The 104,181-nt window shown below is 33.8% G+C and overlaps 1 protein-coding gene across 1 annotated transcript; it reads right to left on the bottom strand.

The window, feature by feature from the left end:
* Positions 1-35,471: 35,471 nt before the first annotated feature.
* On the bottom strand, positions 35,472-94,163 carry LOC143253349 (degenerin-like protein unc-105). The gene is made up of 11 exons (XM_076507092.1): positions 94,115-94,163; positions 81,116-81,249; positions 76,732-76,838; positions 66,020-66,192; positions 63,798-63,896; positions 61,972-62,098; positions 58,880-58,958; positions 50,195-50,258; positions 42,808-42,869; positions 41,675-41,750; positions 35,472-41,342 (listed from the first exon to the last, which is right to left on the bottom strand). Exons 2-11 carry the CDS (start codon positions 81,247-81,249, stop codon positions 41,160-41,162), a joined length of 1,104 nt encoding a protein of 367 aa, XP_076363207.1. The 5' UTR covers positions 94,115-94,163; the 3' UTR covers positions 35,472-41,159.
* Between the last annotated feature and the right edge of the window lie 10,018 nt (positions 94,164-104,181).

Here is a 104,181-nt window from a genome sequence, read left to right as displayed (position 1 = left end):
TAATGGTAGTTTGCTCCGAGGAGCGTTCTGACCCGGGTGACAGTCAGGAGAGGTATGCCATCGGAAGAGTTGAAATACCAATACAAGTTTACAAACCAAATGAAAAATTCGCCAAAGTAAGAAAAATATTTTTAAAATGTTCAAATTATTTCAAGAGTTTAATGTTAATTTCAGCTATAAAATAAATTTTCATTTTTATTGGTAATACAAAATTTACAAACGAAAAATTAAATATTTGATAAAAATTCTATCGAAAGGCGATTCTTAATGTTTTAGTGTGTGTGTGTTTTTATAGCAAAACCACATCGGGTTATCTGTTGAGTCCATCGAAGGAAATCGAATCCCTGATTTTAGTGTTGTAAGTCCGCAGACTTACCGCTGTACCAATGGTACACTGATGTTTTAGTCATCAGTTTCCTGAGCATAGCCAGCTGGCTGCAACTGACACTAAGTTTTGTTCACTTGACGCTGTGACTTCACATATGTATGTTTCATTAAATAGCATAAATTGCTGGTATTTATACCAAAATCATAGTACTTATACCAGTCTTCAGTAATTTTTGACAATGTGGTATCAAAGTGATGCTTACGTGTTTATTACTGCATCGTTGTGATGTTATAGAAACTCATGTTTATGAATGGTGATGCCTGTAACTACAGGTGATCAATGAAAAGACACAGAAAGTGTCACTTTGCATTAAACTATAGACTTGACTTTTTTCCACAACCATGACTACTGAAGTAACGATGATGTGTATGACTAAGTAATTTTTTTCTTATGACTATATTGTGATCTTACAATGGTGGTTCTAATATGACTGCATGATTTTTTTCATGGTGATGTTAAGACAGAGAGTGTTATGATGTGAGTGTTAATTCTCATATGTTTAATATAGTAAGCATCGTTTCAGATTTACATCAGCAACTGCGCTACTATTCTATATTGAATAATCCTAATGCTTATTGGTTAAGTCAAGCCATCTTAGTTTCAGCAGTTGACAATGCCCAGTGGGATTCATTATACTGCAAGAAAGCATCTTAAAATACTTTCAGTGATGTCTTAAATTAATGTTATTTTTATCAGCCTTGCTCCAGACCTTTTAAACTTCATGCATCAATATTAAAAATACATCATAGCTGTTACATAGAACATTATTGACTGGAGTGATAATGTTTATATCTGAAAATTAGACTAGGAGAAGTTAAAGGAATTGTATATATGTTATTTTGTATTTTTATTTATTGTATACTATTACGCTTCTCGATATAAACAGAACCAAGTTTCGACCAAAACATTAATAAAATATTTACGGTAAACAGTTGTATTATATGCGCGATAGTAGTATTTCAAACATACGTATGTGTATATATGTGCGAAGTTATTTTTGTTTAAAATTAAGTACAAAGCTATACAATGGGCTATCTGTGCTCAGCCCAACACGGGTATGGAAACCCGATTTATAGAAATGTCGGTTCGCTGACATACTATTGTGCCTATAGGGAGCGCTCGTCTATGTCATTCCCAATATACGTATATATCAGGTCATCCCTCAAGTAATGTCCGATTCGAGGTTCAGAAAAAGAGAAGAGATTTCAAACGATTTTACTGCTGTTTAATAAATAATGTATGTTTCATTATTATTAATTACTTCCTGCCAACGATTCACAAGCTTCTGAATGCCACTTATATACAATTCTTGAGGTTTCGAGGAAAAGAATGTTAGAGGATAGCTTTGACACCTTCATGTGTTCCAAACTCTTTTACATCAAGATAGTTCTGCAAACTTCGGAATAGATCATAATCAGATAGGGCAAGGTATGGAGAATAAGGAGGATGTGGAAGTTTTTCCCAGTCTAGCTCTTCAATCTTTGCAGGTGTGATCCTTGCTGTATGAGGCCGTACAATATCCTGGTGTAACACAACACCTTTACGATTGATCAAACCAGGCCTCTTTTCTTTCAGTGCAACATTCAAGTGTGCTCTAACTGTTGACAATAACAGTCTAATATAATCCTTACACTGCGTGGCAGCAACTAAAAATGGATCACACCAGCAATATCCCACCAAACGCTTGACAAGATTTTCCTAGGGTGGAGGTCCATTTTGGGTTGTGCTGTAACCAATTTACCTTCATTGAGTTATTGTTCGCAGCGCTTAACATTTTTATGAAATATCCATTTTTCATCTCCAGTCACTAACCTATCCAAAAAAGGTGAGTTACGTTCACGAGAGTGCAGAGAAGTGCAAATGTCCACTCTTGATCTAAGGTTGGCTTCTGTCAACTCATGGGGGACCCATTTTCGAAGTTTTGACACCTTTCAAAGCCATTGCAGATGACAGTGAACTGTTAAATGGGTTGAATTAAGCCTCTGTGCTAGTTCTTCAATTGTTACAGCACAATCTTCATCAAATTCAACCAACAGCAAGTCGTCGTTAAACTCAACAGGACGACCTGAACGTGGCGCATCACTTAAGCTGTAGTCACCTCATTTGAACTTCTGAAACCACCTTCGACATTTTCTTTCATTGAGACACTCCTCACCATAAACCCCTTGAATGTTTCGAGTAGTTTCTGTCACACTACTGCCTTTTTTTAAAACTCATAAAACCTTATATGCCCAATGTGCTCCTCAGACACATCCATCTTAATAAGGGTTTATATGATTAATGATCTGAAAAAGTGGAGTTGGGTTAGTTTATTTTAGCTGTCTGAACATTTTTATACGCGTCCTACTACATATTTTAGTCATTAAAGCCTTCTACAAAGACAGAAATAATGATGCACTTTCTGTACTAAATTTTCGGACATTACTTATGGGATGACCTGATATATATATATATACATTTATAGTTTGCTCTTTGATGTCTACTCTTCATAACGTAATACATTCTATTCCATAAATGCATCTACTATCTTTGTTTTACAAGTTATTTTTTTATTTGCACTTTTTAACACTATGTATTCAGTTCCGAAAACACACTCGTTATCTTGCGTGTGTAAGGTTTTCTCCTTTCTGTATTCTGCTCTACAATCTCACACGCTAATTTTCTTGTTTGAAGTTATTTCTCATTTTTTAACCCCCAGTAATCCTTTGCGTCCATTCCATAAATATATTTAGTATTGTCAATCGTGTATTTACGAAATTTATAACACTATACATTGTGCTCCCCAAACATGTTTTTTTCTTATATAACGTGTAGTGTAGAATATTGTTATATACACCTCTTATCTTTTTTTTAAATATGCATTGTTTTCAAAATTATATTATCTAGATGTTTGCAGTTCTTAAGCTGAGATCGCTCAACTAACGCGTTAACTTCAATTATTTTAAAAGTATGCAAGATGTGGGCTCACAAACTGACAATTAACTGATTTCTTTTACTGAGAAAATAGCACGTTATCTTTTCTGACGGTGAATTGGATGAATATCCACGCCTTAAAACTTCATTATTAATGTACACGCATCTCGTCTACGAAAGGGAGGCTTTTTCTATGTATTTGTCCCTGTAAAGTATAATGATCTGGATACACAAGGTCTTTGTCAATGTAACGGATATTCAGAATTTCAGAGAAACGTTTAAATTTTTTAATGTTTTAGTTTTAAACTTCCTGAATTTTGGTTTAATATTAAACTGTTACTTCCAATTTGTTGAGTGAAGTGTGAGTTTTAGTGAAAAGTTTCGAAATTTTAGTTTTAACATTTAGATAACGTTTATTCTCATGTTATATTTCTGTTATGTTTAACTCAACGCTGTTACTTTTATTTTTACATGGAATTCAAATTCATCTTGAGATTTTACGCTTACTTTTTAGTTTCGAGTTTAGTTTAACTTACAGGAGAAGGAACACAATAAAGTGGTAAGAACTCATTCGGTTTTCATTTGTTGTTGTCATTTTAGAAACCTATCACTGAACGCTTGCTCGTGTGCGTAATCGTTTTTTTTGAACTTGGTAGGCTATCGATGTTTGAGTTATTTTTCTCGATGACTTAGCTCTAAATAACAAAAACATTTTATTCCTACAATCCAAAATTCTTTTGATCCACTGAAAAGCTGTTTTTACCTGGTAATAATATTCCTTATTGTGTGCACTGTTTGTGCCACTGTGTGTCTCCATACATTCCTGCTGTTTTCTTGTATAAGGTGTATACTTATTTGTGTACACTTCGTGACGCCTTAAGTCTACATACAATCCTGCTATACTTATTGTATAAGGTGTCTACCAGTTTGTATACACTTCGTGACACCCTAAATCCACATACAATCCTGTTATACTTCTTGTACAAGGTGTCTATTGGTTTGTGTACACTTTGTGAGTCTACATACATTCCTGTTATCATTCTCGTGTAAAGTGTCTTCTGGTTTCTTGCACTTTTTAACATTTTATTTATCTCTTTATACAGCTCCAGTGTCTCTGTGTACATATGCAAACTTTTATCATATTAAAACCAAAGATATTCGACAGCGGATTGTTTTATATTAAATAGACAACGTTTTTCAATACAAATATTTTTTAATCTAAAGCGCACACATTTCCTTACAATAGTGGTACTTAACCATCAAATCATGCACGTTTTATTCGATATTAGGTATATTTTAAAAAATTAGTTTTCCGTTATGTCACCATGGGTATCGAAACAAGGTTTCTAGTGTTGTAAATCCGCAGATATTACCGAACATGTTTTCTCTATGTTAAAATATTTCTGTCCATTCTATTCCGTCGATGAAAAAATTTCAGTTCTATAATGATTTTTGATTCATCGAAAATTATTTTGTGTGTGTGTTTTTCTTTTAGGAAAGCCATATAGGGCTATATCCTGTGTCAACCGAGGGAATTATTTTGTGGTCAGTTGTGTGAACATGTAAGGTTAAAGCAGTTTTCTCAACTATTTTCCCACAACAGTAACCTTCATGTTCTTTTAACCGAAACATAACGTTTTCTTTGACCAACAAAAACACGAGTACAAGAACAATGGCTTCTATGTAACCTTTATTAAATTTATTCGAAAGTTTGATCGTTTGTTTGATTCTATTCTGTTTTGAATAGCACTTACATTTGATATCAAGGAGTAGTAAGTTATCGTTACATAATAACAATCTTCCAATAATCTACAAATACTTTGTTCAGTTTATTACTAGGTTTATTAATTGTATTGAGCAAATTAGTTATTAAATTCGGTTTAAACCGTTTACAAACAATATTTTTGAACACATCAACTTTTTACGAATGCTCTTTTTGTCCGAACAAATGTTCAATATACACAAAATAAGTTTTATATTCACCGAACTCCTTAAAATGAGAATTCGAGAAAATAGGTTTACCCTTTTTTGATTTTTGACACACATCTGTACGCTACTGAGTAACTAAACCACCGAGAACGATATGTGATCATTACATTCTAGTTCATAAGTGAATTGTACGTCTGGACGAACTGACTTTAATTTTTAAGAAAGAGTTTTATGTATCTATCACTGAATAAACAAATGATATATATATGTACATCTGGGTATATCTATTGATATATGTACACATGTTAATACATAAGCTTGCATGTACTCACACTTACACGCATGCACAAACATACATATATATATCGAGAAAAAAAAACAATAGAAAATGTGAAGGTGATAAACTACAAAGTATACTTTTGGAGTCAAATCACTTCAAAGATCTTTACATTTTTTTAACTTCCTTGACAATGTTTCGAGAAAACACAATTTTTCATGTAGAAAAAGTAATACCTGACATCCGTAATTTAGTAATTCTAAAAGTGTTTCAGAAAAATATGAATGACATCAAATGACAAGATTGTAATAAAAAAAAAGTCTGAGTCGTTGTTTTTGCGTAATTATAAACTGCAGAATTACTGAATATTCGAGTGCAGAAGAAGACTGTGTTTAGAAATAGTCAATGTTGGCATAAAGTATAGTTTTACCTGTCGTGTTTTTCTGAGCTTGGTTGTATCTTTTTTCTGGTATTATTGTCACTGGCAAAGAATATTAACAACTTCTAATTCTCAATAGAAACAGTTATTATAAATAACAATACAAAGTTCTCTTTCGTCATATCATATTTCACAATAATTTGATAATCCCTTTATATAGATGCACAGTAAAATATTTATTATTTAGTAAAGAAAAGACAAAAATCCAATTTATAGATCTTATTGCAAATATTTTGTATATTTTTTACAATTGGCTAACAACATTAATTCAGAATATGATTCACTCTTCTTGAATTTACTTTCAAATTTCACTTAACTGAAATCATCTCCCTGATTAGGTGGTTTGTACTACATTTTTTGGCACAAAGCTACAAGAGGAAGCTACACTTACCTCCAATTCTTGAGCTACTCGTTTAGTAACGAATAGGGAAATTGATCGTCATCTTATAACGTTCCACAGCTAAAAAGGCGAGCATCTTCGAATATTCTAACCCAATACTTGCAGATTACGAGTCAATCACCCTAATCACCATGTCATCTGATTTGTATTGATAGAATTCGTGAAAAGAGTATATTTATGTATTTTATTACACTTTTAATGTTTATTATGTTAAGGAAAGAAAAATTAGAAGCACAATTTCCTATTATTTGTTATAAACTGGTGCACCTCCCTCCCCAAGTGGCACAGCGGTGTGTTTGCGGACTTATACCACTAGAAACTGGTTTCGGATACCTGTGGTGGATAGAGCACAGACAGCCCATTGTAAAGTAGCTTTGTGATTAACTTCAAACAAACAAACAAACGAGTTTTTATTTCACCCATCCAACAGACTGTTTTTTTTCAGCTAAACTCAATAATAAAATATCGTCAAAAACTTCACACTTCATCCGTATCTCCAAGAAAAGTAATCAAATTTATAGATTCTATGTTGTTTAATGCTAAAGTATTTATTTAACATTACAGTACTAACGATAATTCAAATATCTCCAATTTTTATAGAGGGCGCAGAAGGGAAATTGATTCTGTTGACAGTTGATCAACTCACGAAATAAATTAGAAGTACAATCGTGATTGTAGAGACAGTAAGAAAAAGCAAGAGATAAGTCATATTGGTTCCGTCGGACTTCTTGAAACGTGTCCATAATGCCTCCTATAATGTGAAATTATAACAAAAATAAAACATGATTTGTTTGTAACAAAAAAATCCCATTTCGGTCTATATATAAGACAAGACGCTTCAGGCATTTGCTAATTCTTAGTCGTATATTAAAATTAATTTATAGACAATTTGTTGAAAGTTGACATCAGATGAGTTGTTTTCATATTTTGTAATACGCACACTGTTTATATCTTATTCTCTACATCAAAACAACGTTAAGCATATTTTGGAATAACTTATACTTAACGATACCCTTATAATGACAAAAACTGAGTTTCGATACACGTGTTGAGGGCATTACAAACAGCCCATGTGTTTAACAAGAAACAAACAAACAAACACAACAAATAAATATGTTACTTACAGAAACTATACGATATAAATTTGTGCCAAAATCATTCGATTTATTTTAATGTTGATTTGAGGAATATTGATGGATATTTCACTGTCGATATCTGTACTCTCCGAGTTTTTTGTTTTTTTCCCTTCAGCTCAAATTTCCAAGGTTATATTCGTCTGGTTAATTAAAAATTATTAAGCGTAACGCTTTGCGCTGAGTGACAGTAATTATACAATAACAATAGAAGAGAATATTCATAGAACACCAACATAAATATAACGTTAATATAAGTACTTCATGCATGATTCTGGAATGTATTGACGCTTAATCAACTTCGGTTATAGTCATGTGGCACTATACAATTTAATAATGATTTTTAATCCATAAAAATCATTTCTTCTTTGAATGATATTATGCATTTCCTGAGATACTGATTTGCTTCTGTACACGCTATAATATACTGTGTTTGTTGTTGTTTTTCTCGCGATAGCCCTAACAGTACAGGGAGGGAGCAGTGATAGGTAAAAGAAGGGGTAAAACACAGATCGGAAAACTTGCTAGAAATTAGTATTAAAATGGTGTGTCTAGTTTATAAAATTAATAGCAAAAATATCCCCTTCCAGTTAAAAAAAATGTTAGAAATTAATAGCAGAAAAACCTAAAAATGGGCTACCTGCGTTTACATTGAGGAAACTACATTCCAATGTACCTTTTATTGACCCTTGTCACGTATATAGTTTTAGAAAATGTATTTTTTTTATATCTCTAACGCTATAATGTACCATATCGGTTTAATAAGAGCAGATGATATGTAGTACCCAAGAACAAAATCTTTTACACGGAGAGACGTTGTCTGTTTCTGTTTTGAATTAAGCATAAAACTACTCACTGGGCTATCTGTGCTCTGCCCATCACGGGTATGGAAACCCGGTTTTTAGCGTTATAAGTCCGCAGACATTCCGCTGAACCACTGGGGAGCGAAACGTTGTCAACATTATCTTCAAAAGGTCGACACTGCAGTTACTCAAGGCAAGGACTAGATGGTTTAATCCAAGGGACTTGTGTGACGAGTAAGATCATGGACGGAGGAACATTTGCTTTGTACAATAAATCTACGTAAACATCAGACGAGTGCTGTTAGATAACTTACATCTTAGTAATGAAAAAAAAAAGATATTTTGTAACTATCAAGTTCACTACACAACAAAAGGTGTACAGAAACAGAAATTATAAGACAAGCTTATCTGTTCCTAAGCATATTAGAACTTGTTCATTACACTATTTTAGACTCAGTTGTATGTGATTCTCCTGTGGCACACCAATAATCTTGATGGAATATAACATTAAGATGGTAGACACATCGCAGTTAACTCATTATGGTGATTTGTCATTAAAACTAACAGACAAATCATTTATGTTTTCCAACTGATTGTTACCTCTAAAATAATTTGTGTTGAAATAAAATTTCTTAGTAAACCAATTACTAAAAATTGAATAACAAAAAAACAGTACATTTAAGAGAGGAAAATAGTTTTCACATTTGGTGAAGAAATGAAGGCAAAATCAAAGAACCTGAAAGGGCCAATAAATACAAGTAGGAATAATTTCAAATAACTGATATACTTGTAAACTAAAATTAAATTAGTAAAGGTGTAAAATATTATTCTAGGAGAGATGTGCAAACACTTAAAACAAAAATCTCGTAACGACATTTACGCGCGCTTAGTTTCTTTACGTATTAATTACAAGCGTTCTAGAGAGAGAGAGAGAGAGAGTTTACGTTACGAGTTGGTAAAATTTCATACAAATATCACGTTATCTAAAATTCCCCGAACAACAACAGCTCAATTACTATTCTCTGTTGACACACAAAAGTGCAAAATGTAACGTTTCTTATATGATGTCATTTTATTGTTTGCTGATTGAAAGATACACAACACATTACCATACAGCGGTGCGTGTGGTTAAAACAGGTGACCCCCTCATACAGCTTTTAACTCCTGTCGGGGAGGGGGATAAATAGAAAGTTTTTCATCTGTAGAAGTGGGGAGCATAGAAAGTTCTAGATTGACGAATTTTCATCTTTTTTCATATTCAATTAAAAAGAGAAATAACGAATTCATTTAAAATTCCAAATTTATTGATTTAGAATATTCGCACGAAGTTAAACAAGGGACTCTCTGCACATACCCGTCCCTCACTTGAAAGGGATACATACCTAACTCATGGACTACTCTTAACACAAGGAATAATGAGATTTATAAGTTACTCTTACAACTCAATGGCAGCCCAAAGTGCAGCAATGGTGAGCTCTAATGTGAGTTTTTCTGTCAATAATACACGCATGACAAAACGTGGCTTAGATTGTTTGTTTTTGAAATTCGCGCAAAGCTACACAAGGGCTATCCGCGCTAGCCGTCCCTAATTTAGCAGTGTAAGGTTAGAGGGAAGGCAACTAGTCATCATCACTCACCCCGCCAACTCTTGTGCTACTCTTTTACCAACGATTGACCGTTGGGATTGACTGAATATTATAACGCCTTCACGGCTGAAAGGGTGAGCATGTTTGGTGCGACGGGAATTCGAACCCGCGACCCTCAGATTATGAGCCGAACGCCTTAAACCACCTGGCCATGCCGGGCCTTCGTGGTTTAGAACTATCAAATTCTGTGAATGATACACGCGTGACGAAAAGCAGCCCAGAATTATCAAATGGCTTTCATTTCTATTGCGTAGGTCATCGACTTTTTCAAATTAACATGACGTATGAAACAGGTACACCTGTTTCTTTGTATTCTAAATATTCCAGGTCGACAGTGTGTTTTACTTCGAACACGTAAATATAAAATTATTTTGTCATGCCACAAAAGCGCGGTTATTGTTATTTTCTTTGTAAATAAGTATTATACAACATGAGGTTTGAAACATAATGCTTGAATTCATAAAAGTAATTTTACTATATGATTATTAACGGAGTTTTAAAATGGGCGTTTAAAGTGCGTATAAAGATGACTAAGACCTGCAGGAGTCAGAAAACTATCGACGTAGTTCACTTATCACAAAGTGTTTCGATATTTTTCTTAGGGTTTATATATTCATTGTCCCTTCATCTAGTGTCTTGACGTTGGTTGATTGGTTTGGCGTTTTATGGCGCAAAGCAACTAGGCTATCTGCGCCGTGTCTTGACGTCACCATTTGTGAATACATTGCCGAATCAATTCTGAAGAAATACATTACAATAACGCAGATCAATTTAGAATAGATAAGCAATTAGAAGAACGATTTGAGTTGGACAACCGTTTTAATTTTTGATACATGAAGTCGACGTCATGTGAAAGTGACGTTTAATATAGCGCGTAGCACGAGTGCCTTTGCTGAATGCCCGTATTTAATACACACAAATATTGAATGAAATATACGTAATTCGTCTCGTCACTCTTGTGAAACAATCGAAATAAATGTTATACTAGCATTTATTTCGATTGTTTAACAGGTACATTTGTAATTTTGTAGAATTTGTTGCTCTTTGTATTCTGAAATACGTTATTTTAAGCATTTCTTAGGTTGAAGCTACGTATACATATTTGCCGCTATTTAAATATACAAAACCGTAGGATTACATTTCAATGTGGTAGGATGGTATTATGAGTATATTTGTATATACAACTATCTACTGGGTTGTATAATGATGTGTTCCATTCCAAACTTTGCCAAGTGGCAGACCCCTTTCAACTTCTTTACTGTATTGGTGGGACATTTCCCGTTAAAAATAATTTTCATTTTCTGTAACTAGTGTATCATGTGCATTTTATTATCTTTATAGCTTGATTATAGTTTTAAAAAGGAACAATGAAAACACATTTAAATACGAAAAAAAGGTCCGTTCTATCTATTTGGATTCTAATGTTGTTGTCCTTCCTTTCTATCCCTTCAAAAAGAAATCCCGATCACACCAAAAATGCTCGCCCTTTCAGCCGTGGGGGCGTTATATGTGACGGTCAATCCCATTATTCGTTGTAAAAGAGTAGCCCAAGAGTTGGCGGTAGATGGTGATGACAAGCTGCCTTTCCTCTAGTCTTACACTGTTAAATTAGGGACGGCTAGCTCAGATAGCCCTCGAGTAGCTTTGAGCGAAATTCAAAACAAAAACAAACAAATGAGCGAAGACAACGTGGTACCCATAATTCAGGAGTTCCCAAACATTTTAGACCTGCGGAGCTTCACATCAGAAAAGAAAAACATTTTGGAGTCTATATTAATTAAAAGTAGAAACAATCAGTCACTAGTTTTCTTCAAGCTTTTAGAATACAAATTTATTTAAAAATATCAATATATAAAGAATAATATTTTACTTCTACTTACTTGTTGAAGAATTTCTGCTCGTAAAATTTATATCAGTTAACGTACGGTGTACTTATTTATTTATTAGCAGCTCGGATGGGCTTGCTTTTGTTCATAAAGTAGTTCAATATTTAGAGTTATGGTTGTTACCTGTACTCGCAAATCATCTCCAATATTTAGCCTGTTTCTAAGTTTGGTCTTTGTAGCTGTATACAGTGAAAATGTGTTTGCTCAAAAAGATATGTTGTTAGAAAACGCATCAAAATTTTCAAAGCTCTCTTTCTTATTCCAGTGTATTTGGCCATTTGAATCCAGAATTGTGTTGTTGTTTTTCGGCTGAAATTTTGTTTCTAGGGTATAATCAGTTGAAATTTCTATTAGCTGTTCTTTCTCTTTCAAAGGCAAATCGTTGGTATTTGCAGAATCGACAAAGGGACTTTGAATCCACAGTAATTTTTTTTAAGTGAGGAGGGAAGTACTCCTCACTAGTTGTACACAATTCAGATATGTGCTGCAAGACTGAAACTTTTGCATCTTCACTTAAGGAATTTTCATTCATAAGTAAAAAAACCGCTGAGATTTTCCAAACAGTCAAGTTCTTCCATAAGTATATATTCACCCTTAAGATTTAGCTTACGTTGAAGCGCTTCCATTTTACTCTGAGTTTTGAAGTACATTACCTTGGTACCTTGCATTGCAGCATTCACTTCATTTAGATAGGCAAATACGTCTGTGAGGTAAACCACTTTCTGTATCCAGCATTTATTCCTTAATTTGTATGCAAGTTGAAAATGGTATTCAGATAAAAAGAAACCTATCTCCTCATGCAGTTCGTAAAACCGAGCAAGTATTTTTCACCGAGAAAGCCATCGGACTTCAGTACCAAACAGCAAATTTTTATGCATAATTCCCATATCCTCAAAGAGTGAACTGAAGATCCTCATATTAAGTGGTGTTGATTTTATAAAAATTATAAGTATTTTGGCATTTGTTCCATTGCAAATGTATGACGATGAAGACAGCAGTGAATACTCTCGATGTCCGGGTATTTCTTTTATATATGTGTGTCACTGCGCCTGAAAATTTCCAATCATAGCTGCAGCCCTATCAGTGCAAATATACTCTTCAAAAAAAGAAACGCAAAAGGCAAAATATGAGACAAATTGTTAACAAGTTTATTCCGGGTAGTTCTGTATGACATGTGTGAAACTTTGCACATTCACTGCTGAACATCCAAAGTCTGCAAAGGCGAAGTTCACGCTCACTAGGTGAAGTTTAACGTCACTCAATGTCAATAACGAGTATGCCCCCCGTGAGCATCAATAACTTCTTGGCATCTCCTGCCCATGGAAACAATGAGATGACGAATCACATCCTGTGGAATGGCTGTCCACTCAGCCTGCAAAGCTGCTGCAAGCTGAGGTAGAGTCTGCGGTTGAGGTTGTCGCCGTCACAGACGTCGGTCCAACTCGTCCCAAAGATGTTCGATGGGGTTTAAATGTGGTGATCTGGAGGGCTAGGGAAGAACGTTGATGTTGTGGTGTCTCAAGAAGACAGTGGTGAGTCGGGCTGTGTGAGAACGGGCGTTGTCATGTTGAAAAACGTCGTTGACGTTCACCATGATGGGTTGCACATGGGGCCTAAGAATCTCGTCGACGTATCGTTGAGCCGTAAGATTCCCTCGAATGTGCAAAAGGTCTGTTCTGGTATTGTAGGCGATGGCAGCCCACATCATGACGCTGCCACCACCAAATCTGTCAACATTCTGCACACAGTTTCCTGCAAATCGTTCACCTCGGCGACGGTAGACACGGGTCCTTCCATCCTGCCTACGAAGCATAAAACGTGATTCATCGCTAAACCAAACATGCCTCCATCGTCGATGAGGCCATACCCGATGTGCCCGAGTCCACTGCAGCCGTGCTTGACGATGTTGCTGGGTGAGGATGACGCCTCTGACTGGAAGTCGAGGTCGGATTCCTGCATCTCGTAGACGTTTGCGTACGGTCTGATCGGAAATCCTACGCAGCCCTGGTATGGTTGAGGCAGTAGACGTTGCAGTGGTGGTCCTATCCCGAAGGTGACGTAACCGGATGTTGCAATCTTGTGCGGGCGTGGTCACACGAGGTCTGCCAGATCGTGGACGGTCACGAGTTGATCCATGTTGTTGGTGACGATTCCATAGCCTTATGATGGTGCTTGGGTGGACATTCACAGCTCTGGCAACATCTGACCGAGATTCGCCTGCTTCCAAGCGTTGTGCCTCAGTCAGTCTTGGCGTAACTTTATTGCGTGTCGGTGGCTTAACACTGAGCTATGGAAACCGAGAACCCGTCACTTTTATAGGGATTTTGCACATGTTGCACTTGCAGAACATGCAGATCTCTCAAACAAATTTATTGGACACGCATGCGTTTTGGCGAAAAATCCGATGTTTTTCTCCGTTTTCAAAGTGCACAACTTTTATTGTCATTTTGGTCTGATAATCAGTGCCTTAACACATGTAACATCACATACTCTGAGCTTGTAACGTTATTACATATATTTCTCTTTAAAATCACAAAAAATCCCTTTTGCGTTTCTTGTTTTGAAGAGTATATTTGAGCAAAGCTGCCATTGGATCTCATTTTCTTCCATAAATAAATCGATCACTTTAAATATTTCTTCGCCTGTTGTTTGAGTAGGCAAAGATTTGCAAATTAGCTGGTTTTCTTCAAAATTAACTTCGTGAATATAGCGAACAAAAACAAGTAACATCGCATAACCTGCAATATCTGTTGATTCATTAATCTGAAGCGAAAAAGTTGGACTCAATTTTATTCGCCTCATTAACTCCGTTAAGCAATTTGCAGACATATCCTTGATTCTTCGAGAAACCGAGTTGTCAGAAAGGGGCACAGAGCTAATATTTTTAAAAAATTCCTCATCAATCGTGCGCTCTACTAAATCTTTTGCGCATGGTTTTATTAAATCTTCTGCAACTGTGTGAGCTTCACCTGTTTTTGCAGTACGGTAACAAACAAGGTGTGAAGCAATAAGAGCGCCTTTGTTGTCCTGAAAGACAAACGAACGAAATGTAGCTTTCCTTTCATTTAATTGCAAACACTTTCTTTTGAAATACACGGAAGTTGGATTTTTAATTGGGAGTACTTGATTTCTAGATGCCGGTTTAACTTTACTGGATGCAAACTACTGTTACTCAACACTGTTCCACATTCAACACACAACCTACTAGGTCCAACTTCATTACCTGGCTATGAAAAACCATATTCAATAAAACTTTCGTCATACTTTATTTTCTTTCATTATCCAGAGTTGAAGTGCTCGCACACAACGATAACGTATTAGGCCTAGGCTTAGGAAGATTGTTACTTGTATCAAATTTATTACTTATCTCTTACAAAGGTAACAATTGATTATTAATTTGTCTAAAAACGTATTCTTATATTTTTGGCACTTCAAAAGTATTTTTACGGATACAAAATAGCTTCTTAATGAAAACTTGTTCAAGTACTTAAGTTTTATTATCATACAATGACATGCGGACCTGAGATCAGTGTTGCTATAACGAAGTCAGAAATAAAGATTTGTGAAAAAAAGGCTATGCTGCAAGAATAATATATTTTTCTAAAGGAAAAGGGTAACCTATTACAATTTTTTGTTTTAAATAATTTTTTGCAAAATATTAAGCTAGATCTGACGTGCGTCTAAGTCTCGAACGACATGAAACAAAATCAAGCATTACGTCATGCGGGCGTATGAGGTCATAGAGCTCGTTGGTACCAAGTTTGTCAAATTAAATCACAACGAACCAAACCTAATCTAACAATTACGAATTATAATTCTCATAAATATGATTATACTTCATATTCATATACTTTGAAAAATTAAACAGTTGTTACTACTTCTAATTGCATCACAATGTTTTAAACTTGTACGTTGCAGCTATGACGTCATATTTCATTTCGTTCGAGATTTAGCCGCTAATCCAGATCTGGCTTTTAACAGACAGTTGGCATCACTACCCAGGTTGAACCTCACTGCATCACCTTAAACAAGTCAAATCAAATTACAAGAAAACTTCCACGTAAAAGTAAATTATCTTCCACGAGCGGGGACGAAGAGGAACCACAACGTTCCTTACCACCCCTGTTGGGGAGAGAGAGAATTCCTCAGACTTTCTCTCTCTAAACTAAACCCCTGCCAAGTTCGTTTTGTGTTACCCAAGTTGACTGAGGCTTCGTACGAAAATTACTTAGCTCTCTTGAATCTCCAATGACGCATGCAATTTTGAGATGGTGCTGTATCAACTAGCAACCAGTGATGCAACTGTCGAAGTTAATTGATATTATATTAACACTTGCACCGCGAGAACTTCCACTAACTAAATAAAATCGTCTGACTTTGGCAGAATCAAATATTAAAAGGTCCAATATGCGATAAACATGTTATATTAAAGATATATTTTGCTTTTTTATACAGCGTATTCTGCTTCAGTTTTAAAGTTTTAGGAAAAAATATTAACATTCTAAAATTTCCTCGCGGAGTCCTAGATAACTATGGCGAAGCGAAGTTTGAAAAATCATAAGGCTTATATAACAACTTTTGATATATATAGAAAAACAGTGCATGTTGGTAACAATGTGTTCAAACCATGTCTTTTATATTATGTTGCTTTGTAGTACTTAATATTGTTGTTAAAGAGTCTGTTTGCTGAAAATATAAAATGAAATATATGAATTACAAAATAGAATAACAATATTTATTGTTTTCTAATTTAGAAGATCAGGTAATTAAACAGTTCCCCGCTGGTACAGCAATAAGTCTATGGATTTACAACGCTAAAATCAGGGATTCGATTCAGCAGATATCCCGCTGTGGCTTTGCAATAAGAAAACACATCCAGGTTAATTAAAGAAGTTTGTATTTTTAATTATTTGTTTTTTTTTTTTATTTAAGTTTAAAATCAGAGGACAAGACAGAGAGAAGGTTACCTTTATAAACAAGCCACATACAGAAAAGGAGCAACAAAAGTGTATAGGTTATACTCTTATTCTACTAAGATTAGATTATTTACAACACACTGACGTAGTCATCTAGAATAAATTAACCTAATAACTGGAGCGATAAATATCAGATTTAAGCTTCTGTTTAGAGTATGCTTTCAAAATATCATACTATAATGGAACTCTTGTTTATATGATACCGGAAAAGCTTTTTATTACACGATGAGCATTCCAACCTTCATGAAATTTTTATCTTGTGTGCATGCAGATTTGCAAAGGGGGTCAAGATTTTCCCGCTTCACTTCCGTTCCCTGTCACGGAGAATTCTATTTTTCTTCATTCTTAGAAAACAGATATGACATCATGAATACATCACACACGGATCTAATGCACTGGTGCCACGGCTAATCGGCTAGCCCTCATAATTTGTATATAACAATATGAGGTACCCATCATTTTCAATGATATATAGGCTTTTAAAAAAAGTTGGCGCTGGATGCTCTTATACATGAAACAAAAAAACTTTCACACAACATATTTATAACATAACATTTTATTACAGTATTAACTATTACCTCACCAAAAGTTTTGTATATATATAGTGCTGTGCAAAAGTGCAAGGACAAGTGAATATTTTATCATTTTTTTTCCAGTTTGGGGGGCTAATTCTTTCATGCCATTAAAGAATGTAAGTTTCAATATTGTGGTTATGCCTTACTGACCTTTTTTGACAACTATATGAGCCGGGGTGAGAATAGTTATCTTTCTTTAGAATTCCCACATATCTGTATCAAGTGTATTTCATGCGGGTTCTGCTTCAATGAACATATTGATAAAATGTAGGTCCTGAAATAACTCTCATAGCACCAAACACAAACTATTATTCAATAAAGGTACTGAAAGTGTTTAATTACTTAATCGCGTTATTTAATCTATCCCAAAATTCGGAATATACCCCTGCCTCTTTTAAGAAATTAAATGTACTTAGGTTCTTGAAGGAAGGAAAACCAGCAATAAAGTCGGAAAATTACGGACCAGTCAGTTTAACTAGTTGTTTAGACAAAATTACTGAGCAAATAATTAGCAACAGGATTTTAAATTTTCTTGAGATCATATCAAAATTACCTCAAGCTCAAAATGTTTTCAGAAAATATCGGCAAACAATTGATCATTTCGTTAGGCTAACTAAAATCATAATAAATATCTTTAACTAAATGAAATCCACTGTCCTTTGTTTTCTCTGTATCGAGAAAGCATTCTACACTGTATGGTGTAATGAATTAAGAATTGAATTAAAAGAAATAGAATTACCAACAGGACTTATTCGTTGGTTATCCAAATATCTTGACGATAGAAAATGTAGAGGGCACCTACTTGGAGTATACTACTATAGAGACGATGCTCTTTAGGGAGGGAATAGCTAGCCCTATTCTGTACATCATGAATGTGAACGACATGTCATTGAACGATATAAATTGTAGCTCGACCCAACAGTTTGATGATGATATGGCTATCTGGAAAACCTCAAACACACTCTCAATAGCATCAAACACTTTACAAACTGAAATTAAATTAATTAAAGAATATTAAATTACTAATATTTAAGTCAAATATTAGAATACTGTCAGAAATAATCGAATCGAAATTAATAAACCGAAACAAATCCTACCAAACTGTACCCAAAGTCCATCATAAAAATGTTTACACTTAACATATAATTCGAAATTAATTTTGAGGACAAATATAACCGAAATAACGAAAAATATGGCATGTCAACGAGTAAACTATCATAAAAGATTAACAAGCAAAAACAAAGAAGCATCCACAGAAAACATTATTCAAATTTTAAACAATATGTTAGACCAGTAAGAACCGAATATGCATGCCCAAAACGTTTAAATGAAACAAAAACCAATTTCTTAATTTAGGAACAAGTAATCTATCGGCTTGTTTTGAATTAAGCACAAAGCAGCACGGTAAGCTACATGTCATCTGCCCATCACGAGCATTGAAACCCGATTTCTAACGGTGGGAGTCCGTTGACATACCGCTGTACCACTACTTTAATAAGAATTTATACAAAAAATGATTTGCTACCCGAAACAGATCGCCATATCACAGGTGATGCTGATTGAGATAAGTGGTCCTCTCCAATAAATTTCTTCATAAAGAACAAGACCACTTCCATTAGATATTAAAAGTCTTGCCACCAAAATTTAGATAACACTGTTGTTTTTAAAATGGAATACTTCTGTATAAATGTGTGCAAGTGAATATATCTTGTAAACAAACGTGATGTAATTTTGAAATTATTTTTCATTATACACGATCAACTGCAGCGAAATACTACGGTATGCATTGTCGAAGTGTGAGACCAAATTAAAAGAAGATTTAAAATTACACTACGTGCTACAAGCATTTTATTCAAGTACACATCCTTGTAAAGGCAAAGATAACTCAGTCTTTTGTTTCTCGGAATACCATCAGTAACATTTGTCAGATTTGTAATCAATAGTTAAGAAGGAGGAAAGAAGTTGAAAAATGTACCTGACTGTCCCAGGTCCTCGACGATCCAAAACCTGGTGTCGAACATATATACTTCAAAATAATATATATTCAAAACTACTTAAACGTATGTGTAACAAATTTTTTACATAATAGATGATCATAGTTATATCACAAACTATGTAGTTCTGTTCTTCTTAGACCTATTCAATTGCTTTAGAATTTCAGTTGATAAGTTGAACTGTTTTTTTATTACTATTGCGAAACTATCTGTGCATATTTCACTGAAGTTTCGTCAAGTTATCATGGTTGTATCCTATATTTGTAAAATTATATGCTTTTCTTTGGATCTAGGCCTCAGTAAACGTCTGATTTTGGCACATAGGCCTATATCCAAATTATTATCTCCCTTTTGTGAAAGTCCGCTCAGGCAGGTTCAGTTATTTTGGAACTCTCTTTGACGAAATAAAATATTCCTCTTATCTCTTTCAACACCATTACTTTCATTCTAATACATATATTAACCGCTAGGCCTTTCACCTCTACCCGAACGTATATTTTACGTGACATTAGTTGTGTGTGTGTTTTTTTTGTTTTTTTTCGTGAGGCCCGGCATGGCCTAGCGCGTTAAGGCGTGCGCTTCGTAATCTGAGGGTCGCGGGTTCGCGCCCGAGTCGCGCCAAACATGCTCGACCTCCCAGCCGTGGGGACGTTATAATGTAACGGTCAATCCCACTTTTCGTTGGTAAAAGAGTAGCCCAAGAGTTGGCGGTTGGTGGTGATGACTAACTGCCTTCCCTCTAGTCTTACACTGCAAAATTAGGGACGGCTAGCACAGATAGCCCTCGCGTAGCTTTGTGCGAAAATTCAAAACAAAAGTTGTTTTTCTTGTCTGCTATGTCTTTGTCTGTCTGTCGCTCCCCACTCATTTTGTACTATTTACGCGTTTATTTTTAAAATGTTTGCTCACTATATAACTGCGACATTAATAAATTTCTTTCGACGTTCTGTAATCTCAGCATCAATGACATTTATTTAAAAATAATTACTGCGATTTCTCTTCTTATGAAAAAAACTAAACATTCATAAAATATTCACTCAAAATAAATTAATAAATTATATCCACATTAAACAGTCTTTTCCATCATGACAACAGGCTTGTACGCAAGAATCATGTTAATGTCAAAATTTCGCAAAAATCATTGCTGAAAGTTGTGTTGCTTTGAACTATACAAACCACAATATGATGGTACAGCGGTAAGTCTGTGGATTTACAATGCTAAAATCAAGGGTCCGATTTCTCTCTGTGAACACAGCAGATAGCCTGATGTGGCTTTGCTACACAAACACATTTACACACATGATTGTTGATAAAGAGGTAACATTTAGCATATTTCTTGACCAAAATAAGTTACTGGGCAACATAAACGATGGGTAAAAGCTTGCAAACGTGCCATGTCTGATGGGCTGAAGTGAAAGCCAGTAAAATATGCTTATTTGTGCTCTAATAATTTTCCCACACATAAATACTGGTTTTGAATTATAATGGTAAAATCTGAACCATATTTTACTAATATAAAGGCTGATCAAACTTAATGTGAAAAATTGTTGAATTAATTAACAAAAATCATAGAATTAACTACATCAAATTTGTCCGTAGCTCCAAAATGCATCTACTCTTCATTAATTTCATGTCTTAAAGTAATTCTTTAATCACCACACTTAGTAAAAAACTACCAAAAAAAATTATGTGTTATTTAAACAGAAGCAAGTGTGCACTCTGAGAGAGAATTAAATAGCACTGTTGATGCTTTTCACTGCATTCTAGGTCAAGAAGTAAAAAACACAGTATTATTGTCAACTGGACTTTCGAGAATCTCGCCTTAAAGCTTATAAAAGATTAACCAATGCAACGTGGAGAGACAGATTAAGTATTGTTGATTTGCTATACTTAGTGTACTAGAAACCTCGAAAATTATAAATGTGACAAACTCTTATTAATTGGAAAACCACAGATATTCGACCAGGAACGTTTATAAATTTCAAACATTACAAACCGTTTAACTTCAGTGAATTAACTTCGATCTTCAGTGTTTCTGAGAAGAATCTCATAACTTCAATAAAAAAGTTTCACATGTGAAGGGATATTTAACTTTTCCGTTAAGTGTAGTGAACCTGTGTGTCAACACGGAATTAATTTGATCATCGTAAACTGTCAATAAAATATCCAGTTACAAACCAAAACTCGGTATTGTTTGTAAGTTTGTAAAACTTTTGTATATAAACTATAAGTTGTAATAACCGTTATTATAACTTGTATTGTTGTTTATACATTAAAATATATTTATGCTAAAAAGAAAATTATGTGTCAAACTTGTTAACAAATATCATAAAATTGATACATATCGACATTTAATTATCTTTAAAATTAAAATTAACGGCTCTTCGAAATCGTAATCCGTGACATGATAAATTAGAAGCTTGTCCGAGATAATTTATAATACGTAACATAATAAACTGGAGGCTTGTGTTTGAGATCTGATTCAAAGACAAAATTCGATCTAAATTCAAATCTTATTTCACTTCATATCTATCAGTGCCAACAAGATTTGATCCTGTCTGATTATCAAGGTCTTCTTGAATCACCCTTCCTTGAAAAACCAAAAAAATATAACAACAGTGAATTGCATGAAACTGCCAGAATATTGGCATAAGAAGTAAAGAAATCAATGAGAAAGTACTAAAAAAAGGTATTTTTGAAATACTAGTTGGTAATGATTTGTTGTCTGAGGAAGCATTAAGTGAATACTCCAGTGTTTCTACTAGTCAATCAGAGTTGAGTGATAAAGATAAGTTTGAAATTCGGGTAAAACTCAAACAAATCGAGCTTGAACAAGCCCATATCGAAGTCCAGAAAAAACAAGTTCGTAAGAAAGAGAAAGTAAACGTCTCGAAGCCGTAAAAGCTTGTATCGAGGCTGAATACATTTCAAACTTTTTCAGTAAAGCTTTATGGTTTATCTATTAATTTCTCTATCCCATTTCTATATAATGTTGGTTAATCAAAAGGCCTCAAAACAACAAAAAATCGATATAAATCTAAATTCCACTTTTTTGTTTTCTAGAATAACTTAAAATTGTAATATGAGACCAGGGGTGTAGATTTTTTACACCCGATGGAGGGATGGTTTTTGCAACCACTTATGTGGACTATTCAATTTGCAAATTTGTAATCTCTGATTACGTGAACCTGAAAGCTGTAAATAATGCAGTCACAGAGTAATCTTGTTGCCACGATACTTCAAGGTTTCCATGTAGGCTTGTATGAGTGAGGTGTTTTGAACAGTTTTCAAAATGTTAATAGAATAAAGACAAATGTGTCACAAATTAACTGCCACATGAATTTATTCCTGCACACTGTACAGTATAAAAGATGGCCATTATACTTGAAAAGGTTACTAATAACTTTCATTGCATGAATTACGTTTTCAAATATATTAATAAAATTAGTAATTACCCTTGATAAGTTTATATCTACTGAAAAACTGTTCATGTTGTTTGATAAAAATAATTAAAATGTCTTTGCGAACTCTTGAAAATTACACATCAGTACAGTGTAGCACATAATTATTCATACTTTTCATTGAAGTAAGATTCATTTAATCCTCTGGTCTACATGTTCCCAAACGTAGACCTCCTTTGTGATGATCTGTTTATGAATTATTTCATAAGCTCTTCTATATTTATCTTGTCGACCTCATCTTTGTGAGTGTGACAAACTGCCATATGGTTGAGGTGGCAATGAGACATAGTTGACCTTAACCACGTCTTCAACCGTTTCAATGCAGAAAAGCTGCGTTCACATTCGCAGCTGAATACTGGACATACAAGCAAAATTTCCATGAGAAGAAACACTTCACTAAACATCTGCTGGCTTATTTCATGCATTTTACAGTAAGCATTCTTCGCACCTTTCAGAGATACTGCTTTCGTTGTTCCTTTGAACATGGGCAACTGAAACTCGAGCCGTTGTGCAGAGATTTCTGGATAGAAGTTTATAACCGAGTTGTCAATCTTGCCAAATGTGATCATGTTCTCAAGTGCCAGATATCGCCTCAAGTCCTTTTTGCCTGCATTGAATCTAGTGGTCAGATAAATGGTGTGCTGAGCCATCACCTGTGATCCTTCTGGGGGATCTGCGAATGCGTGGTAGTTCAATAGGCACCAGATCTAGGGAAGTTACCTTTTTCTCAGCTGGCCTCTCCAATTTCCCTGTAAAAAGGCCTCTATTTTCCGCCTTGGTACAATGAAAGCATATAACTTTTTGAGTCTGATTGTCGAAGTGCAACCATGGGAACTAATCAAACCACTTGCCCTAGAAGTTGATATTTTGCTTTCTGTCGTGGTATTAGTTGTGCGTCTAAATGATATGGCAAACGCGCGAACCTCACAGTGACTATCAAGCCGACTGACCGCCTGGGCATCGCTGGGACAATAATATGTGCGAGTTACAACACAAATAATTGCAAGTTTCTCGAAAAATACTTAAACAATCACAAATATATTATATTCGTGTTAAAGCTCATCAAAAGGCAAAAACGTTGTGATATAATGTCTATTAAATAAAAACACCTAAACAAAAACTAGCAATACAATTCGAGTAGAGGCTTCGGGCCATTAAAATTGCTCCTTTTCTGTTCTAATTATACAAGAAAATACAATATTTTTACTATCTATGATAAGAGAATATATTGTTCTTTTACCATAAAGCACCAGCACTTTATTAGAGGGCGGTGATAATCTGAAATTTCATGGATTAATGAGGGCCACAAACATATGTCTAATGAGCCCTGTTGTAAAATCGAGGCTCAAGCTAAAGGGAGCAGAGAGGGGTGATGTAGGGCGCGTCTGGATCCGAGCGGCCCGAATCTGTCGTTAACTGTACACTAAACGTACACTATGGTCAACGACTTCAGCAGTTAAGGAGAGTAAGGCGTTCGACAATAAAACCAGCTAGACATGTATAAGAACAAATGGCGTAGGAAATCCGCACAATATACACATAAGATTGATGCAGCTACAAGCTACAAATGGCCTGCCAGATCTAGATCACAGGAGTTTACGCTTGGGAGTAACATTTTTGAATTTCAACAGACCAAACTGTAGGGGGGATGATTGTAAAATGAAGGGGGATTGTATCCCACTCATTCTCCCCAGGATCTACGCCCCTGCATGAGACTAAGTTTGCTTATCCTAACTAGCTTTAGCGTAAAATGTGTCTTTGAAATCGCCTGTCATGAAAAAATTTCGTTTTCCATTGACGTAATATGTCTCTTTTTACTTTTTGTTCATTGTGAATTTTACAATCTCGGTTTAATTTTTTTTATTGGTATTTTTGCCTATTCTTGTTTGGACCGGTAAAAATTAGGTAATTTATGACTTCTTCCTTTTTCTTTTATGGCTATTGATATCATAGTACGAAAAAATACTATGTTTATTATTACATGAAGACAAGCATAATATCCGAGTTCTTTTAAGGTCGTATCCCTATACGTAATGCATTAGTATACTAAATTGTGGGCCCGGCATGGCCTAGCGCGTTAAGGCGTGCACTTCGTAATCTGAGGGTCGCGGGTTCGCGCCCGAGTCGCACCAAACATGCTCGCCCTCCCAGCCGTGGGGGCGTTATTATGTGACGGTCAATCCCACTATTCGTTGGTAAAAGAGTAGCCCAACAGTTGGCGGTGGGTGGTGATGACTAGCTGCCTTCCCTCTAGTCTTACACTACTAAATTAGGGATGGATAGCCCTTGAGTAGCTTTGTGCGAAATTCCAAAACAAACAAACAAACAAATACTAAATTGCACTGTGTAAAGTGGCAGGTTTACGTGCTAGCAGTAAAAAGACTTGTTTTTATTTGGCTGATATTAAGGGACAAGCGAAAAACATCGTTCACAGGCATTCTTTAAAATAGAAATTTCTAAGAAATTTTCCCATTAATATAAGCAGGTAACGACCCATAGTCCATTCACATGTGTATTCAACATTCAAACTCTTTCCAGTTTCTAGCCAAGTTAAAAATATGTCATACGAATAAGTGGTATCGCGAATGCAATGATTTCACTAACACCTTTGAGAAATTGGCATAATAGCTTGCAGTATGTGTGTGTATGTGTTTTCTTATGACAAAGCCACATCGGGCTATCTGCTGAGCCTACCGAGGGGAATAGAACCCCTGATTTTAGCGTTGTAAATCCGAATACATACCGCTATACTAGCGAGGGGCAGCTTGCAGTACCTCTACTGTCTCGATTTAATTCTACTTTAAGTGTAGGGTTTGCTTGCAAAGGGAAACTGATGTAATGAAATGTATATAACGAGTTGTTTTCAAAATTTTAATAATGATCATTTTCTCAAATTTTAGAAAATCCAAAAAGAATGAAAAATATGTTGAATATTGAGGGCACTTCGCATGGAAAAAGGCGGGTTTCGAATCCCCAGAACAACACTCCTTATCCACATGCTCAATGACGTCACGTAGTTCCTGTACGCAAGACAGATTTCAGTTATGTGCCACGTGCAGGTCCAATCACTCAATAATATTATACTTAAAGGATGGTTTGAAATTATGTATCTATAGCTGTATGTCTCAGTAACTTTTTTCTGCAATAGATTTAGGTCCATCACAAATGTCTAGGGTCCAATGTGTTTTCAGGCATTTTTTAAAACACTGAATCCATTATTTATGTGAATGAGTGCTTCCTGCTAGTACAGCAGTAAGTCTATGGATTTATAACGCTAAAATCAGGGGGTTCCATTCTCCTCGGCGGGCTCAGCAGATAGCCCGAAGTGGCTTTGCTATAAGAAAACACACAGATGTAAATGATTTTTTTTTGCACGGTGAGTCTTTTTTCAATGGGCCTGGAGCTGCATTCCAGTCTTTCAATTTACAATGCTAAAATCAGGGGCTCGATTCCTCTCGGTAAACACACGAGATAGCTCGACGTTTCTTTGCTATAAAAAGACACATGCACAATTTATTATGTTAATTATTACGATTTCAGATAGCCGGAAATTTTAATTTTAATTCAAAAGTGAAGTGAATTTCGATATGTATCAAATTTATGATATTTGCCAACAAGATTGATACACACAATATTTTAGCACAAATGTATTTTAATGTACAAAGAAGAATACAATTTATAATAACGGTTAACATAAATGGCTATTACAAATAATAATTCATATATAAAAATTGTACAAACTCACAAACAATATTCAGTCTTCTATCTGGTCTGGAACTGAATATTTTATCGACAGTACGGGTCAACAGATGAGCAAATTTATTCCGAGTTGATATTATTACACTTTCCATAAGATAGTTAGCTGTCTATTTCTGGCTGGGCTCACGTGGCTTACAAGCTTTTTATCAAGGAAAATATTTGATCTTCTCGTAGAAACATTAACGTCCGAAACTAATTCACTGAAATTAAAAGGTTTGCAGTGTTGGGAATCCATAAACTTTTCTGGTCAAATATATGTAGTTTTCGTATTAATAAGTGTTTATCACAATTATAGCTTCCGAAGTCTATAGTATACTGAATGCAGTGATTCAACAATATTAACTGTCTCCCCGTGTGTTGAAATGGATACCTTTCATAATTATTACACGAAATCCTCGAAAGTTCAGTTAGCCCATCAATAATGGTATTTACATATATATATACATTGTCCATTATTATGCTCGATAATCTTCTAAAATTTTAGAGAACAGTAAAGAGTTTCACAATACACATAGGTATTTCTAAAACATATATAGATATTAAATTAAATATACAATATTAAATCCATTACATGTGCTACTCTGTGTATGTACAATTTTGCTTAATACTCCCATCTATCTCCACATATTTACACGTGGTGCAGCTGTTAGTGTGACACATCCTTATAGCCAGGTAGATAGTTATGTACTCACTCCTGTTTTAAAGGTTGATATATTTCTCTTCATCTGTACTTTTCCTGCAAACTTGACTCCTTAATTGTTGGTATTTCCTGAGTAGGTACATACCTTTAACTCAAGTGTGTCTGGCCACATATTTGTGTGGGATTAGTATGGCTCTTTTTTATGCCAGACAGTCTTTAGAGATCTTCCTAACTCACTGTAGTCTGCTTGTCAACACTACTCCCTTTCATCCTTGATTTTCTGGTAACATCTATCTGAAGCAGTACAAGATCTTCACAAGAATACTATTGAATCCATCAGTTATCTATCTTTGGGGTTCTATTCCTGGTTGTTTGTATTTCCTTAGAAAACTGAAGACTGGCATCTTGTCATAAATATCTCTAGTCTCAACTTTTTCATTCTCCTTCCTCCTTTCATCACAGTCTTTTACCAATATTCGGTAGCCATTTACTCTAGGTTTTTTGATGACAAAGGTAGATTTCACAAATGCTTACCTTTTCATTCCTATCTTTCCCACATCCAGTCATTATCTTTGTTTTGTCCACAAACGTTAAGTACATTAACTTTATGCTTTTCAATTTGGTCTGTTTTCAAATTATACATATCCTGTTGGGTGGTGAGGTCCTTTTACCTTCTTATTAATTCTCATAATCTGTAGTCTCACTATTATAAAAACTACCAGCTGCTCTTAGCTTCATCCCAACAAATATCTCATGCACACACACACTCACACACATTTCTTTCTCTTGCAGTCTGTATGATTGAGTGTGTTTGGATTGCTTAATTAAAGTCCTTTCTCATCCTAATCCAATATTTCATCCATTTAGAAGTGTTCTTCAACTCCTATTTCAGCATTCTCTTCAGCTAAGATAGATGGGGCATTATTACTTCCTAAACCTCAATCTTCTTCCTCTCTCAATACATGTAAGATTCTATCCCTTTTAAGGGTTTTTCTGGAAGCCCTTATTCCCCTTAGTCATGCTTACTCTTCAGGGGGTGTTTGAGTAATCAACAGAAGCTTGCTTGGTATCTTATAGAATCTGTTATTCTTCTCCCACCTTCTTTCACTACATGTTGATTTAACCTCGTGGTTTAAAAGGGGCAACACAAGAGCTAACTTTCTTCTTCCACCTCCCTGTTATTCGATACATCTTTTTACAGGTGCTTCTCTGATGGTGTTTATGGATCCCAAGGAGACTGAAGCTTCTTGCCATTTGTCTAGCCTTGGATCACTTCTTACCTCACCTAGGATATGAAGAAAATTGATCATATCCAATTTGACCATTGTCTTTTATGTCAATCAACAAAGAGGCACCAGTTTAGGTTTACTTTGTTTTGAATGTTAGAACTCCTCTTCTGGGCCAATTAATGTGATATACATCTACTGGAATGTTATGTTATGGGTGCTCTGAATCTTGTTACAGATCACTTATCCTAATTTCCCAGGAATTTTGGTGGTTGTGTGCTATTATGTAACATATATTAATTTCAAGTAGTCTGAAACCGAGTTAAATGATAATTTAGATTTAGAAATTAAATAAATGTCGATATCTATCCAATTTCATATATTTACCAACAAGATTGATACACACAGTTTTATTTTTCAATACAAATATGTTTTAATACACAAAAATATCACAGTTGGAAATAACTATTATTACAAGTAATGATCAATGTGCACAGGTTTTACACACAATACCGTGTCTTCTGACTGGTCTGGAACTTTCTTAATATCTTATTGAGGATCACAATGAGCAAATCAACTTTGAATTGAAAGTAGATACAAGTAATTAAACAGGAAGCTAATTTAGCCTAACTAAACCAATTAACAAGCATTATATTAATAACATTTAAGTGTCTGAGGTTTATAGCAAACCAGCAATGTATACTGTCCTGTGTTGATTATACTCATAGGCATAAGTTTTTAGAAATTTCACTTTGTAAAACAATACAGATGATATACCAGTGTTTATGTACACATATATATTATTGATTCTTATACTCGAGAATCTTCTTCAGTTTTAGTGGATAGACAAGAATTTCACAACACAAATTTAACATAAATAATAAAACAAATATATGATAGTAAATCTCTTACAGTACCCAGTATTTGTCATCCATCACAATTCATAATTACTTTTTTTCCTTATTCTAATTTCTATATTATTTGACTTTGGCAGTAGGTGCCTTCATTCAGGATTGGTCTAACCTTTACCTTTATCCCTATCCTCCAAATTCTGTGTCAAGCCATTCTTTGTGTCCCTTTCTAGCCTACTCAACCACTGTTTACAGCCCTTGTGCACTTCCTCCTTTACCACTTCCATTTTCCTGCTTGCTCATTCAGTAACCTCAATCATCATATTTTCCAATCAATTCATATTCATCCTAATAGTTTATCAGAAAAAATGCTGCATTTTCTGTTGTTGGTATATACACCCTGATTACTTCCCTTCTTCATGTCTAAGAATTTTATACCTAGATGATTGACATTGTTTTTCTGTGTCTACCATTGCTAATCATTGGGCAGCTTTATCAAATATTTTCCATTTTTCTCATTGTCATGAAGTTTTCCCTCTTCTGTCATGTACCTTCTTCATTCATCCCATCCTACAACCCCTTCCAGATTGGAATCTTAATGTAGTTCTCCATGCCCTTACCCAAACTCCTTTCAAACCATTGGCTATCTGTTCCTTATACCACCTTATACTTAAAAACCTGTTTTATATTCTTTTTTCCTGTGGTTGTTATTGGTCAGATAATTTCACCCTTGATGATACACATATTCTTTATCAACACACCAATGTTCTCTTGTATCTAGATCACAATTTGTTTCCAAATACATCACACCACGTTTCTCCATTAAAATTCTTCTTCCACCTAAAATATTTCCCCAATCAAATTGGTTACAAGTGAATTGGATTATTGAATGCAAATTTGGTAAAAAGGGTGATTTAATGCTCAATAATTCATTTCAGTTTTGTATTTAAATACCATATATGTATTTAGTACAAAATAGTTAACTTGACAAGTAAAGAAATATGGATTATTAGCATATATAAATTAAAATCTGATTTTTCCCAGAAAACAAAAACAAGAACATAAAAGTTTTTTGGCAACTTACCATCTTGTAGACACTTTTATATTAATGTTAACAATTTAAGGCACCACATTATGAATGATTTGAAAGGTAGAACTACCTTTTATCAACATATATTTATTGCAAATTCTGAATTTTTTCTCTTGTCTAAATTTAAGTAGAAAACCATTTTTTACATTTATAAGTGTCATAAGATAAATTTTGATAAGAATACATTCATGTAAATCTGGGATAAACTGACGCGAAATGATCACAAAACATATGGCCCAGATACTCTTGACTGAACCATAATGTATTTGTTTAAAAACATCCAACACACAAACTTAGGTTGGCCCAAAATGAGATAATAACATAGCATTTTATCTAGATATCCCTATTCAGCCATAATGGGAAAATTTACATTACATGACCAACAGCTGAGTATTAGATAAGAATTCTAGTAGTGGTGTCAACAGTTGTTGATCCATCATGTCTACTGGTTTTATCAATGGTTTTCTAACTGTGTTGTGCTATTGATTCTCCTTAATATGATTTTATTGGCAGTCTCATTTCTTCTGAATATTAATGAATACCATCAATGGTTATCTTTTTATGTTCGTAATGCAAAGAAGGTTGCTGGTAGAGTTGAGCTTCTCTTGTGAGCTTACCATCTTCTTTATCTTAACCCTTATATAGTCAGGCACAAATATTCAGATAATGATATCATCACGTAGTTTAGTTTCTATGTTTTCTGTTATGTAACTGCAGACCACCCATTCTGAATTTTGAGAATCAAAGTGTGCATATTAGTTGGAAATACTGTGTTGGTGGGACTGTCTATTTGTGATTCAGTGCTTTCAGTAATTCAAAGGAAAGATAGTGTTATGGCTTGAAGCTTCTTTGGGCTGGTTGTAAGCAGCTAGTATCTGACCCATAACAAGATAGTTTCAAACCTACACACTGGCTGAGATAAAATGCATCTACTTTTGCAAAATGTATCAAGTTTGTTTGTATAAAGTTTCATGAAAGAGAGAATATCATTTTATAATTCAGCAATATATTCATTTAATTCAAACTTATGTTTAAAGATGAAATTAAAACAAATCGTAATTTTTAACCAATTTTGCAGGAATTCACTGACAAAATAAATCACGTAAGGGTGGTATCTGTGAATACCACCACACAAAGTATTGTGTTCGTGTTTTTGGTTGCTATACATGCGATAGGACATGTATCGCAAATACACCTAGATCCAACAAATTATCATGTTGATTGGTTGATTAGTTAATTAAAGCTTACTGTTGTATTAACTTTAAATGGTGTATTCTAAGAAAAAATAATGGATTAACAAAATATTTGTTTTAATATCTTGAAAAAAATCAAATACTGAAAAATTGGTTTTGTTTTTGTTTTATGAATTTTGGTTTACATTTAAATAGGGTTGGGCTACTCTTTTACCAATGAATAGTGGGATTGACCATAACATTATAATGCCCCCAGGACTGAAAGAGCAAGCATGTTTGGTGCGACGGGGATTTGAATTCGCCACCTTCATATTATGATTCGAGCAGCTTAACCACTTGGCCAGGCCAGAAATTGATAAAATAAAAAATAACAGTTATGCACAATAAAATTGAAACCCATTAAATTTGTCATGTATATAAATTTTCTAATATTTTTATAGTAAAAGTAAATTGAAACTTTTTACAAGACAATATCATGTGTATTAGTAAATAAAAAAGGCTACAGCAAATTGAACAGTCAGAAGTATTGGAAATGAAAGAGCTAGTTTTGACACATTGTTGCATTCTCTCAAGTCTTACATTGTCTTTTGCGTTAAAACTGGTTCCTCCAACTTTTGACATTTTGTTCACTTAATGCTATTTTTTGGTCAGATGCAAACTTGTTTTGTCATTGTTAGGGAGATAAAAAGAAAAATATTTTCCATATTCTTATAAACTTTTACTGAGAACTGAACAACAATTATCACATTGGATATTTGTCTGATTCAGGTACAGACTTCATTTGCTCATTGTTTTCAATTACATTTATAAAACAAACAAAAGTATTATATCACTCTATACACCAGTTGTTTGTGAAATTCTGTTGTTACATGAAAGCATAACTTAAGTAGAGATTGTATGTAATTAGTAGTTCACTCGCATCTGGATCCCATTATATGATTCTTTTTGGCTCAATAGGAGGATTGTGTACGTCTTCATAACGTTTTTACTATTAGAGTAAAAGTAGTGAATTTAATTATAATGAATCTATTTTGTTGAGCAACAAATTTCAGCCCTTGGCTCATGCAGATGAGGAAATATTGGAGCAAAGGAAAACAAAAAGATCAGAGAAGGATGTTGATGACAAGGAGGTTATAGTTAAAAGTTATTCCTTGACAAGGTATATAGATATGATAGTCTGTGAAGAGAAAAGAATCAGATTATGGTACACTGGGTACAGATGGAGGTTGTAACTAACAGCACAGGAAATATAATAAAAGAGGCTAGCAGAGATGCAGTTTTTGATGAATACAGGGGCTAATAATATGTAGGGAAAAGTATGTCAGAGGAACTAATTAATAATTACAAATAGTTGATAGATAGTCAACTATTTGTCATTTAAAGAATGTTATTAAATGTTATTCAAGTCATTTAAAGAAAAAGGCCAAAACTTAATTTTGTCAGTGATAATACCTAAAATTGACTGTGGAGATGAAGTTATAAGCAGATCTCTAGGGCTAAATGATAGACTTAGGTTAATATGTAAGGATGAGCAAATAGGCTGTTTGGGTTTGTGCAATTGATTAAGTGGATGAAAGGAGCTTTGGGGAATGGATGGTTTATATTTAAATAGGGTAGGGCTGGCTTGTTTGCTAAGGCTAGTAACTCAGCTTTAAGGGAAGTTTCAAACTAGGACTAGACAGTGTTGAGGGCCAGAAAAACTATATTAAAAAAGAAAAAGGGGCAAAGAAAAGTTTAGTATAGAAAATGATTATAGAGGTACTTATAAGAATAGGCTGGATTGTTACTGTTGTAATGCTAGAAGCATAAAAAATAAAATAGATCTTCAGAGCATTAGTAGGAATGAAGTACTTTGATGTAATGAGAATAACTGAAACATGGTTAAATGTAGATGATATTGATGATTGAAGAGCATTTTAAACACAGAGTTGCAAGCTATTTAATAGGAATTGAGTATTAAATAAATGGAGGAGTTGTTTTATACATAAACTATGAGTTACATCTTGTTGAAGTTGAGGATCTTAAAGATAATAGCAAGGAAGTTTAATCCATTTGGGTTTATGTTAGTGAATATAAAAAGAAACTGCTTTTGTGGGAACTTTTTACAGGCCACCAAGGTCAAACCAAGAGGGAGAATAGTTTTCAGAAACTTCTCAGGCTGGCTTTCTTCACCAACTATTCAAGGAAACCTCCTATTTCAGATATAATGTTAACTTCAAATACAGAAATGATTAAAAAGGTAGAAACTGGGTAACATCTTGATGCAAGTAATGATTACTTTATTAAGTTCAATGTTTTGCTGCATAAGTAAGGAATAACAACATTTTGGTTACAGATTTACAAAAAAAAATTAAAGGAATGTGAGAAGAATTATCTGTTGTGAATTGGCAGCTGAGTTACTTAGAGACACTGATCAGATGTGGAAAATTTCAAAGACAAATTTTTAAATTTCAAGGTAAGCATATTACTTATAGAAAGAAAAGGATATCAGCAAGTGAAAAACATTGGCTCACAAAGAGTTTGAGAGATAAAATGAGATAAAAAGGATCAGAAACTTAAAAAATTTAAATTGACTGGTACGATAAGAGACTTAGAAGATCATAGACTAATAATAAAGGTGGTGAAACAGGAAATTACGACATCAAAAAAGATGTACGAGAAAAAGCTTGTGAAAAGTGTAGAGAAATAACAGTAAGAATTTCTTCAAATACTAATTCCCCACACCCATACACACAATATTTTACAAGCCTTTTTGTGGCACCTTGTCAATTACTTTCAGAAAATCCAGATACATCAAATCTACAACCTTATCTTCATATACATAAGTAGTAACCTTTCCAAATAATGTTAAAAGTTTTATAAGGCAAGATTATCCTTGGTAAACTCATGCTATCAATCCAATAAAATTCTAAACTTTGTTAAATGACTTCATACTGCATTTTTTAAAAGATTTTCCAAAACTTTTCTTACAACTGATGTATGACTAATGACTAAGTCTATAATTACTGGAACAATTTTCACCACTTCCCTAAAATAGAAAAAAATGCACAATTTCTTCCAAGAAGAGAATTTAACAATTAAAAGTTCTGAGTAATAAAATGGTACTTAAAAAGGTGGACAGTGTCACCATAGCCAATAATTCTGTCCAACATCAAGGGTAAACCCACAGTAAAAATATGTCTAAAATGGTGGCATTGCTTATGGTCATAATGGCAGCATGGCAGTAAAACGTTGGCTATTATGACTTAAATGTCACACACATCAAACAATGGTGCATCAGTACCAAATAAAAGAAAATGATAAGTTAAAAACTATGACCAATGTGTAGCCTAGTTAGGACAACTTTCTCCTTCTGATTCTTAAAGAAGCAAGATGGCCAAAGTCCATTAAAAGGTTGTATCTGGAAAAGCTTGTTATCATGTTGCTCACTCTAAATTGACTTCCAACTGGTGCAGAGCTCAGCCTCGAGTATATGGGTGTCCAATGTTTGAAATAGGCATAACAGTGATTGCACCAGAGCAGACAAACTTAACTGTGGTGTCAGCGAGCTTGTTCCCGTGAATACGAATGTGGCCTGGTATCCACAAAAACTGGATAGAAGTGGATGATAAAGAGAAATAGACCAGCTGGTTTTGAATATTGACAAGAACAGGGTGAGAACTAACATGAAGCAATTCCAATGCCAGTAGAGAGTTAAGCGAGTCTGTATAAATACAGTCAAACATCGATATAAGGCACTAGTTGGGGTCCAAAAAATTCGACCACGTTGTATCTGATTGCACCTCATACCGATTTGATTATATATTGTTTTGACGCTCGGGGTGAGCGATAATGCAAAATTTACGCGTTTTGTAGTGAAATAAAGAAAAACAAACAAAACTACTTACACCAATGATATAGCATTTTTTTTATTTATTAAACTCAATTTTAAGACTGAAATTAAATGTAAAAAGCAGAATTCTAAAGAAATTTATCGAATTCATTACTTTGATGGCGGCTAATATTCTAAAAGTAGTTCCGTCAGAGCAATCATGTGATCGTTTTTACGATTAGACGCTGATTAAAATTAGTTCAATTTTAAAAGTTAATACATATAGTAATTAATTTTGATAATTTATTTACTAATTATTAAAATCTAAGTACAAACTGAAGTCAAATAATTACCAGATAAAAAAATGTCATGGCAAAATTTAAAATACAAATTCAGTACTGAAACAAAACGGATTTTTCAAAAAATTTAATAACAATAAAATATAGTAAGCACATAAAACAAGTTGAAATGCACAAATTTATAGTTATTCAGTAGTCTTCTTTCTTTCAAAAGCCTCCAAAAGTGTCTGTTGTCTTCCTCCTTGGTTCCGCATCCTCTTCGCAGTTCTCATTAGGTCCTGGATCTGTAGTATCTTGCAAATTCCTAGATTGTGGTGTTCTGCCCAATATAGAAGTTGTTCTGTGTACTGCACTGCCTGAGTTGAGGTGATGCAATTCCTGAGTTCTTCTGGAATGGGGTCATCTTCTTCTTCTTCATCTGGAGTGGTAAAATCTGTGGGTGCTGCCGCTGGGTTCTCTATTGCTTTATGGATCTCTTCATCTGTGAGGGGTGGCTGGGTAACTGGTGCTACTTCGTCAATCTCGGCCCACTGCTTCTCTTGTACTGTGTAAGCATTCCTTTTGGTGCCTCACTTCTCTATGGGTATAAATACGCTGTATGTTGAAAAAATATGAAAATCGCAGTCTGTCGCCACCGGATGGTCACTATCCCATTCACTCATGACAAAATTGATTCGGTCGACGAAATTCTGCCTACGAGCTGGTGTTACAAGACCTTTCAGTTATTCGGCGATATTAGAATAAAAGGGAATAGCTGACGTCACAGATTTCCAAGAAACTATTTCGTCTGAAAGCTTCTGGGGAGCGAGCTGTTTCTTAGAAATTTATATGGTTTCAACATTGACGCTATCGTTTGCAGCACTTCATGCCACTGTCACTGGCGTATGAGTGTTTATGACTCATCCTTCGTCATCCATCGGTCGATCAAGGATGACTTGTGGTTTTAATGAAAATAAAGTTTTGATACTTCTTGCCTACGCACTGAGAGCTATCCTATGACTGGCAGATTATGTACTTTACTGCAGTTGACAGCGCCAGGAATTATTACATGCAGGCCGGGGTTTGATCACAATATGCAGCGTGAAAACCATACAAAAAGATTGAAGTGGATTTGGTTTTTGATTTTTGATCACATTAACCGGCTGATTACATTAAGCAGTGGTAATATTAAGCGGCGGCCTCTGTAGAAACCCCAAAAAATTTGGGGCCTAAGACCCCATCGCGCCCAACTGATTATCGCGCTTTATCGATGCGTTTTATATCGATGTTTACCTGTATATAGTTTATGTACTGCATAGTTTCTATGTAATCCAGGGCAAGGGAAATGAAGTATAATTCAGCAGTGAACACAGAAACTACAGAATGGATCCTCTATACAAGCACTGAATCACAACAAACCATGGCAGAGTCAACAGAATCACCTGATTTCAAACCATCAGTGTAAATGGGAATGGAAGAATTGTTCAAAAGATGTTTGGCAAATAGAAGACAGTACTTTTAATCGAGAATATCAGCCTTTTTCAGGTGACTCAAAAGAAAATCACACTTGGGGATGGTTATCACTCTGCAGGGTCTTAATGACTAAGAAGGTGGGAGATGAAGCAGATGTGCTAAATACACGAGAAAAGCTTTCTCTAAGAGTATAGGTGAGGATCTGGGCATCAGCAACTTCCTGGTCATCAAAGAGAAAGATCGAAAGGGGATAAAAAGTATACTGCCCACTGAATTTCCAAATCTTGTCCTATATGACTTTGGAACTGGTGGCAGGAGAGATGTTAGTTGTGTACTTAATACAAAATTCCTTCTGGCTTTAACGTCTGATCTGCCAGTATGTGCACGGGCTCACTGAACAGCAATGCAGTTTAAAAGTGTAGGATACCTAAGGAAGGTACCCCAGGCCCATTTCTGAGCCTTCTATGCCATGTAACAGGCAGGATTCCACCATGGGCAAAAATACCATGGAAAACATGTCGAGGTTTTAGGAATACACTAAGTTTCATGGACAGCAATCAGTTACTGTTGCCATGCACTCATCTATCGAAGGCTTACAGAAAACAGCAGGATTAAGTTCTGAGAGAGCAGTGAAAGAGAGCTAATTGGCCTGGTCCAACTTATATTGAGACACACAAGTCAACTAGCATCAACCAGAGCCAGTCTCTCTCAAAATAATCACTGCCCCATGGGTTACTGTCAACCATCCAAGAAAAGTGACAGAAAAGTGAAGGGGAGCAGAGAGAGAGATCAATAGCACTAAAAAAAGACTGAATAGGTGCATGGAACTACTCCTCCCATCAATAACAGCACCAACCCAGAGGGAATTGAGTCCTTTAAAAAGGAAGACGGTAACTGTTTAATGAGGAAATCAAGGTTTGACTGACCATAGGTCGCTTCAGGAGACAGGTAGATAGAACAAATTGTGATAGTACAACTCAAGGAAACACTGTTGGCTATGGCTTCCAAAGGTGTATCAAGTGGCAAAGACAGGGTGGCCACATTTTGATTGAGCAGGAGTGCCACCCCTCTGTGCATTCATCCATCACACAATCTGTTATTTCTGTACATAGAAAACTGCCTGAAAAGGTAACTGCATTGGTGGTTTCAGAAACATTTCCTGCCTGCAGAGAGACACAGGATGACAAGAATCAATCAAATCCTTAATGCCATCTATATCTGAAGAAACCCCTGACAGTTCCACTGTATGAAAGTGGTTAATTTCATTTATGTGGAAAAGAATGAGACAGGGTGCCTTTCTATTTTTGACTGCTTTTTTTTTCTCTCTATTGGATGAAGGTCTATTGACCTCTATGGATCCTGGGTTGAGTAGGCAGGTCTCTGTTTGTGGATGAAGATTCCAGCAACTGAGGGTGTGAACAAATAATAATTTTATATCTCAGGGCTGGAGAAGAAGGTGAATCTGAAGAAATGCCCAAATATAAAGCCAAAGAAAGTGGAAATGAGCAACCATTGGAAGGAATGGCAGGAACATAGATGAGAGTAGATGTAGACCTATCAACTCTTTTAATCACGGAGTGTAAAAGATTCTTCAGATGTTTTGCAAACACCTCTGCTGAAGGCATAAAGAGATCTGTCTGCACTCCCACTGCAGCAGTGAAGTGGAGTGCATTACGTATGTCTGAGATGGAGTGGGGGAAAATAACTTCCAAGCCTCTGGGTAGAAGATATTGTTCACAGTCTTTATACATTGCACCTCTTTCTCCTCCACCCACTGCGGGCAAAAACTAAGAGAGGTGCAAACCATTGTGGTTTCAGTTTGCACTTTTAGGCATCATGGTCTTTGTCACCACAACAAGCACATGTTAAAGAACCATAACATGATGTCTTTGAGTGACTGAACTGCTGATATTGGAAATATCTGAGAGGATTGGGAATACACGGCCATACCATACAGTTCAGATAACCTGACTCCACTGTGGCAGGTGGACATGGTGATGTAATGTTAAAATCAGAACATTAGCAGGCATTATTATTCTGTCTTTGTGAGTGGAGATTCAGTGCACCACATAAATGCCTTAGCTGACAAAACCAGCAAGGATCTTTGACTCTGAAATGTTCTTCAAGACTCACTCAACAATAATTTCTCTTGAGGAATTCAAAGTAGCATGGGGAGTAACCTCGATGGGTATATTCCCAATGCTCTTTGAAATCAGGAAGCATATGGTGTGTTGTGGTGAAGATGTTTCGACCAAGATGTCTTCTAAGTGCAGCTTCCTTACTGACGTGGGGTAGCCAGCAAGCTTCTCTAATCCACTTTGAATGAAAAAGGAGGACATCTGCCCTAACGATTTCTCAGGCAGTGAATGCAGAATAAGAAATTGAGGGTTAGAGTCCAACTTTGATGGTGACTGTATTACAAAGTCATCTGTACATGGTTGTTTTCCAATTATATGTTTTTCATTTTTATTTCTTGTTCATGAATGGGGGCATAATAAGATTCGAACATTTCGGTGCCCACTGTCCTAACACGCTACAGAGTCCTAAGAGAAAATGCACTGCACTGCCAAACATGAACACTGCAGCAACACCAGGGTTTTGTGAGCACTATACTCAAACACCATCATCAGACACAGTGTTCACAGTACGTGTTGTGAATGTCCAACACTGGTACTTGATTGGTTCCAGCCAAGGTTAACTACCTGATTGACCCTGGGGGCTTACCTAAAGGCCACCTGTCTACAGAAATTCAAAGCCAAAGTGGTGTGTTAGGATTGGATTCCTCAACCACCAGGATCCTTTCCTCCTTTCCATAGGTTGCTATGTATGGCAAACACATGGGTGGGTGGATGTTCAGATCCCAGAGGAGGTAAACTGAAATTACAGAACCTTCTGTAGGAGGTCCTCTCACCATGTGAATGAAAAAACTTTAAAGCAGTATAATGATTCCTTGAGAATAAGCTAGGTTATATGACATGTTTCAGTGCATATGTGCATGTACATAAACATATTATTCTGTGAATATTCTAAAAGTTTACTGCATTGCAATGTAAACATCACAAACACCACAATTCTTCATATCTAAATTTGTGCCAAACTGACTTTTGTATCTAAACCTTATTTTATACTTGACATACCAATGATTGTATCTTTTTAGGCTTATTCCCATTTCATCTACACCCATTTAAACTACTGTCAATGTAAAAGATGAACTAGGATATTACCAATACCAGCATGTACATACATATTACATTGAAGCTGATGATAGAGAGAAAACAAAAAACTCAGTACTCTTTCCCTTCTTCAAAATCATAAAAAGATAGATTTATGAAAGTATGTTCAATGCAATTAGAAATTCTTTCCCTATGTAGAAATATAAAAATTTGCCTATGTAATTGCTATAAATAAAAGAATCATTAAACAATGTGATTTACAGCTCTAAAAATCTACAATACATAAAGTTAAATAAATATCTAAAATAACAAAATTTCAAAAGTTTATACATGTTAGCAATTTTTGTTATCCAGGTGAGAGTAACAATGTTACACAACAAAAACTAAATCAAGTAAATATTTAGAAAAAAAAGTGGAAAATTGAAAATAATTTATTTTTATATTTTACAAAATAATAAATGAAAGGAAGAAAACCTTTGTGAAGTATGAGATACCAAGGGTAAAAATATTTACCTAAAGATAGTATTATGTCGGTTTGTTTGTCTTTAGTTAAAAATTCTATAGTTCAGCATAAAAATTTTGATATGCAAAATGGTGTAGGATGGGATCTGCATTTAATACTATAACAGCACAAAAAATAAGTACACAAATGAAAGTACAAATATGATATCACAATCACCATAATATGACTTTGTCAGCAAGTGAACACCAAACTGGTATATCATTTTAAATATTTAATTCACACAAAATAAATCAATAGTTTAGTGCGCATTTTATAAGCTAACACTCTATGAAAGACTGATACAGTAACTGATTTATTATCCAATACATCTTTTCAGATTGTGTCATTTTTCTGTCACATCAGTAGTTTGAATTGGTTTTATAATCTTTGATGATTGCTCCTTTAGATTTAAATACCAGTTTTTAATTTTAATGCTGAAGTTAGTGATCACTTCCAATACATTTGCCAGTGAGATACCAAGCCACATTCCAACGTATCCACCAATGTAGCTAAAGAGCTCCACGTCCTATGTACATCAGAAATGAATAAGTAGATTAACACTAAAGATACTTGACTGTTTTAAATTCTTTAACAACCATCAGCAAAGTTTAAAATGATTTGATGTTGTTATCATACTCAGTTATTTCTCTTTTTATATAACCAATGCTAACATTTAAAATCGTAATATTTAATACTTTTCTTTTAATACAAATGTCATGATATGCTCAGCTGCTGTAAATAATTTTATCCTTGAAAAATATATTATGCCAAGACATTACACTTATTACTGAAATAGCATAGTGTTCTCAGTTGTAAAGTTTGTTTCTATGATTATATATTTATTGTAAAAAAGGTTACCTGATATTTTGGATAGTGTTGATAAAGCATAAAGTCTTTACTCTTAAACATGAGATTGACCTTTATACCTGATGATCTGAAAACAAAAAATATGGATAAAAATGAAATACTTATACCTTTTGAAATCTACTGCAATGATGTCAAGAGTCACAAAAATTTCCATAAATTTATTTTCTTGTAAATAAGACAAGAATTTTATTCATTTATTTATTTTCTTCAATTCAGTGTAAGCTAAAATGAATACTTGGAAAGCTAAAAGAAAAAGTATGTTTTTCTCGAAATATCTGCATCCAAAAATGAAGATTTCTATTTTAGTGGGAATAAATTTGAAAAAAAAAGGAATTTTGGGAATGGATGCTAAAAATAAACTTTTCAATAAGATGGTTTCAAACGTTTAAGATACCAAAGAGAAAAAAAAAAACTTACAAAGAAATCTGAAATGATTTTCAAACTAGTTTGCAACTGTTAAAATTTTCAAAAAAAAGCACTTTCATATTTTGTTTCACAAATATCATTTGAAAAAAATAAATAAATTTTGCCCAAAACCACCTCAGGACTATCTGCATTTGCTATTCCTAATTTAGAAGTGATAGATGGAAGATAGCTAGTCAACATTAAATCACTAACTACTTTTATCAACAACAAGTGGAATTGACTGTTACAAATTGCATGCTTGGAAATGAGTTTACAAACCCTAATCCACAACTTATGAGTTTAGTATCCTAACCATCCAGCCATGCCACATTGAAAAGTGTAGACATTATTCCACCTTGGGTGTCAGTTTTAACAATGTTTTGTTGAGTGAAAAATCATTTAGTTTAAATAATTAGAAGGTTTTAGTTTCAAGAATCATGACATGAAGGAAACAAGCCAATGTTCTTAGTATGTCTTTAGTATCACATGTATATGTGTTTACAAGTAGTACAACAATTTCTTAATCTCAAACATGAAGACACTTACACAATTGAAATATGTCAACTTTGAGTGGTATCTAGTTTGAAATAAAAATGAATATTTACTGTTATTGAAGATCACAGAAATTATACTATCATGGATTTATTGTTTAAAATAAGTCAAACTGTAGTTTTGAAGTAACAGGAAATTTTGTAAAAGTTAACAAAACAAAAACATACTTTATAGCTTCCAAAGAGACTGGTTTCTTTAAGAAGTTCTCATATAACTGCTGTGTTGATTTCTGAAATACAAATAGTAACATTTTACAACCTTTGTTTTTGTTTTTTTTTACTTTATGCATATACATTAATATTATAGTAAAACAAATACCTAAAGAACACCCTTATTTATATGTTCTATGTTAATGCTGACATGTTTTACTAGCAGACATTTATTAAATGGATGTTCTAGAAAAGTTATTCTTTTAACATAAATGAAAGTATTAGTTACTCTTAAAATATAAATAATTAATCCAAAACAATATTATGGCTGATGATGTTCTGATAACTTTGATTGTATTCTACATAATAAATGTATTTTACTATTTCAAAGCCTTTAGAATAAAATATTCAACAGGTTTGCCACTTATCCTAAGAATTAAATTTTTACATTCAGAATCTATTATAACCACTATATAATGTACAACGAAGAAACAAATAACACCATTTATACTGTGCTCCATGTAAAATGCATATAAGACACACCCATATGCCAGTAAAGAATATTTAGAAAAAGAAAACAAATTGATGTTTATTCAAAATAACATAAAATAAGAAATGTGAATATCAAGAAAAACTTATATAAAAGAATATATCATATATGCAACACATTAAATCAAGTTTGCACAACAAGAAAATTTTTCAGTAAACCAACAATTTAAGGAGCTAAGTGACATAGTTGTTCTGAAGAACCAGATGAACTGTTCAGGTTATGTCCTTGATTATTATTATCGATATAAGTCCTCTAATATTTTTAGGCTTATAATTAATGAAAAAAAAATTGCTACATATATATTTTTGTAAAGATTAAATTTTATATTCTAATTTATAGTTTGTTGGGAAAAGACTAGGTAGAATTTAGCTGATAGGGAAAACAATGATAGATGCATTTTCTTTCATTTCAAATATTAGATTCAGGATGGTTTTTAGAAGTTTTTTATGGTGGAGAAAAATGTCTTACATGCTGTAAAACATGATAGTCTATTTTTAAGCATATTTGCTGTTCATTACAGGAATTAAAATCCAAATTTCAGCATTACAAGTCTTCAATTTTACAGAACTATTGGGGTTGGGGCAAACATTGAGTATTAAAACAACATATGATAATAAACAATAATAATTGGGATAATAATTAACACACAACAATACAGTTTAAAAATAAGAAGCAACAATTTACTCCAGAATATATACTTATATGTTCACTCTGTAACTGGAGAATTGGTTATTAGATATTTACTTTTATAATGTGTTCTACATTCCAGTCAATTTTGCAAATGTAAAACAAGAAGTTTATCACCTGTCTTTTGTCTTGTGGTTTAAGAATTATAATAGCAGTCATTTTAATTTTTTTATATTGGATCAAATTTTCAAATATTTAAATTTATAACAGTAATGATATATTAATTGTTTTTTATTGTTCTCAGTGTAGTATGGATTAAAAACAAATGTTGTCAAACCAGTTACAGCTTCTTAGGATAAATCCTATTGACCTTTCAGTATAAATGGCAAGTATTTCGCAACAGACATACAACCACTGGCCACATATCAAAACTTATATAAAAAAATTATCTGAAAAATACAGCTATTGACTAAAGTTTAGTTTTCAAATGTCTATTGTGTGTAACTTTGACAATTAATACCATAAAGCTTACATAAAATCATTTTTTTTGGTACATAACTAGTATTAGGCCCCAGAGATTGTACTTTATATACGTGTAATGAATATCTTGATTGAATAAACAATGTTCTTAAACATGCCAGTAACTTCTATTTTAGTAGAATTATCATCAAATAATTCAATTACTCAACTGAAAATGCTTTTATTCTCTTTGGTAAACTGAACGACCTTTCAATTATAACAGTTTAGTCACCAGACTGAAAAAAAAATCACTCAGTTGTAATTTTCAGATAACAAAACAATACTATAAAATTTGCTGGAAGAAGGATCCTTAATATACAGGGTGGCCTGTAAGTCCATACCCATCCATATATCTTATGTATCCAGTGTATCTGTGTGCTGTCCCTCATTGTCGCTGATTAATATTATGCGACGCCGTGTTCTGTGAGACATTTTCCTCAACATAGCAGGGGTTATTGTTCCAAATGCTGCAGTAACAGCTGCCTTCAACTCATCATTAGTATTATAATGTTGTTTAGACACAACATATGGATGGGTAGGGACTTACGGGCCACCCTGTATATTGTAATTAGATACAACAAAATACTACTGAACAGATAACTTGTTTAATGCATTGTTTTGGTGAATTTGAATTAAAATGTTCCAGATATAATGTAAATTGATTCATTTAAATAAAAGAAAATTTAAGAGATATGAAGATTAATTCTAATTTAGTATTTTGCAATAATTTTTGGAATATTTGTGTTTGAATAGGAGAATTATTAATTCAAACAAATTTAACAAATTCTTAGTCAAAAATAAATGGAGATGAACTTCCCCTCTGAGCCAAACTGATGAATAAAACACTTATGTCATAAAAAACAAGGCCATTTGTGAGTTTTTTAGATACCTTACATATCCTGACAAAAAACACTGTTCTCACTCATTGCAACCCTCTATACTGACAATTTTTGCTCACCACTAGCGTTCATACTGCCATCTACTCCCATGGTGCAGCTGTGTTGTAGCATACAGCTAAGCATGTGACAACCCTCCACCAATCAGTGGACATACAACACTATCTTTGTTAAGCTGACTCCCTGCACTGGAAAAATCCAATCTTCACTTCTTAATTTGGCATACTAGTTATCCAAATGTCTCTCATTTTTCTTGTGTTTAACTCAATTATTTTTAAACTACACTTTCTTGACCATTTGCAGTTTTATTTTAAATATCCTGCTTTAATTTCCAAATTATTGATGCACAATTTCACATAGAACAAATACTGTTGTTAGTCCTGATACTGAAAACAACCTACATTTTCTGTGGCTTTTGGCTCTACTCTTTATGCTGAGGAGATTTAGGTTTTAATTTGTCATGCATTGGAGCCCACCATGTATGCTGCAGTTTCTTCTAACACAAGACTGGATATACCATCTCCTGATGCACCTCAGGATAATGATTTGTTCCCACATTCTTCCTTTGTCATGCTTGGGCTTTCATGGTATTCCTTATTACCTAAGGTCATGCTTACATGCAAGTTCTTCAGTTTGTGTTGTACATTCAATGGAACCTTGTGCAGGATCACTTGGACCCTGTTATCTTTCTTCCTCCCTCACTGTATGTTTATATATCCTAGTGGTTTGACAGGGATAATACCACAGCTGGTATTCCTCTTTTGTATCTCTGTTCCATGTTGTGTCTTTTTACAGTCACATTTCTGATGGATCAGCAGTTTATGAATTCAAAGGTGTTCATAGGTCACTGGTTTTGGTCACATCTGTTTTGCATATCAATATTCTGGAGCTACTTGCCATTACCCAGACTTTATATTATTTCCTACCTTCAGTATAGGGCTTGTTGTTCATGAAAACATTTCATCAATTTAACCATTGTTTGTTACATCAGTTGCCAAAGGGGGCATCATTATGTTTACAGTTTTCCTTAGAATACCTATGTCTGTGACCCCTCCCTTCATATGTATTTATAGTATACAAGCAATCACCTAATACTGATCTGTACAAGCCTGTGTAACACTTATTGGAATAATTATAATATTATTTCCAACAGAAAACAGGACCAATAAGAATAAACTCCATGTAACAACTGTTGTGGTACACAAAGTTTGTGGAAAATCAGTGTAAATATACAACTTTCTAACATCTAGTTTCCAATGATATTGTAATAATGTAAACATCTTGCATCTCAAGCTTGATATGTTAATGTAGAAGTTTCAAATACTTTCAGTTATCCTATGTATATGCAATTTTTGCATAACACGTGGTCAAGAAAGTTAAATTTTATCTATTTTTATTACTTTCTCACTTTATGGAGGTGACACTTATACTGCTTATAGAATGTCAACAAGTGCCTTCCAGTGGTTGGCCAGATTATATCTCAAAGTTTATCTTCCCTTTCTCTGTTAGATATACAGAATTGTTTCATTTAAATTTAATATAAGAGTTATGATTTATATATTTATAAAGCACGAGTGTTAAATTTAACTTTTAAAAGTAATAATTTATCAAAGGTTTGTACATACAACTGTTTAGGAATAATCTGTTTTGAATTAATGTCACTTTACTTGAACATTTGAAATTTATCTTTTTGCTTTATGTGTGTAGTTTATACTAACTTTTAAGCCACAGTCAAGCAGTATATCGGTGACTAATTTAGTGCAATCAAGTAAGTTAGTGAGTATAAAACAAAGTAAATGAGAAATGTACATATAGATTTTGTTTGCAAGTTTAACCATAAAATGAGTATAGTGGCAACTTTGAAAGTGCAGTAACTACACCTTGTATTGTAATAACAGCAACAAATAAAAATAACTTGTATTGTCATTTGGGTTCTACAGTAACTGAATCATCCTGTGTCAACTTCTGATGCAAAAGAGAATTATTTAAAACTTTGGATACAACTATGTGAAAGTGAATTTATCATTGATTATATTGTAATAAAATAGTAGAGGAGAATAATTTGTCTTGTCACAGGGTGTTCTTAAGAAATTGAAACCACAAATACTGACTTTATAAAAAACAGAGATAATTATTTACAGTTTTGAATACAACTGTAATAATCTATAGTGTAAAGAATTTTTGTAGATATGTTTGACATGTTTTTAATATATTATTTAAAAAAAGTTGATTGTGTGCTCTCCATTTATTGTTGCAATTTATTGCCAACATTTCACAGATGTCTACTGCAAGAAATCCAACAATATAAAAAATCTTGACAATATTTGAATGAGAATGACCAGCATTTGTTACTGAGGGTAAATCCAAAATTTCCTGTTAAATAGAAAATGTTAGATTTGAAGATCCATTGACCATATTCAGTGACTTTGTTAGAGGGAACATATTCGGGAAAAAAATCAGTTTAGTCAGTTCATAAATCCAGTGAAACGTAAATGCTCATAAAGAAGTACACACTATGTATCTCTGACTTTGATGAATAAAGATCATTTTATCATGAGTTGCATGTTGCTCAAACTCCTATCTTGTTTACCCTCTTATTGTATAATGGACCTATCTAATACTCTTTCAAAAAATCATTTATCGACATTGAACTTTTGCTGACAGTTCTAAAGTCCATAAATTAACTCTGTTTGTAGCCACAGACTCAGGAAGACAGCTGTTGATATCAGTGCTAACAAAACGTAGTTGTCTCAGGGTCTCAAAGTTGGAATGGCATCTAGTGAGTTTGAGACTGGATGAAGAAATCTTAGAGGGATTCCCAGACTGTTAACCCATTTTTACAGCCTCAGTGGATTACCATTACTCTTAAAGTGAATACCAAAGTTGTCATACTATAAATTTTAACATGTCTGGTGAACTTTCACGAAACGTTTCAAGCTCTTAGTGAACATTAGAAGTGTTTTGTAGATTAAAAAATTCAAACTTTTTAATCAGATATTCTTTCAAAGACTTTGCATGTGATTATATTAATTCAAAGTGTTGAGTGTTCACATTAAAAATAGTTGTGTTCATCAGAAAATTTTAAAATTTCGTTTGTATAATTTCTAAAGCTCACTAAATAAATATCAAACTTTTTTTCAGAAAACTATATTTTATCTCTTACTTTCTCTTCTCTACCTCTATAGGAGGTCAGTAAATTTCACCAATCTCATAAGAAGCATAATTTTCAAAGGTTTTAAAATGTGGAATAAAGTAAGTAGTACTGTTCTATCCTTTTTAGTATTGACCATAAAGTTCTTCCCCTGACAATCTCTACTTCTAACCTTTGCACATTTATTTCTTATGTTATTTCTTATATAAGCTTTTGCAGCACAATAACTGGAACTTTCCCACAAAGTTTATTACAATGCTGGCTTTAACAGAGTTGGAAAGGATTTAGTAGCATGTTTAAATTATAGTGATTGCAATGAAAATTGTCTGAAGTAATAAAAATGCAAGAAACTGATTATGGCATGGCTCAAAAAACTTTTGGGCTGATGCAATACACTTGTTAGATAATTTAGTGTTAGTTATCTTCATGGGGTGGTCAGAATTTAGTAATAGAGGTATATAAAGCCTGAGGGGTGTTTACAAATATTAGGATGGTCTGTGCATATATGTCAAAATTGGAAAAAGTACAAATCAGACATCATAATGCATTTTGTTCTTTCCTTATATAGACACAGACCTCAGACTTAATATTATACTAAATACAACATTATTTAAGGGTGCTGCAAATTAAGAAAGTCTCCACATGTTTACTTCTTCAGTTAATTTTGTCAAGTGAATTTATTACCGATTGTATTGTAATAACACAGTAGAGGAGAATAATTTGTCTTGTTAAAGGGTATTTGAAGAAATTGAACTCACCTATGTGAACTTTAATGAAAAAGGGGCAACTATTTAAAGCACTGAATGCAATGTGATAACCTATAGTACAAGTCATTTTTTGTGTATACATTTCACTTGTTTTTAATACATTATTTTAAAATGAGTTTCTGTGTGTTGTCTATTTACTGTTAAAATGTATCATTGAGAAATCACAAACACCTACTGCAAAGAATTCAGCCTTGAAAAAGCCTAATAATGATTATCACAAAACACATGACAGATGCCTTGCTATCAAATATCATTAGACTGCTCAGAAAGTATCAGTCATAATACTTCTTAGGCTATTGATTTTAGATCTAACTAACTATCCTAGCTAGACAAAACTTTATTGTTTATCATATGCTATCCTAACAACCTTTATCCATGAGCTACCATTACAGAGCTTTGAATGCTTATTTGAATGCAACTTCCTTTTTTTAACTGACCTACTGTTGATCAAGCTGTTTATCCAAGCAATGATGCTCAGAAAGTCACGATTGGCATCTCAATCAATTGCTCGCCAAGATGGATTACTCTTCTACTGAGATTTACTTGTCTCATTACTCATCAACACTGAAACAGATACTACCATGTAAATTAATTTCATCATAAATATCATTTCAGAAGCCTTTCATATTATAGAAGCTATTGTAGTAGCAATAATGTTTCTACACATGTATGTTTTATGTCACTTTGTAAGTGTAATTCATATCACTTTGTGAATTGAAATATATTACTAAAAATTCTAATAATCCAAAATAAATACAGCAATATACTTAAATTAAAATATTTGTCTAGAAATTACACTGGAAAAAGCTTTTAAAAATATAGCAAAGCATAATTGAAGTTACACAACTTTGGGAGTAGATTATACTAACTTCATATTACTTCTTTATGTACTTACTTCATCTACTGTACCTGGAGCAATAATTGGTTGTTTGGACAGTGAAAATTCATAGGTAACCTTTCTGAGAAAAAAAACATTGAAATTTTTATACAATATAAATAATATTAATTCATGAATAAAGGAATATTTTGTAAATTTTAAAATATTAAATATTATCTTTTACATAAACTAAATGATACAATTCAATGAAATATGTATATTATGAACATGTCAGTTAAAATAACAACTCATTGCCTTTAAACTAATGCATATACATGTAAAAGTTAAAACACTAGTATTATCTAATGTAACATGAATTTTTAAAGCGTAAAAAACATATAAAATATATAAATTTTATTTTCCAATCAACATTTTTTAATTCTATTAGTTTTAAACTTAAATATATTACTTTTAAAAGTAAAAGTATTTAGTTGTTTTCTTGCTTTTAAACTGAAGATTAGCCAGTAATGTTACAAACCTTTAAAATAAAAAAACTTGATAAATTATGAAAGTTTGGAGAAAAAAAAGAAAAGATTTGAGTTTTCTTACATATATGTAGGATCTTATTATACAACTCTAGATATGTACAAGAAAATTTTAATACCTTATTTCACCCATAACTAAAACAATACAATCTATATACAGATATGGATAAAATAATCAAAACATCATCTTTTGAACTTCAACTTTTGCTATGTTTAAGAGGGAAAAAATGTAGCCATGTGGTAAATTTAATAATCATAAAAATATAACTTAATTTAAAATGGGCACTACTGTCTAAAATGTCATAAAACTTTCTTGTTGAGTTGCTCATATGCTGCCAACAACTATTTGAGTTCACATCAGTCGTGTGTAACTTCTTCCATGGTTTGAGCTGGAAAGCAATTTTTAAGTGTACCAGTGAGCCACACCACATAATGGAAATGTAAAATTTAAAAATATTGGTACAGTAAACTCTCATTTTTTCGAAGTCGCTAGAACCGAATATATCACTTGTATCAAAGTTGTTGACTGGTCCGGCCAACTGTCCATATAAATAAATAGTAACAAAAGCCCCTTGAACCGAACTGCATGTATCGAAATGTTGGCTTGTAACGATGTATAATTATAGTCCCTAGGGTATGAAAAGCATCAATATTACATCCTTTGTATCGAACCAGGTACGAAGATATTTATTTTTCTCTTCTTCCCTAAATTAATTGTCACCGCTGCCGGCTGCCAACCACCCACTATGCCGCTAGCAAGTGCAATTAGTCAGTCTCCGCGCAACAATGTGTGGTGCCACCATCAAAATCTTACACTTGAGAAATAGCGGACTGCAGATGGGGTGGTAGATTAGCCTAGCAATGTTTTTACAACAATTATGGTCAATAACACTTTAAACCCCTGCCCGCCCCAACTCACCCGCCCTCCCAGCAAAAATTAGCTTAGATATAAAATTTTCAGATTATGGCTTGAGTAGATTATGCCTGGGCAGCCTGCATGCCGTGGCCTATAAAAGGCTAATCACAGTCAAATTAAACATATCATTAATCATTGATCATGGCGAAGCGCAAGCTTGTATCGATAGAAACTAAAATTGCAGCAATAGAAGAAGTTGAAAAAAAGTTAAAACAAAAACAGTAATAGCAAAAGCATTTGATGTGCCTCTGAACACTTTGTCAACATGGTTGAAAAATAAAGAGGCCATATTGTCTTCTCGAGACAACTTTTGTCCCAATAGAAAACGCATGCAAACTGCAAAACATTCTGACCTAGAAGCGGCATTGCTTCTGTGGTTCAAAAATGCTAGATCAGAGAATGTTCCTTTCTCTGGGCCTGTTATGCAAGCAAAGGCAAAAAAACTTGCTGATCAAATGGGAATCACTGACTTTTGCATGAGTGATGGGTGGTTAACCCGATTCAAAAAAAGACATGACATTCAATTTCGTACGATCTGTGGTGAGTCTGGTAGTGTAGAACCAGAGCAAACAAACCAGTGGACATCAACAATACTGCCACGCCTGCTAGAAAACTACAGCCCACGGGATGTCTTCAACGCAGATGAGTCTGGCTTATTCTTTAAACTTCTGCCAGACAAGTCTCTTGTTATCAAGGGAGACTCCTGTCACGGCGGGAAGCAAGCGAAGGAGCGGCTGTCTGTTTTGGTATGCGCCAATATGGACGGCACCGAGAAGCTTCCTTTACTTGTCATAGATGAGTGTCAAAAGCAGGTAAAAATATTTTCCTGTGTTTTCTATAGAAGTTGTTATTTTATGATTTTCTTCAGATTATTGACATGTAAATGTTTCATTTTTAATTTCAAGACATTAACCATGTACATTTTCTTTCTTTTTTTTTTTACGAAAGGCAGCAAAACCACGTTGCTTCAAAGACGTCAAAACCCCGCCAACACCATACAAAGCCAACAAGCGAGCTTGGATGACATCAGATCAATTCACCGAGTGGCTGAGAGAACTTGACCGAAAGTTTGTGCTGCAGAAAAGAAAGGTCCTTATGATAATTGACAACTGCCCCGCCCACTCCAACCCCACTGGACTTAAGGCCATCAAGTTAGTGTTCCTGCCTCCCAATACCACAAGCAAAACACAGCCCATGGACCAAGGCATCATCGCCAATCTAAAACATCATTACCGCACCCTACTGCTACAGCATATTATTGAATCAATAGACAATAAAAGTGTTTTCACTGTGACTGTGCTTGAAGCCATGTGACTGCCACGCTCTGCCTGGTCATTGGTAAAGCAATCAACCATAGCCAATTGCTTCAGAACTTGTGGCTTCTCCTCTCCAGAGCCAGCAGAAAACAGTGAGGACCCCGAGGATGACATACCATTGGCCCAGCTCTTGACATGGCTGAATGACACTGGGTTTACGGTGGATGGCACAGCAGAGGACTACGAGACTGCTGATAATGATCTGATCACTAGCGCGCCCCTGACAGACAGTGATATTGTGGCCATGGTGCAAAATAAACAGACACCAGAAAATGACAGTGAAAGTGAAGATGACGACAATGAGGAACCCCCCATCCCAACACATTCTGCAGCTCGTGAGATGTGCCTGCAACTTCAGAGATATCTTGAACACCAGGCTAACGCAGGACAGTTTATCTCTCAATTAAACATGATGGAGCGTTTTGTGACCAAGTGCCAGAGGGACAGCAGTTCGCAAAAAAGCATTGTGCAATATTTCAAGTGACTCCAGTTAGACGTTCTTGCTGGTGTTTGTATCCTGTACATTATAATTACATATGTCTATATTATGAATGTTATTTTTTTTACATGTTTTTTTTTACAAGTGCTGTTAATTGTCCTTTTGAATTTCATTAAATGTGTTTTAAGTGTTTACACACGTGTGACTTCCGAGTCTTTAATCCAATTACCGGTACTGCAACAGCCGTCAGTTATAGAGCCTACCATTACCAGACTTGGCTAGTGAATGAAAAAAAAATCCTTTTTAACGAACTTCTTTTGTAACGAACAATTCTCTTTGGTCCCTACGACTTCGTTACAATGAGAGTTTACTGTACATTGATATTTTCTTTACTAAAACGTCTCTCCTATTGAAATTGACAGTTATGGACAACTGTGTTGCTTATGTGCATTCACATTCAGTTTCAGAACTTTCTCAACCTTTCTATCAGCTGATTATTACACCATGATTGAATGAGAAAGTGAGGAAAATGTTTAGAATATCTTGGATGTATCCACACCTGACTAACAGAACAAATTAAATGGAAACAAACTCAGAGAAGTAAATGAGCTCAAACACTGGGCTTAAAATCTAATTGCCTCCTGGGTATTTTCAGTTATCAGTTTGGCATCCTCTGTTTTTCTGTTTGAGAGCCCCACCCTTTTGTGGAGGATGAATGGTAAGAGAAGGGTTTACTTAGGACAGTCACAGAGGTATATATATATATAACATGAGTCATAATCATTCATATTAAGAGAGGACATGATTTGTTTTTAAATTGAATGCTTCCTCAACACCAACTGTCCATGTAGTTGTAGAAAAGAGGTGTTTTGAAAAGTTGTGATGACAAGAAACCCATTTGAAGTAAAAATACATCTCAAGATGGCTGGTATTAACATTTTTACTAATAAAGCAGAGAACAATCTTTTGACCTTTATAGGTCATCTTCAGGTTAACAAGAACTTTATATTCAAGACCCTGGCCCATTGATACACATCCCCAGCAACCAATTAGCAACCCTTATAGAATTCACTACCAACAAAACTAATTTTATTTTCAATAACCAAACCTACTTACATATAAATGGCCTAATTTTGGGGAATCCTGTGGTCACCAGTTCTAGCCAACATTTTTTTGACACAGATTGAATCACAATTGATCAATTCAGCCTTACACCCACCATTATACTGGTACAGTTATGCTGATGACACAATTGCTGGATTAACATCTACAAAACATACACTAAGGTTTTTCAACCATGTTAATTCTATACACCCCAACATTAAGTTCATCTGTGAACTTAAGAAGAAAAACTAACCAACTAACATTTCTCAACCTCAAGATAACAGGAACTGGTACGCAATTCAAAACAGAAATCCACAGAAAATTCACCCATACTGGACTATACATTCCCAGGGCCTCAGCACATGAAATAAAACAAAAACTCAACATATTAAGAAACCAAATAAATAGCCATAAAACTATGATCACCCAATAAAAGTAATGATAAAATCAACAAAATAATGTACCCTTCATCGACATCAACATATTTCCTTGAAAAACTGTTCAAAAATTTATGTGTACATATGAACAATAATAAATTTCAAGATACAAAAAAAACTACAAAACCTTACACTGCTGCATACCATATATTCCCAACATCAGCAAAAAAATAACCAACATTTGTAAAAACTTATAATAAAACACAACATTCTAGTAAACACTACACTGACAAACACTACACCAACATTATTTGTAAAATGCAATGCAACAACTGCCACGACTTCTATATTGGAGAAACAAGCAGAAAAATGGAAACCAGATTCAAAGAACACAAAAAATGCCTTCACACGTTTTTCAACACTGCAAATAAAATAAACACAACATAACCATAGCAAATACCCAAATACTAAGTTGGGAAATAAATATAAACAAATGCAAAATCAGAGAGGCCCTACTTATACAACAACTAAAACCAAAATTATACCAATATAAAGGAACACCTTTATATTTTCTTGATGACGAGAAACCCACCTGCAATAAAAACATTATCTCAGAACAGCTGGTATGGGTATTAACACTTTTACTGGTAAACAGAGAACAACATTTTGACCTTCCCAGATCATCTTCAGGTTAAAATGAGAACAACGTTTCGACCTTCCTTGGTCATCTTCAGGTTAAAATGAGAACAACGTTTCGACCTTCCTTGGTCATCTTCAGGTTAACATCTTTGTTTTCAGACCTCATGATTTTGTGCGTTACTAATTGTAACTGCTATTAATTAATATCACCAAATGCACCATTTTAGTACCAGTTGAATGATAAACGGCAGGTAGAAACAAAGAAAGAGTTTGGTCATCTTCAGGTTAACATCTTTGTTTTCAGATTCCATGATTTTGTGCATTACTGATTGTAACTGCTATTAAATAATATCACCAAATGCACCATTTTAGTACCAGTTAAATGATATTTGGCAGGTAGAAACAAAGAAAGAGTTTGGTCATCTTCAGGTTAACATCTTTGTTTTCAGACCCCATGATTTTGTGCATTACTGATTGTAACTGCTATTAAATAATATCACCAAATGCACCATTTTACTACCAGTTAAATGATATTCGGCAAAGAAAGAGTTTACAACTGACTGTTGACGAGCACGTCTTACGGATGTGAGTATAAATGGGTACAGGATTGCAGGGGTATTGCAGTTAGATGTGTAGGTATAAAGGTGTATCTCAGAATGGCTAGTATGGGTATTAACACTTTTATTGATAAGCAGAGAACAAAGTTTTGACCTGCCTAGGTTATATTCAGGTTAACCTGGAGGTGCAAACTTAGTCAGTGAGTGTGTTTGTGTACTCAACCTGTGCAGGTGCTAGGACAAATGGCTCATGGGCAGTAAAAATAGTGGATTTCACTGCACAGACTAAATTATGTCTTGTGTTTCCCAAATGTGCTTTCTATTCTAAAAATATAAAACAGAAAAACCAGAAGCGACTAAAACAAGGAATCACCAAAAGCAAGTTCTGAAAAATGACAACACCAAGGTAAGTGAGGTAGTTAAAACCTTTTTATTACTAAGTGATTATGACTCTGGTCACAGGGTAGGGTGGAGATATGCCATGCTCTCCTCACACTGTAAAGGTGTAGCTAGGCTAGTTAGTATGTTACCTGAACCACTGAGCCGGAGACGAGCTGCACAAGATGAAGTTTGGAAGCCTACCCCAGAAATGTGAGGAAAATCCTGCATCTCTTGGGACCATGGGCAGGGTTATTTGTCCTTGGTGGTAGACTGCACAGGTATGATTCCTGTATGGTTGGTTACTGAGTTGATAGTTCTCCATGCTCTCTAGTATTGGGTGTACGGAGGCAAGTCTGAAATTTGCAATTCCGCGAAGGGAGTTGACTTTTCGAGAAAGGAAAGACTCCCAGTGTTTGCATGTCTCTGTTTCTGTCCCTTGTTTTGGCTTATAGAGCGCGAGCACCAAAAAGAGTTTGTGATTTCGATGGGGCCAAGTACGGACTCGGAGTATGGCAAACTGGCGAGTTCAATAGTTTGGAACAATGACCCAAAGTGACTCAGTATAGGTAAGAGATTAAATTCTGAATTCAAATCGAGAGTAGCCTGCGAACATTTACCAGAGATAAAGCTTACAATTAAAGTTACAAAGTGTATGTCATCAGTTCAAAGTGTAACAGACAATGTATTGTATAGAATAAGTGACAGTATAAGACACTGGAGAATAAAGAAGAATCTTTATTCCCCAGTATCAATGGTGCTTAGAGCAAACATCTGTGGAAAGATGACAGTTTCAAGTAAATAAAAGATAGGTAAATTTTAAGTAGGGACAAGTAAAGCGAGTTGCTCCACAGAAACATCACATTTGGTGATGGGTAAACTGAAATTCACTTTTAAAGTAATTAGGAACATCACACTTAACAATTTTGTAACTTTGTTAATGTTGTCAGAGCATGATCCAAGAAACACGTGATTTTGTTATAAGGTACAAGGAATTTCTTTCCAGATCAACTGAATGATTCAATACATAAAAGACAACATGAACAGTTCCAAAAGAACATAAAAAGCATGAAAGTTTATGGTTTCATTAGATGAATCATCTTTTACAGCTCTTGCATGAAAACCTTAACATGCTAGGTGCTTAGCACCTTGAATATCTTATGACCTCTGTTATGCAATTTGGAAACCTTGTTGTAGTGTGGGTAGCTTCTTGTTGGAATAGTTTAGGCCTATGATGTCACTGAAAGGTAAAGTGATACAAAATAATTACTTACTTAAAACATGTGATAATCATTTTATTCCAAAATAAAGCTTCTATGTTTCAGAAGGACAGTACACCAGTTCATATTTCCGAAATTGTTAGAATGATTTAAAGAATGCGTGGAAAAGTTTAGGTATCTAATGTAACAATCACATTTTTCATTTAAATATTAAAGTAGCCATGGTCTGTTCCTGAAAATGAGTCTTGAAGCAAAGTTTCAGAATCTGTGTCTCTTCAACAATTATAAAAAATGGTAAACAATTACCAAGGTCTCATGTACAACAACTTATTTTATTAACTCTACATTTCTTTAATGCTGTATTGTCTCTTCATAGAGGGCCAACTCCACTTAAGAAGTAAAATGTAAAACTCACAGGTGTTTTCAATATTTTGTGAAACCCCTGTAATTGATTAGTTAATTCAGCAAGAAAACCATTAATTGGAATACAATTGTGTATAAACTTGAAAAATATATTACATATAGAATAGATTTTCATTAATTACATCTACCTTGAAATGGCCTAATATCAAAATATTCTTTTTTTTTCAAAATGACAATGAAAGAAAAATGAAAAGTAACATTGTGCTGTTTTCAGATTTTTCAATTTCAAGCTTGTAATTTTTCTCTTTTTATCAGTTGTTTCAAAGTTTGGTTTCTCAATTGTGGTTTAAAAATCATTATATTAGAAGTGTAATTGAAAATAAGTCAAATTTTTGAAAATATTTATATTTTTAGGAAAAATCAGATCAAATGTGATGTTTGCAGTTTTATAAAATATTAACTGAACCTATGATAAACAGACTATGATCAGTTATATTTGTGTATACACTTGAGGAAAGTTTCAGTGTTACATAAATCAGTTACTTTACTGTTTCATTATGTTTTTATTGTTAAAGCAATAATGGGTATGAGAAGACTATTTCAGCAATAATTCTTTCAGAACCTACACTGAAGGACATTTATTAATGTTAAATGATACTGATCCTGACCTGTACCTTTATATTTAACAAACATTTAGCTTCAACACCTACTAAATAATAAACCAAAGTACAGACTTTCTGAACAATTTCTAAATTCTGCTTCGTACAGCATGTGGTAATGAACAACTATGACTATATACCACATTTACCTACTTTATAAATAACGTAAACATTTGCCTTTTTGGTTTTGAAAACAGCTTCTTAATTCAAACATAATACATTACTGAAATTATTTAGAAGAAATACTAACCTGCATGGGGCACGGAATTTGCCATTACAATAATGTTCTGCATTTACTGTCTCTGATTCTAGTTGCTGTGAATTGCAGACTGAAATGAAAAACAAAATTAAACTTATTTAAAATTCTAACATATTCACAATAGTATTGTTCACAAGGAAATATATATCCTTATCTAAATGTCTGATAACTGTTGTACTGAAAGACTTGTTTAAATGACCTTGAGCAAGCATATTTATAGTATATTTACATTTATTGTATGTAGACATACTGTGCATTTTTTATCTTCTTGTATTGATACAGAACTTTTCAAAATTATCCCAGTTACAATCTCCCTTATATGTGGATGGGAGTGTCCAGTCATGGGGTTAGTGCCAGTCACTCTAGATAAATATGAATTTAACATATAACTAAGAAATGCAAGGTTTTGTCAAAGGAAGTTCAGTTTAGAGAATATGTAGTTTTATGCACCACCAAAAATTATTATATGTGATATCAAATAAGTACTAATACTTATATTTGTGTTATAAACAAAAACTGCTGACTGTATTTAGGTAAAATTTTTTTCAGTCACTTTATTTTCTTTAGTTACTCAGAGAACTCAGAATTACTTTGTAACAAATATCTTTTTTTGGTATCTTCTGCTATTCTGAGGACATATCACGTCACTCCTCAGGAAATTAATTTAACCTGAAAATACTAAAATTGAACAGGAAGAACACTTTTCTCCAGTGACCACAGAATATCTTGAGATGTTTTCTAATGAGGTGTGGCTTGCTCTTTAACCCTTCTCTCATCCCTCCTATCACTGGCTCACTGGAAGCATAAAAAATAGGGTTTTCTTATCTGTGATGGGTACAGCAGATTTATATCCATTGTATAGTTTGTTACTTAAATCTGAAAAGGCTTTATTAGTGAGGAAAGGGTATTTACCATGAGTTGAACAACTTAAACCAAGAGAAAGATTTTGCTATTGAAAGAAGATAGTCTTAACAGTATTATCAGACAGCTAAGAGAAATCCTTTTCTGAACATAGGACTTTTATTGTTATAAAGCTATGACTTGTTGGAACCAACACCTCAGTTAGGAAAGTCAGTGATATTTCATGCAACTAAAATGGCCAATTAACCTCAATACAAAAAATACAAAGAAAGTACAAATGACTGAGGGTAATAACTGCAGTGTGGCATCTGATGAGACCAAGACAAAGATATAGTAGTTATTACAGGACTCCCAGACCTTTCCTAGTCAAATTAACCGACAAACTTTGGTGAAAGCCACAAAAGTATGAACAAGAGAGATTGGAGTAGTTACTGGTAGATTATGCCCATACAATGAAGGTATTTCAGTTGTTGGTGAGCACCAAATGATGACGTGAACCATGAATGCTATAAAATACAAGTTACTCCCACATTTAGAGTACACGAAAGGAACTTTTGGACCATTTTCTGATATATTTCAGGTGTGTAACTATTTGAAAAGGCTAAATTACAGGGCAGGTTGTACAGTGCTTTATTTGAGTGTGGATGGCTTAACCCAAGAACTCACTGAGCACTTGAGTGATGAACACCTTTGGAATGTGAAAGTCATTTCTGAGTTACACCAAAGGTTTGATCCAGTTGGAAATAAAGTAACCCCCTAGGTAAGGTTCAAGACTCAGAAGAATGGCATCACAGAGAACATAAACTCTTCTTTACAATTAATGCTATTGACATGATTTCAGCAAACTGTGAAAATAGACTAGTTGACAAGGCTGTGTAAAGGCTATCAGGTGAGATGTGAAAGAGTACTTTCACTCCATTCCTATTGAGACAGTGTTTGTTGTGATGAGGTAGAAAGTGGTAACTTCAAACCAGTCACATGAAAGGAAAAGTCCTATTCAAGCAAACAAAACTGTGTCAATCTCAAATCTATCTAAGGATTAACTATTTACCCAAAAACATGAGATACAAGTAATGTAAAGCAATCACTTATATCCAGTGATTCACATCCCTCACATAATTTTCATGCCACAGGAAATGCTTATGAACCTTGTCATGACATAAAATACTGTTCAATGTAGATATTATTAATCAGTTTATTTTGTAAATGAATATTTTATGACTGTTTAGTTTTGTTATATTACAAGCAGGGCTTTATTTGAGGCAGTACTTACTATTACAGAGGACTGGCACCATTTTCATATTGAAGAATGAAGGGAAAGCTGACAAAACTTGAAAGAGTAATGTAAATTAATATATGAATTTTTTCTTTTGAAAAACCTTTTGTTCACAAGAAGACCAAAGAGACACCAAACTAGAAGTGTTACAAATGACAAAGTTTAAAGAAGTGTGAAAATATACTGTTTGGTTGATTGTGTATGTATGGCTGTGTGATCATCACTGCATCATGAGGTGTGAAGCATCAGGTAGGATTAAAATGCCATTAATAAGGAACATTCACAGTCACCTGATTTTAACATCTACACGACATGGCTGCTATTAGTCGATGTACACTAGTGTCCTCACTCTGATGACAGGTTTCAATTGGGCAGAGGCAAGTGAAAGCTGACAAGGGTGGACACAACAATTAATTGAAAGAGACCACAAACCAACTTGACCAGTATGTAGGTCTGGAGTGTACATTCATTTAAGTAAGTCACAAAGTCGACAATGAAAATTAACATAATTGATTAGACAGCACCTTCTCAGCCAAGATGTGCGAGTTTCAAGTATAAGTTGTTTTAGTCTGACTTGCTAATTTGAGGTGGTGATGCCAATTTGAGCAGGTGTATGCTTGTGTGTTTCCCTTTATAGCTGCATCACTCTTAATGTTCTCTTTACCCTACTGATACAGCCATATCACTCTTTACGTTCCCTTTACATTACTGATACAGCTGCATCACACTTTATGTTCTTTTTACATTATTGATATGGCTGTATCACTCTGTCTTCCCTTTACATAAATGATATAGCTGCAACACTCTGTGTTTCCTTTACACTACTGATATAGCTGCAGTACTCAGTGTCTTCTGTACAATTTGAATATACATAATCTATAAACAAAATACAACACTTAGAAATAACTTTTAATAAAATTGTAAAATAATAAAAATACAAACTTACTTCCCTTTTCCACGCTCAGACGACAGATACGAACTGATCCAGGATAATCATACAAATAAGGATAACTAGAAATGATACAACCACAGATCTTAAAAGTAAAGTTGGCAGCACACTCTGCAGAACAGGTCTAGAATATAAAAAAATTATGAAATGAAAGAAATCACATAAAATCATTGCTGATTTTAGAAAATATGGATATAGTATAATGGTGATTTGGAAAATAGATGCTTTTAGTAACTTTGATCTCTTAATATAAAATTACTTGATTGGTTGCATCTATTTTGAATTTTGCACAAAGCTACACAAGGGTCATCTGTGCTAGCTGTTCCTAATTTAGCAGTGTAAGACAAGAGGGAAGGCTGCTAGTCATCACCACCCACTGCCAGCAACTCTTAAGCTACTCTTTTACCAACACATAGTGGAACAGACTATTACATTATAATGTCCACTGCTGAAAAGGCGAGCATATTTGGTATGATGGAGATCAGAACCCAGGACCTTGAAACTGTGAGTTGAGCTCCTTAACCACTAAGCCATGAAGATCCCTATTTGACTGAGCTACAACCAAATATTCTCTCTATAATGTATATGCATTTCACACAATAGTAATAATGTTCATATTTATATTATTAATTAAATACTTATTGTAAGATTGTGGTAATCAGGTATAAATCAATGTCATAGCTGGTAGCCTAAATAATCATCTAACTCTTATTACTAACTAATTAATATTTTCTTTTTCACTCTACACTTACTAATTAGTTTATATACTCCTTTTTGGCTGATGATCTGCTGCAGTCCTCAGGAAATTATGGAGAATGACTAGGTATAGTGGTAGTTCTAAGGTGTTATCCTGGATGTTATTATTAGAAATTATGGAATGTTGTTCTGTATAATTATAGGGCTAACTATATTTTGATGTTGACTGACTGTGTCATCATTTAAGTGGATGTTAGAAACTTGAGTTTGTCATATGCAAATAGATACGTATACCATCACAGTGGCCCTGCAGAAAATCTCATCTCAATAGAGGGCATAGAAACCAGGGCAGGTGGGTTTCGCACTTACTGTTATCCCCTGACTTAAAGTATATCTACAGGAGTAAGTGCACCCTGTGAGACAACACTAACCACTGAGTGGGTTCCAAGAGAGAGAAGAGACTATCATTAAGCATAGGTACGGTAATAAATTAGATAAATGATACTTGAAACCATCAGTACTCGATGAAATTCCATAATTACAGAATTGAGGAAATTGTTCACCTCACAAATACATAATTTACTACAACCATAATTTTGCTTGAAATGCCATCATCAGGTACTGATTGAAATGTTTTGCAGCAAGGTTTATATACATCTCCAAAAAAAGAACTAGAAGTAATCTTGACATTCACATGTGGACAAGTGTGGTAAGAAGTGGGGAGAAGCTTCAGTTGGTTTGGCTGTTTAGAACTTTTTTCTGGATTTGCTTTTAGACATTTATTTATATCTAAAATTCCCAGAGTATCTAGTTTTTACCTTTTTCACAGATATGTAAAATTTTGCCATTTCTTTCTAGATCAAATTGGTGTTTAATTTCATTAAGATGGGATGCAAAGGTTTAATCCATGTTTCTTAATTTACAGATTCTAGAATCTTCTTTAATTTTCGTTTCTAATGCAATGTTCCATTTTATCTATATGTACAAACACATACATTATTGCAGTCTTTTGACATGTTAACTGGCAAACAACTGTGTTGCTGCACTTCTCATTTCTGTCTTTTTTGTTTTTGAATTTTTAATTTAAATACTTAATCTTTATATAAAAGTTACACATTATGTCTTACCTGTTGTGTCAGTAAACCACTTCGAAAAGATGTCTTTCCCATCTTATCATAGTCAGTACAGTTAGTGACATAAGGGGGTGGTAACAAGTATGAAATACTCTAAAAAAGAAATATTTTGATTAAATGAAATAACCTAAATTGGTAGGTTAGTTTCTAAATTAAAACATTAATTCTTAAATTTACTCATTTATTTTATAAATATTTATGTAAAGACTTGTGCCAAACATCCTTTCTCTAAACATATATATCTATATCCAGTGATCTCCAACAGGCAACCTGCAGCCCACGTCAAATACTCAACAGTGTGATACATGGCCCACACCTCATATGCCACTTTGACAAAAGAGTGCCAAGATTAAAATTTAAACAAAGAAACATGACAGAAAAATTAATTGTGTTAAGCAAGTATTAAACCTTCATTGGCTTGCTTTATCATTGGAAGCAGCATTATAAGTATTACACTTTCCAAGGGGATTGGGCCTAGCAACCAAACCTCATCTTCACTGTTACTGCCTGAAGTAGCCCAAAATGGAAAATAATTGGGGATCACTGCTGCACACACAATACATTGAATATACATGGTATACATAAAAACAAACAAATAAGTAAAACAATATACCTTATGAATTAATGAACCCCTAGGGGTCTGTCGTAGTACGTAAAAATGTTTGCAATAAAACATTTACTAAAATAGTAACAAATAAAATAAAATGCTGAGACATAGTAATATATATATATATATATATATATACATATAAATCCAAAATTAATAACTGTAATTATCATAAACTGAATTATGCAAATTCTCTGTACACCTTGCACCTCTGCCTGCCAATCACAAAAGAACAAAACAGTTGACTTCCAATCCGATTGGTGCATTATTACATTATGTATATGAGGCATCGCTAGATATCTAGATGCCTCGAATAGTTATTTTAATATACAGGAAGTAGTGAAGTATAAAATAATATGTTTATGAAGCAATGATGTTTATAGAACAATGACAACCTCAAGAGCATACCAAGAAAGTTGTTCCTGTATGATCAAATATCTAGTTTAAGAAGAACTGACACTATTAAGGACAACAGAAGAGTTATTTAAGACAGAGATTCAGAGAAAGCTGCTGATAAACTTCCACTATGTGTTTAGGTTGGAAGAAATAGATGCTATGAAAGTTAAAAGATGGTATGAAACTTGGATAGTGGACAGATGGTACAATATGGGCTATTGTTTCCAGTGAATGATTAACTAACAAACTTAGAAGTTTGTAAACAAGAAAGAAACTTTGACCATTTGAAGATGCACCCTAACAAGCTTAGGAATTCATAAACAGGAAGTGAGCTGGCACTTTGCACTATGAATAGGCCGAAAAATCACCTCTTCAATGGTATAAAAGGTTCTAGAACAGACACCAGAAAATACAAAATCGTCAAGACTCTAGCAAGCACTCTAAACTGATCTGATCATTCAAGAGGAAGGAGAGAAGATGTCTCTTACCATTAGTTGAAATGCCATTTCTCATCAAAACTCTTTGTAAGCATTATAATGCCATTCTTTCTTAAACACCACACATGTACATATAATTTATCTATATTCATGTTTATCATAGGCAATCATTTTAACTCTATTAACATAATGAGTGGTTTGATTACTTAAATAAAAGTGTTATTGGAAGTCTTAGTCTTGAGTCTCCTTATTTTAACAGTAAAACCTCGAGTTAGTACCTGTGTGCTCCATTCACCCACTGCATCCTCACATGAAATATTTTTTTGAAGTCAGCCTATGACCCTGTTACAATGTTACTGTAAAAATTAATGGTAACTATGGATCTTTGTTTGAAATTGTCAGACATTAACTCAGAAATTCACAAGATTGTTTCAGAAAAGCAGTATTGTCCTTCACATTAAAGTCATAAGATTTTTTGATAACTTTTCCATATTTAAATCTCTTTTCATTGCCATAATCTTGAAATTAGAATCAAGTTGTAAAGGTAAGAAAATATGCATATGTTACATCAGTTACATATGATATTACTGATAAAAACTATTTTTAAAGGAAGGTGATCTGCCAATACAGTAAAGAAGTTGAAAGAGGTCCACTGGTTTGCAAAGTTTGGAAACCCTTATCTAGAGTGTTCACAAGGTAATTAAATGAACAAATTTTGATGTTTATACAACTAATAAACTTCAACAAACAACTTTTTATAGATAATTATTACTTACCTGAGACATAAAAAATGTGTATTCATCCCCATTCTTCAAACTGTATACACCATTTACTAAATCAGGTACTGAATCTGGTGAGCTAAATGTAATAACTGCACCAGTGTTTCTTGAATAACTGATGTTTGGGTCCAGATATAAGTAAAAATGCATATAAATCCCATTGACTCTTCCTAGAATAAACAAAAAATTCACTAGTTACAACAGGCAATGAAGTACTTATTCATTTTACACAGAAACAGTCACTAGTTATTTCAATGAAACTAGCCTAAATCACTCATGTTTTGTTGTTGTTTTTTCTCATGGTAAAGAAAAGTACTAATTTTTCAAGATAAAAGTGTAGCCATTATATAAATGTGGGTGTGATGTGTGTGTGTGTGATGTTATTATAAATTCAATCTATAAAGTAGCCATCTATGTGTGTTAGCATCCGTCACCCAGAGTTGGCTGCCTAAGTCACTAATTTTTTTTTGTATGGTAACTAAAGATTGTTTTATATACAGAAACTTGTATTTCAGGGTTTCTGCCAAGAAGGATTTAAAAAAACACTCTTTAAATGGAGCACACTTCTATTTTTCTAAAGACTTAGCATTTAACATAAATATTCAAGTATTAATCAGTTGAATGAGTCAGTCTTACATTCCACACAGCAGGGTATGTAATAGCATCAAATTATTTCATTAGGGATTTAATAAGAGTGAACATAAATATGGGTAATATTATCTAATATTCCTCCTTTATGTAATTTTTGCTGAAGTAACAGATACCCTCACCTAGTAATAAGAAAACAGAAAATATCTATGTGTATATATTTACAAATAAATTTAGAATTTACAGTTAACTCGTACAAAAATAGAACCTATTTTTCAACAGAATATGCTGTACTTTATGAGATATTACATATAATTTGTATTATTTAATTTATACGGTTGTGATGTATTCAACTGCTGAACAGGTTTATTTCAGTTATTTGGCAAAATAATGCCAAGTTCAGTTCACATAATAACAATAAATTACTTTATTTTTTCATTAGTGAGGATTATCATTGCATTTATTTTAACACAAACTGTAGGCCTAATTTTACAAACAAACTTTTAACTTTTCAACGTAGTCTGAAACTGCTGTAGGCCAAATGCAGTAATAACATCTAACAGGAATCTCCTTGGTTGATAACAAATGGTAACAAAAAGAAACAAATAATCTCACTGAATAATTTTACCTGATCAACAACTGTTAGATCATTAATACACTGAATATTTCATCCTATTAACTTTTCATTCACTACCTAATAACCTCTCAATAAGTATTTCATGAATAACTTAACTGCTTACTCGTATTCATAACTAATATACCATGTCTATATGATACAATTACCTTAAGTTTGTTGATCTTATTCATGTGCACTCTACCTAATCATAAATTAAAACATTCAAAACATTACTTACAAGTTACATAACTTTTAATTAATTCTACTTATTTTAGAATTGGTTATTTGCTTTTCAAACTTGCCAATCCTTTTAACTGATAGTTAGCTACTGATAAAAAAATTCTAAAAATTAAAAGATGTTTACTTCCAAAGCCATCATAAAAAAGTATACAAAATGCAATGTTTGACGAGTTTTTATTGGCATTCATGACTGATATTTTTGCTATACTCAAGTCAAATAAAGATGTTCTTACATCTACAATGATCTACCTATAGTCCCATACAATGAAGAATACTTTCAACATTTATCCTAATCTTGCTTTTGAAAATATAACCATGGACAAGTGGAATATCAACAACCAAAATTGAAATGAATCTTCAGAAAATCCTAGAGATCCTCAGCATCTCTTCATTCTCTTTAATCTCCTAGGAAAGATAAATGTTTATAAATGGTATTAGACAAGCTGGGAGGATGAAAGCACCTGGAATGTGAACTGCCTGAAAATGTATGTCAAATGTGTAGGCTCCAAAAGGGAGATCCACTGTCTACCACAAAGGGAACATGATCCACCACCATCAAATAATTGGAATGAAACATCAGTCAAATCTGAATAACAGGAAGAGCATGAACTAAAGCACATTAAACTGCTTAAAGTGCCTGGGTGTTAGCATGGTAAGACCTTTCAACCCCAGACCACTGTCCTGAAGCCTCTTGCTGTTTGACTCGCACCTATCACCTTTGGAGATGAGCATCAGGAAAGAGATACAAATCTGGATGACGTAAATGGATCGGTAAATTCAAGGGCATGGAAGATATATTCAACTAATAATCCATATAGATGAAGAATAAAGAAAGAAAATTATTAGAACCCAAAGGAAATCTAGCAAATTTTTCTGAAAAGATTGGAAATGTGTCAAATCCAAAGGAAGAAGTGTTCCATAGAAGCCACATCTCCCAATGTATTTGAACCTTGCCAGCAGTAAAATAGTAAATCATAGTAGCATGGATAACAGAAAGTTCCATTGAATACTTTGAAGGAGAAAAATGGATGGTCCTTATAAAGATAAGAATATTAGGTTGATAACAGGAAAAACTTATCCAAGTAGAAAATCAAACCATCTAAGCTGTTAACTGGAAAATGCAACCATGCAAGCTGTTTGTGTAAGAAGCAGATGATTATGGTATAACCACTCCTGTGCAGAAGGAGCTAACCAAAGCCAGATGTCTAAGTAGTGGTGTTAGTAAAATCCCAAAAATAATAAAGTCAGGTAAAACACAGACCACCTGATAAAAGTCATATTAAACCAAATCAAGTCTGAATGGCAAGGCATAAATTGGTTCCAATTTGCATGATGAAATAACATAAGATAGCATTCAAAGAAGTTAAAAATAAGTATGTGAACTGTGGGCATTCTCAGTCCAACAGAAATTGGCAATACAACTGTTTTCAAAGACAACATATTCAAAATGGGTGAGAAGCAAGAAGTGATTGAGGGAGAGCTGATCGATCCAGAACTCCAATCAGCATTACGCATAGATAGAGACTGGACAAAACTGTAGGTTGAACACGTAAGGGATAGAAATGGTGCTGGATATACAACATGAATAAAGATGAACCAATGGAAAAATGTAGCTGACTATAAGTCCTTATCAGAAGTATGTGGTATAATATAATACAAGACAGTGTCCCACCACAGAAAATCTCCCAAAATACCATATTGAAGAGAAAGAACTAAAAATGGCAAGCACCCAATATGAAGGAAAGCAGAAAACAGTATCCCACAAAAATCCCTTAGATATAGGCAGAAAGCTTAAAAAAGGAGGTTCTGTGTAGACATTTCCTTTTAAAGAGTCGATAATGTAAGATGAATCTGGAAAACTATGTGGGTGATGAAATGGATAGGATTAACAAAGGCTGGTCCTCATACAGATGACAGAGATTCTAAGTACATAGAACCAAAATGAGAATTTGCCTGATGGTAAGCTAAGAAAAATCAAACCACCGTCAATAGAGAGCAAGATATGCAAGTATTCTATCCCAAAAGACAAATATTTTCATCATAAAACAACATCTGGAGAAAGAGAAGGAAAAACTATTTGAAAAAAGAAATATATATGTAAAAACGGCTCGTTTGGGTTGAGAAAATTTTTTACGTAGAGGAGTGAACAACATTTCGACCTTCTTCGGTCATCGTCAGGTTCACAAAGAAAGAGAGGGGTAAGTGACTAGAAGCTGACCACATGTTTGAAAGGGGTTGTGTAATGAGTGTCGGAATGTAGAGGGCGGGCTTAGATGTTGAATATACAATTTTATATTATTTATTTATTTTTATTATTATTATTCTGGACTATACATTCATTCGGACTCAGCACATGAAACAAAACAAAAACTCAACATACTAAGAAACCAAATAAACACAGCCATAAAACTATGCTCACCAGATAAAATTAACGATGAATTAGACAAAATAAAACAATACTTCATCAACATCAATACGTTTCCTCCACAAACCGAAGAAAACATTATACGCACACACCTAGACATAAAGCAAAATCAACCAACAAAAGTATATATATATCTCACGTATCAAAAGATCACGAAACCATATACTGCTGCATACCATATATTCCCGACATCAGCAGAAAAATAACCAACATTTGGCAAAAACTAGTAACAAAATAAGACATTCCAGTTAATACCAAATTTACTCAAAAACCAGGCACAAAACTGAGGTCTATACTATGTAAAAACTACACTGACAAACATCACACCAACATCATTTATAAAATACAATGTGATAACTGCCACTTCTATATTGGAGAAACAAGTAGAAAAATGGAAACCAGATTTAAAGAAGATGAAAAGTCACCTTCACACGTGTTCGAACACTGTAAGTCAAATAAACACAACATAACCATAGAAAACACTCAAATACTAAATAAAGAAACAAACATAAACAAAGGCAAAATTAAAGAAGCCTTACTTTTACAACAACTTAAGCCCAAAATAAACCAATACAAAGGAACACCTTTATATCTATATTAAAATATAATGTAATAAATAATAATAATAATAAATAAATAATATAAAATTGTATATTCAACATTAAAGCCCACCCTCTACATTCTGACATTCATTATACAACCTCTTTCAAACATGTGGTCAGCTTCTGGTCAGTTACCTCTCTCTTTCTTTGTGAACCTGACAATGACCGAAGAAGGTCAAAACGTTGTTCACTCCTCTACGTAAAAAATTTTCTCAACCCAATCGAGCAGTTTTTTACATATATATTTCTCTACAAGTGGGTTTTCTCGACATCACTGATTATCTGAAAAAAGGCTGAGATGGACCTATCAGATTCCACAGAAGATACTTGGGAAGGCAAGCTATAATCAGGTGGAGAAAAACTGACAAAATATAGCTCATCCTCAATTAGTTCAGAAGTTGTAGGAGGAAAGCAAGCTATACTGAGAGAAGGTAGGGCAGACCACAAACTAAAATAATTGTAAAAAATACAATAAGAATCACAAAAATAAAAAAGTCAGAGTAATGTAAATTTAAGGAACTGTTTAATGAAATAAACAAACATAAGATTTAATGTGTTGAAAAAAAAGAATATTTTACCTAATTAGCAAACTTACACATAAAATGAACTACAAGTACACCAAAAATAACAGACACTTGTTAAGCCTAGTCAAATTGTGCAGTTCTAATTTAAAAACTATAACTTAACAATGATACCTACAATATCAGAAGTATGTTTGAATCCTGGGTCTACATAAACAAGATTAATATGAGAAAGTAGTGATTAAGGCACTCTACTCATAAACTGAGGGTCGTGGAATTGAATCCCCATCACACCAAACATGCTTGTCCTTTCAGCTGTGGGAGCATTATAATGTAATGGCCAATCCCAATATTCATTGGTAACAGAGTAGCCCAAGAAATGGTGGTGGGTAATAATGACTCGCTGTCTTTCGTTTAGTCTTACACTTCTAGATTAGGTATTGCTAGCGCTGATAGCCCTTGTGTAGTTTTGCGTGAATTTCAAAAACAAACAAACAAAAATGAGAAAGTATAAAAGATAAATAATAATAAAAATAAAATAGATGTTACATTGTAAAATTAAGTAAGTGTGTATTAACAATAACATATGTATGAGATGTAACATTTTAAATCAAAAATAATACAGTTAAACTAATTTATGACAAACAAATAAAAAGAATTACAAGTAATCTTAAAGTCAGAAAGACCCATGTTAAGCAAAATATAACATTATAGAACAAAGAACATTATAAGCTCTAATTTCAAACCTGAACTTACGTGCAAGTACAGGGCAGCTTAACTAAACTAATGTTATTGAATCCGAATAATTAGAGATAATAATATTAACTGTAATATATTCAAAAATCATAACAATATAAAGGCTTATCTTTCCCAAGTCAACAGACCATACTTTAAAGTGCATAATGCCAAACTTAAATCAAGGCCAACGAAAGTCAACTCGCATGAGCACTTCTACTTGTGGAGGTTTGTCGAATGATAATTTACACGAGAGAATCAGTTAAATTACGTGAATTGAGGAGTGTGTGGGAGCAAAAGGCTTGTGGAATGTGAAAAAAAATTTTTACAAATAAAAATTAGCACTGAACAAGAATAGCTAAGTATGTGAACAGAAATATCTTGTTGTAATTTAGAAGTTTATGTTCTGTACACTCTATTTTAAAATGACACTAATTTTCAAATATAATTAATGTTATGCATAGATTAGAACTAAAAATTACAAATATTCTCTTTTCACACATATATCACAATAATTTTTGGCTAAAACTGCATGCTTATATGTTTATTCTTAGAATAAGATATAAATATTAAAAAAGTACTTAGCCATTTTTACAGTTACCAAAAATACGTAAATTTGTTTCTTACTAAGTACAAAACAAAACAGTCGAAGTTCTGTGTTGTGCCAACCATGGGAATCAAAACCCAACTCTTAGTGTTATAAGCAATCAGACTCACTGCTGAACAATTGGTTGATGAGTACATAAGAGTACATGACTTATATAATTGAGAGACATACACGTCTGTTACTTCTGAGCATATTAAATCAGTGTTTTACATATATAATGAAATAAACTGCAATTGTATTTCCTTAAAATCTCAAAGTTTGTTTGTTTACTAACATAAGTTATTAATATTAAATGATAATACAACTTTACATGCATGATATTATGGAGTAAAATTACAAGTTAGTATCCTAAGGGTAGAAAGTCAAGATAAAAAAAAACCTGCCTAATTTTTACACATTTAGATATACAAAGTGTTACATGTTTTTTAGGAATGAGCATATATGAAACCATTCTTTCGTACACATAATTTACAACACCCTAAAATTATCTGGTAAAATTTCAAATAGATAATTATGTACAATATGATAATTTGTATCCCAGGATTTGGAGAGCACTTTTAATTTTAACTTGTTGGCAAGAAAGATGATAAAACTACAATTTTAGCCAAATATTAGCAGAATGTGGTACATTATATGTATTCAGTACCAACTTGACTTTATCAGAAAAACAGCGATCTAAATTCTTCAATTTATATCAAATATATGTCATATATAAAAATATAAACAATCTATTAATAATAATAACCTCCTTATACCAAACAGTTAAACTAGAAATTAGTCCTGACTATAGCATATTTTAACTTGATGGCAGGGGAGGAGGTATATGGTTGAGCCAACTATAAATTTAAATTAGGCTAATGTTTGGCAGGAGCTTGGAATAGCTGATAACTTTCCTGATGAGGTCCTGCCCTTACCTATCCATATGCCGGCTTTGCTTCATATTGTTGATAATTAAATTTTGACACTAGTACCCTATTAATATGAAATAATACTTGAAATTCTTCAGTACTTGTGTTATATACATCACAGATATTATCCTATCACGTTTGTCACCCAAGTAATTGGCAAGGTAATATTAAGATTAGCCTGCAGAGTGTAATTTCATCAGCTTTTGATTCAACTATCTTTCTCTTGGTATACTTATATGCACAGAGCCAAACATCCTTTAATCAGCACATAAGTGTATTTCACACATGATATACTCTAAAAACCAAGTCAGTAATACATACAAACTTAACCTGTGCCTATATTATTGACACTCACATTTTATTTTCCTTTATATTTGCTCAGTTCTACAAAACTTCATTTCTTCTAGAGTTATTTTGGATAAAGTTTGGTACACTGATTTTTCTTCTCACCAACATAAGAAGTTCAACAATATTTCTGTTCTAAATTCCCTTTGTAAGGACTGATGAAACAATGAAAGGTTAAACCAATGTTTAAGTGATGCTTCTAACAATATTGTTAGTTTTTTAATCCTTGATTTGTTGGATTTTTATGTTTGATCAATAATATTCTTTAATGATTTTCATATATAGAAAACACATTCACTAGCTAAATTATCCACAAAAATATAATTACCACATCAATCTAGATATTTGATCTTGCAGTATGTTCTGTATTCTTTAAAGGTGTTGATACCCTATATTATCTGTTTGGTTTTCAGAACTGCATTTCCTCTTATTTTATTTTATTTTTCCCTTCTTAACACACTGGATTCCTTGTACTTTCACAATCTCTAGTTCAAATGTTTAGAAGTCTTATATGAAGAAATAAATGCAACCTTCCAAGAGATATAATATGTTATGTGTATATATTATAGAAAACAAGAGAATATTAACACTGAAGAGATAAGTAAACTAAAATAAACAAAATCAAAAGGAAGAACTGTGTTAAAAACAGCAAACCTAAACCTCTGACTAATGTTAGTTTGTTAGAAACAAAAACAAGCCATAATTAAAAATAATGCTGCACCAATTGAAAGGGTTCTTTAAAGTTGTATTGCTTATAACAGAGGGGTATGGTATATTTCTATTAAAAGAGGGTAATTCATATATTGGAAAAATAAAATATTTTTCTTTATTAAAAATATTTATATTGATATCTTTATCAATTATTTTAATTTATAAATCAAAATAATGTGCCTCTATATCGAATACTGAAGAGTTTTAAATGTTTAGTTACAAATTTACAATCAGTACTTAACTTATTGTTAAATGTACACTCTTCTGCTTCCTCTACTTCATCAGTGTGTTTTCAAATATATACACATCAAGTAGATAATGATCCTCAATCCTGGTACGGGTACTATTACCTTTAGTGGCATATTCATTTTATCATCAATGAGAATCTGTAATCACTTGTAGTGTGAGTAATTGGTTTACTATTTTGTAAGTGATAGTACCTTGAGGCCAGTCTGTGCATTCTAGCCCTTTGTATTGTATATAAAAGAAAAACATGTAGTTCTAAGTACATTTCCAATATATTATATTCATCTTTAAAAACATTTAAACACTCCACTTGAAAATTGGTAGCTCAAAATGATTTATACTGACATTAGTTTCATTAAAATCTATTCTCTGTAATTTATATTCAAACAACTTGGTGGAATATGTAATTTTTAATGAGCATAAAACTTTTCCATAACAATTGGTTTTAGTACATTCACAGACAAAGTATGTAATAGAAACAGCAAAACATTAACTGTACAGGTAAATGACTTCTGGCAGGCCAGTTTAAATGTCTTTTAGAAGGGAAAAGGTTGATTTACATTAAAGAAGTAAGTATGACTAACTTTAATTTATTTTAGCAGACACAACCCTCTCTCTATGTTCTGGTAAAGATATCATAATGTGGCACATTTTGAACCTACATAAACATACAAATAATCAATGGCACTAAGTCTTATGTTTCTTTGTTTTTTAAGTACATCAGACTTAAGTACTGAACCACTAGGCTTCACACAATATGTATTACAAAACAATAAAGATATTAATTAACTGTAATGATATATGTGTAGTGAGAATGTTAGCAACATTTGGAGAAAATGTTTAATGAGTATTTTTTTCATATATTATAGAAATCAGTTGTTGATTCAGAATAAACATATTTATTTGTTGCACTACCTTGTGTTTATAGTACTACTGCCACTAGATGTATGAAAGAAACATTAATATTTCAACCTGTGATTTTCAGATATAGCATCATTTAGTATATAACTACTTATTATTAACAATTGGAATGAAAGGTTTAGTAATTTTTGGCATTTAACATGTAATTTTTTTTTCTAATCAAACTGTTTGTTAGTCATCACTTGAAATGTCGATGATATACTGCAAGTATTCACAGCCTTTTACAGTATGGCTTTAAATATACTTTTGTCCCAGTTAAAAATATAGTTTTGAGGTTAAACCTGAAGACTTAATATCTATTATATTGGATTTATATGCAAGATTATCTGGAACAATAAAGATTTTGGCTCCTAGATGTGGTAATATTTACTAGTTTAAAGCCCACAACTAAAATACACATTTCCATAGGACAACAGGATTGTTGTGTAGAATGAGTGGCAACTGTTTCAAAACCAAAATGAAATTAAAAACTATTTTAATTTACTTAGCTTAATACTATCTTTACATTTCCAGAAATTTGGCCTTCTTGCTATGACAATCTTAAAACAATTGAAATATACTTAAAATTTTATTTAATACCTTTTCTGTATGAAATATTTTTATTGTTGGCATCAGTTTATCTGTAATCTCATAATAAAAGGTAATATATGTATGTCATCCGACATTTACGATAAACATTCTGCAGGAAACACATCATTGCATCTTCATCATTATATTTCAAATGATTTATATATATACAGTTTAAGGGAAGGTGGAAAACCAAAAACAAATTTGAAAATGTAAATATTTAGCTGATAAATTAAAATTATGCAGTGTTTGAAATAAGGTAGCTCCCTGATGGGATACTTGTTAGTTTATGGACTTACAACATTAAACTCGAAGGTTCAGTTGCTCATGGTAGACACAAAAGATAGTTTAGTGTGGCTTTGCTTTAGAAAACAAAGAAAGAAATTAAGTAAATCAATTTTATTTGTTTTCTTGGAGGGGTAATTAGTAAAAAATATTCTTTTGGTCTTTTATAACACTACAGTGACTACACTAATGCACATGAAATTAATGTGTTTCATCTCTTGAAGATACTGTTTGTTTGTAAAATTTTGTGCAGAGTTACTTGTTGACTATCTGCACTAGCCAGCTTTTGAGCTACTCACATTATCATTCCCCCATGGCTGAAAGTGTGGATACATTTTGTGATGCGATTCAAACATTCAGCCCTTAGACTGAGAGTATAATGTTCAACTTACTTAATCTGGACATTTTACTTGAATTCCTGGCTACAGCTATAGATGTCCAGTCACTATTAATGGTAAAGCAATTTCCAAACTTGGAGGTATAGGTCGTGTAAATGGGACTATGTAAAAATGAGAAAAAATATATAAATCAATAAACTTTCAAATCACATCTTGCTTTCAGACATAACTTCAGAGTATCTGTAGCTGTAATAGTGCACAGTTACTATTATGGCTAATTTTATTTGTAACCTTATTTTTGTAAGTAATATAATAGAAGGTATTTTGAATGAGTTATGGTAAACCTAACCAAGCAAAGCACTAACGTGGTCAAAATAAATACAGAAAACAAATACAAAGCTGTAATTAGTTTGTGAATTTTTTTGAAATTTTCTTTTGAAACTATTTTTAAAAAGTTACTAAAATATTTCCTTTTGCCTTAAAATTTCTCATTTTTCTATTGCATGTCTAAAATAATATAGATGTGCTAAACAGAGTTATTTTAATATAACTGTAGTTTTTGTCTCTGTGTTGTTCTAAATGCACACTTTTTCTCATCTGCTCATACAAGCTCCAACATAAAGAAAATAGCGAGTAAAAGTATAAGAGAAAATTAAAACTAGATTTTTTTATTGTGTTTAAAAGAATGTTCCATTATATATATACAGTAGCCCCTCTTAAAAATTGCCAACCTATCTACCATGACAAAAAAAGTTGCATCTGATAGGAAGTTGTCATTCAAAAGATCAGTAACCAAATAACAACTGAGTTTAAGTTGTGCCAGTTGCTATTCTCAATGTTGATTGAGCATAATGGTATATACTGCACAGGCAGCCAGGTGATGTAGCAAACTGCTACACCATATAATTATAGTTATGACAGATAACAGTTTAATAAAGATAAAATAAAACTGTTTTATGTAAAATACCTTATTCATTGATCACATTTGTTTCATAAACATCCATGTATAACATTATCTGCTTGATCAACAAACAGGTAGGTAGCTCCCCATTAAGTGAATTATACCAATATCAATTCATAATTAATTCATGCATCATAAACCCTTGATAATATATCCAGTTCCAGACCAGAGAATAAACTCAACATTGTTTGTAAGTTTGGAAACTTTTTTTACACATATCTATTTGTAATAACTGTTATTATAAAATGTATTATTATTTATTATATTAAAATATATTTGCATTAAGAATGATACACAGTTTTCTACCTTGTTGACAAATATAAGTTTGATACATACTGACATACTGATTGCAATTTTACTCAGTTTTAGGCTGTCTTAAAACGTAATATGTAACATAGTACTGTCTGTTGTATGTTCTTACCTACTTCACAGGGTGTGGGTGGATCTTCATCAAAATTAATGTGGAGGTTCACTGAGTCCAGAAGAAAAAGAAAAATATTCAGTTTTGCATTTTATGGTTTTGTGGGCATTTTGGTGATTTTAACCCTATTTCTTTCCCTGTTGCTGAATGTTCACCATATGTGGCATGAAGGCTTACTGAGTCCATGCAAAAGTACATGCAAACTTGTGGTTTTGCATTTTGTTTTGCAGTTTTTTTACAATTACATATAAAGAAAACAACTTTTCATCTCCTTAAATAACCTTTAATTAATGAATTCATGGAACTTCCATCTAGTGGACAGGTACTCCAGCAAATAACAAAATCAGCCAAAATTTCAGTCTGATTATGGAGTAATATTGACATCTTCACCACACCAAACTCAACAAAATTTTGCACATACCTGATTTAAGAATTTCCTCCTTTTATTGGTGTGAAGCTCTTCAGATGCTCCACATCATGTTATTCACTCTTTAGTTATCTCATATGTAATGTAAATCACTGCTTTATCTGTAAAAGTAATTTACAATAACTACGCTTATTGATTACCAGTATGGTGTTTTTGGTTTATCCTAGTGATATCTAACTATGTTTTGCAAATGAGAACTGAAAACTGTCATCAGGTGTTTTTTTCTTATTTTGTTATAATGATTTTATCATCTGAGTAACATACAAAACTCTTCTTCATCTTCCTGGATAGCAACTTGCAATAAAGCTTGGTCCTCAGATGTCCTTTCTGGAGCTTCTAGTTGATGGCTAGGGACCCAGCTACCTGCATGATTTGTTACTGCTGCTTCAATAAGTTTTAGTCTCATGGTGATGTTGTCTATCTGCATTATCATGTTACTGCCCTAAATGATATTGTCTAGTAAATTTATATGCCTGTTTCTTTTTTGTTTTGAAGAACATGAAATATTTCAATGACAAATGGTCCATTTAAATGGTGACTTTCCTACCAAACATGCTACAGTATTTAAGAAACAATACAATTGTGAGTAGTTCACTATTTGGGTTGTATCAACATTCAGATTTCATTAATGTGTGACTAGTGTGAATAATAAGATGCTACATTTGTGACAAGATTGCTATGATTTTACTATAAATGTTATCGGTGTGCAGAATGAATAAAATCACACTGAGAATAAAGCTAATACCTACTACTGAAATCTCACCTAAAATATTTGCTAGTAACTGAAATACTTAATTAGTCTTCAATTACATTCAAACAGCATACTAGTCTTAGTCATGGTAGACAACAGTGCAGTAGCTGAGAGAAGTTGGTTTTGGTATGTCTTTATTAACTTAAATTTATGAAAGTATTGTTTTGTCTTTCAGCCAGTGGCTGTGGCTGATCCTTAACTACTGTATTACTAGTATGAATTATGGATTTTCTGTCCCCTCCTTATATGTGACAGAGAAACTCTTTGTATCATCACATTACTGATTAGCTGTCTCGTTTAGCAGCTGAAATGCCATTCAGAAACTCAACAGGAGATCCAATACATATATGTTATTTGCATAGGTTACACTTTTCTATCATTACATCCCTCTTAGAACAAGCTCCACTAACCTTTAAAATGCGACTAATACATCACACATGTCAAACGTTCAGTTCAGCTCTAGTAACCTTATATCAGGAATAACGCATCAAACCAAAGCATACTTTTTAGCATGTTAACACTTTATTTTGTTTTGGCAATAAAAAGGAATCAACACACACAATCACTTCATCTGATTTAAAGACAACATTAAATATCTGTATCCCATTCTTCTAATCCAGCATTATTACTGGAGATGTTTGCATGTATGGAAGTACGAGACTCCTTCCTCAACAAATACTTGTACATTCCATTGATTCTGACTAATACTGCAACTTATTTGTATCATAAGTTATGCTCATTGTTAACTTCTTCAGCATATACCACTATCAGTGCTTGATTCTTGATGAGAGACGATTACTGTTCTAAGCAGCAGCATTGATATCAATATGGATTTGCACATTTTTGTTCACCTTGAACTTGCATCATCCATTTTGGACAATACAAATGTTCCATAAATAAATGAAATATTCAACTAGGTCCTTCAATGCAGGTAGTATAATCATGACTAGCAAAAGATACGATACAGTTAAAATCCTTAATTTCTTTTGAGGGTGTATGTGTATTTTCTTATAACAAAGCCACATCAGGCTATCTGCTGCGACCACCAAGGAGAACCAAACTCCTGATTTTAGTGTTGTAAATCTATAGACTTACCTCTGAACCAGCAGGGGGGCTTCTCTTTTGAGGATTATCAAAAAAAATAGGCACACAGATGTTATAATTTGAAAATGCATGACACACTAAAAAGCACTCAGTCCAGAATAAACTTAGTTGACCACTACAATGTTGACATGCAATTGCTACATCTGCACAGGTTAGTGGCCACAACCATCCCACATTCCACTTGTTTACAATACTTAGAGGAATGGTAGCCAATGCTTTGCATCTACTCTTTTGTGACTGTCTGTCAGTGGTTGGAAGGAAACTGTCTGTAATCTTTTGGCATACAATAGGATATGGACAAATTAGTCTAATGCTCAACATCCAAAATTTAAAGCAGAAGCATCTTGTGCTGAGTGTCATGTATTTTAACATGACTGCTGCAATGGCAGTGTTGTCATGGTAACAATACCTGTGTACGGATTGATAACGTGCAGCTGTGCCAAAATTCTTATCCAAACAAAATACTTATACCTTTTTGAAATTATTCAAACATTTCACATTTTCAAAGAGTAATTGCATCCTCATCACAAGTAACACATAACTAACAACACTGCACAAAACTATAGTACAATTTTATAAAAAATATTTATAAAATATTAGAAAATAATTTAACTCTGCAACTTTGTGCTTTTGTGTTTCTAAACTATTAAAAAATAACCACTTAATTTCTAATAATCTTAAAATATAGGATTATAATTATATGTTTAGCTTTAATTTTCTTCTAAATAATGAAACACTAAACTATGTAACTGATACTAGAAGACTTTTACTTACCGGCAATTATCAGACCCCTCAATAGAGCATTTAACTAGAACACTGCCAAGTTGGAAGCCGGCCTCTTTCTTGTCTACCATATTCTGTGACAATATGTATAAATTCCAACCTCCATTGTATCTCACAAGAGACATCTAAATACAGAAACTAAATTATTTCTCTTTCTATAATGTTTAATATTTATTTTTGTTCTTCACGATATTTAAGCCTAATCAATAGCAATGAAGTAAGATTACAATATTTAATCATTTAACAATTGTAATTTAATATTTATCATATACTTTAATAGTGAAACTTTAACAAGTAGTAACACATAGTTTGTGATCTTTAATTTTGTTTTAATTTTTTCTGGGTGTCTAGACGTACAATACACTTAGCATAACCAATTTGTGGGTGTTCTCTAAGATGACAGGCATGTGGATGATTCTATGATTTATGAATTTTTTTGTATATCAAAGACAATAAAATTGAAGAACTTTTGAAAGAAAGTAATAATTCAGCTAAATTGAATAATGGCTATAAAAGATAGGAAAAGCACAAAATCTGGCAGAATGACGATGTGTATTAACTGATCAGATGTGACTGATTTATCTATGAATAAAGGAGTAGACATCATAAGAAATTAAGAAGAAAAATGACTATTTACTTAAGAGATAACATATGAGCCTACCAAGTGAAATGATTACAGAAAAAGACATCCAGGTAATTTACAGGTCAAAGAACTAGATTTGAAACATTGTGAATGTGACACTAAGTAATGACCGCAACATAAATGAAATTTCTATTGGAAGGTTTGTTTGTTTTATGGCAAAGCCAAATTAGGCTATATGCTGTGTACACTACAGGGAATCAAACACCAGATTTTAGTATTGTATTCCACAAAATTACTGCTAACCCACTGGCAGGAATAAAAACTAATACATTTGTTTTAGTATCATTAACGGTTCAAGGCCAGAAACAAATCCATGTCAAAAGGGTGTTTATTGACCTTTTAAGGCATTCTGTTTTCGTGATAAACAGATAGACAGTCAGAAGACTTGAATAGATCACATCAGCTGTGTTCAGTCAGATAGAGCACTTCTACTGCAGAATAAAGTTTGTTTGTATATCTGTACTTTTAAAAATGCAAAGTTATTACGAATCTTAAATTTCATCCTTCAAGTTCAATTCTGCAGAAAATGGTATGTGTTGCCATTTTAAATAGTTTATATAACAGTAAAATGACGAAGTTGTTCACTTATTATGTGTTGTTGTAACAAAATGGTTAGGCTAATGATCTGTCACCCAGTGAAGCAATAGTGATTCTTCAGACTCACAATGCTTAAAGCAGGGATATGATTTCCCTCAGGAGACACAGTAAACAGCTTAATGTGGCTCTGCTATAACTACACACACGCCAATTTCATTGGGCAAAAACAAGTTCTCAACAAAGATTGTCTGCAACAGTAATAGTTAAACATTAATATTTCATACCTTAATAATCAACTTGTAATGGTAAATATAAAATTTTAAACAAGCATCTTTATCAGGACATAATTGTAAAAAGAGAAGCGTGTGTGGTTTTTTACAGCAAAAGTATATCGGGCTATCTGCTATGTTCAGCAAGAGGAATTGAACCCCTGATTTCAGACTTGTAAATCCGAAAATTTACCGCTATCCTAGCAGGAAATATAATAGGACGCTGTAAACACGTTAGGCAAGATAGGTGAAATTATTAATTTAAGACCTCGTTAATGTCACGTTCATCTATTTCATTTATCTGCACTCTCAAAATATCAACACGCCCTCTGGCCCAAGCAAAATACATTCAAAATATGATGTCACGCTTAAATATTCTCTGATAGCATACTACTTCTACGATGTTAAAAAATACACGTAGCCTCAGATATGATAGAAATGAAATAAAAACCATACAACCCAAGCGCTTCCGAAAGGTGGAACTTTTCATCTTCAGAGGCAAACGTTTGTCACAATATTATTAGCCTAGCAACATGCTATCTGTCATGGTAGCCTAGCAACGCTACCTCTGTTTCCACTTCAAAAACAGCCAATCAGAGAATGCGGTGCCTGAATTTATAAGAGTTGTTAATATCCTATGCAAGAAATTGTCCTTCATTCTTAATTCATGTGCGAAGTGTGCTATGTAAACAAAGCTGCTGTATAGAAAAATACTGTCCCATTTAATGATATATTCCATAACTGTTGCTTTATATATTCTACAAAAAAATGGGCAAGTCCAAGAACATCTGGTTAAAGTCACAATTAAAGCGTGTGAGTGATTTAGCCATAATGGTTGGTGTTTTAAACTGAGTCTTACAGTTTCATAAATATAAGAATAATAATTTGGTTTATCAAAGGGTATTATTCTAAAGTAATTGAAACTATCTATATGGCCTTTGACAAAAGAGACATTTATTTTTCATGATGACGAGGAACCCACTTGAAGTAAATATGTATCTCAGTAAGGCTGGAGGCCCGGCACGACCGAGGATCGCGGGTTCGAATTCCCGTCACACCAAACATGCTCGTCCTTTCAGTCGTGGGAGCATTATAATGTTACGGTCAATCCCGCTATTTTTTTTCATATAAATGGGTTGTGTCAAATGCTGAAACCCATCCCCGAGCAAAGGATTTTAAAAAAGTATATCCTTCCTCTGGAAGTTTTCTTTTTTGTGCTTGTCTTTTAACATGTCATTTCATTGCAGATCAATAACTTTCAATTGAAGATCTGATGGAAGTTTCTCGATAATGCAGTCAAGTAGATTTTGAAAAAATTATTAATGTTTTCGCATTTGTATCGAGATCTGAAAATCGCTGTTAAAACTGTAGCTTCAGACTAGTGAGAATGTCTTGAGCGAATTCGAAAGGAAATGGATAATTTGTTTCTTGGTTGTACTTTTCACAGCAGGGAAAGTGGTTGAAGTTATTTATCATTAGCTTGGAGTGAAAGGTTAATTTATGTCGAAAAGATTTCACTGCAGAGTATATGTCGCATATAAGCTGGCCCAGCATGGCCAGGTGGTTAAGGCACTTGATTCGTAATCCGAAGGTCGCGTGCTCGAATCTCCATCACACTAAACATGCACGCCCTTTCAGCCGTAGGGGTGTTATAATGTGATGGTCAATCCCACTATTCGATGGTAAAATAGTAGCCCACAAGTTGGTGGTGGTTGGTGATAACTAGCTGCCTTTCCTCTAGTCTTACACTGCTAAATTAGGGATGGCTCGTGCAGCTAGCCCTCGTGTAGCTTTGCGCGAAATTCAAAAACAAAACAAAGCATATGAGCTCAGAATCGCCTTGCAATCTAAGATTGAACTCGTTAAGATGCGTCAGTAAGTAGCCGATAATGCCAATTTCCACAACCATTCGCCGTTTTTAAAAAGCGGCTGAGCACTTGAGCACGATTTTTCTCATTCAAGAAAATTTCAATCTCCATCCAAAGTTCAATAAATCGTGAGATAAATTTACTGCTACTAAGCCATCTTACAGCAATGTGGTGCGGCAAATCGCTATATTCAGCTTTTATTTCTTTCAAAAATATTCGAAACTGATGATGATTGAGTGCATGCGTTCCAAAAAAAATTCACTGTTGATACGACTGGTTCTATCACACATGACAGATCTAAATGTTTTCTGCAAAGTTTCTGCTGATGAGTGATGCAGTGAAACACTATAGGTTTTGTACATCCCACACTGTCACAAGCTTTGTAGACTTATCCAACGAAACCTTTTTCTACACTACACATATTTTTTTCGCCATCAGTTGTAATACACTTTAGACGTTTCCAAACCAGACTGTACTTCGTCAGTGTTTTCTCCACCTCTTTGAAAATGTCTTCACCAGTAGTTCTTCCATGTACGCTGCTCACTGAAGCAAGTTCTTCTGCCACTTCAAAGTTAGCACTAATTCGCCGAATGAACAATAGCAATACCGAATTGTCAGACATATCTGTTGATTCTTCAAGAGCCAGAAAATACCACTAAATATTTTGTGCTTTATTATTTAATTGGCACAGGATGTTGTCTCCTATGTCTTCGACTCTCCTAGTTAGTTTCTGCAAAAACACTAATATTCTTGAATAAATCTATTTTTTTCTGGACATCAGGGTCGTAGCCAGAAATGGCCATTGGGGGGGGGGTTAGTTTGCGTGCTTGATGCAAGCGCCGCAGGCGTGAAGCCATGCTAGTGAGTCCGGGTATTGTCCCCGAAAAGTTTTTAATAAAAACATAAAAGAAAAGCGTGAATTATGCATTCTGAGACCACCTTTTTGGCAAATTTCAGAATGGCACACTGAGGTATCTGTCTTATTTTTTTAATCATAAATAAATATATAGGCCTGTATATATAATATATAACTTAAAGTTATCAGGCTCAGCAAAGTAGGACAGCCTACAGTCCTGTCATCAACATATAAAATATAGAGTCACTCAGGAGAGTGCAAAATATATGTGTAGTGTCTATAATCTGTATTCAAATATCATGGACAGTGTATGTTCAGATTCCCTGGATTTCAAGAACTAACTTCACAAATAAACAGTGGGTGGCACCGTGGCAAGCTAGCAGCACCATGGCACTAACCTAGTACCACTGGCACCTTCTATAGTGAATCATTCACTATATATGGCGCCAGAGGTACTGTGAATGTGACGTTGACAAACAGAAGTTGCGATAAACAATCATTCACTATGCCAAGCCTGAAAAAGCAAAAGACACTGCTCGGGTTCTTTAAACCCATTCATGAGGCTGAACCTTATCAATCTGCTGCAGCCAATCAGGTTGAATCAGAATTGTCAGAGTCATCACCGTGGCCTTCTACCAGTGCTGCCACTACCACCTCAGTTCCAGTCAGGGACATTGGAAATTACATTTCTGATTATGTCAGCATTGGTAAACAGGTAAGTCGACTCCTCATTATATTAATTTTGTATTAAAATCATGCAAACACTCTGGTGAGTTTTAGACTGAATATTCATTGCTGCTAGTGATTGTAGGCCTACAGCCACAGGATGTAGGGTCTGCTCTGTGAAGTTCAGATCTAAGCCTTTCTCTTCAAGGTTATTGTACTTTCATAACAAACTTTCCTATGTGCAAAATAACTTAATTACAACTATGTCTTTCTGTCTCTTTTAGATATACGCTGAAACCAAAAAATGCCTCCTTAAGAGGGAGAGATTATGTTTTCCCCCCGTGTGGTCCAAGGAAGCTGCGTTTTCAGCATCGTTGGCTTTCACAGTGGAGATGGCTACTCTACAGTCAACATGCAAAGGATGCTTTCTGCAAGTACTGCTGTCTTTTTGCTCCTGATGGTGCTGGTGTTGGAAGTCAGAAATTTGGACAACTAATGAAATTTCCATACACAAACTGGAAGAAGGCTGTTAAAGACTTCAAGGCACATAAATTGAAACAGTGCCACCAAGACAGCAAAAAAAGGCTAACAATTTTCTACAGGTCGTAAACACAAGTTCATCTGTGCACTTGCAGCTTGATGCAACTTACAAGCAAGAAATTGAACAGAACCAGCAATATTTAGTGCCTATTATTGATACTGTATTGCTGTGTGGGAGACAGGGTTTAGCTTTGAGGGGAAAATATGATTCTGGTCCAATGTTTGTTGGTGAAACTGATGAGAAGCCCATCAATAATGATGGGAATTTTGGGGCAATTTTGTGCTACAAGGCAAAGGGTGTGTCAAGATTTCAGCAAGCCTTAAGAGTACAAAGAGGAATACTACGTATCTGAGTCCTCAAATTCCAAATGAAATCATCAATGCATGTAATACTCATGGTCTTGATGCCTTGGTAAACAGGGTTAATGCTGCAAAGTGTTTATCAATATTAGCTGATGAAACAACAGACATTTCAGGAATCGAACAGTTTTTGTTGTGTGTTAGATATTTGCATGCCAATAAGAGAAGATTTTTACAATTTGTACCTGTTTATGATGTGACAGACAAAAACTTGTGTGATGTTATCATAACCAATCTGACAAAATATGGTATTGACATGGCTTACCTGCGAGGACAAGGGTACAACGATGCTACCTCTATGAGTGGGAAATTCAATGGTGTCCAGAGACACATAACTGATAAATTCCCATTTGCACCCTATGTACACTGCGGTGCCCATTCCCTAAACTTGGCAATTTCTGATGCTTGTAAAGAAGTTCCTGTGCGAAATTTCATGGGAATAATTTCTAGCATTGAAACCTTTCTCAATACACCCAAACGAAAGCACGTTTTCGCTCTTTCGGTGGAGAATAAAGCACTTAAATCGTAGAAAAAAGTTTGAAAGGTCTCTGCCTCACCCGGTGGGTTGAGAGGCATGACTCAATCATTGTCTTTCTAGAATTAATCCATGCAGTTGCAGATGCCCTTGAGACCATATCAGGTTGGCAAGACAGAGATTCTGCCACGCAAGCTAATCAAATGTTGTGTTCTATAACACAGCCAGAATTCATCATCACTCTACTTACCATTGCTAAATTGTTTTCCTTTAGTTTACCTCTGTGCAACTTACTGCAGCAACGGAACATTGATTTAGGTGCTGCAATGAATCATGCATAAATAGTGGAAGATTTAATCCGTTCACTCAGAAATAATACTGTGAATGAATTTAACAACATTTTCCGTGAAACAAAAACTCTGTAGTGAGCTTCAAATTGACATCGTAATGCCAAGGCAGGCTAAAAGACAGATGTACCATACTAACCGACAAACCACTAGTCCTGAGGAGTACTTTCATACTGTTGTATTTGTACCATTTGTTGATCATTTTCTTTCACAAATATGTGACCGTCTGTCCAGTCACAAAACTCTCCTTACAAACTTCATGTGTCTACTACCATCAGGATCTACCAGAGAACAGTCAGAATCTACAGGACAACAATGTGACCAAATTAAAGAGTTGGTCAATATATACAAGGCTGACATTGACAGCACCTCACTAGCTGCAGTTGGTGAACTTAGGGTTTGGTACAAATCACTTGCGAACAAGGGACCAAAAAATGTCATAGATGCATATGCAATGTCCAATGCAGAAATGTTCCCAGTCATTTCTAGACTGTTGAATACATTTGCCACGCTGCCTGTATCAACAAGCTCAGTGGAGCGTTCGTTTTCAACTCTCAGAAGACTCAAAACGTATTTGCGAAATACCACCACTGAAGATCGATTGAATGGTCTGGCCTCATTATACATTCACCGTGATATTAAAGTTGAACCAAACTGTGTTATAGATGTCCTGGCAAGAACGAACAGGCGTTTGAGCCTTTCATAGATATCCGATTGTATTTCTATAGTTCTGACAGAACTTGCTGTATTAAAAGAGTGTTCAATCAGAAATTTGCATTTGACCATTTGTTATGTGTGAAATTATCTGCCATGCAATCATGGATCTTTATGAAACTTCACAGGTAGCAACTGAACTTATCTAAAAAGTTTGGGTCCATGGGTGGGGTTAACCCCCAACCCCTCCCTTGGCTACGCCCCTGCTGGACTATTGCTGTCATATAAGATTTAATTAATTCACCACTAGTAAATGGTTTTCCTTTCTTAGCTAACAATAAAGCTACTCTCAAACTAGTTTTAGTTCCAGCTTTGTTGTTAACATTTATTCTTGTAAAATACGACTGGTGTTAAAATACTCTGTTTCAAGACTTCATATTTTTCATGTTGTAGCTTTCCTGTTAGATGAGAATAATGGGATGAATGCTTCGTTTAGTAATGCCTACATATATTATATTCCTTTAGCACTACAATGACCTCACTGCATATCACACACAATGCTTTGTTGTTTTTTCAGTTACAAAATATTTCACCCTCCAATGTTTTTAAAGACGTGAGATTTAGAGTCAATTTTGTGAAGTTATGAATGATGGGCAACTGCAAGCACAAAATATACGTAAATTATAAAAATTATTAAAGCAGTTTTACAAAACGTTTCTTGAACAAAATAATTGACAACTTTAAAAGCTAGTGATAGGAAATAATTATGCAATGGTCTACAACATTAAAAAATTGCAGTCAAGTAGTATTTTGAACTTACCAGTAGATGCAGCCAACCAAATTTTACAAGGATAACAACGGATGTTGTTATCTGGTAACCTTACTTCTAATTAACCAGGCCTGGCATGGCCTAGCACGTTAAGGCGTGCGCTTCGTAATCTGAGGGTCGCGGGTTCGCGCCCGAGTCGCGCCAAAACATACTCGCCCTCCCAGCCGTGAGGACGTTATAATGTGACGGTCAATCCCACTATTCATTGGTAAAAGAGTAGCCCAAGAGTTGGCGGTGGGTGGTGATGACTAGCTGCCTTCCCTATAGTCTTACACTGCTAAATTAGGGATGGCTAGCACAGATAGCCCTCGAGTTGCTTTGTGCGCAATTCCAAAAAACAAACAAACTTCTAATTAATAACGTAAAATAATGAAAACTACTTAATTCCAAAACTGAATGGTGGCATTTGCTAAAAAGTTAGTTCTTCCATAGAATAAAATAAGTTGTTGTTTTTTAACAAAATTATTCTAATTTTTACCAAACATTTACTTTGACTCTAACATATGTGAATATAGAACTTTGTAAGGGAACAAATTAATCTGGTGCTCGATGTTACACCTACAAAATGACTAAAGATAAAAAAGATGCTATACTTCACCAAAATTACAGTTTTGACACCAACTCGCAATTTGTGGATTGCTGATTTGGAATTCATTTCTGAAGAAGTTTACCATTTTATCTGTTGGGGCGTTATAATGTTATGATCAATCCCACTTTTCGCTGATAAAGAGTAGCCAAAAGGAAGTATTGATTAGCTGCCTTCACTCTAACCTTTAACTACAAAATTAAGAAGAGCTGACGCAATTAGTCCTCGAGAAGCTTTGCGCCAAATTCAATCATTAAGTGAGTTTCAATGACACTATTTCAAAAAGTACACAAACTGTTGATGGCTATTACTTTTAGAAGGTCATATATCGACTGTATCTTAAAACGCCTTGTATGGATATTAACACTTTGACCAGAATAAACCAGAGAACAACATGCGATCCTAACGAAACTAAGAAACTTAAACCAAAAAATTATCAATAGAAGAAATGACATTTATTTCATCCAACAGTGCAAAAGGAAAACTAATCCCTAATTTTGTGAAGATAAAACTATCGAAGAATTTTAATCAGTGTACAAACATTATCCATAATTTACAGAAACAACTTCTAAAAGCCGTGTTAAACTTGAAATATAAAGAACTAAATGACCTGCAAAAACAACAAATGAATCTGGACCATCAGCTGGCCTGTTGTATTCACCCCACATTTATGGACTCATTCAACACAACATCAGCCAAATCAACAGTAAGAACGACAAGGAAAATAAGATTCGACACAACAATAAAACTAGATAAACTAAGGTGTCAACAACAGAAGAGACGCCAACACGACGAACCATCAACCAGCCTCATAATTAACAGATCAGACCGACAATTAACTAATGAGGAGATACATATACTCAATAAAGGACTCAACTTACCAATAACACCTAAAAATATTCCATCCATCGAAATGAAAACCTACTTGGAAGACCTAGCTAGAAGACTGGTAATCCATTCTAGACAAACTGTAAACACCAATAAAACAACGAAAAACAACCACCAGAAAGAAGACAACTTCGACAACAATTACATCGACAACCAACAACCTTTCTTTCCAGGTAGAACTGAAAACATCTATTTTCCCGAAACATCTCAAAACAGTACTTAAACAAGTTTTTCAATGAATTTTCACATAAAACCATCAAAATAATTTTACATAAAAGAAAGCTAAAAAACAATTTCACAAGAAAAGATATTAATTCTATAAACAACCTAAAACAAGATAACAACTAAATTCTAAAAGCAGATAAAAGCAATACTATAGTTATAATGAAAAAAATGAATGTATTCAAAAATTGAACAACATCTTATCAGATACAAACAGATTTACATCTTATCAGATACAAACAAATTTAGACTAATACATACAAATCCAACAAAAACACATAAAACCAAATAAACAAAATACTACTACAAATTTAAAAAAAACAATACAATATCAGAAAACCTTTATTCTTACCTTCGCAGGACGACTCACGTAAACCACAACTATACGGCACCACCAAACCTCACAAACCCGACAATATACTACGACCCATATTGTCGACCTACGAATCATTTAACTACAACCTCTCGGTAAATACATAGCGTGGGCATTTTTTAAGTATGTAACATCAGCCTGATCCTTTTTCAAAGGCCCTTTTAACTTTAATTATATTCTTAATCAACTAACTCATAAAGCCTTAATGGACAGTTTTGATGTAATCTCCCTCTTCAGAGAAGTCCCAACTACTGAAGCATGCAAGATAGCTTTAGAACTTTGTATCCAAGACCCCAACCCCGGCAACCATTTAGCAACTCTTATAGAATTCATTACCACCAAAACTAACTTTATGATCAATGACCAACACTACATACAAATAAACGACCTAAGTATGGGAAACCCAGTGTCACTAGTTCTAACCAACAATTTTATGACACAGACTGAATCTCAGGCGATCAATTCAGCTTTACACCCACCACTATACTGATACATGTATGTTGACGATACAAATGCTAGATTCACATCTACAGAACACACACTTAGTTTCTCAACCACGTTAACTCTATACACCCTAACATTAAGTTAACATCTGAACGGGAAAAACTAACCAACTAACATTTCTTAACTTCAGGATCACAAGAACCGATACACGATTCAAAGCAGAAATCCACAGAATAATCATCCATACTGGACTATACATTCCCATGGACTCAGCACATGAAACAAAACAAAAACTTAACATATTAAGAAACCAAATAAACACAGCCACAAAACTATGATCACCAGATAAAATTAACGATGAAATCAACATCGACAATTTTCCCCCAAAAACCGTTGAAAAAAATTATACGCTCATACAAACAATAAATTTCAAGATACAAAAAAAAAACACTACAAAATCTTACACTGCTGCATACCATATATTCCCAACATCAGCAAAAAAATAACCAGCATTTGGAAAAAATTATAAGAAAACACATTTCAGTAAACACTAAATATATTCAAAAACAAGATACAAAACTAAAGTCCATACCAAGTAAACACTACACTGACAAACACTGCACCAACATTATTTGTAAAATGCAATGCAACAACTGCCACGACTTCTATATTGGAGAAACAAGCAGAAAAATGAAAATCAGGTTCAAAGGACACATAAAAACATCTTCACACGTTTATGAACACTGCAAATAAAATAAACACAACATAACCATAGCAAACACCCAGCTGCTAAGTAGAGAAACAAATATAAACAAACGCAAAATCAAAGAAGCCCTACTTATACATCAACTAAAACCAATATAAAGGAACATCGTTATAGCTATACCAATTAACACCCTAACATCTAGCTGCAACGCCCCCTACAATCTCGTACCCGTTTATACTCTCGTCCCTGAGAGATGTGCCCAGCAAAGGTCAGTTGAAAACTCACTCTTTGTTAACTTGAAGATGACCTAAGAGGGTCGAAACGTTGTTCTCTGCTTTATTTTGGTAAAAGTGTTAATACCCATACCAGCCGTTCTTTAATACACTTTCACTTCAAGTGAGTTTTTCGTCATCACGAATTACTTCATATAACGACTGTAATAACTATATACGAACTAGAGGTTCATGAAGAACACAAAACGGAAATTTCGACTTTGTCTTTATATATTAACTTCACACATACATGGCCTATTAACCAGATGTCTTACATTTATCAAAACAATTGAGGTTCAGTGGAACGACTCCCTTCCCAGTGGATCCACTGAAGTCTTGAAACGGAAAAAAAGACAGAATAAACACGAGTAACTGTTAGAAATCAATGTTTAATTTGACCAGGATTACTATTTAATAAAGAGTGAAACAATTTTCAAGTTGTTTAATGTAATACTTGATCTTCAAAAAAAAAATATTCCCATAAAAGGGTCGCATACAATGGTGAGGAATGGTTATGCTTCACTGCTTGGTTAAACAGACTCTCAGATAAATATGCCTCAATCTCCTCACAAACAAACCATGATATGGTTTAGTTGTTGTTAAGCCACTGCGAGTCGACAAGCCATGGAAGCTCTACATAGTGTTAGTAAATTTACTTACATCTATGGTACTAACACCAAATAGATTGATTGTGATCCAGTGGTTAGCGTATTAGAGGTTTAATTGCTCGCGATCCTATGCAATAAAAATATATTCAGGACATTGGGTGCACAAAAAAGTATAAAACGTTCAAATCCCACGACTTAGTAAAAAATAATACTCAAAAGTGAAGTCGAGAGCTGTTGACTAGCTGCCATCCTGCTAGTAAATCAGTTTAAAATTTTAGACAGTAAAGTCCGTATGCAGCTTTGTGTAAAAATACTAAAAACAATTAAAGAAACACTATTCCAAAAGAAACAAATAAGCATCACACAGGATAAAATCAAAGCAAAGCTGTTGTAACATATCACTACTATACATTAAAACTTATTACACGTCTTTATTATAAAATAATACGATAATGTAGACACATTTTAATAAGAATGAAATCTCATACGTACGATTTGACAACAATTTATAAAATCATTTTTATTTACGGAAGGAATATATGCTGATATACGAATACACTGCAAACATGTACTGAAAATAAAGCAGAAACACACTAATACCGAGGAGACGAGTTTATATACTGTATATATGATTGAAATAGAAGAGACTCGTACTGTATAACAATACACGAGATGTACGCACGAGGCGTGTGCTGCTGCGTGTACAAAATAAATTTATTATGCAAAACTGAAACTATTAAATCTTATACTCAAAAGTACAAATATAAAGAAATGATACTGTAAACTTTATTTTCATATACAACTAAACCTATTATTAAAATGTGATTTTGACTGTCAAGCAACTTACATCTTTACGGCATTCATCAGGCTTGATTATACACCAATGCGTAAAATTTAATCTGCAAATAAACGAAAAAGAGATGAACGGGTATATAAGAAAAGAAATTCTGAAAACGATCTGATGAATAACTTATATTAGTGCTTCTCAACTTTTTCCAATATTCGTTATCCTTAAAGTTTTTTACAACAGCTCACTCGCCAAGTTAAAAAAAAAGACAGAAGTACTAAATTAAAATTCTTTATTATGACTTAAATATACATCAAACTACAACTAGAAATAACACAACATAAAATAAATATATTTATCAAACAACAACTAAAATACTTATTAAAACTAATGACTTGTTGATCTTCAATTTGTTGTATAATTGATAGTACTCATTCACCCCACCGTCAACTCTTGGGCTACTCTTTTACCAACGAATAGTGGGATTGACCGTCACATTATAATGCTACCACGGCGACGGGGTGAATTCCCTCTAGTCTTACACTGCTAAATTAGGGACGGCTAGCGCAGATAGTCCTAGTGTAGCTTTCCACGAAATTCAAAAACAAACACTCACCCCGATTCTGATCAGATTAAATCCTAAGTGAACCATTCACCCAATACAGAACCACAGACCTAGATGACAGAATTTAACTAATGGGCTGTGGCAAACTTTGAAATTCATTATATACTTTAGTTTTTAAATCATAAAGATCTATTTTTATCAATTATTTTCTAAATATATTTTTAAGAACAATGATTTTTCGAAATGAAGTGTCATGATGAAACAGACATTTTTATACTCCGTTTGTTAACAACAGAATTATTTATACGTTATTTGAATATAATTTCTTTAATTTTATAATGAACAGATGAATTTTAACGTGCGTATAATTTGTTTGGCAATAAGATTCCAGTCAATGTACCTCTCAAAGCTTTGTACATGTCTTTAGTAAAACGAGTAAAATTATAATCTTAAACATTAAAATAAAATATAATCTGTTTCGTCGACCTATTTTTCATCTGGATCTTCAATGTTTCTAAATATAGTCCACCAATATTAATAATTTCTACTGTTCAAATTGTGAATTATTTAGTTTCACCAAATATAGGGTGGCCCGTAAGTCCCTACCCATCCATATGTTATTATGTTATATTCAATTACGCATGTATTGTAAATTTGTTTCTTTTTTTCAGAAAAATATGGCCGATGTAAGCCCATTTAGACTTGAAGAGCGTATTGTGACAAGTACGTGGGTACATGAGCGCAAGAATACTGGTGACAGCACACAGATACACTGGATACATAAGATATATGGATGGGTAGGGACTTACGGGTCACCCTGTACTTGTAACACTATCAGAAATAAATAGTAGCAGTAACAACACTTTTTGAACTGTTTTGAGAGTGTATTTGTAATGTAAGAGGGGAGCTTTCGTTCTATATATGACATAATTTGATTAATTTGCTCAAAGCGAAATTCATCTAAGCTGCAATTGAATCAATTCTAAGCAACTTATTCCTTCTTTCAGTCTCATTTCAGCACGTGTTCGAACACTAACTGTCAGCTTTTGTAAATTAAGGAAATTATTTAGAAGCAAGATGTTGTCTGCTAAAAAATTACAACTACAGCACAGGTGTTGCGAATGATAAAAGTGTATGTAAATAGCAGTCCAGAGATATGACATTGAAGTGGTTGACTTTGAATTTTCTAACATTATTACTAAGTTTCTACCATTCGTGTGAACATCATCATGTAACTTTTGCCTGTTTTTCGTGATGACGAGAAACCCACTTGAAGTGACGGCTGGAATGGGTATTAACCCCTTTACCAAAATAAAACAGAGAACGACGTTTCGACCTTCTTAGGTCATCTTTAGGTTAGCAAAGAGAGAGCTATTTTGGTAAAAGTGTTAATTCCCATACCAGTCGTCCTGAGATAAATGTTGTATGTTTTTTGTGAAATATAGTGCGAGCATTTTGTTCGTATTTAAAAAGCATAAGATGACATCTGTGTTTTAATTTAAATTAGGTTTTAATTTACGAATAATTACAACTTCTTTTATTTTTGTTTTACATATATCCATATTTTTTTCATTACATAGTATTTTAAAGTTCCTAAGGTAAAGTGGATGCTGTTTCGTTACGCTGTGTTTGTAAATGTGTGATGGGAGATTGTTATGTTCTTTCGTCCTGACCCGGCATGGCGAGGTGGGTTAAGGCGTTCGACTCGTAATCTAAGGATCGCCGGTTCGAATCCCCGTCGCACCAAAATAGGTTCGCCCTTTCAGCCGTGGGGACGTTATAATGTGCGGTCAATCCCACTATTCGTTGGTAAAAGAGTGGCCCAAGAGTTGGCGGTGGGTGGTGATGACTAGCTGCCTTCCCTCTACTCTTACACTGCTAAATTAGGAACGGCTAGCACAGATAGCCCTCGAGTAACTTTGTGCGAAATTCAAAAACAAACAAACAAACAAATCGTCCTTATATCTGTTTCGCCCCTGTCGCATCGATTACGTTGACACTTTTTAATTATTCTGTGGCTGAAGTTGTCAAAATAAACCTTTCTCAAATCCACTTTTATTTTAGTGTTCAATCGACTGTTTAGTTTGTATTTTTTTATACACCTTTCCAAAATGTTTATATTTTTGATTACACACACATGGTCTGGTAAGACACCTGTTTGTATGTCTGAGTTCGTGCCTTTTATTTGATTTATGAAGTTTCTGATGTATACTTTTTTTTTCTGTTATTGGGTTTGTCTTTATATTTAGCTAAGGTAATAGAGACAATGTGTTTAGGGAAGTGGCATTAGTTAATAAATGTATCGGATATTGATTTTACTTGTTTCAAATTACTTCTACTGCGTATGTTAAATGCTGTTACAAATACATGATGGCGTGCCAGGTTTTTCTTCAGTTAGTGAGCTGAATCCCACTTTATTATTTTTATTATAATTACCAGATCTGTGGACGATTTTCATGTTAAAACCATTGGAGTTCCTAAACTTTCGTTTATATAATTTAAAACCTGGTTTTCATTCTCTTCTTAATAAGCGAATTTGATGTTAATGTTCCTTACGTATTGTAGAAATTGCTGTTGATGTCCCAGTTGACATTTTTTACCCCAAGAACACCAAGAAAATGAGATCAACTCTGCAAAGAAAGGCAGCTGATTTCTCCATATCTTTGATACACAAAACTCCTAATGTCCATGTCAGAACTGCACTTACTTAGAATGGTTGGTCATCCCTACAAGAAAGATTAAGTATTCTAGCAATATGCCAGAAGCATTACAATGGGAAGAAAGAGATATACTCCAGAAAACTCAGTGAACCATTCTAATTTGTAGTCGAAGATCAAAACAAGTTCAAGATAGAGAGAAATCATGTTAAAAGAAAAGGCCCTATCTGATATTTTTAATGCAAATAAGAAAATTGAATTTACACCGGAGTATAACAATAAATATTTAAGTCGCATCTTGTTGGATGTCACATTTGGGGTGGTCAAATAATGGGCTGAATGTTTTGGTTCACTTGAAAGTGCCACAGAGGTGGTAGAAGAAATGATATAAAAAGTTTACATTTATTCAAATCTAGGAAAATTCAAGTAATCGATTTAGAGTAAGAATTCTGAGTTTCACGTTGAAGCGATACCTTAAACTAGAGACTTATAGTAACAGTAATAGATTGTTGTGTATTAAAGATTGTCCCTATATGACCGTATAACTGATTATGTTATATTTAAGGTTTTTAGACTTACAATATTAGATTCTGGTCAAAAGAACCGAGAACAAGAAGTCTTAATTGATGGGCCCGGCATGGCCTAGCGCGTTAAGGCGTGCGCTTCGTGATCTGAGGGTCGCGGGTTCGCACCCGAGTCGCGCCAAACATGCTCGCCCTCCCAGCCGTGGGGGCGTTATAATGTGACGGTCAATCCCACTATTCGTTGGTAAAAGAGTAGCCCAAGAGTTGGCGGTGGATGGTGATGACTAGCTGCCTTCCCTCCAGTCTTACACTGCTAAATTAGGGACGGCTAGCACAGATAGCCCTCGAGTAGCTTTGTGCGAAATTCCAAAAACAACAAAAACAACTTAATTGATATATGTTGTAGGGTACAAAGTTATTTTTCGAAACCATTATTTCTTAGAAGTAAATACAACTTTAACTTTGTGAAAGAGTGTGACACACATAATATCGTATAAAGAAACTCGACAGATAGTACAACTTCCACCATACATTATTACAAGTAAAGTAATTTAATAAATCAACATCTACCAATATCTTTCAACACATATATCAAGTAAGAGTTTCGAAAACTGGGCAATCTTCGTTTCATAATGTGAATCTATACTACTCACTTTGTTGACCAGTGTATAAGAATTACAGAACAGATGAATGCATCTTTTAAGAATTTAAGGTAAAACCGAACTTAATTCCAATATTAATGAACTAGCACATTTTTTTGTATCGAGTAAAAAATCATTCACAATGGTCGTTAAAACCTGTAACAGTTTTGTAACTGGATCATGGTACTTTAGCTTCCTATTATCGTAAATTAAAATATATAAAAGATATTTACATATATAAAAACAAATAAATGAACTAAAGTTCATCATCAAAGTCAAATGTTGATTGCTAATCAGTGTGAGAAAGATCTGTAAGTTGTATTTTATGTATAACAATGGAAAGTAACAAATGAGGAGCAAACACTATATAATGGAGATGCATGTCTATTCTCACTTTAAAGTTTTAGTTGTAGCACTTCGATCATTAATGACAGTTATTTTAAAAATTGTTTCACAGAAGAATGTGAAAATATAAAACTGTTAGATTTATTAAATGTACTTTAAAAATAGCAATATCGTTGACTGGGATTATTTGGAATATTGTATGTATCTGAAAATATACAAATACATGTTTTCTGACGAATTTATAACTTCCTTATCTGTTATTACCATTTTATGTTAATAACATTTTAATTTGTTTACTGAACCATGGTCTTTTGACATAATAACTGCAATGGAAACAGATACCTAATTCGATATATATCGTGGAATAACGATTTTAGACACGAGCTCTAACATTATCCAAATACTTAAATTATTTTAGGTTATTTTATTGGGAAGTGAAAAAGACTTAAAATCCAGTGGAGACAAATTCGTTAAACTTAAACGAAGTTAAATAGTCATGTTATTTTAAACTATTTCAATTTAACCAACCGGAAAGTAATAATCAAAGCAGTCAGTATAGCTGATAATTCATTGTACTTTTCTCAATACTTACTTTTCTCGCGGGCAGAATGTAACAGATGGTAACAATAACTTATCAGCAGGTTCGATCTTAATCTCCATTGAAGTTTGATATTGATAATAGAGGGAAATAAACTCAACAAGCTGAAAAATAAACCCAGTAAAACAAGCTACCAGAACTATTAACTGAAAAATCCAAACGAATTTGTTCAATAGTATATTGTAAGAGACCATGGTTGGTATAATGGCGTGATAATTCTCAGTCCTAAACTTTTGTATATAAACAATAAATAATTCGTTTATTAAATTATTCTAACAATCGATTAAATCGTGTTAAACACAGCCAGGTACATACAACTGTTGAAGATTCGTGCATGCGCTTTCATTTCATAAACCCTTAGTGGCGTTTATGAGTTGTGTTGAAAAGTGCAACGTTATATCTTATATTTTGTTTTTCTGTTCTGAGATATGGCATCACTATATTAGCATAATAATACAAACAAGGAAGATATTGACTGACATTCAGCGAAATGAAAAAACAAAACAACAACAACAAACAAACGATTTGTTCTAGCAAACCAGTTTATATTTACATGTACAAATGTTATCAACGATTGGGAAAAAATGACGTTTCATCTAAAAGAAAAATAACAACCAATACCCTAGCACGAAAGGCGGGGAATGCTATATTACGATAATTCTGAATATGATAATTAGCAACCCATGTGACAATCACAGCCAATATAAAGTCCTTGTGCGTTGGAATGGGTGTATCAAAACTAAATTTTGGAGTTGTGGAGTCCTCTTGGGTTCGTCTTGGCCCAAAAGAATGAACTAGAATATGTATTTAAATTCATATCTCTACATTAATTAACATTTCAAGCCTTAATTTTATAAATAGGTCTATGGCATTTGACACACAGTAAAGAGAGTAAGATGTCTGAATTGAATCTGACCCTCCTAGGCTGCCCATAACAGATTGATACGCTTGCCTTATGTTTCGTTCGTTTATTCGTTCATTTTAGAGCAAAGCCACACTGAGTCATCTGTTGTGGCCATGACAAAGAATTGAGCCACAATTCTAGTGTTGTAAATCTGTAAACTTATTGCTGTCACACCGAGAGACCTAAAATGTTGAAACAGTGAGATAAGAGGTGGCTATTTTAAGGCAACTGGCCTTCACGCAAAACAGCCAGAACGATGTCAGAAGGGTTAACTGCACCAAATACTGAGAGTTGTTACTTAATCAGTAAACGATTTTTTTTCAATTAATTTTTTTGGGATATGTGGCAACATTTTTATAATAAATGACTTCTTTATTTTATTTCATGATAATTTAGTTTTTAAAAAAAATTTAAAACACGAAAAGTAATCGATACAATTCACTGATCAAAACTTCTGAGAAATAAGGTGATACATTTAACAAACTACCTGGCCCATAGATGGTGTAAGTATCTGTAAAAACACCACTTTCAAACATAAAACCTGTAAATATGTGAAGTACAACACTTTACAGTTTAAACGCTGTAAATGCTTGCTAAACCACTTCAAACCCTGAATGCTAAATATATTTGTAGAACCATTTAGCCTGAGTGCTGTAAATACTTTGTCAAATCACTAAAATCTAGGTGCTTTAAATATTCGTAGGATCTCAACTTTTATGCTGGATGTACTTACAGAACCACTTTAATCTGGCCCCCAAGTAGCACAGCAGTACGTCTACGGTCTTACAACACTAGAAATGGGTTTCAATAGCCGAGCAGATTTGTACTTAACTACAAACACACAAACTTTGAGTGTCAGATGTTAGGTTATGTTTGCCAATTATCAGTTAAGGGTTTTTACTTATACTTAGATAGTAAGTATAAATATATACTGTATGTATTATTTTGGAACTTGGGATTCATCTACACTAAGTGTCTAGGACTTGGAGATAGATTCAACGATATACGAACAGCACGCTCTCGCCAACTGTCCATTTTTTTAAAAATAATATATATTCCAACTAGTTTAACTTAAGTAGAACTAATTCTTTATACTACAGAGATCGAAGGCATGTCATAAACTATATAGCAAGCACTCTTTCTCTTATCGTCTCCCGCTGGAACAGCAGTAAGTTCACGGATTCACAACGCTATAAACAGGGGGTTCGATTCCCGACGGTGGATATAGCAGATAACCCGATGTGTTTTGCTATAATAAAACTACACACACACTTCTTGTCAAAAGTTCACTTAGGCCTCTTCAGTTGCTTTACAATTTATGTTAAAAAGACGAAGTACCTTTCTTTTTGCCTGTCGCACTAGTATTTTGTGTGTAATTTATTTACATTGTCACTGAGTTAACACAGTCGTGTACTGCTCATCAGTAATCGTCTGGTCCGGCATGGCCATGTGGGTTAAAGCGTTCGACTCGTAATCTTAGGATCGCAGGTTCGAATCCCCATCGCACCAAAACAGGCTCGCCCTTTCAGCCGTGGAGGCGTTATAATGTGACGGTCAATCCCACTATTCGTTGGTAAAAGAGTAGTCCAAGAGTTGGTGGTGGGTGGTGATGAACAGCTGCTTTCCCTCTCGTCTTACACTGCTAAATTAGGGACGGCTAGCGCAGCTAGACCTCGTGTAGCTTCGCGCAAATTTCCAAACAAACAAACAAACAAACAGTAATCGTCTGTTCTTTTTTGAAAGGTGTATTCTTCAAGCTGGTTGACTTACTATAAATCTTGTTTCTTTTAAAACTGTTAATTTTTCTATAACATGTTAAACAATATGCCTATATTTATCGCTAGGCCTATCACTTCTACGCATTTAACTTCACGTCAAACTTTAGCTTGACAGCGACTTTACTCTCTTCTACTATTGTCTCTGTCTGTCCTCTGTTTCCTGCTCATCTCATACTATTTATATACTTTCTACAAAATCGTCTGCTCGCTATTCTCGATATCAAAGAGTTACAAACACAATTTCCAATGATAATCTGCTTTTATCTCTCTTGTAATAATGAAAAAAAAATCATAAAATATTCATTCGCAAAATAAACTAATTAATAATATTTACACTAAACAGTCTTTTTATATCATAACTCTGGGTGATTTAAACGTTTGTAGAATCTAAATGCCGTTGCTGCCTGTGTTACTTCGCTTCAAAACAACCCGAATATTGCAAGTATCTGTAATCCTACAGTTTAAAAGAATGCAGATACTTTAGCTGCCCGTAATGCTGTACACTTTAGGTATGGGATCTGTAAATTTCAATGTATCAGTACTTTAGAACTGGTTGGTGTAAAAACTGTAAAATGTTTGTTTGAGAAAACTGCAGAACTTGAATGTTGTTACTCTCTGAAAAGACACATCTTGAAGCCTTGATTTTGCAGTAGCATTTTGGCACCTGGAAGCCATTACGACTAGGACAACTAGTGTATGGACAATAGATGGTTTACTACGTGCCATTTTCCAATTTTAAACAGTTACACCCACGAGCTATGTTGTTTCACAAACTATAATACAGCTTTGTAGCATCTATATATATTCTCTTTTGGTTTAAGAAAAGGTAAACTGTTAAGGTTCCTGAAATTTTAACAAAAATGAGATGTAGGTGCTTACAGAGTTTCATACGTAGAAAATCCAGATTCATCAATACTAACCTTATTTTATTTGCGATTTACACAGGTCAAAAGTTGTGTTCCACTGAGGTATTTCTGAGCTTTCCTCGTGGAGAGTGTTAGTATAAATGTATTTTAAGATCCCTAGCTATCATTTCTGGTAACTTTGCTCTGTGTAAGTTTGCAAATACTTTAAGGTTAAATTTTTTCTTCTTTTTTTCAGGACATTTATTGACGTGGATAGTGGCGCCTGTACTCTTAGAATAATGATATTATTTTTATTTTTTGTTTAAAACCTCATACTCTCTGTCTAAATTAGGATAAGACAGAAAAATCATAAATCTCTGTCTATGATAGAGAATTGACGTCTGAAGTTCTGTTCACTCGTGTTTTAATTTATATTAAGTAAAGATTGATTGATTTCACATTGAATACAGTCTGTTTTATTCAACTCAATCAAGTAAAATTTTCATAATTGTTTTTTTCGTTTTTAGTAGTTATTTTTGTATAATAATTAGAAACTATTCATTTGTTACAAATATTTGCTAAAACTACACGTGGGATATCTGCGCTAGCTGTTTGTAATTTTAAGTTGAGAGTCTAGAAAGAAATCAGCGGGTAAAAACAGCACCCACCTATAAGTCTTGGACTAACTTTACTGATTATATAGTAGGATTTCACTGTCGCTCTTATAACATACCAAGATCCCACAACTGAACAGTTTAATTGTTGTGGTAATGAGACGTAAACCATAGACCCTACGATCCACAAACCATCTCTCTTACCATTACGAATGTCTCATTAGGAACAGGAACTGTAAAAACAAACACGTAGCATTATTGTATATAAAGTTTGAATGTCAGAAAGGTTGTTTATATACTGTTAGTAATACCTTAATTTATTACTCAACTTCTTTTTTACATTAGCTTTGCGTAAGTTGAATGTTTGTTGCTTTCAATGCCAACCGATATTATTAACCTATTACTATAATAGATTTACATCACAGTTTATTAACTCTAAGTCCTTCTATAACATATAACAACGACAACAAAGATAAAACATCAAAACGGTTTGCAGACCAATGTTTTCGTTAACTGTTAAATGTAGTTAGTTATTTAAACACCACTTGCTATCATTTCTGTAATATATTTCGTAGATATAATAGAAATTACTTTGGTTTTATTACTGCATTTAAATGTTAATCTTGTACAATTATATCATAGAATAAACGATCAAT

This window comes from Tachypleus tridentatus, chromosome 6, assembly GCF_004210375.1.
Source record: "Tachypleus tridentatus isolate NWPU-2018 chromosome 6, ASM421037v1, whole genome shotgun sequence".
NCBI classification, from domain to species: Eukaryota; Metazoa; Arthropoda; class Merostomata; order Xiphosura; family Limulidae; genus Tachypleus; species Tachypleus tridentatus.
Note: the sequence above shows the minus strand (reverse complement) of the source record. Positions and strands in the feature narration are given on the sequence as shown.

Excerpts from the sequence above, each read along its gene's own strand:
- LOC143253349 (XM_076507092.1), bottom strand. The coding sequence starts at position 81,249 with ATGTCTCTTGTGAGATACAATGGAGGTTGGAATTTATACATATTGTCA. Across the intron at positions 76,839-81,115 it reads GAGGGGTCTGATAATTGCCG|TCCCATTTACACGACCTATA; the intron begins GTAAGTAAAAGT and ends ATTTTTACATAG. Across the intron at positions 58,959-61,971 it reads TCTGAGCGTGGAAAAGGGAA|TCTGCAATTCACAGCAACTA; the intron begins GTAAGTTTGTAT and ends TTTTCATTTCAG.